At 35.2% G+C, this 144,179-nt stretch overlaps 1 protein-coding gene across 1 annotated transcript; it reads right to left on the minus strand.

Moving 5' to 3' along the window:
- Positions 1 to 28,340: 28,340 nt before the first annotated feature.
- LOC145661657 (acyl-CoA Delta-9 desaturase-like) lies at positions 28,341 to 90,669 on the minus strand. Its single transcript, XM_081726981.1, has 5 exons — positions 90,555 to 90,669; positions 89,521 to 89,651; positions 70,281 to 70,486; positions 40,505 to 40,690; positions 28,341 to 29,859 (listed from the first exon to the last, which is right to left on the minus strand). The coding sequence occupies exons 1-5, from the start codon at positions 90,667 to 90,669 to the stop codon at positions 29,559 to 29,561; spliced, it is 939 nt and encodes a 312-aa protein (XP_081583107.1). The 3' UTR covers positions 28,341 to 29,558.
- Positions 90,670 to 144,179: the final 53,510 nt, after the last annotated feature.

Raw genomic sequence — 144,179 nt, forward strand, 5'->3', positions numbered from 1 at the left:
CATGATTTTTGTATGCCTCGATAGTCAAACAATGGTGTGACATCGAATCCAGTATCAAACACAACGGTTTCCGTCTTTGACAACAAAAGAATAACACAACTGTGCATTATCTTCCACGACAGTGGCTGTGTTTGATGAAATGCAGCCATAGTGACGTGAATAAATAACAACTATTTCAGCAAAGCAATATAAGATGTGCTGGATCCTAACGTCTAAGTCATATCGCAGACAGAGGAAAAATATCTCTTGTACGCATGCTTATCACGGATTCAACAGCCACATTCCGAACACTGGTGCACAAATTCGATGTCTCTGCGCAACCACAAGTGTCTTCACGAACTGTTCGACATCGTCTGGCTGGGTGGGGTATGTTTGTATGGCTCCCATTTTTGCAACTCCTTATCATTGTATAGTGTGTCAGTGGAGGAACTTCAAATTCAGGCTTCGTTTGCCAAATATATATATATATATTAAGGCACCTTATAAAACAATTCTGAAATGGAAGCTGACGGCTCACCAACGGAACACCGATCATTTACACCTGGCCATTCTGTTTGTCCCTCACTTCATCGTTTCTTGCTTCATGATTTTGATGGTAACAGTGAGTTCCTTAAGGACATGCGGATGGTAAATGATGAATGTTTGCAGTTTAAGGGTGAGAACGTTTAACAAATTACCAACAGTGTCAGGATCATTGACTATTTTCGACGGGTTTTACATAAATTATTTCTTAGTTTTGGCTACAAAAAAGATAATTACAAGGATATGTTTTGGGGAAACTCAAATTGGTAACGAAACAATTTTAGGGATAACATGAAACCGATATTTAATTATTGCAGTCTGTTTGATGTTAGATATTGCTTCTACTGCCATATCTCTTTCTCCCCTTTTCTCTTAATTTTTAAATCGTCTAGCTTAAAAAATATAAATAATGTATGAAATTTGCGTCTTGAAATTACTGTAGTTTTACGTATGGCAGTTTTTTTAGTTTTCCATCTACAACGAAATTACAGTATACATACAGAAATATTACCGTTCAATTTACACCTCCATCTGTGATAAAACTGCAGAAGAAATGAACCAGTCGCAAAGAGAATTTGTAAGGTTCTAGAATCATTTATTGGACTTAATCTCTGGAAAGCAGTATAAGTTTATACGTTTTTTGTGAACAGAAGTACACCATTTTCAATGAAGAATTATGCCCCACAAAATATTTTTATAGCCTCAAAGCCCGTCAGTTGGCCTCTCTGGTTTTAACGTTAAATGATAACCGTATCCATACACGCTTTAGTAAGAAAAAGTCGTTACATATACAGTCCTTTCTTGGTGATTTAGTCTGTGAGACACAAGCATAGGAAAGCCGAACCAAAATGTGTACTATTTCAATAGAAGTGTCATTTAAATTGTAAATATTTTTGTTTCTCAATAATTGGGGATATCGTGATAAGAGGCAAATGTTTGATTCATCATTCGCATGAATAGATGTGTAAAGGAAGATGAACAACAATTTATATTGTATCCTTGCATCACAAAAGAAAAGGGTAATGAGCTGGAATGCAGGGCGAAAAACATAAGACAGTCATTTTATTTCCCATTAAAGAAAGTAATAAGAAAAGGAAACATAGATGAAAAGAAAGAACAGTAAAATCTTAAAGCTCCTTACCGAAAACCTAACTGGACTGATTGGCGTTTCCGCACTTTGTCAGGAGCGCGATATCTATATCTTATGTCTCTCTCTCTCTCTCAATATTAAAATGAACCTGTATTTTAATATTGCAATGTTCTGTAAGTAGAGCCTAATTCTGCAGGTAAATGTATACAACGTTCGACATATGTAATGAGATGGGGGCGCCCAACACCTCGACGTTTGAATGTCATTTCCACTTGGTTTCCCCACTTATTGAAGACACTCAGCACAGCACTCCTCAAACACCTGACAAGTCCTGAAGTTTCCGAAATTGTCGTGCCGAGTGTTTCTAAATGAGTATTTTCTTAAAAATAATATTAAAAATTATAGAAAGATTTTCGAGAGATTCGAGTCGAGTGGAGATTTTTATGAGCTGTCTCGACTCGACTCGAAAATTCGAGTCGAGAAATACGTTTGTCTCGACTCGCCTCGAATTTTACAACGTGTGTTTCGACTCGTGCGCATCCCTAGGAGAACCCCGAGGAAACCCACGCACACGGTGTTTGTCCATCACAAAGTTGACTCCAGATAAAATTGACAGCATGTATACTAGGTAAATTAAAGTATCAGTTTTATTATATTTGTAATCTTCATAACGAGAAAAGTATGTAAGAGAATAAGTAATTTCATCTTTAACAGCAATATGATTTCGTTGTCGGGCTATGCGTACTGATCTTCTAGTAGTAAGAGACCAGTCGTTGTATATACTTAAAATTATTCCACTTTTTGATAAAGATAGTTTGATATGACAATTCATAGTGAGATTTCGAAAAATAAGATCATACAAACAATCAATATTTTGCGACCTGGCTTCAATGTGAAATTTACAAATCTCAAACATACGATCCTTTTCGCATAATGATATATCAAATTCAATGTTAATCGATATATCAAATATCGATGTTAAAATATTATTTCATAATATTTTTAAGGATGCATGTACTAACTAGTTTGTTTCAGTTTAAAAATTAAAATTATGAAAACGTCATATTTTATAGTTCGATAATCATTTGTAACTGGAAATACTTATTGCTGTAAGTGCTTAATAAGAGCGAACGACTACAAAGTAGCTGGTAATTATAAGGTGCAAATGTATGGAAAAATAAAACAATTTATCGTTCAACTGACAGAACATTAAAGCCAGGTCTCTATTTTGTCGATTGTTGCATTACAACTGAATTACAAGAAGAAAGAAATAATCGACAGTGCTATATGTCATTGTGTAAAAGCTAAATGATATAAAATGTAGTTTTGGCATATTTACACAAAACAAGCCTTTCAAAATGACTCCATAATATGTTTGTTGTATCTGGAATATGATTCCTAGAGTTGTTAGTTAAATGGAAATTTATGGAGTAGCAACAAGGATGCAAAGACGTAGGTTGGGATAAATGGAAATTCGGTTTCCCAAACGATTTCCAGTCTCCTAAATCTGATGCTGTTTATGAAACGTATTTAGTGCTTGAACGTTTATAGCAAAAGAAAAACGTTTACGGTAGGTCGCGGTCGATGAGAATAGATTGTCCTCCCCAGTTGTCTAAGTTGCCAGAGGACGAAAATGATTATTACAGCAACTTGTTAATCAAAATAATCTCCATCTTCAACCACACATTTTTTTCTATCCTTCAACCAACAATTGAATTCCGTAGTAAAATAAGTCTGAAGTCTGTAATGCAAGAAAGTCCTCAGCCGCAAGTTGTATTATCAACAAAGTTCTGTTACTTGTTGATCATTCCTGAATGCTTGTGGACAAGTTTGAGATTTATTTTATGGAGTGAGGACTGCATCGATGGTTCAAAAGAAAACATGATGGGTCACTTCAACCGTAAATTATTATACCAGCGACAACACATTCTGTGAATGGACAAATGATATAGGAAACCGTCCTGGATGTTGATCAAGATTCAACAGTTATTTAAAATTGTGTGTATAATAATAATAACAATAATAATAATAATAATAATAATAATAATAATAATAATAATAATAATAATAATAATAATAATAATAATAATAATAATAATAATACCATCTTAAGTGACAATACGATGCGGAAAATCTACTAACTTATTCCTTACATTCAGGGAACAACACATTTTCAGACAAGGATTCTTGTTAGCACCCATTCTCCCCAATAGTACAAAAGTTTCACCTTACTGATTGTAAGGAGTTCCTGAACAACAATGTTATGCAAAACTTGTCTGCAGTTGCACAACAATACTCCGATAACCCGCTTTCAAGGTGCTCGTCAAGATCTCATCCAAACATGATTCCCATCCATGCAAAAGGTTCATTTTCCAACACTGCGTCACCAGAATGAAATATGACAAATCAAATTTGGATGCTGCGTTCATCCGTCATTACAGACCCAAACCCACTGCTAGTGTTTTCTGTGGCTTGCTGTACAAAATGTTCCAGTTTGAGTTCGTAAATAAAAATCAGTCGCAATTATGTGTTCTTCGTGATGCATTTTCATGCGACCTTATTCAACAACGTACTGACTCCTGATTGTTTGTGTACCTCACTTGTTTACTGGGCGTGTATTGAGTTTGTGACGTTAGACACGTGATCTTAGTTGATCTCTATGTTGTGTTGCTGAGGCGAGTTTCCCACCAGGTGTCAAAGAGGATTTTATTTCATTCGTATCTACCTAATAATATAAGATTGAATATATCGACAGAACGCGAACTAAAATCTCCTTGTACATGAAAGTGAAACATTGCAAAATATTCTTCAGTTAACTTTCTAAATAAAATTGTACGACAATTTTAAAAAGTTGCAACTATTTGAAGTAGTTTATGAAGAAAAGCATAATCCAAAATTTCCAAGTAGTGATTCTTGCAAGACTGATTAGTCATCCACTTTGTTACTCTCAAAATTGAACTGAATGCTTACATTTGCGAATATATTACTTTACTACCGGATAAAAGTAAGTTTGATCTATTCTTTCTAATATTTTTTTTAAAACACTATTTATTCTCATATGAATGCAATGTTAAATATTTTTAATGTACTTTTCTAAACACTTTTTCCCCTTATGGATAATTTATTAGTACATTTCCTACAACTTGTGATCCTAATTTCACACACTGTCAAGGCCTATATTTTAATAAGGTTCTATATGTTTAACTCATTTACTATTATGTTGAAGGTTATCTAGTTTCTGAAAATCAAAATAATTAAAATGCTATCAGTAATCTCATAGAATGAAATAAACTGGACATTTTATGTGAAAATTCAATTTATGTTATTTCACCAGATTAAGATTATAACAATATCTACTGTATACCAAATTATCTTGTTTTCATGCAATACCATGCACATGAAACAATGTGAAATGCAAGAATATCAATAGCTGGAGTTGGAACAAATTGAATCTTTGTTTTTTATGCATCAGTGTTTAGTCGGTGAACATAATGAATTTCTCAACTAAACCTAAAATAACCAAATAGCTTTTGATAATTATTTTACAGAATCAACAAATTATTTTGTAGACTTGTAGACATTTAAAATTAAAAAGTTCTTGAAGCTTCAAAGGAAGGATAAGGAAAGATACCTTGCAGAAAAATGGGAGATCAAACTTCCTCTTGATTCCAACATCTAGAAATGTTTTGTTATTCCACCAATGTTTCATATTTGCAGATAGTCACGTGTAAAACAATAATTTAGTTGTTTTCGCTTCCTGAGGGAGTGCAAGGCGTGCAAGGGAGTAAGAAAAATTGATGTCCAAATTACCTGAGGGATAAAGCAAACGCCATCAAATGAGAGAGAGGGCTTCAATTCTCTAACAATTGAACGATTATATTTTTTAAAATCAACAAATTTGTATAAATGACCTACTAAATTGTAATCGTTAACTCTTATGAAACAAGTAGTTATTTCCACATAGATGACTCTAAGACAACGTATTTTAGTCACTTTTATTCTTAAGCAAAAATAAGTCATAAAAAAATATGACAAAATTTTTTACATTCATCTTACATTCTTAAAAATATGACAAAATTATATTTTAATATCGAAATTTGGTTCCATTTTATTATGAGAATTTTTTCTTTCAAAATAAAATAGGATATATGTACTTTCATAACTCCTGATAATAATATATATTGGTTACTAAAGTAAAGAGAAAAGTCATATTAGTAATTTTCGTTACTAGTAGAGAAATGAAACTATTTTTAAATGACGTCGTCCCCACGTACCCTAATTTCCTCTATACGTTTCTTGCGCCTTAGCACAAGATTCCAAAACATGGATATTTAAATAGAGCTTATTTTATTTTATGTATGCTTATTTGATTCAACTACAATAGGTCGCATAGTTTTCAAGGTTTAAAGTTTATTTTCCGTTTCACAGCTTATAACATTGGAAAGACCTGTTTACTATATATATTTTGCTCTACTCAAGGTCTTCCACAAGATAGCTTTCTCTGTTGTCGTCAGTATTTCAACACCGGTGTTTATAAATTAGTTACCAAAAAAAGAAAGGAATCAATAGTCTCTCATAATAAACAAATACACTAAATAATTCTTTCGCTAGATATTTCATCAAATAGAGGAGGGAAAGAACTACTATCCATTTCATAAAGATAGGCCCCTGACTTCGCGGTGCTGCCGTGACGTCCAGTCAAAACTTATATTGCATTGTCGTACCTCGTTGGAATTGCTGGAATGTTGTCTTTTCAATACTTAAGACATAAAATTTTTCTTTGTACTATGTAGTGAGAAAAAAATAAAAATAAATGAAAAAGTGCATATTTTTTCGTACTTTTTTGGTAGATCAATGTTTATAGGACTATATCTCAGAAAAGAGATCACGTAAAATAATTTCCTGTGTACAATATGTAGATGCATCCATTAACTGTAAGTTGTGAAAAGTTCAATTTTCATCACTTGATATTTTTTGTGTAATTAAAACAAATGTACGACGCTCTTATCTCCTTTCCCATGGTAGGTAGAGAAACGTACTAAACACTGTTCGAAAATTTGGAAGTCTAGTGTTCCAAATATTTGAAACTATTAACAAAAAAGGGTTTAGTTGGTAGAGTATTTATTTTTTTAAAAAAAATATTTACTTCAACATATTCTCTGCGTTAAGCGGTGAGCCATGTTGCAGCCCAACCTTTAAATTCCCCGCGCTTATATGAAGAAACAGCATACAGTAAGTGGAAGTGCGGCAACGCTGCCCTGCAGTGTTGTCGCGTTCAGGAAGCTTGTAGCGCGAAGCCTACTTCATAAGAATGTAATAGGAAAAAGTATTTATTATAACCTTTCACATCATCATAAAAATAATGCATGTACACTCATGTCCAAAATTATTGTCGCATGTCTATAAATATGTTATTGTAGGAATATAATTTTATAACGAATTCGTCTGGTATTTCTTATAATGTTAGTATGTGTATAATCGGCAAAGACATGTAGGCTATGTGGCAAGTTTCATGTCAAAAGAGCAGTAAATAAGAACAATAAAATGAAAATAAAATTTTCTTATCCATTTAGCAACATTTTGTTTTACTCATGCTAATTTTCGTATTCTTTTCCTATGAAATTTACCACAAATATACATTTCCCGACTCTACATATAGTATCAGTATTAAAAGTACCCTGCAAAATCATTATCAAATTATATTCTTCCAAGAAGACAGTTATAGATATGCGACAATAATTTTGGACATGAGTGTACACATCTCAATATAATCAAAATAAAACGTTGAAGTAACACATTCAAAAACTCATCTCTTAATCTATTTACTTCATTCACTTTCGTCATGGCTTTGTTGACTCATCGCTGCTCCTGCTATCTTCCTAAATACTTCAGTATAAGGCCTACACACTTTCCAGCTTACGAACATGTTAAAGGTTAAAAAGAAATGTAGCCTTGGCAATCACATGTTCAACCAAGTTCTGCGATCAATTCCCCTGCCGAATGTACAGTATACAGAATGGGTCCTTTGTTTTCTTTCAACGAAAGTAAACAATGCAATGAGTAGGTCACGAGGTCTGTATTTGCGTCAAATCACGTCGCACTGATTAAGTCTTCAACACTTCCCTTCGGTTCGTAGGCGTCAAAAACTTACACATGCACTTATATCATATGGGTTCATTGCAATGAGACGGACGAATGGGCATTTATATTTTCCTGAGTATATCTTGTGCTTTTTGATTGGAATATATATGGATATTCCTTTACGAGCGGCGGTATTACAGAAAGAAGAGGCAAAATGTTTAGCGATAATGAAATTGCAGAACTGATGAATGACTCCGAATCAGACGGTTATGATTTAGTAATTAATAGTAATCACATTGATTATTCTGTGCTCAGTGGCGTATCCAGAAGTGAACAAGATAGTAACTCTGTTTCAAGTAAACCTGAGGCTGCGCCGGGAAAGAGAAAAAAAACGCGTCATTCCTATTCAAAGGCAGATTCTGATGTAGCTTGGAGCGATAATATTCAAGTAAATGCAAAACCCTAGTGGTGTCCCGGGAATTGATCAAAATGCTGGGCTATCTACAGAGTATTCCGCATATAAAGTGTTTCAGCTGTTTTTACCGATGAAGTTTTATAGTAGAAAGAAAAGTTGAGTTGATTTTGTGTTTAACGTCCTGTTCAGCAGCGAGGCTATATGAGACGTGTACCTACTGATTAACGTGGAATCCAAACTACATGAGCTCCCGCCAGGAATACTTGTAAAAGAAATGAATCAATACGCAAAACAGCAGATTGAGAAAAAGAAAAATTACTAAAACATAAATCTTTGTTTTCTAAATGAAAGCGTGTTACTTCAATTGAAAACAATGAACTTTTTACACTAATTATTCATATATGCCTTGTACGGAAGCCAGCTTTACGCGATTTTTACAAATCAACTACGCCAGAGCTATTAGTATGTCTGCCAAGTGGTGTTAGAAGCTGTTTTTTCTGCTGTTTGACTTATCACACATGTCAATGCTCACATACTGTACAGGAACAAAGCAAGAAAACATATCGCACTTCGAACTTTTTATGCGAATGTAGCAGATAAACTGCTGCACTCAGCAGGCGTTGAAGTACAGGGACCTGGTAGAATTCTGGTAGCAAGGGACCATTAGAGAGTTTCCCCCCAATATCTGCAAATTCTAACAGAGTAGGACAAAGGAGATGCAAAGTGCGTAACATCTGCACGGTGAAAGGAAGTTTTTAATAAATATTAGCGTTTATTGCAGAGATGCAAACAACCACTCGCCCGGGGCGTGTGGTTCATCGGTGCGGACGAGTATTTAATATCGTACGGAAGTTAAGTAAATTATATTTATTATGTGATGTGGGCTAGTAACTTTATTCTTGGGCGAGTAAACTCTTGATGATTATTTGCATCCCTGGTTTATTGTCTGATATATAAAGTTGGACTTTGCGTGGGAAAGTGCTTCGAAATGTACAACACTTAAGAGAAGTACTGGGACTCTTAGATCTAAAAACAGATTTTCTGTGGAGTGTAAACCCAATATTACATATCAACTAAGGTTGTATCATATAATAAACTTTGTGCGTGTATTTGTTTCTGTGCAAATGTATTTTGTACTGCAAGCAATAAGTGAAAACCTGACAAAAAGCAACAAATTTTCGAGGACCATCACATGCAAATCCAAACAAGATAAGAGTTCGCTTTTCTAATTTTGAACATTTGGCACATTTACTGTATATCCTGTTAATTTCTAAGAAATTGGTTTAAAATCTGTGGAGACATTACATTTTAAAAATATCTCTAAAAAGTGCCGGACAGTGTGCGTGACAAGTTTAAATACCCGTCCGGCTGAGAGTGTATAGCGCCAGGAAAATGTGGCAACGTAGCACTCCGTATAAACTACGATAGCGAAGGGCGCAAAGCAGAGAAAATCATAATGTCATATTTGTGATTGTTTATCTTTTAAAACAAGTCAAAACAGTTTGGTTGAAAAAGCTACTTTAAGATCTTTCTAAACGTTTTTTCAGATTGTTAATACACCGCAGCAATTCAGAGATAATGATGTCTCACTTTTTACTGAATAACAAGAAAATTACTACGTGTTGAGTAATGAAATTTTCAGAACTTACAGGTAACATATGCATCTACATATCGTGCACAGGAAATTATTTCATGTTATCTCCTTTCCGAAATATAGTCCTATAAACATTGATCTACCAAAAAAGTACGAAAAAATACGCACTTTTTCATTAATTTCTATTTTTTTCTCACTACACAGTGCAAAGAAAATGTGTATGTCTTAAGCATTGAAAAGATAACATTCCAACAATTCCAACAATTCCAACAAGTTTTGACTGGACGTCACGGCAGCACCGCGAAGTCAGGGGCCTATCTTTATGAAATGGATAGTAGTAACCAGTGAAAAATTAGAGACCTTTAAGTATCTCCGAAACGTCATAGTTGATATCACATTCGAATTTAATCATGTGATATATCCTTGTCAGACTGAACATTGATGGTGCTTAGTGGAGGAAGATAATCAAATATATGGAGGAAAATAGACTGAAACCAAATAATCTCAATTGGAATCAGAATGAAATCTTCTGCTGTTACTTTACGAAATTATTACTAAAAATTTTCAACTATTACAACATAACTGAATTTTGATTTAAACGTGATGGAACATAATGGAGCATTATGTTTCTGTATCATTATTGGTCTGTGAGTTGATCTGGTAGAAAAGAATAAACTACAGACATATTTCCCTTCTCATTAGCAAAAATGGACACACTCTTACACTAGAAACGGGAAATACTTCGCATGGATAACTTTAGTGTGGTAACGTTAGAGGAAAAGTAGCAACAGGATCAGTATCTCAAAATAATCTATAATTTCAGTATATATCTGAATATCCTTTTTTAAAACAAAAATAGCACTAATGACTTCTACCAACGTACGAAGTTTCATCACGATCACTTAGGGCATACAATATAGGATTAAATATGAAAATTTTATTTTGCTGTTATGAATCTTTCCATGTATATTTTTACTCAGATGTGCATGTAAGAACCTGCATCAATATAAAAGTTTAGTGAATATTGCTCAATGATCATGGTAAAGCAATCTCTTAAAAACGTGAATAGTATAACATAAAGGACTCCGCTCCATTGGCTCAATAGTGGCATTATCTCCAAAACAAGAGATAATCAATTAATTTAAGTATCATTCTCGTATCCAGCAACGTAAAACTACATAAATAAATAAAGGAAGGAACTATATTCATCTTGCCGTAATATACAACTTTTGAAAAGTTGTTAAATTGTATGATTGGAGACCTGAACTGTGACTAATTCTGTACAGGAAACCTGAGATCAATGACAAATATCTGAAACTTTACTTAGTTAGTAAATGAACCTACTAGAATTACCTATTAAATGCATCATTACTTGGTCTCGGTATTACTACATTGTAAAGATTCTAGTTTACATGGAATTAGTGCTTTTATTGAACTTCTGACAACAGTGCGACGTATGTAATACTCAAAGTCAATGGTCTTCCTGTCTCTCTATCTTAAATTTTTAATTACCTGAACTATAGTTCTTCCGATAAATGCGTATTTTAATGTCATCTCAAACTCATTAATTTGGAAGAGACTGAATCATTAGAAATGATAAATGACGAAGTTTATTTGATTAATAACACACTACATATATATATATATATATATATATATATATATATATATATATATATATATATATATATATATATATATATATATATATATATATATATATATTGATATTCGTTCTCCTACTACGTAAGTTAGGATCACAAGATCTGAAGTGCCTTTTATTTCAAGTAACACAAGTTATTAACGAGAATGTGTACTAGGGCATACATGTAATTTAAAAGCACCAGATCTCAGTAAAACTAGAAATAATATAATAGGCTACGAAGCTTCGCGACGACAGTGGTTCGCCAAGAAATAACGCATTTTTTTTTTTCGTGTGAACAATTGTACAAATCTAGAAAACAAGAATAAAATAGTACTTGGTCTTGTTAACGGGATAACATCTTCAATACATCCTGATGATGTGGACTTTACAAATTATCAGTTTGTGAATGTCACGAGACTACTCATATCAAATTCAGAAAAACTTGATCATCAGAAGTTATTCGATTTTCATCTGGAAAACGCACTAGGTAATACAAATGAATCTTTCGGGTTAAATCCAGTAGGAAAACCAGACTTAAAATAAGCACAATTCAATATAAAGTATGAAGAATTTGGTTTTATAAAATAACTGCAAAAATGTTTAAAGCAGCACTGTCAGTTTCATTAAATCCCTTAACTTATATTTTAATTTTTCCTAGTGAATGTCTGCTTCTCCAATGCTTTGAAAACGTCAAAAATCCTACCACTACCAAAGAAGTCTGCAAATCTGCGAATAATCTATGTCGAATATCGATTCTACCGATAATGTTAAGCTTAGTAAAAGTAGTGTTTCAGCAATTGTCTGATTATGTTAACAATAAGAACATTATTTCTGATGTTCTCTGTGGCTTTTGTAAGTTAATGGAATGCTTGAAGTTACAGATAAAATATCATATCCTTTGGATAGTTTACAGGTAATACTTAGAACCCTACATTGGAAAACATCCTAAATCCACTTTTTTTCGTATTTTCATTTATTTAATCATCGTCATTTACGTCAAGAAGTATTCCATTGCATAATATTACAGCCTAAGTCCAACTTAAAACTTTTAATTTTAATACAAAATAAATTCAGATTAATAGAACAACACCTTCCAAGCGAAAGGACTTGGGATGTTATTCAATTCAGTGGAGGAATTTAGGATATTTCTGCATTCAGGTGGATCATATTAGTGCAATCAATAACTTTAATGAATGAGAAATATTTCATTCGGCTATAATACTTTATTCGACCTAAGTCGCAAACAACGAGAAGCCAAAGTTAGTTGCCTCTCAGACATTTAATAACAACACTATTGTACTCTTTCTTCTGCCTTGTGCAGTTGGAGAGGCAACATTTTTTCTTTTCTTAATTATTTGATTTCGGTATATTTTTATATATAATATCACAAAAATAGGTAAATCACAACAATCACAAACGCGTAAATCACGAACAATATTATAACACAACACAGTGGCATAATTTCAGGATTTCATTGGAGGGGTGGAGGAAACTGTCCCATGTAAGAAAAGTTTCACGTTTTTGGTTAGTATATTAAAATGTAACTAATTATTCAGACTTTGACCATATAATAGTACTTAACAACACCAAAGTATTTCAAATTGAGGAGTTGAATTGAAAATCATTCCAAGTACTCAGACACGGCATACATACTTTTTTACATACTTTTCACGTTGATATATCTGTTTCATGTAGTTGGAAATTCAAGAAAGGACAACAAGGAATATAATTAATAAGTTATATCACTAAATAACACTTCTAAGCAAAAATTAATCAATATTTATTATTTTTGTTCCTCCAGAAAAAAAAAAAAAACTTTCGTTGACTTGGGATGTTTTTTATTACTAATATTTAGTCGGGTTCTAGGTCCCTATTTAAAAGTTCAGCTATTTATGTAATGTAATGTGGCAATGAAATAGCAAAGAACTGTGTGTGATACCTGCATAACAATGTATAGAGGAGAATTTAATAGCAGTCATGAGGAAAGTATATACAGGAGAAATGATAATGGACCTTAAATAGATCTCCAAAAACTTCTCCTTGTCAACACTGAGGGACTCAGCTGTAGAACACTGCAATGCTCTAAAGTACACTTGTGTCTACAGAAATAGTAGATTCGAAATCAGTTAATAGTAGTATTCGATATGTTGTAATATTTGAGTTTAGCCAACAACAGTTTATGCTTTGTGACATCAAAAACCTTAGGTCTTTCAAGACAAGAATTGAAGATCTGAACTGAAAAATCTGATCTACCTGATGGATAATAACAAGAAATGACATAAAATGCAATGAGTTTATCAGTACGGAACTATATACCTACTTCTGAGCCACCCATACATGTGTGAGTACTTGGGATGATTTTCAATTCAGGTCCTCAATTTGAAATATTTTGATGTTAAGTACCATTATATGATCAAAGAGTGAATAATTGGTTACATTTTAATATACTAATGAAAAACATAAAACTTTACTTACGTACAAGAGTTTTCCCCACCCCTCCAATGAGATCCTGAAATTGTCACTATATTGTGTTAAAATATTGTTAAGTCCTTTTCGTGATTTACGCATTTGTGGTTGTGGTGATTTACCTATTGTTGAGATATTAAGTGTAAAAGTGTACAGATATCAAATAACTAAAAAACAAGTATTGCCTCACCAACTGCAAAAGGCAGAAGAAAGAGTACAAGAGTGTTGTCATTTAAAAATGTCTGGAAGGCGACAACTGCGATTTCTCGTTGTTTGCGGATTAGGTCAAATAAGGCATTACAGAGGAATGGAATCTTTCTCATTCATTAAAGTTTTCCATTGCACTGATGTGATCCACCTGAATGTAGAAATGTCCTAAATCCCTTAACTGAATTGAATAACATCCCAAGTCCTTTCACTTGAAATGTGTCATTCTATTTAACTGAATTTATTTTGTATTAAAATTAAAAGTTTTAAGTTGGACTTAGGCTGTAATATAATGCAGTGGTCTTGGTGTAAATGACGATGATTCAAAAGAAAGATAAAAAAAAAAAAAAAAACGAAAATGCGAAAAAAACGTGGAGTTGGGATGGTTTTCAATTTAGAGTCTTAATTATTACCTGTGAACTATCCAAATTATGTGATATTTTAATGTAACTTCAAGCACTGCATTAACTGAATCTACGAAAGCCAGACAGAACAACAGGAATTATGTTCTTATTATTAACATACTCAGACAATTGCTGAAACACTACTTCTACTAAGCTTAACATTACCGGTAGAATTGTTGTTCGAGGAATATTATTTGCGGATTTAATGTGAGACTTTTTTTGGTAGTGATAGGATTTTTGACGTTTTCCAAGCACTGGGGAAGCAGCCGTTTACTAGGAAAAATTACAATGTGAGTTAAGGGAGTTAATACAAGTGACAGTGTTGCTTTAAACATTTTTGCAGTTATTTCATAAAACCAACTTCATCATACTTTATGTTGAATGGTGATTTCTTTACTTCTGGCTTACTTACTGGATGTAATCAGAGAGATTCATTTGCATTAGTGTGTTTTACAGATATAAATGGAATAATTTCATGATCATTTTTTTCTGAATTTGTTTTAAGTAGTCTCGAGAAGTTCACGAAATCATAATTTGAAACATCCACATCATCAGGGCGTATTAAATATGTTTTCCCGCCTGTTCTTGGAACTTTTTCTCTAACGTTACCACACTAGAGTTATCCATACGAAGTATTTCCCGTTTCTCGTGTAAGAACGAATCCAATTTTGCTAATGATGAGAAACTCTATCTTTAGTTTATTCTTTTCTACCAGACCAACTCACAGACCAGTAATGATACAGAAATATAACGCTCCATTATATTCCATCACGATTAAATCAAAATAGAGTTACGTTGTAATTGTTGTAAACTTTTAGTATTAATTTCGTAAAGTAACAGCAGAAGATTTCATTTTGATTCCAATTGAGAATATTTGGCCTGAGCCTACCTTCCTCCATATATTTAATTATCTTTCTCCCCTAAACACCATCAATGTTCAGTCTAATAAGGATATATCACTGGCCTGAGCCTACCTTCCTCCATATATTTAATTATCTTTCTCCCCTAAACACCATCAATGTTCAGTCTAATAAGGATATATCACATGATTGGGTTCTAATGTGACATCCATCATGACGTTTCGGAGATACTTCAAAGTTCTCTGATTTTTCACTGGTTTGTAGTACTTTCCCTTCCTCTGTTGGATGAAATATCTAGCGAAAGAATTCAGTGTATTTGTTTAGTATGAGGAACTATGGTTTCCATCTTTTCTGATAACTAATTTATAAATACCAGTTGCTGAAACAATGATGACAACAGAGAAAGCTATCTTATAGAAGACCTTAATAGAAGTAAAAAAATCTGTAGCAAAAATAGTATCTTTCCAACATTATAAGCAGCGAAACAGAAAATAAACTCTAAAGCTCGAAAACTATGCGATCTATCGTAATTGAATCAAGGATGTTCACAGAAACTAAAATAAGCTCTATTAAATATCCGTATGAATATATATTATGAAAGTACACGCAACCTATTTTAACTTTAAAGAATTGATAATAAAATGGAACAGAATAAAAATGAATAAAATACGTTATGCCTTAAGAGTTTGACAATCACATCTATCTGGATACGTACTTGTTGCATAAGAGCTAACGATTGTAATCTAGTAGGTCGTTTATACAAATTTATTGATTAAAAAAACTTATAGTTAAATTGTTAAAGAATTTAAGCCAGATCTTTCATTGGACGACGCTTGATTTATGCCTGAGCTAATTTGGATATCGGTTTTTCTTACTTCTTTGCACGTCTTTACGAGGAAGTGAAAACAACTAAATTATTGTTTTGCACTTGGCAATCTGCAGATATGAAGCAATAGTGGAATAACAAAACATTTCTAAATGTTCTCGGATTTCATCAATGTTTCTTCAGGAAAATAAGTAATATGTTTTGCTTCTTTACCCACCATCTCTTCTCGAAATTCCAACAATCTTATCCTGTTAATCATTAGATCATAGCTTGCTGTCAACTGTTGATTCATTCTCCGTTATCTTTGTAGTGTCTCTTTAAGTTATGAAACTTTTTCCAAATTTTTTTGTCTAAGATGCACTTTAGAGGTGTGTCCAGGTTACAAAAGGTTCCAATAAATATAAGTTAATAAGTTTCTTTCAGGTTTCGAAAAACATGTCCAAGTTAGAAGGGTGTCCAAGATAAAAAAAAGTTTTACTGTATTATTGTAATTAATATTAATAGCCCTGCCTGTTGGTCCATTGCTAGTGTGCACGCCTTAGGTGCAAGGAGTCCCGCGTTCGTTTCTCAGTTTAAGAATCTTGAGATATTTGAACGTGTGTGTTCGGATTCCACATTAATTATAGGTTCACACTAATCAAAATAATTTTTATCAAAAACATAAATCGGATCACACTCACAACAGTAGACACTATTTTAATCTAGACCTTGCAAAATTTATACAAGTGAACTTTTAATTCTTTCTTCGCTACAGAGAGAGATTGTGCTTGAATTCCAAGGCCACCCTTTCTGATTTCTATTATTCCAGTGAGTTCCAAAAGGAAACTGGTGAGATGATGGTACATATAATATGAAGCCTTTGACCGAACTTCTGACTTAGATATGTTTTCCATTTTATGTTTATAAACTTTCTTAATGTTTATACTTAAAAAAAAACGAAACTTCTGTCAGACATGAACTTATTGGGTTGAAGTTTAACTTTCCTCTTCAATGCCGAGGCTGTATAAGCAAATACTACTAGGTAATTGTAATGAAGCAAATGAAATATTATTATTATTATTATTATTATTATTATTATTATTATTATTATTTTTTTTTTTTTTATTATTATTATTAATAGTAATAGTAATGGTAATAGTAATAGTAATAGGGTAATAAGGAATCCGAACTACCAAGCAATCAAACGGCGAACTGTAACTTTCCACATTTTGGATGTGGAATGTTATATTGTATACTTCTGTTAGTTTTAAGTCTTTAATATTTTTCTATTTTGTAATTTATTTCAAGGGATCATTTTGGGACACCCTGTACATCATATCAGTGTCATCGTCATCATAGTTTTCTGCCATTATTGACAAGTCACTTGCCGCAACTGTGAAACCTCTATACCTCTTGGTCTTCAGCTAACTTATTTATCTTCACTTGCAGATTTTCTGTTCGATGTCGTCCATACGTTGTAACCTCATTCGCCCCTCTCTCCCTCTTTCCTGCCACCATTCCCTCTACCACGTCCTTCATGATATTATTCCTTGTCAGCCAATGTCTCGACCAGCTTCTCTTCTTCTTTTCAATAATATCTAAAATTGTTCTTTTCTTCTAATCATTTCTAATACACTCTCATTCGTCTTCCGCTTGATCCAGATAGTCCTTTCTGTTCTTCTCCATATCCACAGTTTGAAAGCTTTCAGTCGTCTTTCTTTACTTTCATTTCAATGAAATCCAGTTAATTTTCAAAATGCCGAAAAGGCAGGGATACGATTCTAAAAGAAAGTTTTCGATGCAAAATACTTTTATTTTTCATATAAGTAATTAATTAGGTAATTTAGCTCTTTTAAAATAATTTTGTTTTAAGGTTTCCATATTTAATTTTTTTTCCAATATGTAGACTATTTTCCCTTAAATCTCCAAAAAATATTCATTTCCTAAAAATGTCGTAGAAAATTTCGTATAAAATCTGTACGTAATTATTAATTACTTATCATTAGATACAACGTTTTAAAATTATTTTGTTAATTTTTCAAATATAAAAACCAGTCATTTATTTAATATCTTCTTTTCTACACATTTTCTTTCCGATTGATTGGTCTGTTGTCATGTTACCTGAGAGTTATGATGTTATGCACTGTTAGTAAGGGCAGTCGAGTGTGGTCCATGCTTAGTATATCTCAGCTGACTTTAGGTTGGTTTATCCGTTGTTCTATTGTCATTTACCATCTTTCAATTTGCATGGTAACAACATATCATCTTCTGATTAGTTGCTTATTGTTACTACCTTATCACCTCAAGAACATTTTGTAGTTAGTATTCATCCGCAGGGCTTAGGATTTAGATAAGCGTTGTGTGCTCTTCCAAAATATACATTATTGTTGTGTAGTCTGTACGTTAGCCATATAGTATAATATTATCCACGAAAGCATATATGATATATAGTAATAACACATACTAATTTTAGAATTGAACTCATCTAAAAAGTAACGCTGATGTTACTATTGCAATCTCGCCTTCAATTCCTGTTTTATAAATTCAGAATTTTGTCAGATCACGGATAACATCGTCTATTGGATTTTTTAATTTATTTTTAGGTTTCACAATGTTCTTACTTATTTGTTCCAAATTAATATGTCTTGTCTTGCATTGCTTCAACATAGTCAGGGATTCAGTGCTCTGGTACAATTGTTCGACATGCTACTTGATTCACTTCACCGTGAATAACATATACTGAGCTTAGGGCAGGGTGCTAGACTCTGAACTAGTAGAGAACATGTCCCAAGGAGGTTGGTTTGGAGAAAATTAAGTATTCCTTTTTGAATAATGATGGGAATGAGGAAATACAGTGTACATTATGGATACGCAACATACATTATATTCTACAGTATCCGCATTGCATGCAATGCGTTTCTTGACCCAATTGAAAATGGATATCAAAACTATTCTTTTGTTTTAAGCTGAATGTTTATTTTATTTTATTGTCTTCGATATTTCTGCCAATTCCTTTCATACTTTATTCTATATATTTTACATTTATTTACTTAATCAGTATTGGAATTCCCTCTACGTATATATCTTAGAAAATGACTTCCCAAACACAGATTATTTCATATTCTGGTAGCAGAAAGTTACAGATTTGACTTCCTATAGCCACCATATAATTAATATGTTGTTTACAGATTTGTCTCCCTTTATCCAGGATATACCCTTATATATGTGTTGGTTACAGAACCACGCGCTTTAGGGAGTAGAAATCAAGGTGTGTGCATAGGCCTATAATTTGATGTGGAATCGAAACCTATGTATTCACACAGAGAAACAAACCCATAACTTCCATGTCATAGGAAACTAGCCGCTGAATTTTTACCGACTTACTTTTTAATACAAGTTGGAAACTCTCTTTCGTTGATGAGGTAGGCATTCCACAGCTTCACGAGATTTTTTGTGACCCTCTCCCAAAAAGTGTTGTAGCTGCTGTGAGCAACAATATAAGAAGAGTTCATGCAGTTGTAACTTAGAAGCAAAGTGAGTTCCACATAGAGTGCGCTTCAGCCCCTATCATGAAACATCAAAGACAGTCAGCGGACAAGTCAGGGTTGTAGGGTGAGCAAAACTTTCAAAATAAATTTCAGCTACGTCACCCGTACTATTTTAGCAATGTGATGACGTGCATTGTCTTACAGTAGGATGATATCTCATGATGACTTGATCTTAATTGCAAACCTCACTTCGTTTCGCAAGATATCTGAGTGGAGAGCAGCGGTTACCTTCTCATCTGCTGGAAATGAGAATTGGACCTCAATGATCGAAGCAGAATACCAACACATTGCTAACGAAATCCATTTGTCTATTATTTTTGGATCACGAAATTAGGCGAGTTTCCATTTCTTGCTGTCTCGTTTACTCTTGGGCTCATATCAGATTAGCATGATTACATCTATTGACATAATGCGATCCAGAAAATCATCTCTCTCTGTAAAGTCCCACAGGAGGAGACATTTTCCTATATTGCAGGTGTTCATGAACACTAGTGCATGCTGATCAATGACTAATACCTACTTCAGTTCCAATGTTGTTCAGACTATTTCACTAACTTTCCTATATGATTGCATCAATGGTGTAAATGGTCTTATCTGTAATGGCACATTTGAGTCTCCCGTTACGCGAAGTATCAGATTATGTTGTGTATTCTGCTTGAAACCAGACCTAACACTCATACATTTGCGATCGGACATGCATTCAATACCATAATGCTTCATAAACGCTACATGGTGTGTCTGGTGTGTGCAACCAGTAACTATGTTTTGGATTACTGGGACCCTTCTGTGGCTCCTGAGAATATGAACGCAATGACACAACTAAATGACGACTTTGGAGACCACTTTCACATATACAGCTATTCTTTCCTGACAGTTCTGCCACCTAGCTCTGCGTCTGGAACTTGTTTCGGTAGCATGTGACGTGTTCACATCTGGGCTCAAGTCCCGTAAATTTCATCGCTGACATTTCATTTGGATTTTTCATACCACTTATGTGGTTATGTATTGACCACACTAAACACGAATGAACATATAATCCGTACTAGGTTGAAGTCCTTGTTTATGCAGTATGCAATAAAGTTACCTATCACAGAAAGCAACCTATCACAGGTCTATCAACAAAACTGCGAGTGCAATATCAACCGAGTATTTGGAGCAAATTTCCAGACACTCTTACCAGCAATCGAATTATAGAGTTTCTTAGTAATACATCTGTACACTAACTCGATCGTGTTTCCAGTGTGGAGCAAAAGTTTTGCATTAAGTTGAAAAAAATCAGCTGCGCTAACCTTATCTTGCTAAAGAATACTAAGCGATATGAACACAGCTAGAACTAGTACGAATGAGTGAAGCAAACGCTTTCGTGAGAGTAAGGAGTCTTTGAATAATGATAAGGAAACAGCACGTCAAGCACTCGGAGAGATGATAAATCTATGAACTCCGTGAGGAACCCCCTTGATGACGATAATCTAGGAAAATCTTAGATTTCATTTCAACTATTATCACTGGGAACAAGATATGGTGATTCAAGTCTGATACTCTTACAAAACAACAGTCGTCCAGTTGATCAGTCCAGATGAACCAAAATTTGAATTTGTAGCTCTTGTAGTTTTCGAACTACAGGAACTCCCGTCATGATTCAAAGACAGATTTCCACGTCGAAGACGCGTACGCTACCCATATAGCAAGAAGAAACTCATTGACAAATTTAGGGAAATGTTATTCAGTGATGAAATCCGTTTCTGTCAGATACTGTGACAACTGAGTACCTGTTTCTAGACATGCAGCTGAATGAGAAAATTCGATCTGTGCTCGAACTCTGCACATAAGATCCACACCTGGCATTGTAGTATCGAGGACAGTGATATATAATTCCCGCTTGTCTCTAATTTTTATTCAGTGAAGCATCATTATAGTGCATTGTACATTCGTGAATGTTATCCTCAAACCTTACTTGAATGTTTGGCGGGATACCATTTCCTAGTAGAATAATACATATTCTCATACAGCTATGGCAATCCACCGTGGATCCGCCTTCTTCCCTAGCCTGTTAGGTTTTTAGATCTAATCCCTACTAAGCGTGTATGCAACATAGTGTGATGATCTTCAATCGCTGAATGTTTTAGGTAAAACCATGGGTCAGTTATGTCAAGTTCACAAATGGTTACCAAAGTAACAAGTCGTAGCTACATAAAATATATGAGGTGGTAGCCTTAAGGATGCGTATGCAACGACACGTTGTCGTAGGTGATGTGTTAAATGATCATCTATAATTCGTCAGACGGGATAAAATTGAGGTGAGTGTTGTTGCAAGCAGACGGTGACGATGCAAAATGGAAGACCTCTCTAAGTTTCAAAGAGGTCAAATTATTATGGTTGAGTGATTATTTGGCGTAGGCCGGTGTGTCAAATGTGTCGCCAGGTAAAGACGGTTTATAAAACCAGAAAAAAAGAAAACATTGGAGAGAGATGATGATAGATGAAGTCTCAGTGACATAATCGTTGGCCATTGAAGAGAACTGACTGCAAGGACTGTTAGGACGAATCAGCAAAAGCCATTGCGGAACTTAATCAACATCAACGATAGCCTATTGCTACTGCCCAGCGAAAACACGTTGCATAATCTGAATACCCATGGTCTAGTTACAATTTCCAAATTGTTGAACTTAGTGAGAAACGCTATATGGCAAAGGAAACGGGGCAGAGAATGTACAAAGTGAGCCACAAATGTTTGGAAATGCGTAATAGGTCCACTGTATCTCCTTTCACCTTATTTATGCTGAGATGAGTAAATGTTATAAAATACGACGGGATAAATTTATGTTTTGGTGTTAACTATTATATGGTCTGTTAATTTGTCTTAGATGTGGATTCCATTAGGCTTAAAGTGTGGATTCCATTAGGAGCGATATATGTTTTGTCTTAATGAGAACAAACTGTTCTGATAGTACAGTTTGAGTATAAATGTGTTTGAAACAGCCTACTTATAACACTTAAATAAATTACCAAAAATAAATTTTCGAATTTTTAAGCAATAATTTTCAACAACAGGCCATGATGGAGGATGCAAAAAGAAGCACAAAAAAGCTTAAATTCCAGTCTTCTCTCTACCAATAAACACGGTGACGGCATGTAATGTCAACCGCAATTTCCTCATATCCCATCCATGAATTCTGTAATTACACTTACAGCTGTGAGAATGAAGACATTGTAAGTCATCACATATATTTTACGGTTCAAATGTTTCCGCCTAAGGTCATAGTTTTCCAATTTAACAATGTGATACGTTACTGCTAGGGCTGTTAAGGTGTAATTTCATGAGCATACAGATGAACTACACCTTCCCTGGTCTGCCGAATACACAGAATTCTACTTAATTAAACACATGTGATTAGTTTTGGGGCCCAGACATCGCAATAGATATTCTCTTTAATTCTTGTTGACGGAACTGAGTGTTGCACTGCATGAAGTATGGAACATTACTATAGCTGAGCATTACCTCCTCATGTTTTACCGTTGAGAAATGTATAACACCTACATTTATAGACCTGCCTGACTACTTGTGGCTATTCCACTAATTGCAATGATTTGATAGTTTTTGTATCAGATTCTTCCTCCTTTTTACACCTTTCGGCGCCTTTGACATGATGGCCTGTACAATAGTTGGTCATGATTTAGTACAATTAGAAAAATTACGAAGTTGCAATAATCACAAGAAATAACAATATATATCATTTTCAAAACGTAAATTTATTGAGCAGCAGAAATAAAGGAAACAGTTCAAAAACAATTTCCTAATAAGCATAACTTATTTTCCTGCAGATTAAAGATATTTAAGAGGTCTGTAATGCATGTGTCCATCATGAACGTCAAGATCAACTGCGAAACAACGAAGGCATGGAGTAGATAAAATCTTGAATGTCCTCGTGGGGCATGAACATGATAAAAACGCTAAAAAAAAACTGTTGCTTGGGAAGGTTTCTTGTGCGCGAGAACTTGTGAAATCATTAAAGTGCTCAACGGCGTAGATAAGGTGGTTGCATCGACCAAATAAGAAATGGAACACCATATTCATCCACGCAATGTAAGACATCGAGTGGTACACTCTATCGTGTGTTATTATGTTGGAAAATGGTTAAATATAAGATTTGCAGTAAATACTACAACCTTATGCTTCGCCTTATAGAAATACAATTGGCTGATCAAAGATCTGTCAATACGTATTACACACAAGAGAGAGCCAAGTAATTGGAACCACATACGTTAACTGCCGTTGCCGGTTTGGTGCGGTGATGTAGTATATATGCATCATCAAGCCTTTTGCCTTAGAACTACTACCCACAATTGTGGCAGTGATGTTGCTGAATACACATGTAAAATTCGCTCAAGAAAAGTATGTAATGTCATTTGGGTTTCCATGTGCGAAGTCAGCGGCACCCTTGCATCCATCCAGATGTTATACAATCGAAGGATGATGAAGCAATGAGCAGCGTCAAAATATGCTCCGCTCAGCCAAATAACGTGGAATTGTTTGTAGAGATTCTGCACGTCGCTGTGAAACGCTTTGCTGAAATCATTAATTACATATTTACATAGATCTAGCATCAGAGGTGCATACGAGAAGTACGTGCCGTTTCGGCAGTGGCGGCGATAAGGGCCCCGCAGAACCCGCGGTGTGGGGGGACCCGGACCTGAGGGCGCCCCAACAAAGTACGCCAGCAAGGCACCATGTTATTTATAATTTTAATGTATTTTGAAAGCGTTTCTACACATCCCATAACTAATTCTAACAGTTTCACTGAATTAAATAATGAAGTAATCATTAAAATTAAATAATGAGGTATGACTGTGAACATGAATGTCAGGTTGCTCTTTACAATTTTCCAAGGATTTTATTTTCCTGTGTAACATCTGTATATTATTATGTTAGTCTATTATGCCATATTTTCGATATCGTGTATTTTAGACTACAATTACCGTGTATTACAATAAATTATCGTGTTTACCGGAAATATCTACCAAGTAAACAATTCTAGACATAGCAAGTTGTTAAATAAAGAAGACAGTTGCTTACTGAGTAGTTTGCCGGACTTGAATACTGCCTTACAGCTGTACCTCACATTTCCTGTCATAACTATTGCAGCAGAGAGAAGTTTTCAAAATTAAAAATTATCAAGAATTATTTACGGAGCACCATAACAAAAGGTAGATTGCGTGCACTTGCCATTTTGAGCATCGAATATAAAAAATAATTTTAAAAAACTGGATAAAATTATAGACAAATTGTTGCTCCTGCAGAACTGAAGTTTATTGTGTAAACAGTTCTTAAAAATTTTGTGTTCCATTCCATTCCAAGTGAAATATAGGGATAATGATGCTTACAACACCTCTCCTTAGTTTTATCATGTGTGTTGCGTGTTCCGATGTGACGATACAAGAAGAGTTTCCCTTCCGTTTTATTCTAGGCAATGAGAGTACTGTACGCAATTTACACGAGTACGCAAAAATATGTTACGTTAATTTTCCTCTGTGTAGAAGGTAGTTACAGTATACCCGGACAACCGAAACCCGAATTATCCGAAATCGCAAATCCAGTAAACATGTACTGTGCTGCACGGGAATAATCTAGAGGACGGGGACGCGCTAGACTACCTAATTCATATGCTATAAAGATAAAGTATTACAGTACTAAGTAGGCCTACACATAGATGTAGGGCCGCGGTGGCTCAGTGGTAGAGCGTTCACGTCTGGTGCATGGAGTATCAGGTTCGATCCCAGCTCGCGAGAAGTGAACTTTGTGGTGGACAAACACCATATGCGTGAGTTTCCTCGGGGTTCTTCCGTTTCCTCCCACTTTCTTCATTTCATCATTTCATTCATTTCCCATCACCGTTTTGTTTAGCCTAGCCGGCATAATCGTGGGACGTAAAAATGAAATGTTTCAATTCATTTTTACATATAGATGTACTTTACTCCTAAAAATGTTCATTTAACTTACAAAAACTAAAAACTGAAACCACTGGCGTAACAGACCTTAAGTCGTGAGCCGGCCCCAACGCCATATATTAACGACTGGTGGACCTACGACCACCTGAGTGACGAACAGGTGGTTAGCCCGTTGCGTCACCCTGCCCCAACAGGCGCATCACTTCCCAGTTTTCCTCACGACGCTGAGCAGACGCCAAAAATTTGGACTACTCCAGTGGAGGATTGAACCCGGGATCACATGCATATGAATCAAACGCTCTAACTAGTAGAGTATGGAGCTCTTTAACTTTAATAAAGAACGTAAGTGTAGCGTACAAAGAGAGTTTTGAAGTTATTTGATCTTCAAAACATTTCAGATAAATTAAACATATTGTAGTACAAACCAGGTAATAGATATAAATGACTTAACAAAAAAAAACTCCGAAATAAGCCCCCTACTTTAGTTCGGGGAACCGTGGTTATACTGTATTATTATTATTATTATTATTATTATTATTAGTAGTAGTAGTAGTAGTAGTAGTAGTAGTAGTAGTAGTAGTAGTAGTAGTAGCAGCAGTAGCAGTAGTAGCAGTAGTAGTAGTACTACTACTAGTAGTAGTTGTTGTTGTAATCATTGTGGTAATACTGTTAACATGGTAAAATGGTACATTAGCACGCATATAGAAATTTTAAATGAAGTTCGAGTAACACATGGCCTTTTGTTCAGTTTTTGCTGGGGCGCCCCGAAGCCGGCATCACCACCACTGCGTTTTGGTCTAATTTCCAAGTACAAGGAAATACAGAGAACTAACCTGTGTCTATTTCTCAACAAACTCTTCCTGTTTGTTGATACACAGTTGCCATCACGCTATTCATTTTATGTCTTATGTAGCACAGTCATTTTTGAGAATATATATATTTCTGATACTAGAAAATAGCGCTTTCCAGGGATGATCTATTGCCAAAATGACATTCTCAAAGAGAATTCTTTATATTTCGGAAAAACTAGAAGCCACTTGGGGTAAATCTGGTGAGTAGAGCGGGTGTGACAAAAGTTCAATACCGTAGTCAGCCAAGAATGATGCCACATTAGCACGGTGAGGCGGTGCATTGTATTTGTGGAGGATGAAATTGCCACTCGCCTTTATGGTCGTTTCTCAGTCAATTTTGGTTTTAAAAAATCTGTGTTGAATGTTGTACGAATATATTCGACCGTAATTGTATGATTTTTCGAAACAGGGTAGGACAATATCACTCCCTGAGATCTCCACAAGATAGCGTACAGAATTTCTCATTGGATACCACCTGCTGAATTTCTTGGGCGATGGTGAATGTGTGTGTTTCCACTGCATTGACTGCCTTTTTGTTACTAGGTTGAATGATAAAATCTGTGAATTATACTTTCCAAGAAATTGCGTCCCTCTCTTCTGAAGTGCGTCAAATTTGCAACATTTGATCGAATCCTTGCATCTTTTTGAATGTCATTAAGTGTTCGCGGAACCCAGAAAGAATAAACTTTCTTAGGCTCACAATCAGTTAGTTCATTTTAATTATTCGTTCTACTGTTCCCATTGTAAGCCGCAGTATATCACAAATCTCCTGCATGGTTACACACGTATCTTCCATGATGAAATTTCCAACAAGGGCAATGTTAATCAATGGCGTTTTTGGACGTTTTGGGCAATGTCAATCAATATCAATCAATATCGCCAGTCAATGGTGTTTTTGGAGGTCCAGAACTGTGCTCATTTTTACACTCGTTCGCCTTGCTTCAACTCACACACCTCTTTCCTAACAGTTTCCCCCGTACACATCTGCCAATTGGCGATGAATAATGGCTGCACAACGTCCAGTTGCGGTTAGTAACTTCACAATTACCTATTGCTCTTCAACCGAAAATTCTATGTCCCCGAGCAGTAGCAGAAACATGTCTTACTTATTCAGACACTGTGGCTCAACTGCTGTCACTGTAACCTGCACTGTTTAGAGACGAAGAATGGATATCTCCGACGGTGCAGTTCCTTTCCTGTAATGACAAAACAAATGGACTTTAGAACAAAACGGCAGGACCAAAGAATAGTCCTGTGCGGCTGATATTAGCGGCTACTTCATTTAAGGTCCGGGGCTAGCATCTGTCTTAATGCCATCTGCCTTAATAACTTTTCGTGGGAACTTCGTATTTCATCCAACATGGGCAATATCAAGGAAGTATAATACACGATTGTTGTATGCCATCATTCTTATAAAAGACGGAAACCTTTTGTGATTTTTACAGAAATCAAAAGCGTGGCATTTTCCGGCCATCGAGATAGGTTCAGATTCTGATAACAATCAGCCACTAGTAAACTGTAGCTCTCTGCCTTGGCTAAGGTTGACGCTTTCATGATACGTACCCGCACACGTGATCTTACTAATCATTTTCCTTTCATCTTCTACATATTCTGCAAATATTGCGTATCTTCTTGTGTTGCACTTATAACGTTCACTAGTGTAATGTGTTCAAAACATGCCATATTGCTTGTATAATTAAAATTTGTGGCTTTACTATTAAACTTGACAACATATATTGGTTTTAAAATATTTTCAGGTAAGTGTGCAGTGGAGGAAAATCTAGAAAATTTATTGCAAAGAAATGAACAAGAAAAGGAAGAAGTGTATCCGGTTACAGATTTATTACTGTAAATGAAAAAAACCATAATTTTCTATTATTTATTTACAAAACATATTTTGGTATCACCTTACTACTAAGTTATGAGTAATTACAGAACTTTGGATATGAAATATATCCCAAATTGGCTAAATAACATAACATTAACACTGAAAAGATATACATACCAAGAAATCTTAATATTTCCTTCTCTTCTCTATTTCATTGTCGATTTATCTTTAGATCATTCTCACATATATTTCAAATTTGAATATATTAACTTAAAACTAAAATTTTAAATAATTTTACATTGAAGTTTACGAATTTTTCAAGACGCAAATAATAATAATTTCGTAATTCGTATTTCCTTATGTGTTCTCTTTAGTATCATAGTTCAACCAATTCTTGGCAAATTCTGCAAATCCACTTACAAGCTGAACAGAAGTAACAATAACATGAAGCGAAATAGTTATTCAAGGTATGTTATAAAGGTAATCTAAATATACGCCTAAGAAATTATATTGTTTTAAAATAGAGCTAATTAAGTACCAATGTTACAAATCAACCATATCATTTATACTCCTGTTCAAAAAAGCTAGATTACACTATTTTTCGCACAGTGAACAAATAAGTAAAGACATTCGTTTGTAAAATTCAAACTGAAGAATAGGTAACACACCCATTAGGCCTACTTACCCTTTTCAAGGAACACCCGTATTTTAATTGGTAACATATAAGGTAGAATATAAAATCTAGTTCGAACGTTTACCGGGAGCTAAATAAACATACACTATATTAAAATAAATTACTGTTATTATTACACAGAACAGTATTATAAATGTCAAGGTTAAATTTTCACAAGTTTGTAATACAAGGAACTCTGAAGACAAATGGTTAGAAAGTAGCCGTATTTCTCAAAATCAAGTGTTTATGAAATCATATAAAATCGGCGAAGAATAAGTTCGCAATATTTCGGTCGACATAAAGGCTATTGCCAGATATTAAGATATGTTCTTAAACATTGAAGTTACTAAAATGTGTAATTGACAACGAATTTGTAAATCAAAACAACATTGAAAACACGTTTAAGTTATCTTTCAAATTATATGTATTATTATCAATAAATTATTGGTCAATATCTTGAAAATACCACGTATTTAACCCTCAGTCTATAAATACAAAAACAAATTTCAACTTTCATTCTCACATTTAAAATCGTAATAGTTCACACACATTCAACTGCTAACCTATTTGTAATATCACTGAAAGTAGAACTACAGACTTTAGTTGAGCGATTTGACTAGAGTTCATTCACTTTTAATGTGTGCTTGTCCATTGGAAACTTCTTTATCTACATTTGGTAACTCCTGGTAGCTCCCATCTCCTAGTCTTTCCTTCATGTGCTTGACTATGTGAGGTGCCACAGTTTTACGATCATATGCTAACCCAAGCCACACACAGAAATCAATGAATGCTGCAGATGCATTGTTGCTGTACTTGCCCCATTCGTCCGCCTTGTAATCCATGGGAAATACGTGATGATAGTTGTGCCATCCTTCACCAAAAGCAAAGAGGGCAACAAAATTGTTTTGTCTAGGTTCGATTAATCTTTTTAGAAAGAGAAGATGAAAAATATAAGTAAAAAGCAATTGCGGAATTTGATAAATCACAGTACAAAGATGCTAATACTACAAATGTCAGGTTCTGGATTCGATTCCAAATATTCGTAAATACTCTAATATTTACGGCATGAAGCATGGATATTTATTATACAAATAAACCAAGAAATTTTATTGTATTTTCCTATACGTGCACCGAGCAACTTTCATCACACGAACACACAATCAAGTTTATTCCATTGACATTGAACACAGAAGAGGCACGCACATCTCTTAGCCATATATCATATATAGCAACTATAGTTCTTAGTGGTTATCATACTTTTTGTGAGAAGTCTTTCGTCGTTATGTGGTTAGCGTAGGCAACCTAGGCCCAGCAGATTCGGGTTCAATTCCAGGTAGGAACTTATGTGATCGATTCCACAATAAGTGGTAGATGCATGTTTCACATATCTTCGGTGCTGAAAGGGACGTTGAACTCTTATTTCAAACAACATTCTCTGTAGATACCAGTTTAAGTTAGACTGTCGATATTTCAATTTAAAGTTTACATCTTAAAAACTATAGGTTGAAAAGGAAAAACAACTCTAGATAAATATCAACATATAATGTTTCATTCACGATAAGTATATTTTAGATTCATAGCTTCCTTCCGATTCCAGGAACTCATATATATATATATATATATATATATATATATATATATATATATATATATATATATATATATATGGAAAAGAAAGTCATGAGTGAGTCAATGATCAACACCCAGGCCAAATCGCTTATCCCTTTTGACTACCATTTTTTAATGTGAACATTCTTTTATATGTACGCCTCCTTTAACGTGGGATATTCCTGACACCTGTACACAGTTTTTTAAACCAAACACAGTCTCCTGGTCACATCTCACCCGATGGGAGAACAACATGTATTTTTTTAAAAGAATTTTCTAAAAACAAATTCCCAGCGTTGTTTGAATTATTCGCATGGGATACATGTGTCCCGTTGGTAGTCAAAGGGTTAAGCTAGAAACTTGAAATTTTGACAGTGCATTCGATTTGTGTGTAAAGTACCACTAAGAAAGAACTTTTGAAAATTCATTTAAGTTAGCGAAATTGGGGTAGCAATTATTATAGTAAAATGACCATATCTCAGACCACATTTCGAAATCCTTTAAGATTAGAGACATGCAATTTGATATTTAGACTTTTCATTTAAAATAATTTCTTAAATATGTATCGTAGACCGAACTACGATACTGATCACTGTCAGATTAAAGCTAATAAGAGAAAAGCAATGTAGAGTACAGAAAATCCAAGAAACAAGCAAGAAAAGATAGGATACAGAGAAATGAAAGAATAAGAGAAACAAAGATATCAAAATACGGTAAGAAATAAATTACAGAGAGAAAAATTGAGAGAACGAAGCAAAAAGAATGAAAAATAATGAACAAAGCATTGAAAAAACCACAGAAGAAGTAATAGGTAAAACAGGAAAGTAAACGAGAAATCAAAAATGGTTCGACGAAGAATGTAAGGAAGCAATAGATAAAAAAAAAAAAAAAAACGAAGTAAGGCAAAAATGACAGAAAGAATTTTGTAATTAGGAACCTGAAAAATAACAAATCACCTCCAAAAGATGATTTAGTGCTGGTGCCGGAACTATTTATTTTTTTCTTTTTTAAAAAATGAAATATTTCTGTTTTACATGACACGGTTATGCCGGCTAGGCTAAAGGAGACGGTGATGAGAAATGAATGAAATGGTGGAATGAATAAAGTGGAAGGAAACGAGAGTACCCCGAGAAAACCCACGGACACGATGTTGCTGACAATTTGACGACAATGAGTTCATTTCGTTTATTTAAATTACATAGCAACCAGTTTTATTTTGTTTTAAAACAGACACAAACTTTATTTCAATCATTATACTGCCACATAAGAGATATTTTAACATGCGAATTTTCGTAGACCGAAGTGTTCATTGTTGCTGCAGCTTTATTTGTGACTGCATCAGTAAAAATACTCTTGATACATTTGTAAATTTTTCCTATCGTAAGCTATAGTTTTAAAATAATGTGATATTGATTGAAGGGCGTATTTAAGTGGACAGGTGGGTTGATTGATTGATTGGAATTTAATGGGGACGTCAGCAACGAGATTACTTTTCCCCATCAGATTAAAACGCTCATGCCATAAATAAAAGTTTAAAATCCTACATATCAAAATATAACAAAATACTGCTGCAAAAGAGCCGTAAAAATCTAAGAAAAGAAATAAAAGAATAAATATATGGAAATAAGAAATATATAATAATAACAATGCATATATAGTAATAACACTAAATAGTATTAATAGTAACAATAGAGAAAATATATATAAAAATAACGATAAATACTAATAAGTAATACTAAAATTATATACAGGATGGCCCAAAAGTAGGTATACAACCTGCATTGATCAAGTATAACATTCTAGTTCATGTGTTTATTTGCTTCGGCTGTTCCGAGCTTATGGTATAGGTAAAAAGACATTAAAAAGAAATAATAAAGAAACTAAGTCTATCTTATGGATAACAATAAGAAATGATATAAAATACAATGAGCTGATCAGTACGGTACTGTATACCTACGTTTGGGCCACCCTGTATAACAATAACCATATTAAAAAATAATAAAACATCATAAATCAACGTTTCAGGCGACCCTTCCAATGTGGGCCATCTACCGTCCACTCAGTATCCATCAGATTATCTTCCACAATATAAGATTTCAAAGAAACTGAAGGTGGCCTACGAACAGTTGGAAATTTTGTTCCTTTCGGGGAAAGAATCGTATCATTCAGATGGCATACATATTGGCCAAATTAAAAATAATAGATTATCTTAGGTGTTCAAATACTTGTCGTAAGCATATTCTTCTCATGCGAAGAACGGATATTTCAACCAGTAGTTTTTAAAAATTAGCATTTAACGAAAATAAGTATTATGTTCCTATGACTGACTTGAAGTGACGTTCATTCAATTTCTGGTGGAGCGACTGTAAGTCCGATCTCACATTAAGCTGTAGATTCACGTCTTGTATAGCCTCGCCTCTACACGAATGCTAAACCCTAATCTAGAACAACATTTAAATGTTCATTTTGAAATGGTAGCGTAGGGTAGCAACTAACTGGCTTGGAATTGGTCTTAAAATCTTTTTATGGGCTTTCTACTTGACTGATAAAAGTATCCAAAAAAATTATAACCGACACTACTATCTATTACTAGCAAGCAAAGGTAGAATTCATAACCATCCCTGTTCCTATGTTCAACACTAAACTAAAGACGATGATAGAACCAATTAGAATCGTTTGTCCTTTATTATTCTGTGAAGGGATTTACTAGATTCCCGTATATGTGGTCACTTGTGTCGAAAATAGAAAATATAAATTTCATCTAAAATACAGAAATAAAACAGTGTGTGTGACCAAATCACAGAAAAAAACATCTTAATCGTTTGGAATTAAGTTTTGGATACAGTAATAATCTATTTCGAATGTTTTTCATCGTGTTACTTAGATGATCATGCACTTCCTAAGTAGGGAGCTTATTAATGGAGGGTATGGGCGAGAGAAAGTAGAACGTAGTTCCCACTTTCATTAGCTATTTCGTTACAAATGAAACTCTGGTGTATCTAAGAGGATGTGCTTTCATGGCGAGTGACTTTATGGTGATAATGTGCTTTCCAAGCACGTGGTCTTGGTTAAGAACCTGCCTTACTAAAAATGATACAAAATTTACCATTTTTCTTTTGCTTGTTTATTAATCAGTGAAAGGAGATAATGAACTGCAAGTCACCTCAATCATAGATAATGCTATTCTACAACAGATAATATGAACCTGAAGAATGTTCAGTGTTGCCATCCATAGAAATTACAATGTTGCCAGAAAAACAATTTCCCTAAAATCTAAGTTAAGGCAGCAAGTAGAGGAACAAACTCAACTGCATTTGGTTACATATCATCTTGTTTTGGTTTCCTGTGAACTACTTTTTAAATAATAGTTGTCTTTAGTTTGTAATAAACAAAATAGTTTTTAACATACAATTACTAAAACTAAATAATAACGTTAATTAAAAAGTAGTTCACAAGAAACCAAAACAACATGATACATAATCAAATGCAGTTGAGTTCATTCCTCTACTCTTTGTCTGAGCTTAGATTTTAGGGAAATTGTTTTTCTGGCAATACTGTAATTTCTATGGATTGCAACACTGAACATTTTTCAGGTTCATATTATCTGTTGTAGAATAGCATTATCTATGATTGTGGTGACTTGCATTTCATTATCTCCTTTCACTGATGAATAATCGAGCAAAAGAAAAATGGTAAATTTTGTATTATTTTTAGTAAGGCAGGCTCTTTATGGGAGTAGGAGTCCTTGGATAACACTCCAGTTGGTGTTTCAGAGACAACTAAAACAGAAACTTATGTTTTACATATATATATAAATGAAAAGTTAAACATGTAATCAACCAATAAATTAATTTGATGATTTTATTGTTTATCTGAAATATATTGATGTCAATAATATAGGGTGTCTCTAACGTCTTCGTTGATTTTAAGTACTATAGTTTGAAAACGGGTAAATTGTATTTACATGAAATCCTCTACAGTTCGAAAAGGGAAGTTTCGTTTGATTGGCAGGAGTATCCAAGATTGATGCACGTTAGTGATATCTCCTGAAAAGCATCTGTTAATTCGTCAACTCCTGTCAGGGTCTAAAGTATGAGAATAGTTAGATTATCAAATTCATTCGTGCCTTGTGGACAGGAAAAGCCACGTTGAACATTTCTGAACTGAAAACTTAATGTAACCACGATGTTTTCATTTTGTAACAAGTTTCTAGTGTTTTCTGAAGCCAAGACAGAAATGAAACTGGAGCGAGAGTTACAATCTGAGTCTCAATATTAAGTGATAATAACTTTTGTGTGCCAACGTTATTTGAGTAGAGTAATGGTATAATCTTCCTTACATGAAGCCACTCGTACTTTAGAAGTAATCTACATGCTATATATCCTATTTTAAGGAAATCACGAGTATTACATCAAATAATATCCTTAATTATGTTCTTACTGTTATTCTTAATAGAATATTAATATTCTTACAATATCATATAGTCAATGTCCTTCCAACGTAAGTATCTTTGATACATTTATCAACCAATTCCGACTCCACAGACTAAAACTTAAGAATCATTATTAAGCTATGTATGCGCACTTTGTACCTAACAACTTGGAAATCGGATGCCACTTCGAGGGTGGTGTAGGCCGAGGTCCAAAACACTCTACAGAGCACATAAGCTTAGTACACAAGTACACTATTATTAATATTATTATTATTATTATTATTATTATTATTATTATTATTATTATTATTATTATTATTATTATTATTATTATTATTATTATTATTATTGCTACATAATGAAGAGTTTTATGAAATTTCCTTAAAAATGTATATCCAAATCCCTCATGTGTTACCTCTATTCCATGCGTCCGCTATACTCATAACTGAAATTCTTGTGCAGTATATATCGTATTTTTTTGTTTTAAAATAGCATGCCATCTAAAATGTACTGAGCTTTTTCCCCAAGAGATTGTGTTAGTGTCCCAAATCTCAGGCTTCATAGGTTGGAGTGGGTCTAGACCATTGTAAACCTGACAGTTGACGCTAGTAGCTTCGATAAAGCTAACAGGTCTCGCCAGAAATTAAACTGGAAAACCATTTTGCGTGTTTTGTGCAAGTGACAGAGAAACCGAAGCAGTACCTCCCACAGCCTGTATCGAAAATCATAGTATGCCACAAGTCATAGGCGCCGACTTGAAGAAAATATTGGGGGGGCCAAAACAATGAATAAATATATAATCATATTCAGCCGTTTTCTACCAATTTCTTGATAAAGGCCCCCTTCCCTCCAGATCTCAATCTGCTGCATCCGCTCCGCTGCTAAATTCATGACATACGTCAAATTTGTGTAAACGCATTAAAACAAATTCAAGTTCAAATTCTGGGAACTTCACTGCACCACATTAATCTTCACTTGTCATATCAGTGTTACCATAGTGTTGGTTGAAGCTTCAGTGCTCTATTAACTCTTTTAGGATTTTTGGTAACGTTTGTTAACATGGCGTATTATGGTCTTTGACCTCTTATTTAGGTTCTATAACAGGTACCTAAGTCGATTTTTATTAGTCAAGTCAAGAATGAACCAAAGAACACCACAGATGCGTTTTGGAATCAGATGATCAACTTGGCTGCGCCAAGTGGGTGCGGAAGGGCGTGACTATTTACTTTTTCTTTAGGCAAATTTCAAAAACTTTTCACGCCTGTAGTTTTCACGATATCAGATTGGAATTGTATGTACTTTTGGATATTTCTCAAATTTTTGTGATATCTCTACGTGAAGCCGAGTCTGGGCACGAGGGTCGCAAGTGTTCCGAGGGGCTGATTTTTTTTTTAAATAAGTTTTCCCGATTTTTCCGGTTCAGGAATACGATACGTACATATGTGTGGCGCCATTGGAAAGGGCTTGTTATACTAAAGAAAATAACGTTTAAGCCATGACTCTAGCCTAAATAGTAATGACACAGTAAATTTTTATAATAAATATATACATATGTGTGTGTATAAAGATAGAGCCTAAATTCAGACTTTCAACAATTTTTCTGCCCTTTGTTTTTAAGATACAAGATTGGAATTCCGCACACGTATTATGTATATAACAATGTATTTTTGAAAAAAAAAAATCAGATCCCTACGTCAACCCAGGCCTAGGCCAGAGGGGCAAAGTGTTTTGGTTGGATTTGCAAAAATACTTCCGAGTTTTTCCCTAATTATCTGGTTTAGGTGTATGATACGGCCATGTGAGTGATATCGTTGGAAAGGGCTTATTATACTGAAGAAAATGGCGTTTGAACCATGACTCTAGGCTAAATAGGAATGACGCAGTACATTCTTTAAAAAATATAAGGTATATATAGAAAAAGTTCGGGTATTATGGAATACCATTTTTGTTTCGCTTGTAACTCAGTTAATAATTGCACATTGAAACAAAAAGGAAAACAAGTATACGCCTTACATATTTGGCTTTATTTATGTATATCTTGATAAGGAAGTTTCGTTACAGGGGTGGGTAAAATTTATAATTTGTAAAGAAACCACTTTGGAGGGTAATACGAAATAGTCGGGTAATATGGAATACAAATGCTATATAGAAAAGAAAAAAGTTTTCTGTTGAACATACAATGAATATTGTGACAATATATGAAAATTCTTAATGCCAAGCCACAACTGATTGTGATTACTTTCAAAAGTCATGAATATAATACCGTACTCTGCTTCAGGATCGGCACAGTCATTGTGTGCTCATATTAAACATGATGAACGCTGGACCCAAGCTTACCCCTTGTATCATCAGAAAATTTGCTGTAATAAAAAATGCACTTAGCATTGTTGTCATCATAAATGTATGTTTAATTGCCCAATACCGATAGATATTTTTGTAATCGGAATACCATACGGAATACGGAATACCATGCTTTTCTTGCGGGTATTCTATATTGCCCTCCACGCCAGCTTGGAAACGAAAGAGCTGTTAAACGCATTCGAAGGCGTATAGGATAATGGCGCTTATCAAACTACCACTCTGTATATCCAACGTCATAGTAAATAAAGAATTATTGTTCTATTACATTTCAATAGGAAAATACAGGTTGTAAATTACTTACCTGTAAAAGTATTCCTGAATAAGAAATCAGATTTTCACGTCTACCAACACAACGAATGTCACAATCACACGGAGACTAACTGTAGAGCATCATGGGGACGTGAGGTAGTAGTTTCTTTCCTCTCCGCTTGAAAGCAACACATCACAGGCGAGCTAATGAGGTATTCTATATTATCCGACTATTCCATAATACCCGAACTTCCTCTATTTATGTACATATATGAAAAGATGGGTCAGTTTCAGGCTTTCAAAAATTTCTCCCGACCTCAGTTTTCAAGATACAAGAACGAAATTTTGCGCACGTATTATGTATATAACAAGATTTTTTTAAAGATTCAGATCACTACGTGAACCCAGGCCCAGGCCAGAGGGGCACAAAAATTTTGATTTTTTTTTTTCAAAAAAATCTCGTTTTTTTAAAAAAATTTCTTATTTCTGGTGTATAACACGGACAAGGCAGTGGTACCGTTGGAAAGTATGATCTATCCTGAGAAAAACGAGGTATGAACCACGATCCTATGATAAATAGTAAGGAAGCAGTAGCTGTTTGAGCGAAAGTCTAAAATTTACCTCAAAAAGTGGAAATCAGTAAAAAGGTTAAACGCCGATTTAAAAACAGTGATTTTTATCGAATAAGAAGGCTATTCCTAATGTTGAATTAAAGGCACGACGTAATTTACGACATAAATTATTGCTCCTCTTTGGTAATTCTTCCTCAACTGAATTATATTGGGGGGGCGAGGACCCCACCTTTAAATATTGGGGGGGCCAAAAGTGCCCTGCCCCCCCAAAGTCGGCGCCTATGCCACAAGTTATATGCCATGAACATACGAAGTCAGATTGCTGACTCGAAACCGCTGAAAAGAAGCTATAACGCTTTAGTTTGATTCCAATGGTGTCACGAACATGCGAAATGGACCACTGATGACTCGAAACGTGTGATATGGTCGGATGTGTCATCGTTGAACATATTAAAAATCACAAGGCATCTTCATATGTGACGTACGCCCAAGGAAGATATGATCCACAGTATCTCCGCCCAACTGTGAAACATAGTAGCGCCTCAGATATGGTGTGAGGCGCAATAACCTGGTTTTCAGTAAGTGATGTATTCACGCTTACAAGTCGCATCACACCCTGTGATTGTATCCCTTTTAGTGGATTTTTGCATTCTACGGTTCGGATGTTGTTTCCAGGCAATGGTGCCATATTCCAACATGACAATGCGCCCATTCATACAGTTACAGCTGAAGTGACGCAATTTGAGGTACATTAGAATTAAGTTGAACACATTCCTGGACTATCCAATTCCATAATTGAGCATAATTAAACATCTATGATCCGATTTCGAGATAGGAATCCGGCGTAGATTTCCGTCTCGGTCGTCCCTTGAGGAAATAAGCTTGTGCTGCAAGCGGAGTTTCGTAATCATTTACTTCCTGCCATTCATCAGCTGTATAACTCCATCCACCCATGAAATCTGTTCTGTGAACGAAAGATAATTCATCATCGTCATCATCTCTTAAGCCATACTTTTCCATGTGCCTCGGTTAAATTGTTAAATACCTGTATGAATAAATAGATCCCGTTCGATACATTTCTAGCTCGCTTTTTCAAATTGTAGATATTTCATTCAAATATAATTAGCCGTTTTCATGTTATCTATATATTAAAATGCTAGCTTATATGTTTGTCTTCAAAGAAAAGTTTATATGTTTGTCTCCAATCCTTTCGACAATGAGAATTCGAAAACCACAAGTGCTAGAAACGTGCCATCTTCACTGGTTGATTTCAAATTTTGTGTAGATTGTAAAGTTGTAATTGAATATTTTTTTTATAAAAAAAGTGGCCATTATTTTTGGTTACATTCTTTAAGGGCACACTGAAAGTATTGATTTTTTTTAAAAAAAAGCATCATATCCTACGAGTTATACATTCCAACACCACATAATTGTATACAAGAGTAGTATATCTCTCAGTCGTTGGTTTCATGTCCAAATAATAATGAAAAACGAAGGATAACCATTTCTCCAGTCTAAGATGAATCTTTATTGTTTGGAGTGTTTTGTCCAATTAACACCATATATCACCGACATTATAATTAATTGTGTGTGTAATGTATTTGCTTATTACATACTGCATGCAAATAGAAAGAAAACACTGATTATACATGAATTACCAATTTTAACCGGAAGTAGGCTCAAATCCTGCAAAGATGAGAGATATTGAAAAAATAATCAAAAAAATCTCCCCTTTCTGTACCCTTTGCCGATTTTTCAAGACGCCTTTCCCTTGTGTCTGTAAAGGAACATGTACAGATGTTGTGAGGAATGACAAGGAAATTCATGCTCATATGTGAATGATGTGCTGTGTAGAGAGCGCAGGTTCAGTTAGTTACTCTTTAAAATTGAATGAAGACTTTAGAGACATCCTGTAGCATAAGCGATATTTTTGAGACGAACATGAAAATTGAATCGAAACAGAATGTCTATTTACGAAGGACGTCAATGTCACTTCCACATAAACTATTCTAATACAACTGAAGGAAGGTTCATAAATACATAATTGCAAGACCAAAGTCTTCATTTCGTTACGGTCTTCGCAAAATTTTCAGATTCCAACGCAAAAATGGGACAAGTAATTATGGAAGCTCTCAACTAAAATTCAAATTTTGAGTTGCGTTGACACGAACCGCTACGTAATGAACCACCAAGATTCATAAAAAGAATAAGTAAATGATATGGGTGTCTTTGAAGGGAATTAAAGGATATAAATATCCTTTTCTTTCGCTTACATAGTTTTCTTTCAAATTAAACAACTTAAAACTATTTTCTTTTTTAAATGTTACGTTCTATTCCATTTCCTTACTTGTTGTATGGCCTGTGTCCCCACAGATGTGCAACACTGTTAACGCAGAAGGTGGTATGCAGGATTAACAGGTGGCGGAAGAAGATAGGAACCAGTATTGAAACTGACAGGTCTTCGTTCCAAAGGAAATATGGAACACCTCCTGGCACGAGGAAACAGCAAATAATTGATAGGATTATGTAATGCCTTGAAAAAAAAAGATAAAAGTTCTTTAGATAGAAATTTTTAAATTTTACATGTAAATACTAACAATATTACATTTTCATACACTTTAATTAAATGTATCTTTGTAACAGGGAATTAAACTATGAATTATAAATTAATTTAAAAGTAATAAATTGATTTTTGAAATTATTATGTTCGCTTTCTTATTCATTGTAATTTCTTAATCTTTAGATTTTACAGAGTCGTATTCAACTATTGTCAAATATTTTGTAATGCTATGTAATATGCCATTACAGTCTAATGATATTATGTTCTTAATAGGAGGGTGCCCGAAATTTTTTGCACCGACTGTACTTGACGTTTAACAAAAAATTTCTGGCTGTTCATATAATTCGTAATATTGTTCATTATTCTATTTCAAATTAACATGGAAAACTGTAAAAAAAAAAATCATTACGGATTATAGTTTTGGGAATCAATATCTTTATTTATATTTTAAATTAGTTATAAGTTTTGTATATGGATATGTAAATGGATTATTACAATTCTTACGGTGTCAGTGCTATCTGAAAATATAGATCCACTATTGGACGGAACTTTCCAGATCAAATAACCAATCTAAAATTCGACAGAATTTTTAGGACCACCCTTCACCTCTCTTTTAGATACCTAGGTCCTTCTAAAATCTAGTTTGATCCAGATTTTACCAAATTTTATTCGTTTTAAAGCCCCACCGCCAAAATGCTTAGTTTTGATTGGCTGATAAACCCACGCTATGATATTAGGGCGCAATTATTCGATTCCATGCCTGAAATTGTGGTCGACGACATTAGTTTTTTTTGCTTCGTAAATGGACTGACTCCTGCAGTGGTAAACGTCAAAATTCAGGTAATATTTGGGATTTTATTCACGTGTAAAACCTCTGGAAGTCTTGAGGAGCCATGAACTCTTAAATTCCATAGTAAAACTGGTTTAAAAAAAAAGCTGAAATAGGAAGTGCAGTATAGGGACGCCATGATTTCATCTGCGGATCGCTATGGACAGAATTCAGGATAGTGTGTGCATTTAATCTCCTTTCCCAAACCCAGTTTGCAGTTCAGTGAATCGAATAGTTAAATTTCCCTCTTGCCCCTCCTGAATCAGTGTAGGTTCGGTCAGACCTGTCCGTTCAGTAATCTGTCTGTGTAGTTAGTACGTGATTTTTTTTTTAGCATACATGGCGGTATTTAATTTTGTTGTAGTTAGAATAGTAATCACAATGTACGTGTAAATTTACAGTAAGGGCTCCTATCTGACTCCCAAATTGGGAGTACGGCTTCCAGCGGGATGAGTTGAACATGTAGTTTGTTCCGGGTTCCTGCCCCTTCAGGGCATTGATTAAACACTTAAGAATGTGATTTAGTAAATACAGGGCCAGTTGGCCCTGTTCCTTTCTTTCCTTTCCCTTTCGAGCCGATTTAAAATGGTAAAATATAAATGTTTTCTGTGTATATTTATTAGTATAACATGTATTAATGATAGTGATGATTGGTGTGTATTGGCATGATGTGTCTTGTAGTTTCAGTAGTATGTGTATATTTGTAATGTAGTATCAGTGGTAGTGGTAGTTAAGTGATGAAAGAGTGTGTGAGATAATTAAACATGGACAGTGTAGTATTTACTATGCGATAAATTCTTTATTATTCCGTCATTAAGTGAACTCATACACAATATTTAATAGTGAACTTAATATAGTATAATAATTCCGTGTACAAGGTCACATTCAGTTGTTCAAGGGTTGATTATATCGTCGCTAGCCCTAGTGTCAAAAGTCAGTACTAACCGCCATTCTTCTGTCGAGATACTTAGTGATTTAGTTTTCATGAAATTGACCTTTCTTTCCGAAATAAAACCTAGAAGGTATAATTCACAGCCCATATGAATGTACAGTTAGGTCAAGTGCCCCAAAATTAATATATTCTGAAAATTTCAACACTCTGCCTAGTCTAGAAATCGAAATACTTAAATAAATAAACAATACGTAATTTTTTAACAGAAGTCGGGCGATATGATGCTAGTTCTTCGCTTTGAAATTATATTAAATGTCCATTATTTTTTCTTCGTGGCTGCAGAAGTCCATTGTTGCTGCAGAATTTTATAAACATTAAACATTATCGCAGATAATTCTATTTTCAGTGAACATACGTAGGATTTTTTTTCTTTCTTCTTAATAAAGCTACCGAGTATTACATAGTATTGTGTGTGGGATGAAAGAGTCTTGGGTTCGAGTGAGGTTGTCGTGCGGTGATCGGAATGGGAAATGTTTGTAGTCACTATAGATTTTAAAGTGTTAGGATGAAATGTGTAAATAGGCTGGGCGTAGATAGAGGAAACAGGGTGTTTGTAGAATATAGCGTCGTGGCAAATGAATATTAATGTGAATATGAATATAAAGTGTATGAATATTGTAATAAATGAATATAGAATATAGGACACCCATATAGTTTAAAATATATAGTAGCCCATTGAATACTTCGCCGCGTGTTAATATATAGATATTGAATAGATACGTGTAGCTACAAACATCTCAGGTTCTGACCCCTGCACCATAATATCACGCGGACCGGAGGGCGATATATAGTCGGACTACGGTAATACTTTGTAGTTTTATGTGTTATAATAATAATCAACCATAGTAATACCATCTGATAGAATGGGTAGCATCATATAATCGCTGACTAGACATATTGAATAATAAATTATGAAAAGACAGTAGCAGTTATACAACAGGGCTGTAGTGAATTATATTTTCTGGTCGGTTTTTTTTAATAGAATATCCTGCTCCGTGAGATTTTTTTTTCCTTCACGTTACCTACTCAGGCTAGCTTACAATGTTCATGGAGGCGACAGCTCTGATAGGGTTACAGAATCAAACCAATTAATTATTGAAATTTATTCGCGTACAAGGATGTCGACCCCTAGTCCCTTTAAGTATTTTCATTTCTTTTCTTAGTTTAATTAGACGAGGGAAATTAACGACATCCCAGACTGTGGCGTGTCTGCGCAGGGTAGCTATCGGTGAAATTTGGCAATAGAAATCACCGATCCAAAATTCAGTTTATTTAATTTTTTTTATTTTCGGCAAATCATTAGTTAGGGATATCTTAGCTAATACTTTACTCTAGTTTCATTACTGTCCTAGAACCTTCTTAGTTCTTCTGAGGGGTCGAATATTTTTTTTCCTTACTTAGAGATTTCAAAATTGGGGACGCAGTTACCTGGTCCCTTTCCCCCTCTCCTTTTATCCTGCTGGTCTGGGCCGGATACGGGGATCGGATTTCAATCTTACAAGCAAATTCTTGTGGGATTGGGATCTGATGGACACAGAACTTGCATCCTTGGCAGCAGGGACTCCCTCCTAGTTTACGTATTTAAGTAAACCACCCTCTTTCGGCATATGTGAATAATTTTGGCTATGAGTTGTTTATATATATATATATTTAAATTCGATCACTCTTCTGTGTAGTGAGTAGTACTTTAATCTTTCTCCTTTCGTTGGCGCCGCTTTCTCTCTCTTGTCTCTTTCTTCCTTCTTACTTCGAGTTTTTTTAAAATTTTTTCAACCTCCCCCCCCCCAAGATTTTGAACTTGTTACGATTTATTTAACGTACAACTCTGATCTGAAATTACCAGCTGAGACGTTGCAAGACATGATTCATGGATAAAGTAGATAGTGATTGGGTCCTCCATCACATTTTGACCTATCGCTGAAATGAACAAAGACTTAGTATTTGACGACAATTCGATTACGTTCTTTCACCGTCGTTCCTCTTAAGTTTTTTTTTTTTTTTGTAATCCGTTGGTCACTTTCCTTTCTGTTTTGGTTTTCGATTACTTTGTAGTTAACCTGGGCCCAGAAATTGTATTTTAGGTTATCTAGTTATATCTTTAGAAATGCTCTGTGCTACGTGCCTGCCTTCCAAAGTTTTTTTTTTCTTCATGATTTAAACACGAACTGATTATATAAAAGTGAAAATTTATAGATGCGCGGTATCAAGTAAAAATCAATTTTCTTTTTCATATGTAATGTCGGAAGTCATTTGTTTTGGGACAATGTTTGCAACCTTGTAAAAAAAATTTATTATTGGGGTGATTAATTTAAATGTGTGCGCATTTATTGAATATAAATATATATATATATATATAGAGAAATGAATACGTCGAGATGTATATGTACTTAGTATGTGAATATGATTTTAAAGTAAAAGTATGATATTAAATGTATTATGAATATATGTAAGAGCGCTCGTGTCTGTCCCCCTAAACGTGTATTGGTTGCTATAGTTTACTAGTAAGTTCTCCGATGAATGTAAGAATGTAGATTTTGTTAAGAATACCGCCGTGCACTCAAGTAATTTTCCTTTTCTGTTGAATAAATGTAAATAATACCTTATGTAATTATGTAATGGCATGTATTGGAAAGTAACGGCAGGTCTAAACGTAACCCACATCATAACGCATATTATCCCTGAACTACCAACCCAAAAACCATCGTGGAAAGTGCACCTTGAATCCTTCTCACCTTCATATGTATCCTGTGACTTGACCAGTTTTTTTTTATCCTCAATTTGAACCTTTATACTCCGTACACCTGCGGGAGATCGTTTTTTAAAAAAAAATCCGAATCATATAGATATATATACGAAAGTGATCCTAAAGAAAGGTCTCATGACGTGTCCCTGTGTTAAATAAATAACTTAAAACTATTCAATTAATAAGTTTGGAAATTGACCGTCTAAGAGGAGAAACATCCCCTAGCGATAGTGATTTTTCGAAATCCCTGGATGGGTATAAAGCGTCGCAGTGTGCGATTGCAGATATAAACTGTTAAAAGTTATAAACCAAGTATAGACGACGAATGGTTTTGTAAACCAATAGATATATATATACATATAGAGATATATATAAACACGAACGAAGTTAAATGGAGCGAAATGTCCTGGACACTATGAGTAGTGCGTGATCTGTGATTTGAACGCTCAAAATCATTAATATTTTATTACCCGATGTGAGGTAGAGACTCATATAAGTTCTGATACACCAAAAAGTTCTTTTTTTTCTTTTCTTTCCGCTTTGTCAATTTTTTTTTCAAGTGAAATAAGTGTTTTTTTTTTGCGTATGTCGCAAATCATAATTTGTTTTAGCATGCCTAGGATATAATGCATGTAATTATTTTTTTCTTTCTTTTTCATTTGTCAATATGATTGAATATATAAAAATTTACTAAAATATAACTCTTTGTATTCTATCGATATATAACCAAGAACTTGTGCTTTTAATATTTTCTTTATAATTATTTGTTTGTCTTTTCTTTTCACTATGGATGTAATAAATTATTTGTATCTTTGTAGTTAGTTGGTTTCCTTTAACCATATATACACTGTCCTGAGTGAGTGAGCGTGTGAATGCATGATAGATTTAATATAAGTAATTTTAGTGATATCATTTGTTGTATTAACATCTATAATATATGTGTCGTGTTTTAATATATGTGTTAAGGTAAATAACCTAGGTCATGAAGGACCGCTACTAATGGTTTAAATCGGCTCTAGGAGTGAAACAAAAATAGCAGGATGAGCCTAAATACGACATCTTTCTTCCAGGAAGTTGAGACTTTTATTGATACGATACATAAATTTATATTGAGTTGATAAGTTTGATTTTTTTTCCTTGGCTAATTCATATGTGTGGTCGATCCTAGAGAACAGAGTCCAGATGCTGGATGGTAATCAATTACCGGTTGGAATAACAGTACAAAGAATTAAATTTCACTTTTCTCATTCCCAGGTCTAGGTCTGGGCAACCCCATGATCGTGGTGCCTGGAGCTAGGTCTGGGTGGTATGAGGGAACATGTGTCTATTTCGAAGCATTCCAAAATTGATTAGTCGTTAATAACATTTAGAATGATTCATCTTTCAACGACTTTCCCGACCTTTTACTATATTTCCGGAATTATCCAGTAATCTGTTTCTTATTAAAATACCCTATTTCTTTTCTTTCTTCTTTTCCTACCTCCTTCTTTTACCCTTCTACTTTCTTCTCTTTCTTTCCTATTTCTGAATGAAAGAAAACGGAGTCATGACAGAGTAGTCGCTATTTGCACGGTCAATAAGTTGTTTAGATGAGTTTTCTTCGGGAGTCCGATATGGAGTAATTAACGATAACAAGAAAGTTTATTGAAATTTACTGTATTGGAAAATAATCATGACTTCAATTAGTAGATGATGTTTCGTAAATCGTCCTCGTTAAAGAGAATTAATTTTAGCGACTCCTCTACATTAGCTCTTTTTATCTTTTTTTATTTTTTTTTTTATTGTTTTCTTTCAAAATTGGCGACCGTGACAGGACCTGTTGCCCTGGAAACGGCGGTTTCTATGGCAACGGACTAACGTTTTTCTTTCAAAATTGGCGACCGTTGACATCGGACAGTTACCATGGAAACAATTGTTTTCCCTGGTAACGAATCTGAAATTATTTATTAAACACTGTTTAGGATCGAGCACATATTGACTTGGCCACAAAAGGTGCATAAATAAAAAGTCACAGTAAGATTAAATAATTATAGTCATTGGCTGTTCTGCTATCTTTGTCTCTCTCTGTAGAAAGGGGGAATTGAAGGAATTTGTCAAAGTAAATTCTAAAATTTGAAAATGCTGGAAGTTGACCCAAGGAGGGAATTAGATAGGAGTCCCTTAATTTATGAATAGTACCTGATTAATAAGTATTGTTAGTTTATAAGGATATAATTGCATGTGTTTATATTGTGTCTTTTTATATGGAAACTATGGCAACTAATAGGGAAGTAGTATCACACGAGAACGCGGAAGTCTCATGTACGCAATGTACTTTAGAAAGTAGTGAGAAAAGAGCTCGCGTCTCTCGTAGGCTAGTGAGGTGTCACGAATGTGGGCTGAAATGGATACATTTCAGTTATATTAATTTAGAGGATACTGTTGAAAATGCAGAAAAGGTCCGGGCTGGTGAAATAGTTAAATACTGCAAAGAATGTGAGGGGAAGCTCCACCAGTCGCGTGAACCCATGAGTTTATCCTCTGAAAAAGAAAATGAACATCGCGATTCGGACGGTGAGCGAGGGTATAGTACCCCGAAGAACCGAGGCCAAATATCTCCAGTGGAGATATCTGACCTCGATGATGATGAAAAAGATGGGGATCCAATTGGTAATAAACCCAAAGAAAGGCAAAGGAAGACTGTGTCATCTAATAATGACGCCCTCCTCCTTTCGTTGCAACAAATGCTACAAAAAATGAATGAAAACAGCCTGGAGATGAGACGTGAAATGAATGAAAATAACCGGGAAATGAGACGCGAAATAAATGAGAAAATAGATAATAATAGCCTGGAAATGAGACGCGAAATAAATAATAATAGCCTGGAGATGAGACGTGAAATAAATGAAAAATTTGACACCTCGAAACGAGAAACCGAATCTCTATTCGAGGCATTAACCCAGAAAATTGACAACATATGTTCGGACTTTGCTTCCTCAATAACTACATTGAGGCAGCAAACGTCTACTGAAATTGAGTTGGTCAGATGCGAGGCTCAGCAGTCCCTAAAGCAATTTCAGCAGGAGACTGAGGGTAAATTAGAGCATGTAAATTCTGAAATTGAAGAAATGGATACTAAATTGTATAAAATCAACAATAAATTAGAAACACAGCAGGCCGAAATTGATAGTTTAAAGTCAACCTTGTCAGACTTATCATTGGAAACCAAACTGGAAGTAACTGACCAGAAAATTTCGAAAATTCAAAACGAGATAGTAAATATTCGAAAAGAAATGACAAAATCTAGTCGAGAAAAAACAGAGGTAACCTATCCTTTCCCCGGTAGCGATTCCTCAGGAATATTACCTGCTATAACAACTACCCGTGGCGCAGGAAAAGAAAATTTAACGTCAGTTGATGTACGGGATATTGCGACGCACTACCCCATGCATCGGTCAGAACCAAAGTCGTGGTTCAATTCCAATAGTGTGCCGAATCAGTCGAGTGTTGTGACGACTACGGTCACTAGCGTGAGTGCTCCCTCCTTACATGGAGGTATACAATCACATAGCGTGTTGCCGGGAAGAGGAGATGGGTGCCATTCTGAGTCGTTGTTCATGGGTGCGATTGGTCCGGGGATGGAGCCCAACATACTCAATACGACCAACAGAATCCCTTTCACTTACATGGGTAATTATAACACCGCTACGACGTCGTCGGTGGTAAATCCGGTGACGACTCCGATTGTGCAGGATAATATGTTAATTCCCAGTAACTGTTCCCCTGCTTATGTTAGTATGAGCTCTAAAGTTTCCCTCCGGGATATTGAACATTTTCCCACTTTTGATGGGAACATTGCGAACTGGTTACCTCGTGTTTTCCTGCTACCTAAAAGGTGAACTCACAATTTCCAAAATCTTAAGCTTTTCAACTGTACTGAGGACAAAAAACGGGAACTTCTATCTCAATACCCAAAGTGAATGTTACACTGTCTCATTTGAGTGCATGAGTGTATGAGTGAGTAGTTAGTTTATTAGTATTAATACATGTTAATTCTATTTAACAAAATTTTGTTATTCAAACAAATTTTTTTTAACGACGCCGGGGAACTGTAATATGCCATTACAGTCTAATGATATTATGTTCTTAATAGGAGGGTGCCCGAAATTTTTTGCACCGACTGTACTTGACGTTTAACAAAAAATTTCTGGCTGTTCATATAATTCGTAATATTGTTCATTATTCTATTTCAAATTAACATGGAAAACTGTAAAAAAAAATCATTACGGATTATAGTTTTGGGAATCAATATCTTTATTTATATTTTAAATTAGTTATAAGTTTTGTATATGGATATGTAAATGGATTATTACAATTCTTACGGTGTCAGTGCTATCTGAAAATATAGATCCACTATTGGACGGAACTTTCCAGATCAAATAACCAATCTAAAATTCGACAGAATTTTTAGGACCACCCTTCACCTCTCTTTTAGATACCTAGGTCCTTCTAAAATCTAGTTTGATCCAGATTTTACCAAATTTTATTCGTTTTAAAGCCCCACCGCCAAAATGCTTAGTTTTGATTGGCTGATAAACCCACGCTATGATATTAGGGCGCAATTATTCGATTCCATGCCTGAAATTGTGGTCGACGACATTAGTTTTTTTTGCTTCGTAAATGGACTGACTCCTGCAGTGGTAAACGTCAAAATTCAGGTAATATTTGGGATTTTATTCACGTGTAATACCTCTGGAAGTCTTGAGGAGCCATGAACTCTTAAATTCCATAGTAAAACTGGTTTAAAAAAAAAGCTGAAATAGGAAGTGCAGTATAGGGACGCCATGATTTCATCTGCGGATCGCTATGGACAGAATTCAGGATAGTGTGTGCATTTAATCTCCTTTCCCAAACCCAGTTTGCAGTTCAGTGAATCGAATAGTTAAATTTCCCTCTTGCCCCTCCTGAATCAGTGTAGGTTCGGTCAGACCTGTCCGTTCAGTAATCTGTCTGTGTAGTTAGTACGTGATTTTTTTTTAGCATACATGGCGGTATTTAATTTTGTTGTAGTTAGAATAGTAATCACAATGTACGTGTAAATTTACAGTAAGGGCTCCTATCTGACTCCCAAATTGGGAGTACGGCTTCCAGCGGGATGAGTTGAACATGTAGTTTGTTCCGGGTTCCTGCCCCTTCAGGGCATTGATTAAACACTTAAGAATGTGATTTAGTAAATACAGGGCCAGTTGGCCCTGTTCCTTTCTTTCCTTTCCCTTTCGAGCCGATTTAAAATGGTAAAATATAAATGTTTTCTGTGTATATTTATTAGTATAACATGTATTAATGATAGTGATGATTGGTGTGTATTGGCATGATGTGTCTTGTAGTTTCAGTAGTATGTGTATATTTGTAATGTAGTATCAGTGGTAGTGGTAGTTAAGTGATGAAAGAGTGTGTGAGATAATTAAACATGGACAGTGTAGTATTTACTATGCGATAAATTCTTTATTATTCCGTCATTAAGTGAACTCATACACAATATTTAATAGTGAACTTAATATAGTATAATAATTCCGTGTACAAGGTCACATTCAGTTGTTCAAGGGTTGATTATATCGTCGCTAGCCCTAGTGTCAAAAGTCAGTACTAACCGCCATTCTTCTGTCGAGATACTTAGTGATTTAGTTTTCATGAAATTGACCTTTCTTTCCGAAATAAAACCTAGAAGGTATAATTCACAGCCCATATGAATGTACAGTTAGGTCAAGTGCCCCAAAATTAATATATTCTGAAAATTTCAACACTCTGCCTAGTCTAGAAATCGAAATACTTAAATAAATAAACAATACGTAATTTTTTAACAGAAGTCGGGCGATATGATGCTAGTTCTTCGCTTTGAAATTATATTAAATGTCCATTATTTTTTCTTCGTGGCTGCAGAAGTCCATTGTTGCTGCAGAATTTTATAAACATTAAACATTATCGCAGATAATTCTATTTTCAGTGAACATACGTAGGATTTTTTTTCTTTCTTCTTAATAAAGCTACCGAGTATTACATAGTATTGTGTGTGGGATGAAAGAGTCTTGGGTTCGAGTGAGGTTGTCGTGCGGTGATCGGAATGGGAAATGTTTGTAGTCACTATAGATTTTAAAGTGTTAGGATGAAATGTGTAAATAGGCTGGGCGTAGATAGAGGAAACAGGGTGTTTGTAGAATATAGCGTCGTGGCAAATGAATATTAATGTGAATATGAATATAAAGTGTATGAATATTGTAATAAATGAATATAGAATATAGGACACCCATATAGTTTAAAATATATAGTAGCCCATTGAATACTTCGCCGCGTGTTAATATATAGATATTGAATAGATACGTGTAGCTACAAACATCTCAGGTTCTGACCCCTGCACCATAATATCACGCGGACCGGAGGGCGATATATAGTCGGACTACGGTAATACTTTGTAGTTTTATGTGTTATAATAATAATCAACCATAGTAATACCATCTGATAGAATGGGTAGCATCATATAATCGCTGACTAGACATATTGAATAATAAATTATGAAAAGACAGTAGCAGTTATACAACAGGGCTGTAGTGAATTATATTTTCTGGTCGGTTTTTTTTAATAGAATATCCTGCTCCGTGAGATTTTTTTTTCCTTCACGTTACCTACTCAGGCTAGCTTACAATGTTCATGGAGGCGACAGCTCTGATAGGGTTACAGAATCAAACCAATTAATTATTGAAATTTATTCGCGTACCCGGATGTCGACCCCTAGTCCCTTTAAGTATTTTCATTTCTTTTCTTAGTTTAATTAGACGAGGGAAATTAACGACATCCCAGACTGTGGCGTGTCTGCGCAGGGTAGCTATCGGTGAAATTTGGCAATAGAAATCACCGATCCAAAATTCAGTTTATTTAATTTTTTTTATTTTCGGCAAATCATTAGTTAGGGATATCTTAGCTAATACTTTTACTCTAGTTTCATTACTGTCCTAGAACCTTCTTAGTTCTTCTGAGGGGTCGAATATTTTTTTCCTTACTTAGAGATTTCAAAATTGGGGACGCAGTTACCTGGTCCCTTTCCCCCTCTCCTTTTATCCTGCTGGTCTGGGCCGGATACGGGGATCGGATTTCAATCTTACAAGCAAATTCTTGTGGGATTGGGATCTGATGGACACAGAACTTGCATCCTTGGCAGCAGGGACTCCCTCCTAGTTTACGTATTTAAGTAAACCACCCTCTTTCGGCATATGTGAATAATTTTGGCTATGAGTTGTTTATATATATATATATTTAAATTCGATCACTCTTCTGTGTAGTGAGTAGTACTTTAATCTTTCTCCTTTCGTTGGCGCCGCTTTCTCTCTCTTGTCTCTTTCTTCCTTCTTACTTCGAGTTTTTTTAAATTTTTTCAACCTCCCCCCCCCCAAGATTTTGAACTTGTTACTTACGATTTATTTAACGTACAACTCTGATCTGAAATTACCAGCTGAGACGTTGCAAGACACGATTCATGGATAAAGTAGATAGTGATTGGGTCCTCCATCACATTTTGACCTATCGCTGAAATGAACAAAGACTTAGTATTTGACGACAATTCGATTACGTTCTTTCACCGTCGTTCCTCTTAAGTTTTTTTTTTTTTTTTTTGTAATCCGTTGGTCACTTTCCTTTCTGTTTTGGTTTTCGATTACTTTGTAGTTAACCTGGGCCCAGAAATTGTATTTTAGGTTATCTAGTTATATCTTTAGAAATGCTCTGTGCTACGTGCCTGCCCTCCAAAGTTTTTTTTTCTTCATGATTTAAACACGAACTGATTATATAAAAGTGAAAATTTATAGATGCGCGGTATCAAGTAAAAATCAATTTTCTTTTTCATATGTAATGTCGGAAGTCATTTGTTTTGGGACAATGTTTGCAACCTTGTAAAAAAATTTATTATTGGGGTGATTAATTTAAATGTGTGCGCATTTATTGAATATAAATATATATATATATATAGAGAGAAATGAATACGTCGAGATGTATATGTACTTAGTATGTGAATATGATTTTAAAGTAAAAGTATGATATTAAATGTATTATGAATATATGTAAGAGCGCTCGTGTCTGTCCCCCTAAACGTGTATTGGTTGCTATAGTTTACTAGTAAGTTCTCCGATGAATGTAAGAATGTAGATTTTGTTAAGAATACCGCCGTGCACTCAAGTAATTTTCCTTTTCTGTTGAATAAATGTAAATAATACCTTATGTAATTATGTAATGGCATGTATTGGAAAGTAACGGCAGGTCTAAACGTAACCCACATCATAACGCATATTATCCCTGAACTACCAACCCAAAAACCATCGTGGAAAGTGCACCTTGAATCCTTCTCACCTTCATATGTATCCTGTGACTTGACCAGTTTTTTTTTATCCTCAATTTGAACCTTTATACTCCGTACACCTGCGGGAGATCGTTTTTAAAAAAAAATCCGAATCATATAGATATATATACGAAAGTGATCCTAAAGAAAGGTCTCATGACGTGTCCCTGTGTTAAATAAATAACTTAAAACTATTCAATTAATAAGTTTGGAAATTGACCGTCTAAGAGGAGAAACATCCTCTAGCGATAGTGATTTTTCGAAATCCCTGGATGGGTATAAAGCGTCGCAGTGTGCGATTGCAGATATAAACTGTTAAAAGTTATAAACCAAGTATAGACGACGAATGGTTTTGTAAACCAATAGATATATATATACATATAGAGATATATATAAACACGAACGAAGTTAAATGGAGCGAAATGTCCTGGACACTATGAGTAGTGCGTGATCTGTGATTTGAACGCTCAAAATCATTAATATTTTATTACCCGATGTGAGGTAGAGACTCATATAAGTTCTGATACACCAAAAAGTTCTTTTTTTTTTCTTTTCTTTCCGCTTTGTCAATTTTTTTTCAAGTGAAATAAGTGTTTTTTTTTTGCGTATGTCGCAAATCATAATTTGTTTTAGCATGCCTAAGATATAATACATGTAATTATTTTTTTCTTTCTTTTTCATTTGTCAATATGATTGAATATATAAAAATTTACTAAAATATAACTCTTTGTATTCTATCGATATATAACCAAGAACTTGTGCTTTTAATATTTTCTTTATAATTATTTGTTTGTCTTTTCTTTTCACTATGGATGTAATAAATTATTTGTATCTTTGTAGTTAGTTGGTTTCCTTTAACCATATATACACTGTCCTGAGTGAGTGAGCGTGTGAATGCATGATAGATTTAATATAAGTAATTTTAGTGATATCATTTGTTGTATTAACATCTATAATATATGTGTCGTGTTTTAATATATGTGTTAAGGTAAATAACCTAGGTCATGAAGGACCGCTACTAATGGTTTAAATCGGCTCTAGGAGTGAAACAAAAATAGCAGGATGAGCCTAAATACGACATCTTTCTTCCAGGAAGTTGAGACTTTTATTGATACGATACATAAATTTATATTGAGTTGATAAGTTTGATTTTTTTTTTCCTTGGCTAATTCATATGTGTGGTCGATCCTAGAGAACAGAGTCCAGATGCTGGATGGTAATCAATTACCGGTTGGAATAACAGTACAAAGAATTAAATTTCACTTTTCTCATTCCCAGGTCTAGGTCTGGGCAACCCCATGATCGTGGTGCCTGGAGCTAGGTCTGGGTGGTATGAGGGAACATGTGTCTATTTCGAAGCATTCCAAAATTGATTAGTCGTTAATAACATTTAGAATGATTCATCTTTCAACGACTTTCCCGACCTTTTACTATATTTCCGGAATTATCCAGTAATCTGTTTCTTATTAAAATACCCTATTTCTTTTCTTTCTTCTTTTCCTACCTCCTTCTTTTACCCTTCTACTTTCTTCTCTTTCTTTCCTATTTCTGAATGAAAGAAAACGGAGTCATGACAGAGTAGTCGCTATTTGCACGGTCAATAAGTTGTTTAGATGAGTTTTCTTCGGGAGTCCGATATGGAGTAATTAACGATAACAAGAAAGTTTATTGAAATTTACTGTATTGGAAAATAATCATGACTTCAATTAGTAGATGATGTTTCGTAAATCGTCCTCGTTAAAGAGAATTAATTTTAGCGACTCCTCTACATTAGCTCTTTTTATCTTTTTTTATTTTTTTTTATTGTTTTCTTTCAGCTATACTTTAAGAACTTTAAAATACATGATAGTGCGTGTCCATAAAAATGCCATCATACTTTAAAATGTTATTACGTTGTTTGGATAATTGTATTTAAATGAAATTGGTCACATTTGAAAGAAAAACTTATTTTTTTCTAACTGTACCTCATAGACATTAAACGTGGGCACCTCGACTGGCGATGCAGGCATCAAGACGATATTCCCATTCACGCCACACACGCTCCAACATATCTGATGAAATGGACTGAATGGTAGCACGATACCATCTTGCATTTCCTGCAGGTTTTGAGGCAAAAGTGGTACATAGACACAACCCTTTGCATAGGACCTTTCCCTAAAAGCACGCTGAACCTGCACCAAACTCTGCGTGCTGTGATATTTCAAAACACACCAACTTCGTTCTTGTGGGGTCGCCATAACTCCTTAAAACTTATTCTTTAATAACAACATAACACAACGAAAGGAAATAAATTTACGTTTTCACATTACGGCATGACAGTAGGAAACATAAAAGCTTCCCAAGTGACCTCCACCACAAACAGCAACTGCCTGCTAAATATCCAACAATGAACCGATATCGGCAACATGTTTTAAAGCTTCCTCAAATAGGCTTAAAACTAGGATTAGGGATTAGGATTTAGATTTCTGGGCTTTCGACTAATCACAAAGTAAGCATGATTGAATTTACTTTTTCTGTGTTTGATGCCGTCCATTATTGACATTGCTGTCCATTGTTGACATACACAAAAATATTTGAGTTTTTCTTTTAAATGTGACCAATTTCATTTAAATAGGGTTATCCAAAATGGCGTAATACCACTTTAAACTATGATAGTATTTTTTGAACACGCTGTAGAATATGTTCAAGATATCTAGTTTGTAATTTGATTTTGCCTAATTTGTCACTATTTACTTGTGTCCAATACCTTTTTCTGCTTCTAGTCGTAATGACATTTCAAAATATAATTTGTACTTTACATTGTTACAAGTGATATTTAAAAATAGGGACAAAATAATAATCCTTAGTAACATTGTATATGCAGTGAAAATGGAAAGGCGTTAATAATATGTCCTCTCCACTGGTCTAGCATCAAGCGCATGCATCTTTGCTCTACGTTATCCTGAATCCGATTCTCGGTAGGAGAGAATTAAAATAATTTAAACGAATTACGGTAGTCTGGATTCCACCTTAAACTGTAGGTCGACGTCTCATATAGTTTTAGTGCTGAAAAGGAACATTAATTTTTTACGAACAAAAAAGCAAGCAAAAGATAATGTCGTTAGATAATGAAATCATTATGATTTGTGAGGATCTTTGTTAGACCTTACTATAGATTAAGTCTACTTGAAATAGATGGAATCGTTTAGAATATATTCTGATTATTTGATTCCGAGATAATAGAGGGAAATGATTTTTCATAATGATGAGCAGACAGGCCCGTATTCGCCGGGGTCTAGGGAGCCGGCCCCCTAAAATTTTACTGGTCGTCCTAAAATTTTCATGATAGGCTTGCAAATGAACTATAATATGGTTGGATCAGCCCCCCTAACTTCTACCAGCTCCCCTACATTTTTGGGCTGGCTACCGGCCTGTGAGGGGAATGTCGTTTGTTTCTAATCTGATGTAGTTGATAGTTTATATTCAGTTAGAATGGCTTTTCTTATTATTTATTCGTAATAATTAGTATATAACTATGCTGTACATGAAAAATAGACCGTTAAGTAGCATATTGTATGTATTGTTGTTTGATCTCTCCTAACAGTGTCACACATACGAGGGGCATTCGGAAAGTAAAGAACGTTTTGCGCTAGCGCGTGCGCGTGTTCCCCCACCCCCACCCCCGATGGGTTATTGACCTGGGCATGCTTTAGCCTCAGTCTGGCACCAGCTGCGATCCGCTACGGTCCGTTATTGCTTCGCTGTGCGACTGTAAAATGTGCGATACAATTACTGATCCCGCCAAGTGTGAGGTTCGTAGTGTGATAAGATTTTTGAATGCAAGAAAAGTGGGTCCGATAGAAATTTATAGACAAATCACTGAGGTGTATGGAAATGTAATGAATGAAGCATCAGTTCATAAGTGGTGCATTATGTTTAATGACGGACGGACGAATGTGCACGATGAGGAACGCTCGGGCCGGCCTTCTGTTGTGACTGACGAACTCAAAGGAAGAATTGAGCGGAAAATTCAAGAGGATAGGCGATTCACTATTGATGGGCTGCACGATGATGATGAACTTAAGGAAGCTGTTAGTGATTGGTTCAACAGTTTGGCGGCAACTGTGTATGCCGAAGGCATAGAAAAACTTGTACCACGGTATGACAAGTGTTTAAATTTACACGGCGACTATGTCGAAAAGTAACTTAAGGTGCCTTCCATTTCAATTCAGGCAGAGCATGTACCATCACCATCTCAGAAATTGTTGAAACTTTTTTTATAGCAACTAGACATGTTTTTAAGAGACCCATATTTTTTTGTTTCGTCGAGAAAAATTTTCCCGCCAAGTAATGGGCCATCAAAGACGGGGAGTACAATTTATGAATTGTAGAAGACATGGAAAATGGTCAATTTCGGAGCCTCACCATTCGGCTATGGAGACAGGTAGAGTTATAATTCTTGTTGTGGTATGTACATAGGGATATAAATAAACTATATTTTATTATAGTTTGGTTTGCGCATGCTTATCTTTTTGTACATAAATTAACAAATGAACGTCAATTTATCTGGAAAGTCGAAGTTTGCGAATTTTTTTCGAGCACTTCCGGTTCGAAATTTAAAATTCTGTTTTCACGGTTGGTAAGACCTAGTTACCCGCTTTCCGAAAAAAAATTTGTATCGCTTCTGTGGTCAACCGTTTTGTCGCAAAAAATTCGAGAAATTGCAAAATTTTCAAAAATCGCCATTTTTTGGCGCCATTTTCTCGAAAACACCATTTTTTAAAATTCTGAAATTTTGTCAGATGGTTCAACCTTACCTGAATAATAAACACACCAAATACCATTCTCGACCAATGCTTCATGGATTAACTGCAGCCTTTTGAAGTTAGCGAAGTTTCGCTAATTTTGATGTCACAGTTAGCAACACTGGGAACAATAAAAGTGCAATGATTTGATGATGTTTGTGGTTCATATTCATTAAATGAAGAATAAAAGGTTTTCTTGGCTGGTTTTGTATTATTTTGAACAAAGAGGCTCTCTGAAATAGTAAAATGAGCCTCCCCCTACTCCTCCGTTTTCTTAAACTGAAGTAATCTGAGGTGGAAATTACGATTACGAAACACACAAATTTTAAGTTTACTTGAAATGGCCATCCAATGAATTCTGATGATCTATAAAAGGCCTAAACTATTACCTCAGTATGATTTGGAATGCTCCAGACAAAGTCTCAATTAAGTGCGATGTCATAACAGTGATCGAAAAATGACAAAAAGTTTAAAAAAATCGAAACGTTTTCTTACGCGTTCCAAAGAAATTTACTGAATTTTTAAACAGAACAATCCCAGCATAAAAATGGGTCACTCTGAATTTTATAGTATTCGACTAAAGTGTGTCAGTCCGCAACCTGAGAGGGAAGTGTGTGTGTGTGTGTGTGTGTGTGTGTGTGTGTGTATTGTGCAAATTTTAAGTTAGCTGCTACTGCGTTGCTACAAATCAAAGGTGCAACCTGTATTGAAGCTGTCATGAGTGACCTATTTCCTTTAGTAGTATGATCCGTAAAAAATGACAGCTGTCTTCTTCAAGAATGTGGTGAATGTCCTGGAGTGGAAGAAATAAGTGTGGTGTCTTTAATTATTGATCCTGATGAAAATGATAGTGGTTACTTATGCCATATGGGAGAATAATGATCTCGTTAAAAAAAAAAAAAAAAAAAAACTGTGCCACTTTCTGTTTTCGTATCGTACATTGCCGGTTTAACTGTAAGAATTGTAATTCATGACTACATCAAGAAAATCTAAAGGGAATCAATTGGTACCGAAAACCACCGTATAAAATTTCAAGATACAAATTCTATTTTACTTCATGTGGACTTCGTTGAAAACTGGACTGTTATTCTGCAAAGTGAAATTCAGAGTTATTACCGAAATATGAAACAATTGACAGTTTTGTTGTAATAAACGACGATAAAACACACGATTCGGCTCACGAACTCATAGTCATAGACAAGATTCTAAACATACTCGAAGAAAAGCGAAAATATATTTTATAGAAAAAGGTTTGAATACGTGAAAATAGGTGTCTACAATTTCCCAAACCGTGTCAGTGATTTCTGATGGTGCTGCATCCCACTTTAAAAATCGCTTTCAGATGTTCGAGATGCAGACAGGTCCGATAAAGCAGTGTTTTTGCAGTGAAACCGGCCATGCAAGGGTCTCTGCGACGGTAGTGGGGAACGGGGGGGGGGGGGGGCAAAGAATGTGGCAACGCGCCATAGCCTTAGGCTAAAACAGATACACAGTATTAAAACCGCAGAAGAAAAAAATGAAATGAAATCTTTGTTTTACGTTCCACGGTTATGCCGGTTAGGCTAAAGGAGACGGTGATTATGAGAAATGAATGAAATGGTGGAATGCAGAAAGTGGAAGGAAACGGGATAACTCCAAGAAAACCCACGAGCACGGTGTTTGTCCACCACAAAGCCCACACGGCACGAGCTGGGATTGAACCAGGGACCCCAAGCACCGGAAGTGAACGCTCTACCACTGAACCACCGCGTTCCCACTAAAACCGCAGGAGAATTCGTGAGTATAGTGCAAGTACAAACTCCGGGTATTTCTCTCGTTTTGTTACCTGCAACTGAATTCGACGACTTCCGGAAGAAAAAAAGGGAAAGTATGCGACCGGTAACTGGTATTCAACGAAGTTATCTTTGGCTTTCGGAAAATTGCGAAGTTTTTATGGCAGTAACGGGTCACCATGAACTAACTTCATACTTCCGCCAAAATCGAACTTTTGCAATTCAAAGTGTAGATTTAAGAAATCTGCAAAAAGGAACTTTTGTTATATACACAGGGGTGCCCACAAGGGGGGGCTATGACGCAAACTGCGTCATTGAAATATTTGGGGGGGGTTAAAAATCTATATAAATATGTTTGACGGGGGGGGGGTAAAATTAATCGAAAAGTTTTTTTTTTCATGGAAGAATACCTATGGATAGACAATTGCGGGGGGGTGCGTCATGGACATAAGGGGGGGTGGGCACCACTGATATACATATGTGTATGATAACCAGTGGTGCGTAGCAGAAATATTATGAATAAATCATGAATTACGTGAAGTTTAAGTGCTGTTTATGCTTCCACATGAACCTTCAGCAGGGTACAGGTTTCCAGAAGAGCATAAGAGAAGTGAAAATAAGTGTTTTGTGACTATCGACAATGTGCTACGCAGGGGCGGATCCAGGACGGACTTCTGGGGGGGGGGAATGTAATACTGCTACTTAGAGCTACTTTTAAGAGCTCCAAACTCTGGGATGGGTTTTATTTATATATAAATAAGAAAGTTTCTTCTTCTGGGGGGGAAGGGACAATCGTCCCCCTACATCCACTCCTGGACAGGGGGTGCTCTTAACCTATGTCCCGAACCTCTACTTTCACGCTCTCTTCACAGTGACGTCACCAGCGAGGAACTTAGAGCTTGTCGTCTGCTTGGCGCGCGAAGATTTGCTAGTAAAACCACAGACAATTCTTTATTTATTTTGGGTTTTTGCTATGTTGAATTGTGTTGCTTGCTTTTCTAGTGGTGTACGTGGACGAATATTATTTAATAGAGAAAAGGTCTATATCTCGGAAGATTTCTTTACGTGGGCTTGGCTGTACAGACATGCAATATTGCAAGATAGTGTGAACTTGAGTACATGTGCACATATGTATTTTTACGTGTATTTGTCTTTCATCTCCAAGTGTTCCACATTATAGTATTAGGGATGTACCGATATATCGGTATCGCTAATATCAGCCACTTTTGGGAGTATCGGTATCGGCAAATAAACACCGATATTTGCCGATACATTTTTCAAACTATTTTCAGTTTGTTTAATATTAACAGTGACACTTATATTTCATCGGTTTCTTTTAGAGTTAAAAGTTGTTCTAAATTATTATCAATTGTACAATCAATCGATTTCTTTATGCATGTATACGCCTTTGATTTGCACTATTCATACTTAACTGATAGTTTTAGTCCCTCCATGTCAAAATAGTGAAGAAAAGACAAATGTCCTCAGTCAGGATAATAGGCACCCGAAGAAAATTTTCTAGGGGGAGCCGATTTCCCGATTTCAAAGTAAAATAAAGCAAGTTTATTTTCCTTATTCATTTTCATAAATTTCTATGTATGCATGAAGTTCATAATTTAAAATTATTTTTCGATATTTTTTCTGCTTATTGGTTCCCTAGATGTTGATTTGACTTAGAAATCAGAGTAAAACTGCGGGACATCGTGTGGATAGAACAGGTCGGGCGATTGTCCCACGCTTTGCACCACAGAATGGAAGAGTTTGACCGTTGAGGAAAACTAGCAGGTTAACTATTTCTAATTCATTGTTGAGATTAGTGTTGTCCACGAAACGAGATCGAGGCGAGAAATGTCTCGTCTCGTCTGCAATTTGAGACGAGGATAATCTTTTTAATTCCTTTACATTTAAAAATATGGGAGTTCTCGTCTCGTTTTCGAGGCAAGATGAGAAACTTCACGAGTCTCATTGGCAACACGAGTTCACCCAAGTATTAAACCTTAAACACTGGTTTAAAGTTGCATGGTTCATCGTTAGAAAAACTATAAATTGATAAAGTGATTGTAAGAACACAATGAAGAGCATTCAAAGATACACAAGTCATTACACAATATACTCCAATAATAAATATGGTTCAACTGTTGTTATATTTCATCCTTCGTGGATCTTCCGTGACTTTAGGAGGTCACAAATTTATACAAGAGGCTAGAGAAACTTCGAGGCGAGACGAAAAGAGCTTTTTTCGAAAATCGATTCTACAAGACGAGAAAACCTAATTTCTCGTCTCATCCCGATTCGTAACAATAGTTAGCATACAAATATTTAGATATAAACCAAATGCATTTTTCCGGACTGTCTACTATTACTGTCACGAAGTGCAATCATAGCGTCAACAATGGGTACATTAAATATAATCTGTGATGGATAGTCGACATAACGTTTAACACGGATGGGCTCCGTTTTAATGATCGTGTGGAGAAGATATGAATTGGCAATTTTAAACTTTAAGCCTGAGTGCCGTATATTGAACAAAATAAAATGCTAGGCATCAAAGGGCTTCCGCAACTGAATACATCGACAATCTATTATTAATATTATTAATATTCTTCTTCTTCAAATTATTATTATTATTATTATTATTATTATTATTATTATTATTATTATTATTATTATTATTATTATTATTATTATTATTATTATTATTATTATTATCCATGGTTTTATGTATTTATTGAGATATTCTTATCAGTAATCACAAAGTAATCTATTTATGCCGGGTATGGAACTCACCTCATCATTGGTTCCGCAATTACTTTAACTCCAGGCACCGGAAATTTCAGATATTGCCCTGGTAAAACACATATTTATCTGCAACTTTGCTTAAATACATTAACAGCAACATTTCAGATATAAATACATGTAAAATGTAATTATAATTCAACAATTGTCTATCTCATCAAAAAATAAATAAATGATCATGCAACACAGGTACATCGTTAATTTTCCATAATATAAATTGCGTTAAGAAGATGTTCTATTTATTTCTGGCTTATTATTTATTTATTTGTAGTTTGTGTGTAGGAGAATGTTGTGACTGCGAAAATGTTATGTATAAAGAAAGAAAAAAGACATTCTGGCTGCTTCGTACACCTCTATACCTACTTGCTGCTCCTCGCTGGTGACGTCACGCAAAACGAGGAGCGAAGCGTCTGTGCGTATAGCGCAACCTTTCCTTCTAGTAACCTTGCTCCTGGATGAGTTATGAGTGAACCAACATCTATTGGATCATCTGCACGGTTACATGCTATTAGCAAAGAAGACAACAACCAAGCAAATAATTGGCCCATGTAAAAAAAAAAAAAAAAAAAAAAAAAAAAAAAAACAGTGAAATTTTGTTTCCGAAGACCATTTTAAGTAAGTGAACTTGAAATTTGTGTGTTTCGTAATCGTAATTTCCACCTCAGATTACTTCAGTTTAAGAAAACGGAGGAGTAGAGGGAGGCTCATTTTACTATTTCAGAGCCTTTTTAATCAAAATAATAAAAAAAAACAGCCAAGAAAACCATTTATTCTTCATTTAATGAATGTGAACCACAAACATCATCAAATCATTGCACTTTCATTGTTCCCAGTGTTGCTAACTGTGACATCAAAATTAGCGAAACTTCGCTAACTTTAAAAGACTGCAGTTAATCCACGAAGCATTGGTCGAAAATGATATTTGGTGTGTTTATTATTCAGGTAAAGTTCAACCATCTGACAAAATTTCAGAATTTTAAAAAATGGTGTTTTCGAGAAAATGGCGCCAAAAAATGGCGATTTTTGAAAATTTTACAATTTCTCGAATTTTTTACGACAAAACGGTTGACCACAGAAGCGATACAAATTTTTTTTCGGAAAGCGGGTAACTAGGTCTTACCAACCGTGAAAACAGAATTTTAAATTTCGAACCGGAAGTGCTCGAAAAAAATTCGCAAACTTCGACTTTTCAGATAAATTGATGTTCATTTGTTAATTTATGTACAAAAAGATACGCATGCGCAAACCAAACTATAATAAAATATAGTTTATTTATATCCCTATGTACATACCACAACAAGAATTATAACTCTATCTGTCTCCATAGCTCCGATGTTGACCATTTTCCATGTCTTCTACAATTCATAAATTGTACTCCCCGTCTTTGATGGCCCATTACTTGGCGGGAAAATTTTTTTCGACAAAACAAAAAAATATGGGTCTCTTAAAAACATGTCTAGTTGCTATAAAAAAAGTTTAAAAAATATCTGAGATGGTGATGGTACAATTTTATATTTTTTTGCCTGAGTTGAAATGGAAGGCACCTTAAGTATCACATAGTATGTAACACAAATTTCGCCTTTGTATATCAGTTATTAAAGTGTTTATACAAAAACGTTCTTTACTTTCCGAATGACCCTCATACTTTTAACAGTGATACTCGTTTACTTGTAAGATTTGCAACCTCCAGGAGGTGTTCATTATCCTGTTATCGTTCTTAAGTAAACATAGGTTCTCCCTTGTGGTTAAAAGATTAGCACTCTCTCTTTGGCTGCAAGAGATCCGTGATCAATGTCAGGTAGAAGACTATACGAATAGGGTTCCACAATAAAATATAGACCTTTGTCATGTCTAACCTCAATGCTGTAAAGGAACGCTAAATGGGACACTCAGTTTACTGAAGGAGTTTGCTCTTTTTGGAGGGATTTCATCTCTAAGCTTCTATCTGAAGCTCCATTCATACTTCAAGAGATTATGCCCAGATATTTTAAACAACTTGTATAAATTTTACTATCTATTATGCTTGTAAAGAAGCAGAATATTTCTTTCAGAGCACAATGAAAATGTCTCCATACATTTGTGCGTAGTTTGTTTAGTAATAAAATGAATTTCGTATGAATGATTCATCTAGAGATATGAATATGAACACATCAGAATTTCAAACTTCTTGCTCATCTTTCATTTCAAACGAGCTAATTACGTTGTCAATTGAATTTATGAATGTAATGATATGAGTTAGTAACTAGGCTAGGTTTTTGGAAGATAGAGTCGATAGTGATGCTAAAGTAAAGAAAACGTTCCCTAGCTTTGTAGTCATTGGGATTATATTCTTTGATTTTTTTTTTTTTTTAATCAACTCGTAACTCGAAGAGTAGAGTAGCAAACAGAAAGAATTCAGTTAATGGTTTGGCTTTAACAGGCTGAAAACCATATGATTCAATTACGAAAGAAATTCTTCTCTTACTCTAACATTTAAGGAGACTATACAATCTGATGTAGAATTTTACAAACTTGACTTAAGAAATGTCACCTGAGCGTCATGTGTTACATTTATGTAAGATTCAGCAATACCTGGTATATACCCGACGACCAGTAACAGAAGTTAAGAAGAAGGATATGGAGGATTTATTACCATACAGTCCGCCTTGCATCATCGATTTTTCAAGGAACTACCATCTGAATCTCCTACAAGAGCCCATGTAGTTTCACAAGTGTAAGTAGATTGTTTGAATTAGATTTCTTTGACGGCAGTTCCTATTTCCAGATATTTCTTAAGGCTGCAGACTACTAAATATTTTTGAAAAACTAATATTTTTCTTTTGCCGGTTTTTCGTAAGTGGAAAGAGGTAGTAAAATGTAACTTACCACAATAATAGATAATATTATTCTACACCCGAAAATACGAATCGGAAGAATTTTCAGTGTTGCCATTCATATATATTATACTGTGACCAGAATTTGAATTACTCAAAAATCTAGGTAAAGGCAGAGACTAGAAAAATGAACTCAACGGTAATTGATGACTTATTATGCTGTCTATGTTTTTTGTTTACTACTTTTTAAATAATATTTCTATTTATTTTATAAACCTTACATAAATTATTACAAAATAAATAAGTTATTACAAAATAAATAGAAGCATTATTTAAAAAATAGTAAACGAGAAACACAGACAACATGATAAGTCATCAATTACCGTTGAGTTCATTTTTCTAGTCGCTGCATTTACCTAGATTTTTAAGTAATTCAAATTCTTTCCACAATGTAATTTATATGAATGGCAACAGTGACAATTCTTCCTATTCGTATTTTCGGGTGTAGAATAGCATTATCTATTATTGTGATAAGTTACATTTTATTACCTTTTTCCACTTACGAAAAACGGGCAAAAGAAAAATTATTAGTTTTTCAAAAATATTTAGTAGTCTGCTCCCTTAAGACAGACATCTGAGATTAAATTTTAAAAAGTAAGGCCAGTCTACAAGCTTTTTTTTAAAGCTGAGTTTAACATCCCATGATTAAGAACCGAGGCTAAAGAAGAAAAGGATGATGAGATGGGTGATAATGGTACAATGAAGAAAGTAGTAGGAGAACTCCGAGAAAACCAATGTACAGTATTTGGTGTTTGTCCATTATAAAACCCATTTGTCGCGGGCTGGGATCGAACAGGAACTCCACGCACAACAAGAGGGTGCTCTACCATGGAATCATAGCTAAAGGTGTTTTCGAGATTATCCTAAATGACCCGAACTGAGAGAGAAATACAATTACAGAACATTCAGATCACAAAGAAATTAAGTCGCACAATTTTATTTCACATTAAAAGTATCAGGTAAAAGCATTTAGTAAATTTGTCCTTTCTTAACATGCAAATGTATTACACAAAGGATCTTCTCTTATTCTGACATTTTCAAAGACTGTATTTTTTCCTGCAATTAAATATTTCATACAAAGTTTCTATTTATTTTTCTCTCAATTTTTTAAATATAACTTGGATTCAGTGTGCTTCGAACACTCCAAATATCAAAACAACCAACCAACGAAACGTTTTTAGGCAGGTATTTTCAAACGCTGCTGCTGCAATCAAACCCGTATTTATATGTTGTTGGCCCCTGCGCTCTAAATAATTTGCCGCCCTCCGAGAACGACCAATATTAGAGTTGAATTCAGTTTTTGGGGTCGCTGACATGAATAGTGACAGTTTTAATCCAATTCAACATCAAGGTCATACTCCAATCCCCAGGGAGAGAGCGAGATTTTAAAACTAATCGAAAACGACAGATATTAGCGTTGAATTAATAATTTTCGAGGTCGCTGAGTTTAACAGTATTAGTTTTCATGATCTTCAAGTTCATCCTCACACCTTGGGGTGGGGATGGGAGGGAATGACTTTAAACATAATCAGATTAGCTAGTTAATAAGTGCACTCTTAAAAATTTCCTTGCTCAGAAATGAGAAAAATGCATGTTCAAAACAAAATAAGTAATTTTTACTCATATTTGAGGAAAAATGTCTCATTATTTCCAAATGTGTTTTCATTTATGAGCTCAAGGCAAATTTTCAGGTTCCCATTTATGAGATTTTCTCACTTCTTAAAAATGAGAATGGAATAGTGCGTGATTTTCAATATCATAGATGATTTAAAAAACAACGATAACAATCTTACCGAAATAATATTACTATGTTTTACTAGGGAGTAATATTATTAGGGCTTAATTACTATTCAGGAAAGGAGATTAAGGATTTCAGCTGTAGCAGAGTGCGAATGGATATGAGTACGCAGTAGGTGATGCAGCTGAGGTGGCGTATGAATACACGTCATGTGACAGCGGCGAGGAGTAGCGTACATATCAACTTTCGAACGTAAGTTTGGGTGAATTGTAAACACTACCATACACTAAAAGTTACTGTAGTATACTGTAGTATAGTAAAAGTACTGTAGTGTAGAACGCTGACCCCCCCCTCATACAGGTTATATAGGCTATAGCAGTCAGGTTGGCTCTTTATGTATCAAAGCTCAGTACTCAATTTACATAATAACGAGTGCAGCAATAACAAGTGAAGGCGGGTTAGAGCCCCGTAGGACACGTTGTTTTCTATATTACAATAGAACGGGGAGGCATGTCAATGTTTTACACCCTTCGTCATTCGTTATAATGTGCAAAATAGCTTATGTACGGAAACAAAGAATACATAAGTCATCTATGTAGTTAGAAACAGCATTACAAAAGTGTGATTTATTATTATGGAATTGTAATACAAAGGTACTTTGTACTGATCACCTAGCATAGCTTGGCGCCTCCGTTCTTTCACTAAAAGTAATCGTTTTAATGACACGCGTTTGCTGGTTATTTATGACATAGTACTGTACGCATTTGCTCTTGATTTAACGTAGAGGCTGCGGTAGCTCAGTGGTAGAGCGCTAACCTCTGGTGCGATGAGGCCCTTGGTTTGATCCCAGGATTTCCAGCTTGCGGCAAGTGGGCTTGCTGGTGGATAAACACAGTATGCATAGGTTTTCTCGGGGTTCTCCCATTTCTTCCCACTTTCTTCATTCCACTATTTTTTTCATTCTCATCATAATCGTCTCCTTTAGCCTATCCAACACAACTGTGGGAAGTAAAACTCAAAGATTTCATTTATTTTTTTTTAACCCAACGTCCCAGAATTGTGCTCCAAGGCTAAAAGAGACAGTGATAGAGATGGATAATAATGGTGTAATGAAAATGTGGACGTACGTTTCTTGGCAGTTTTTGCATGGGTTTGTGACCTTGTTTCCAATCTGAATTGAATCCTAGCAGTGGAGTTTCAGCACATTTATGAGGGGCACAAATTGTCGCATTCCCCTGCAGTAATGAAGAAGGTGGAAGGTAGGGGGTGATTCCTGGAGCTCCGGACCTTCCCCGAAATCGCTACTTTTATGTAAATTTTATCTAATTTTAGGTACAATTTTACATGTTTTAATACAATTTGTCCTCGTATTGAACTTGGAGCATCTCCGAAATAAATTCCTGCGTGCGTTTCTTGTAGGAGGAAACTGAAAAATCCTGGAAAAACCCACGAACACGGTGTTTCTCATGTAGGTAACTTTTTTTATGGTAGAGAAGTAGGCATATTCGACTGCGATAACTCAGTGGTAGAACTAAACTCCGATGCATGGGGTCCCTAGTTTGATTCCACCTCCGTCAAGTGGGCAGTGTGAGTAAACATATTATGTATGTCTGCTCGGGATTCCCTCACTTTCTTCATTACAGCATTTTCGCTCATGATCATCATAACGTCTCCCTGAGCCTCGTAGCATAAGCGTGGGACGTTACACTCCAGCAGAAATTGTTCTGTTATTCTGAAGTAGATGGATAATTATTGAATCTGAATTATCAAGAAGTTGGTATAATGTTGGATCAAACGGGACAATATTGAGTAAACCACGTCGATGAAAAAGAAAAGTCTTGAGAAAGTGGACAGTGATGAAAAGAAAAATGTTCAACTGTCTGATGCAGTAGGAATAAGTAACGCACCTAAAATACAAGTCATCGTGGTATTCGTGGAATTTTCATGAATTGAAGTGAAGATTAAAATGTTATGTTTTAAAAAATATCTATAACTGTAGGTGTTTATTTAATATAAATTCTGGGTGTACTAATAGTTTGAATTTTTTTGCAGGTTTATATTTTGTTTATATTCTTTTCCGTCTTCTCGTATTTGAGAACCCTGTTTCTGTGCACCGTTTCTCGCTTTTGAGGGAGATATTTCTCAAATCTTTTTGAGAAATGTTTTTCTCAAAATTGGGGCTATACGTCTCATTTCCTCAAATGTTACTTTCTCAATTTTAAGAAAAAATACACTTTTTCTCAAATTTGAGAAAGCATTTGCACCCTTAGAAATGAGACATAATTCCTCGCATTTGAGTCATTATTTCTCAAAATGATTTGAGAAAATCGAAATCTCACTTTTAAGAATGTATTACTCGGTGCACAGATAAGAAACGGATGTTCTCAAATACGAGGAATATTTTCTCGAATTTAAGAAACCATTTTTAACAGTGTGACTACTGTAATTAGAGCGAATTAAGTACATTAACATATTTTATCACGCTTGCGCGGGACTCTGCGTGTTGCTAGTTTTAAATATTACTTTATTGTAAATCTTTTAAAAAATCCAAAATTTTGCCGTTCCCTAAATTCTGCCGCCCTGTGCTCGAGCACAGAATAGCACTTACCTAAATACGGGCCTGGCTGCAATAGCAGCTCTCAGATGTTTCGTTTTGATTAGTTTAACTTAAATTAGATTTTCCACACTATAGAACACAAGATGTAACAACTTACCTGTATTGAAACATGAGCAGACGATTCTGCTTGATATCGTCCATGTATATACGCTCCTGAGCTTGTAAATTTTCTGGAAGCCTCTCCAGCATTAGCCATCCGATATGGGAATAAAAGAAACCTCTTTTAGCATTGTGAGGATCAGCTTCTGTTTCACTGTACTTGTGGTGGGTTCTGTGATCTCGCACCCATCGTAGTACGCTCAACTACAATAAAACACAAATTCAATTTAAACAATATCATTAAGTTCGGATTAATTTCCTTCCTATTTTGACGTATTATGTTTATAGTTTCTACTTTGCGCGTGTTACAAAACTGGCTTCAATTATTGTTGACTTATTTCAGTGATTCATGTCATATAATGTACTGCTAATTAACTGAATGTTCAATATATATATATATATATATATATATATATATATATATATATATATATATATATATATATATATATATATGATTATGTTTCTGACTTCATCCCTCTTGAACCACCCGACCGATCTCGATCAAATTTGCACATAGGTGAGGTTCAGGCCAGGGATGGTTTTCATCATTTCACTTTGATAGTGCAACGTAGAAGAGTTGGGAAATATTTAAAAATGATCGAAAATGACCGATATTAATATTGACTCCATAGTTTTCGGGGTCGCTGACACTTTCCCCGCCGTTTGGCACTAACAGCGACACTTTTGATGCCGTTTATATCTAATTCAACCCTATAATTTGGGGGGAGAGGGAAATATATAAAAATGATCGAAAATGACCGATATTAGTGCCGAATCTGTAGTTTTCGGGGTCGTTGAGAGCAACTTCCGATGCGGTTTAAATCCAAATTCAATGCTGTATGGCCAAAATGAAAGTATTCTCCCCGTGCGAAAAACGAGTTTTCTGCTAGTATAATATAAATAAGAATGTTTCGCAATTTTATTCTGTATTGGCGCAATTGACATTTTGTACATGGGCAATATAGTTATCATTCCAAGAGGCGATGTGCCTTCTTCAACAACAAGTCTGGATCCTAATTCGTGGTGGTAGAGTCTGAGGAAAACAACGAAACAAAAAGGAAAAATTAATCCCGAAATTCCTGGACTAGTTTTTAGTTCTGTTACTAAATTATTTAGAGAGTTCTTTAATTATAAGAAATGGAGGGATTTAATCAATTAAAAAGATCATTCAGTTATTTGTATTTTGAAGTCAAGTGTATGAACTAACGATTACATAAACTTGCATTTCAATTTTTACAAGACTTCAAATGTTATGTGGGTTATTCAACTACGTATATAGGGAGTAGAAACATGGAAATTGAGAGAACAATAATTATTCGAGGTCTTTGGAGTTGGATCATGGAGAAGAATAGAGAAATGTCGCTGGATGGATGGGAAAATAAATGATGAACTATTGGACTACGATGTGTAGCATAGTTTAAGCAATCCTAGTTTTTTTTTTCTTTTACGTTTTCAAAACATAAAAGCGAAACTTTTACTTACATTTACGAAAAAAAAAGTCTTCGTCTTTCATCTTCATAGAAAGGCTAATAATAATAATAATAATCTAATACAGAAAATTGAAAGTGATTATGTTTGTGACTTCGTAACTCTTAAGCCACCAGACCAATCTCGATCAAATTTTCCACATAAATGAGGTTCCGGCTTGGAAAGTTTCTTATCATTTCTCTTTGACGGTAGAACTTAAGAGAGAGGGAAGAGTAGATATTTAAAAATGATCGAAAATGACCTATATTAATGTCGAATCCATAGTTTCCAGTGTCGCTTAGATGAACAATGACACTTCCGATGATGTTTAAATCCAAATTCAGATCCTCGCAACTTGGGAAAGGTAAGGGGGAGATATATATATATAAAAATTATTTAGGATTTAGATTTCTGGGTGTCGGCATCAGTGGCCATTTAGCCCATCACGTATGAGGGATGACTTCCCTCGGCGAGCACACTATGCGGAGAAAGGGAAGGTAGGAAACGGCCTGGGATTTCTAAGTTAACTACCTCCCCGGCATTTGGCTGGTGTGAGTGAGGAAAACCTAATTCAGGGTGGGTGGCCTGCAAAAGCGTTTCATACTTTTTCGACCGAGTGTCCCCACCGGAAATCAAGCCCGGGTTCGCTCGCACCAAAGGCGAGAGCGTTAGCGATTATGTTACGCGGGCCATGATCGATATTAATGTCGATTACATAGTTTTCGAGGTCACTGAGACGAAGAGTGACACTTCCGATGCTGTTTTAATCCAAATTCAGCCCCTATTAGTACCTTATGTACAAAATGAAACGTATTCTCTCCGTGTGAAGAACGGGCAATCCGATACTACTACTACTACTACTACTACTACTACTACTACTACTACTACTACTACTACTACTACTACTAATAATAATAATAATAATAATAATAATAATAATAATAATAATAATAATAATAATAACTAATTAGATTTCAACAATGACACTTCTACAATATTCTAAACAAATATCATTGCCGGAAAAATATAAAGAACGTAAAGAGTTCAAATGTTCATCTTAAAACCTTAGTCTAAATAGTGCCCGGCGGGAGCTCATGTGGTTCGGATTCTACGTTAATCAATAGGTCCATGTCTTATATAGCCTCGCAGTTGAAAGCGACGCTAAAGGAAAAAGTAATCAAAATCAAGAATAACATTGTAGACAATTAAGAGACAAAAATCTGGTTAAGACTCTGAGAAGAAACTAATATTGAATGACGCGGTAGAATGTACAGTGGAAGGATCCCAGTATTTTATTTCGGACAATTCGTAATTGAGTAGTCATGTATATCGTGACGGGGACAAATAATCTTGCTGCTGACGTCTCCATTAATTATTCATTCATTAATTGGTTCATTCATTCATGCACAGTGGAAAAAAGACGGGAGAGAGAGAAAAGAACGGAGTACAAGTAATGAACGTCATTAAACAGGCCAATTCTTACATTAAGATGAAAAGAGCTTTTAAGGAATGAAATGAACGGGGACTTCCAAGTGATCTGTAAATGATGGCAGAATGCTTAAGATAATGAAAGATACATATTTGGATACAATTACAGCTGGCTTCAGGAGTCACTGAATGGTTACTATGAGGTATGAGGTTAAACCACCGATAATCTTTGAAAAAGTCGGATTGTGTTAACCTTTGTTTGCTACATTAAACAGGATTCGTGATCACCATAAATCGGCTTCAAGCTTTCAGAGTTTCGTGCCAGGAAATTTAGATTTTAAAAAAATAATCATAAATAGTGCTGTTTACAAGGCAACATGAGATATAAGGTTTTCGGGTCTTGTCTCGTAAATTTATGGAATTTTACCTCGTCTCGATTTTCGATGAATTCTTTCTCGTCTCATTTCGATTCTCGAAAAACGTTTCTCGTCTCGTCTCGTTTTGTAAATTTATGTTCAACATTTTATGCCTTGATTTTTTAAAAGTAATTTTATCTAGAAGTTAAATAGAGTCCTTCGGCATACTAGAGGTCTACGAAGACTCTGATATGTCAACATCTAAAACTTATTTATTATTGATGTATACTATGTAAATGATTTATGTATATTTAAACGTTGATAAATGTCCATCATATTAAAATAATACCTTTATCAATTTATAGTTTTCACTATGTAGCAAAATGAAAGTTCTCGTATAGTCTCATATTTGGGAAGTACTTCGGCTTTCATTTTTTGAGACCAGATGAGAAATTTACCATCTCGTGAGCAACATTAGTTTGTAAAAGCATGTTGAAATGAAAATATATGATATTATACAGCATACTCTAAAAGGTTTGGAATCTTATGGAAAATCTCATAAAATATTTTGTCTCGTTATAGCTGTTGAACAAACGAGCACCCATGAACTATATGACCGTATAACCACTGTAACAGGGTACATCAGCACCAACGGTTATGCTTTGATCCAGAGGGGCTACATAGAGAACTACACTACAGATATTTCAAACAAATTCTCTGTTCACATGATTGTACGAAAACTTCCAGGAGACAGGTAGTGTAGTGGATGCACCGAAAAGCGGTCGACCAGGCGGTGTTATTAACAGAAGAATCGATGAGCAAGCTGCATATGTTTTGAGTTCAAAATTTAATAAATAAATACTGCGACGACTTTCGAGCCATTCTGAGCTCTCCATTGGCAGTGCACATACGGCTTTGAAATTGCACCTCTTTAAAGACCATCAACTGCTTTCTGAAGACATGGGTGTCCGAAAAGTCTATTGTTATTGGTTCATGGAATCTGTAATCCCTCAAGAAGGGGAGGAACTCGATTATTGGTACTGGACTGATGATGAGGCGTTCTTCCATCTGGAGGCAAGTGTGGGCAAGTAACGGCACACATGTACTGCAGAAGCTGCCTCTGTATTCACATAAGATTGGTATTTGGTGTGCCATGTCACGTAGTGGCGTGTTTATTACACGCAAAGAAAGAGAAGGAAGTCACTTCAGTGAAAAAAATATATCATTAGCAGTACAACAGATTGGAGAGAGAATCGTTCATTTGAACTTGGTTTGCTTTTTAGTTTAGCGCCTCGTTCAGCAGCGAGGCTATATTAGACGTGAACCACGTGCTTGACGTGGAATCAAAACATGAGCTCCCGCTGGAAATCGAACCTCAGGTCTCCCATGCCAAAGGCGCATACGCTAACTGCTTAGCCACGAGAGAGCTTCATTTGAAATCCGGTTGTTTGTTCTACTGTTAAAAAAAGAAAAAGAAAAGAAAAGAAAAAGAAAGAAAGAGAACTGTATTTTAAAATAAGACTTGCAAGTGGGGATAATTTCGATCTTTTTCTTCTTTTATGTGTATGGATATGAATATAAGAAGATAAAAGAGCGCAAAAGTATGATGTTTGGTGGCATGTAATGAACGTGAAAATTGGAAAGTGGTTTAGAGAGGATAATGATATAGCCTTAGGAAAAACGTCCGTTATATAAACAAAAGGAGAAACAGTCAAGGTTAAAAAAAATAAAGATTATTTATTAAGTGCGGCAACGTGACGATCTGGCTTTCATCATAGTGGTCTACCAATTTAACTACTTCGAACCTTATGAAGAGTTGTTATTCCAGTTTATTGATATCCTTTTTTTTTTTTTTTTGTCTTTACTGAAGATACCTGTAAAAAAAACAGAGTCCAGTAGCATTTTCGTTTATATTGAAACATGATTTTAGACTAATGTTAAATTTGAGAAGTTTTCTTACCAGGTAATACGAAGACGACTTAAAACAAAATTAAACCGATATAATTATATATATATATATATATAATTTTGTTTTAGGTTGTCTTTGTATTACCTGGTAAGTAAGCTTCTCAAATTTATCATTAGTCTAAAATGATCTTTTAATATATCTTAGCTGAAATGCTCAATCTTCACACGAAAGAATACGTTTCTGGGACTAATCTCCGCAAAATAAATAAATAAATAATAAATTTCCTACCCATTTCAGATACACATTTGTGTAAAAAGGAAATTATAAAAAGCCACACTCAGAAAAAAAGGACTAGGATTTCCGTGTGGATACATCGTATTTACGCGGGTGCGCTCCTTAAGTAATGTAATTTCATGTATGAAAGTACAGCAGCTGGGATCACCAGGTCAAGTCTAGAGTTCGGCGTCGAACTAAACTCGCTGTGATTGGATAATTTTATTCACATGATTGATTTCGTGTTAAAAACTATTACTCTCGTAAGGTAGGGAGTCACAGATTTAGAAAGAACCAAGAGGTGACACTCGTAGGAAGGTAGTGACAACATTATATACCTAAGTTACCACCGTCGGAATGGGTATGGCGTTAATTCTAGATTTGAAATGGTGGTCCCACAATAGAAAATTTTCGCTGGACGGGGGTGTAGATCGTACTACTGATGAAACAACATTACTTAATGTGATGATTCGCGTAACCTGGTACAAACAGCATTTACATGCCGACTGGATTATGCATATTTCTCCGTGCATTTCGATTTAAATTCTATGTTGAGAAATTCGTTTTAAACGGTTGAAACGTTTACTTGCTTTTGCTACTTCATAAATGAAAACTGGCAACTTAAGATACGAGTACTTTAGAAATTAGCTACTCCATTCACATAAATTCTGCCCCTTCTACAAGGAAATTTTCGAAAATGATTAACCTTGTCACAGTTTTAATATGGAGTTGGTATGCCGAGTTTAATCTCAGTAAGATGACAGACTCATGAGATATTCTATGCTTAGAGTGTATTTTAAATCCCCTTTCTCTTTTCAAAATTTTGATTTTAATTAAAGTAACATGATAAAAACGATTTACCTATAATTATAATTTTTACAATCCCTACCTTTTTTTTCACCCCGTTTTCTTTCTTCTAGGTCAAATCTAAACATGTTTTATTATTTTTTAATAATACTAATTAGTAACTACTAATAGACTATTAATATTGATTTAGACCTACCTAAATTATTATTAATGTAAATTGTAGTAGTGTAAGATTGTAAGTTTGTATGAAGTATTGTCTCAATGTAATGGTGAGCAATATTACTTCCTCTGGAAGCATTGACTGGTATAACCTATCTCAAAATTGATTTTAACTAGATAATTGCGAAGTGCTTCATGATTTTTAAAATCTAAAATTTCGCGACAGACCTTGTGGAGCTCGTGACATACCAGTGTGTCGCAGTACACCGGTTCAGGACCACTGATGTCGAGTAATGCTGTGTCGTGTTCGATCACGTAGCTCACCTCAATGCTCACAGTTCCAAAAGTCATGAATGCGAGGACAATATCATGATCCTGATTACGTTAGTTAAATTATTTTCTTTGCTGTATCCTGTACTTGTCACTGTCGAGTTTCTGCCACAGTTAAATAGCAATTAATTCTAACAAATCGGCCCGTTATATTTAGTAGTTTCAGTAAACCAACCGTATTTCGTAATCGGTATTCTGAAAATGGCGACTAATATTCTTTTGTTTTTATATTAAACTTTGTAGTGCTGACATTGATCTTCTATCAAAAATAATTTTCTTCTTTTCTTCAAATATCCTATGAAAAAAATGATATTTCTAACAAATAAGCTATAGTATCATTACTAAAAATGGGCAAAATATGAAATTACATATTTTAAACCATTTCTCGTAGGACAATGGAAACAAGGATCTTAATGTTTCATGTTATGTTGAATCAGAGTAGCATATTTTAAATTTTCATATTTCATAATATTTTTACATTTTTATATTTAGTAAAATAATTCATATTTCTTCATATTCTGTAGTATTGTCACGAGACGAGACGAGACAGACGTTTTCGAGACGAGACACGTCACGAGACGAAAATGCAAACACAGTTTTTGAATTTCTTTAAAAATTTATCAGTTCGGAATAATTATTTGCCTTTGAAATGTATACAATCGTTTATTATTTCAAATGAGGACCATCCTACAAAGAACAGGGAATACATATTTTTTTTAACGTTTCTTACAAACAGCTTTCATTTCCATTTTCCAATCGATTCAAGTTTAATTATTTTCTGATAGTGCTCCAGATTCAAGTACAATGTTAAAGCATTCGTCAAGATCAGTGTTTGAGAAGAGTTCATTGCAGGGGTTGGGGAGATATCTACCTAGGTATATGTAAAAAATCGTGCTGTAGAAGTACAAATTCCCTTAATGGCAGTTTTATCAGTAACTAACCATTTTTTCATGGTCTTTCTCGTTCCGAAAAAAGGCAGAAACATGTTGGCCTTTTTTGGAGCTGAGTTTTTAAAGGATTCTGGTTTGACAATAGAATTTAGTTTTTTTAAATGGTTTTATGATGTTATTCAAGCCCAAGCAATTTTGGAAATCGGAAAGTGACATAGGCCTCCTTATTTATTGAAGTAGGACCAGAGGTTCTGAAAAAAGGATTCCTTCAGAGTCCTGAAAAAAGGAAAAAAAAGTGGCCTTCCACAGAATGAGTGGGGAAAGGTTGCCTTTCGACTGTACCGACGGTATTGACAAATATTCCTGTCGTAGTAATTCACTACTGGTTCAGTCGAAACTAAGCACTTGTTGTTGGAAGACTGTAGTCGTGTTGTGTGTTGTGCTCTGTGAACCAAACCAAACTGTGTTAAAAGTTGTAATTTTAACCACTTGACATAACATTTTAGTGGGCCTCAGCCGCTCTAGTGTTGCCATAAAATGAGACATTTGTGTCTCATCTCGTTTCGTAAACGAGACGAGACAAGCACATCTTTTCGAGACTAGACATACTTTGCACGAGACGAGACAACCTGAAGTCTTGTCTCGTCTCGTGGCAACACTAATATTCTGTACGTATCGTTTGCCTAAATTGTTCTCTAACGTTGAATCCTGTGACCTTGCATCACCATCAACTATAAGCTCACTTTTTTCAGTTTATTTATTTATTTATTTATTTATTGGAGCGGACCTCTTGGGAATCGAGGTTATATTGTATCTGGATCTACAATTATGGTAATATTACATAATGGTGGCTTGAAAGAAACTTATCATCTATTCTTGTAATATTAGGCCACGAACATAGGCGACAGGCAGTGAGCTTACTTTAACATTGCAATAATGATGGGAATTGGGGAGATGCTCATCATGGATCAAAGCACCACCTATCCCACTGAAATTAACAATTACAAGCAACACCTCTGTACTAGGTGAATTATAAACCTGAAATCAGTTCAGTACATGCTTCACAATAGAATCTGAACTGCTATAATGCATTGGGAGTCCAACTGGGATCCCATGCACCAAAATCTCGCACTCTATTGCTAGACCACTAGAGAGAGTTCCTCTCCCCTTAAGTAGAAAGAGACAATCATTTCTTATAGCGTAAGATCAACAGTAAAGAACGAAAATCTGCTTCCCAGTTATTGACGTCGGAGCGTTTTAAGGCAAGACAACGCAGTTCTCCTTTTCGTGCCAGGAAGCGTCCCGACATCGGAAAGCATTAAATCCCAAGGTATTGCTAGAACCCGTCAGATTCCAATCAATGATCTAAGAAACTCTTTGAAACCAGAAAGAAGCTACAATTCTAGCGCTGTCCATTTGAAACTAGAACTTTCTCGCAAGATGTCTCTTCACATTAGGATCACCTTACTTTATAAGACAGAAAGACAATGCCATTGAAGATTTACTTTACTCCAATATACGTAACTTTAAAATATGAAATACTCCACTATATTAAGTGAGGAATAGAGCTTTCTGACGTTAAACAAAATTGTGGAGATTGAGATGAAGCTAGTTGAATGTTCTCAGGTTATCACTTGTTTTATTATTCGTACTTCTGAAATAACGTGAAATGAAATATTTAGTTTTCTGACTTTAAGTTTAAGGAGATAAAAGATTAATAAAACTGAAAGAATTATGAAAGAATTAGAGGAATGAGAAAACTATGGATGGCCTGGAAACGAAGCAGGAACTCCACTCATCAAAATAAAGTGCTCTACCGCTTTTTTAAAAGTCACTTCATCCGGAACACTTGTCTCCAGGATCTTCTAAATCAATTTCCTACTTAATCTAACATGATAGTGACACGAACACAGAAGATTCGGAGACAGCTTTATATGTCCATACTAATCAGATGGACTCTTACCGATCGACTACCTTACACCGGCACCATTAACAAAGGCGGGTCTAGAAGGTAAAGGCTAGGGGGGGCAGCCAGAACTCAGACTATGATAGGTATATCATGAGTTTACTATAAACTTTCAAAAATATGTACATAGTAGCTTAAATTATTTTTGTCATCCAAAAAACTGGGGGGTCTAGGCCCCGCGACCCCGACCTAGATCCTTCACTGCAGGCAAGATTATATTAATCATCATCAGGTGCTAATATCTCTCGATCGTGTGAAGGTAAATCTTGGGACGCGCCGTGATCACTTTCGCACACGAGAGAATAAAGTTGCTTATAACTCAAACACTATTAGTATTACGCTAATATAAGTATACATTTTTTGAAAGAGTATAAAATGACGAAAAACTTTTAGAGGAAACATTTTTCCAGATTCAATCTGTAACAGGCCGGTAGCCAGCCCAAAAATGTAGGGGGGCTGAAGTTAGGGGGGGTCCGATCCAACCATATTATAGTTCATCACCATATTGTAATTCATTTGCAAGTTTACTGCGAAAATTTCAGGTGGGCCCGCAAAAATGTAGGGTGGCTGCCCTCCTAGACCCCCCTTGGATACAGGCCTGATCTGTAAAGAATCTGTGGCTAAAAAACTTACGTCACGCGCAACCAATACTGAGTAAAAATGAAAATAACAAGAAAAAACATTATATTTAGCACAAAAATGCACTAACAATAAATTGTAGAAGACAATTAGACAAAGAAAAATCAAGAAATTCGGATGCTCTAGCACCAATGGTTACGGAGATATAGTTAATAATAGAAACGGCTAAAATTTCGGCTTTCCCTTCCATCCCTCCCCTCCCGTAAGGTAATTTTTCTGGCATCCGGCATTTTTGTGATCAGTGATAAGTATATATTCAGAAAATATCGGACACCAAATTGTTACATGATTTGCCTTTAAACTCGAAAAGGAAAGCAGTTTTGTCAAGTTGATGTCTAGACTATTAACCCAATTTCTAAATAAAGTAAAATTACTACTTACAGTGCGACCAAGTGCTGGCTCCTTTTTCCTGAGGTCCCTAGTATCCTTTGTTTATATGGTAGCAGACGGTGATTGTATAGAATTACCAACGGCTTAGAGCATTAGGAAACTAAACGTGCTAGAGACAAAACCATAAAGTACTCGAAAGGAAGAGGCAGTATCGATAGCAGATAATACATGTATGTGCTCGGTATCTTAACTTTCTTAACCCGCGACCCAAGGGGGCGATCGGGGCCATTGCCCCTCCCCCAAAGCAGGAACATTTCTCATTTTATATATAAATAAAACCCATCCCAGAGTTTGTAGCTCTTAAAAAATAGCTCTAAGTAGCAGTATTACAACCCACCGCACCTCCCAGAAGTCCGTCTTGGATCTGCCCCTGCCGCAATCGGTCCCCCCGTTAGAAAAATCAAACAATAATACATTTTTAGCTATAACTTTTTTCTTCTCTTTTTTACTGGTTATTTTTAAAATGCCACCACTACTCCTTTCATTGTTGTTTCGGTGCAATCGGTAGGGGTGGTGTGGCTATAGGTGAATGGATTTATTGTTTGCATTAAAGATAAAATGGTGTTTTAGAAAAAATCTATACACGCGAACGATGGCGTTACTCCGTAAGGTGCGACGATCGGCATACGAACAACAGAAATAATTATTATTTCAGAAATAGTAAAAACTTGTGCTTTCTTCTAATATTAAACAACACGGCATAACCATTTAAAAATAACATAATTTATTATTACTCTTATTATTTAATAGTAATGATGGATTTGTTGTGTCAGTGGCATCGCAAGCAGTGGGTTGTGACCCAGGGCCTCACACTTTTAGAGGCCTCTCGATGCCAAAGAACCAAAACACAATTTGACACTGATTTTATGAAAACTCATCGATTCAATGTAAATAAAACAATTATGAGTTCGGATTTGTTTACATAAAACATTACATAATGGTAGTTTGAAACAAACTTATCATCTATTCTTGTAACATCAGGCCACTAACATAGGCGACAGTAAGTGAGCTTACTTTAACATTGCAATAATGAAAGCAAACGAATCTTTCATTTGTTTAGCACTAATAACATTGTTGAGATTAATTGATTTCGAAAATTTGTTATTATTATTAGCTATTTCAAAAAAAACGGAGGCGTTACAAACTTTTCTTGCCCAGCAATCCGCGAACATTTCTCGCCAACGTCATCGTAAGAATGTATTACGCCGCTAGCTGTATGTTACCATTGGAATTAATTTCTTTATAATAAGCAACGTTCGAAAAATGCTTCTGCAAAACGCAAGTGTAATGTAATACTCAAGAGTATCATTTCTGTAAACCTCTTAGATTTTACTACGTTTTGACGGCCGACTGACTTTCTGGTTCTTTACCGGAAACAAAGAAGATATCTGGGGTAGATAACACATGAAGTAGAGGTTAAAAGGATTATTCAGGTGGTGAGGTTAATGCATGCACCTCGCATATTTCGGTGAAATAGAAACACTTGTCAGTTCCTTATCATACTTTTAGTGGAAACATTCGAAATTCCATCGTCCGGTCTTAGTGAACTCTGCGTAGATATCTCATTCTCATTAGTGTTCGTAATTGGTATCGAGTTGTGTTTTGTGTACTCGGTATGTGTAATTGGTAGAACAAATAAAAGTTAGCATTTAGCATTCTGGTAGCAAAACAGCTGAAATCTCGGGTTCAAATCCTAGATTCTTCTATTAGTCCTAGTTCTTCTATTAGTTCTATGAATCCTAGATTCAATATAAACTATTGTTCTGCGAACTACGGACTGAAATCAATGTTACTGGCGAAAACTCCAATTGTCCATCAATTGCCAGTTATCCTACTAAATTTATCGAATTCCCTCTAAACACAGTATTAATAATATTGCTCATTATTAAATTAATAATGAACTGAATAATATTTCAAAGTTATCGTACATTTCATACAACATTCGATCAAGCAAAAATGCGTGGATGGTATTTTACTTCGGACGCAGATTATTGAAACATATTCTGGAGTTGGTAACCCTGCTGGCAAGGTATGTTTTGATGTTAGTTTCATTTGTGGCCACGACCCGCTCACCACTCTGTCGACCAAAATGTCTTAATTGTAATTAAGTGGTCTTCCTTCGGGAAATCTTTAGTGTAAATCCTCTCAAAATAAGGAAGGTAGGTGGGTAACTAAGGGTGGTAGGTAACTCCACCGACAAACTTTGGGAGGTGATTCCTTATATGAAATGAAAGAAAAAAGTTCTAATAAACATGGGACGAAAAACGTCTCCTTTCAGAGTTATGAACCGCCGAAAATTCGAAAACTAACGTTTCGAAACGCTCTGCCTTAGAAACCACAGGACCGATCCTAAGAGGTTTAAGGAATTACAAAGGAACTAGTGTGCGACCTATCTAAATATCCATGTTTTACCGCGTGAATAGTACTTAAAGGAGTATCCCTATACATCAATTTCCTTTTTATATTTCGTTTCGCCCATAACGGAGGGTGGTAAAACATGGATATTTAGATAGTTCGCATACTAGTTCCTCTACAATTCCTTAAACCGCTTGTTATAGGTCCTATAGTTTCTAAGGCAGGGCATTTCGAGTTTTCGGTGGATCATAACTCTGAAAATGAGATTTTTTCGACCTATGTTTATAAGAACTTTTTTCTTTCATTTCATATAAGGAATCACTGCTCCCAAAGTTTGTCGGTGGAGTTACCTACCACCCTGTATATATATATATATATATATATATATATATATATATATATATATATATATATATATATATATATATATATATATATATATATATATATGACAAGGAAATATGTATTTTATAGTCTTGACAAGTTTCATAATAATTGGGTGGCTCAGTGTTAGAGCATTCAGCTCTGGTGCATGGGGTCCCGGGTTCGATCCCAGCTCCCGCTAAGTGAACTTTGTGGTGGACAAACACCGTGGGTTTTCTCGGGATTCTACCGTTTCCTCCCACTTTCTTCATTCCACCATTTCATTCATTATTCATCATCACCGTCTCCTTTAGCCTAACCGGCATAAACGTGGGACGTAAAACTCAAAGATTTCATAATAATTGATTTTCATGGAAATACGAGTATGATTTTGTTAATTTTCCGTTTTATTTTTCTATCGAAAACAAGTGATTTAAACTATTCTTGTTAATTTTCTCATTCGTTATATAATGACAGATTCCCAGTACCGAGAAATCCCCCAGGAAAATTTTGTAGTTTGTTGGTCCATTGTATAATAGAAAATAATTCAAAGCAATAATTTTATTGTTGTGCGGTTACATTATGTTCTTTTGAAAATACTTGGTGTTCTGGTAATCTACAATGGATACGAACTTCCAAACATGTCTGCTGGTATGTGAAGTTATGAAAAATCCTCTCGTAGTTATTCCTCATTGCATGCGTTCTTATTACATATGCACACAGCTGCTTTCTGAGGTGTAGTATTAGATTTTGGACCACTACACCTTATTTTACGTTGAGACTTATAACACAGCAACGGTGCAAAGTTACAAGCTGCACATTACTACCTGACCTACACAGGTATGCAGGATTACACATGCAAAATTTCATCGCTCTACGATATGTGGAAGTGGGTCAGGGTAAAACTTCCTCGCGCGCTTCTCGTTAGCTCTCGTAACATTAAAAATCTGGAAATCTTCACCTGCATCTGTTTTTTTAATTAGTGAATATTGGCAATACAAAATCAATAAATTATATATAGAATTCATTGTAAGAATCGTTCAGTCTCTAAAGGATCGATTTTGCAGCAAAAAAGCACATCATCTAAGACTAATAATGTAACTACTAAAGGATTTATTATTCTTATACTATCAGTAGTTGAAAATTCAGATCTACTGAGAAATCAGTATAGTTAGCAATACTGACTCTAAGGCGGATATACGTACAAGCCGTATTTCTCTCTACTCTACCAAGATAGCCAAGGGCAATGATGACTAGTCGTTACTATGACAACCCACTTCAGCATAGCTTTTAACTAATAAGAAAGCTTCCAGAACGGAGTAGTATCTTTTCTCTACGAGAAGAAGTCTAAGCATCCAGTTACCTGAATTGGCTGCCCCTCCCTTATAGTGTGTGCTTTGGACATACTCAGTGGCAGATCTAGCTAGGAGCCGAGGGCTCTGGGCTCACCCAGTTTTTGTGATAAAAATAATTTAAGTTATTATTTATATATTTTTTAAAGCTTATACTTAACTCATGATATACCTATCATAGTTTGAGGTCTGGCTGATCCCCCAGTTTTTACCTTCTAGATCCGTCCTTGCTTGTCTGCCTGCAAGTATATAAACCTGATGAATAAGTCTGTCTATGATCTAATTAAAGGTACTCATTTTTAATATCAACTAAGTTGTTTTTTTTTTTTAAAAAAAAAAATAACCCTTGTCAAAACAAAATTTCTCTGAAGAATGAAAAGAAAACTTTCTCTAGTACACACTATGAGAAACTCTGCAAATCTGTTTCTTTATACGTTTCTCTGATACATTCTAAAACATGCACAAACATGCAGCTTTCTATTCATTTTTCTGAAAAAATCTTGTTTTGACAAGGGATGTTTTTGCTACAAGTCCTTCGATTTATGTATTACAATGATATGGGACGAAATAGGGTAGGAACCAGGTTCCAAATTGTCTTCCAAGAGGGAATCATGAACAATATGCCATTCACTTATATATATATATATATATATATATATATATATATATATATATATATATATATATATATATATATATGTGTGTGTGTGTGTGTGTGTGTGTGTGTGTGTGTGTGTGTATGTGTGTGTGTGTGTGTGTATGTGTGTGTGGTCCTCCAAGTACCATCCGGAGTCTTCTGGCCTTGGTAGATCGATGTCACACTTATCAGCGTTTTCCCAAATTGCTGTTTGGTTTGGAATCTCTTTATATGTTGTTTCGGAGCATCACTAATTGTAGGTAATCTCTCCATTTTCCTAAAACTAGGAGACTAGCTTCATCACAGGTGTTCACATTATTCTTGAGGAGCTTTGTGAAAAAGAGTTCTGCAGATTCAATAGCGCTTGCTAATAAAGGAATCTGTCCTAGGGAAAATAAAAGGTCACAGTTTTCTGGGTAAGTAGACCAGTTCTTTGATGTTCCAACTGGATATAAGTTATATCGCATCCAAGTAGAACGTGATAAGCCATTATACCTCTCTTCTCATTCACAGATAACTAGTGGCAAAAGTGGTGACCTGGAATCTTCTTGTCTTTGAAGTCCCCGCCATCATGTACAATTCTTTACAAGAAATTCTGTCGTAATGGTTTGTCAACAGCAGGAATACATCATGTCTCTACTCATCACAACAATTCTTTCTGAATTGTGACTCACAGCATGAAGTATCATTCCAGAATTTGCTTCTTCATGCTTTCCTTCAAGATTTTGATAATCAATCCCGAAGTTTGGCTTAACAGTCTTCTGATCTTATAAACTAAAGGAAACAACAACAAAGAGTTCTCAAGGTGATAATTCCAACAATGCAATATCTACTTATGGTCTACTTACTCAGATAACTCTGACCTTTTATTTCAGCTAGGACAGATTTCTTTATCAGCAAGTGCTTTTGAATCTGCAGAACCCTTTTTCACAAAGCTCTTCAAGGTTAATGCTAAGACTTTTGATGACGCTAGGCTCCTACTTTTAGGAAAATGCAGCATGGAGAGATTATCTTCAACTAGAGATACCAAACAACAATTTGGGAAAACGCTGATAAGTGTGACATCGATCTACCAAGGTCAGAAGACTTCAGATGGTACTTGGAGAATCAAATTCTAAAGCCAGTTTTGAAAATACTCGAAGTTTATTCACAAGGCTTGCTTAGAGATTACCATGTGTAGCTGTCAGAAACGTGATTATGTAAGTTTGACATTCAAATGTAAGAATCGCTGTTTCTTTTGCACTCCAATGTGTAGTTGTCCGAGTGAATGTAAAAACTCAAGATTAGTTAATGAACAGAGTGATGAAGAAGACTGAATGATGCCTTAAAGATATCACAAATTTCTTTATTTCTTCGAGATATACGATCGAAATAACATTGCTGAGAACTAATTCTAGAAATCTAATAATTTGTTCTCCTGTGTAGAGATTTCTTAAGCATATGGTTTCTTTCTATTACGTTTCTTATTATAGGTTTATTGTATTATAGCAGCTATACACAATCTCAATATGCAGAAAGTGCTTCTTCTGTAAACAAGATTTAACAGTTTAAAAATTGATCATTTATAAAGTATGTTAGCCATATCGTATTTCATGCTTTTTTCTTACCGTTACAGTAAGTATTAAGAGGGAAAGGTGGTAATATATATATATATATATATATATATATATATATATATATATATATATATATATATATATATATATATATATATATATATATATATATATATATATAGATAGATAGATAGATAGATAGATAGATAGATAGATAGATAGATAGATATAGATATAGATAAAGATATATATAATGAATGGCAAATTGTTCATGATTCCTTCTAGGAAGACAATTAGGAACCTGATTCTTACTCTATTTCGTTCCGTACCATTGTAGTACATAAATCGAAGGAATTGTAGCAAAAACATCCCTTGTCAAAGCAAGATTTTTTCTGAAAAATGAATAGAAAGCATCATTTGCTTTCTATTCATGTTTTAGAAGGTATGAAGGTACGTTTGTGCATGTTTTAGAAGGTATCAGAGACATGTATAAAGAAACAGATTTGCTAAGTTCCTCATAGTGTGTACTAGAGAAAGTTTTCCTTTCATTGTTCAGAGAAATTTTGTTTTGACAAGGGTTATTTTCGCAAAAAAAGAAAAAAAGAAGAAAAAGAAAAAGAAACAAAGAAAAAGAAAAACTCAATTGATATTAAAAATAAGTACCTTTAATTAGATCATAGACAGACTTAATCATCAGGATTATATACTTGCAGGCAGACAAAATTATATATTAATCATCATCAGGTGCTAATGTCTGCCGTTCGTGGAAAGGTAAATCTTCGGCCGTGCGGTGATCACTTTCGCACACGAGAGAATAAAGTTACTTATAACTCTAGCACTAGCTATTAGTCGTACGCTAATATAAGTATACATTTTTTGAAAGAGTATAAAATGACGAAAAACTTTTCGAGGAAACATTTTTCCGAATTCGATCTGTAAAGAATCTGTGGCTAGAAAACTTACGTCACGCGCAACCAAAATGAAAATAACAAGAAAACCATTATATTTAGCACAAAAATGCACTAACAATAAATTGTAGAAAACAATTAGGCAAACAAAATTTAAGCAATTTGGATGCTCTAGAACCAATGATTACGGAGATATAGTTAGTAATAGAAACGGCTAAAATTGGGTTTCCCCTCCACTCCCTTCCCTATCGTAAGGTATTTTTTCTGGTATCCGGCATATTTGTGATCAGTGGTGGATATACAGGGTGGCCCATTTTAATCTTTCCTCGGAAATATCTAGAAAACGGTTAAACATAAATGAACCCAACAAAAACTCAAATAGGAAATGCCATGGGGCACATCGAATGGTATTGTCGCGATGCCCCACAGGGCCGCCATTCTCGTCAGAAATCACCCCCCCCCCCAACGTTGTCGGTGTTGTTTTGAAACACTCTGTATAAGCGTTTAACCAGTAAATCCATTCCTCTACTTACTCAAATCAGATCATTGTTTTTAAGATGACTTACCAGCAAATATTGTTGCTAACAAAAGAACTAATAAAATTTCTCATTATAATTATCTTGTTGTTAGGGAATATCTCTTAGTGAAATAGCCTGTAATGTATATTGTCCATGCGTTCTATATTGTGAAATAGAAAATTCCCTGCTGCTCTTAGGTGCATGTGGTCTCGGGTTCGATTCCCCGTGGTAGAGCAAAAAAGTTTAATTTCATGATAATTCACTTCGATTAATAATCTGTCTCCTTTAGCCTAAAGAGCATGGGCATTGAACGTTAACCTGAAATTTCAATTCGTTCATTCATTTCGTTGGGAGACAACAAGTTTAGCAGTCAATTATGATATCAGAGGTGTAAATGATGAATTGAACAAGAATTAAAACAATCTTAGAAATATTGACTAGTTAATAGTGTACTACGTACTTACTATAAAGTTATACACATAATTATTACATTTCGGTTTCTTCCATATTTCTAGAAAACTGTACGAGTGTGAATGACACCGATAAGGGCCATTATACTCAGAAACATTACTAATAAAACTTCCATTTTGCTGAAACTGCCAAGAGTCGCTAGAGCGAGTAGAGCGAAATATGACCTTTACGATTAAGAAAATCAGACCTGCACAGCATTTGTACTAATGTATAATTAATTCTGTCATAATTTATTCAGTCACTTAACAGTAATTCAGTAATTAAGATTTAAAATTTACAACACAATCTCAAAGAACTTTTTAGTTCATACAGATATTGATTAATTACAATTTAACACATATTATTGTAGATAATAATCACAAATCTATCTTGCACAATGTGAAAGATCGAGAGAAAGAAGGAGATAAGAATTAAAAATTAAAAATAAATTTCAAGATACTCATACTATTTTGTGTTCTTACCTGGTGTGCTATTGTGAATCCTATTAAGAAAAATAATTCAAGAGGCCATTTAGCTTTGTACGATCTATGAGCCCATAATCTATGTGCGCCAGCAGTTATACAAATTCCACTGTAAACCATTAAGAAGAAGGCTACGAAAGAAGAAATACAAAACATTTTATAATATAAATAAATTGTCATATTTCACAGCTATCTAAAAGTTTGTAACTTAACATAACGGATAATTACTTGGAGGAAAATATATATGCATCTGTAGATCCCAAAGAATAATTGTGTGACACTGTTAAACTGGTCTTCTACTCTATTCGCAAACGCTGAGAAGTTAGAGAACTTTTTCTTCTTTTTCGAAGAACACAATGGTGCATACAAGGATAATCAGCGTATATCAAACGTTTGTAAATAATTTTACTTATTGTTTTGCTATATAAGTACGTAGCAAAAACTATATACATATGTATTTATTAATGTTTCAAATGGTAATTACAGTTAACAAAAATATTTAGGCTGTTCCGTTTACATTCGTTGCCTTAAATTAACGGCTTTAAAATATGCTTATTAAAAATTGTGTATAGTGCAAGATTAGAATTTACTTTAAAAGTAAAATGTACGATATAATTCTAAAATATTTCTCGACAATTGAGGGGTTCAGAGCACAAGGGAATCAAGTCTAATTAACAATGTTGAGTGAAAAAGAGACAGAAAATTTGTATGATACATATTAATACATGAAAATTTAATACTGCCTTTCACATTATAAACATTATTTACAATATCTGCTCATGAATGTTTTAAGCTCTGGAAAGAGCTTCAGATAGGGATCTTATTCTGCCTCATATACCACAATACTTTACACGAAACATTCCATGAGTATTTTTCTCAACTTTTTATTCAATAATCCACAAAATATACTTCTCTAACTTCTAAATACTTCTTTCGCCATTCCAATTCTGCTTTCATTTCACTATTTCACTTCATGTTATCAGTAATAATACTAACCAGGTATCAGAAACTACTCACCTGTTCTATTTTCTCACCTCCTACTTCTGTATTATATACCGTTACCTTCGTTTCAACCACCATGGTTTTTACATTCCTAACATTTATTTTCATCCCATATTCTTCACAGCTCTTCCTCAAGTTATCTAACATTCTATTGATGTTCTTTTCAGATTCCGCAACAAGTGCCATATCATCTAGAAACCATATACACCTAATCATTCCACGTGCTACCAAAATACCGAATTCATTATGTAGGCTCTTCTTCACTATCTCTTCCGGGCAGGTAGTAGATAGCGTAGATAACGTCTGCGAAAAACATACTTTTCGAAGTTTCCTTCGCTGATTACATTTAGCATATCTTGCGCCTTTACTTCTCCTGAACCGCAGCGGTTCTTCCTCATTCCATATAACCTTCTCTTCAGTATTCGAAGCACAACTTCTGCTGCGTGGGTCGCAATGATTTTGTGGTTTCTGAATTCGATTTCTTAGCCGACGGTATCATGATCATCTTCAGAGAATCTTTTGCTCACTCTCCTGTTTTATATAATTCATTGCAGAGTCAGAATGATTCCTTCTTTCCCTGTCTACCACATGAGTTCGATTCGTATATTATCTATACAAATTGCCTCTCCATTCGTAATTTCGTAAATAACTTTTTCAAATTCATTTCGATGAATATTAAATCCTCCTGTACTTCATTTTCTACTTCATCATCTAGATCACGCGATCTATCCCTACTCTCATAGAATTTCTCGATGTATTCTTTCCATCTTCCTAAGATTTCACAAGTGTCGCTGACTACCTTTTCCTTCCTATTTTCTAACTCCATCGTAACACATCCTTCTTTCCTTGGAAGTTCTATAGATTTCGCACCCTTGTATCTTCACAACCAAAGGTGATGTAACATCGCCTTGCAGAGTATGTAACCACGATTTAAGTCTAGGAATTGCTAGTAACATAGAAATCTGCAAAATAGTTTTTATTTTGACTAGAGAAATAAACAGCAAAGTTTATGGTTACGGCTCAGATTCGCAGCATCACTATAATATCATCTCTGAAAAGATTTGGATTCTCAGTTTTTCGAGTTCTTGTCTCGCACCTTAAGGCAAGCATCATAATATGCACAGTGACTGGTTAGATATTCTGGTTTAGAAAAATATACTTTGTACTCTATTTGTTGGAACATTCACCTCTAGAGATGAGCTAGAGAGAAGAGAAAGAAAGAGATATAACGGCAATGACATCTCTTTGATTTAATAATAAAAAAACTATACTCGATTTTCAAGGCATGTAAGAGAGGAGTGGAGAGATATAAAAATCTGAACTTCTTAAAACGTCCTAGAGAGACGCAAGTGTGATTAAAACAAGAATTTTAGGAATGATCCAAAAATGGATCAAAGGGTTTCGATCTTGGCCAAGAATTTTAAGGAATAATAAAAAAATACATCAAAAGATTGCGATCTTGGCCAATAATTTACTTTTGGATCAGAGGCCACAAAATTTTTGAAAGGCCCCAAAATCCAGTTTTTTATGCAATATTTCTAAGCACATCATACTGACTTAAGTGATAGTTTTGGTTTGGCTACAATATATATAGTTCTCCAGATATAAAGCGTACAATAAAATGTTTGATCAAAATATATTGGATCTTGAATCAGGGGCTACAAAATTTTTGAACGGCCCCTAAATCAAGTTTTCGTATTTTCTAAGGAATAACCATATCATACTGAGTTAAGTGATAGTTTGAATTTGGCTAGTCTATATGTAGTTCTCCAGATATACGGCCTACAAGATATTTTTTGATTGAAATATATTGGATCTTTCGGTACAATTACCAATATAATAAGTTATTTTCTCTCTTTTCCATAATTTTAGTATTTTGGAACATTCTAATATATCCATATAGAACTCCGAAGTAAAAAGAACATTTCCTCTTCAATATTTAAATAAGAAAAAATGCTGTATCCGAAGAGGATTTAAACCAACAACCTTCTCATTATAAATTCAACACTCTACTGCTTTACTAATACAAGACCTTCACCTCACTTCAAAAATTAGTAATCCTGGAACGTGCAATATTCGCTTGTCAGATTTAATATATTTGCATTTAGCAAGATATATAAACGTGTGACTGTTGGAAGTTGAGATTCGCTATAATTGAACATTGATTATGGATTAAAACAATAAATATCCAAATCTAATTAATAGTTTATTTTATGTTATCCTGCATATAAAGCAAGAAGTTTGTTTCTTTGTCTTTATATCCTGGGTTTATTCAAAGTTTTTGTTTCCTCCGCATTCCTTGTCTCGGTTCAGACGAGCAGACAAATTTACTGTGGACCCGCGCGAGCTGGAAATGTATTGGTTCTTATCATTCATGCCACACGAGCAGACTTTCCCGCGCGACTCTACTGCGGACACGCAGCGGGCAAAAATTCAGTTGCGGGGACTACTGGCTCGCTGCGAGTCCGCACAGGTGTTGCAAGTTGGCAAACCATTTTTGGCAATGAGTCAAGCCACACGAGCAGACTTTCCCGCGCCCGCAGAAATGGAAATCAAAAAACTGGATGTAGAACTATTCATTAACAAAATACAAAAATATCCCGAGATATGGTATTTAAAGTGTGAAAAATATCGAGACAGAAATAAAAAGCGAGAGGCATGGAACAAGATGTGTGAGACCGTAGGCCTATGTGAGAAATTTAATGAAAGAACAAAGAAGAAAAACAGCATTGATATGTATTATTATTACTTTTTAATGTGAGAATCTAATATTCATGTTATGTTGCTAGTGACATAGTAACACCTTAAAACTAGTCAAGATATCGTTAAGTCTCAATTGTTTTGTTTTTCGTTCGTTTGGTTTTCTTTTGCTTTGTTTTGTTTTTGTTTATCAATCCCCTGTCTGTGGTTGTCCCTGTTGTGATTACCTTCCATCCCTTTTCCTTTTTTCTCCCTTTTTCATTTACTTATGAAATAAAGGATACGAAAATAAAAAATAAACATTCCCAATGATGATACCTCGCCGGTTTTGAATGCTCAAGGCACCGGATGAAAGTTACGCGGCTGAGCGAATGTAATAATAATAATAATAATAATAATAATAATAATAATAATAATAATTTCATGCAGTATTTATATTTGAGTTTCGTTTAGCATCTCTTTTCAGCAGTCAGGCTATGAACCTTTATTGTGATATTAATAAAATATACAACAAATACGTTTGGAGAACGACACTCTATTGTTAATGCAGTTCCTTGATGAGATTTCTTATATCACTCACTCCGGAATGAATGGACCATTTGTAGCACAGCACCATACTTTAGATCGAGGTCACGTATTATATAGCCTCTGTGCTGAAAAGGGACTCTGAAGTCCAAAAAAAAAACGATCAACATAATAGCAGAACAGAAAAGAAAGAAAAAACCTCGTATTTCGGCTGACAATTTGTCGTCCATTGTTAACGTATTAAATTTTAAAATTATTAGATTTAACACGAAAATTAGTTGAACATCAGGGTACTCATGAAGCTTTTTTTTTTTTTAAAAAAAAAAGAGAGTGCTGGATGCGTAAGAAAAATATTGGTTCTCGTATAATTGATAATATTGTGCACATCGTTGCTATTTTAGAGATAGCAACTGAATGTTTCTTGACATAAAGAACAACTTAAAATGTTGCTATGAAACTACCTATGTAGCTTACGAAATAATCAGAACATCTTTTTCTGTTTTCGTTTGCTGTATTGCCTGCTTGTGGTGTGCTACACATATTGGGAATTTTCTCAAATCCTTTTATAGTTATTCGTAAAATATTTGAACCACCTTCCTCCTGATGATCACATTTCAATAAAAGTGTAGTTACAAAACTCCATTAGATACTCTACTTTAGACATAAATTTGTAAATAAATAAATGGAAATTTGATATATAAATGACCACCCTTCCTCTTTTAGCAGTAGAATATACGAAAGCTTTGAAACATGTTTCATTCTTTTATGTAAGAGTTTCGTATTTGGAATTCACATCTTTAACTTAAGAGACTCTCACACTCGGCACTGTGTGAATAAATAAAGGAAAATGTTACAATTATAAAAATAGTCCCCTTTTCTTACCTTAGGAGTGGACTATTTGGAAACATTACATCAAATATTTTTATTTAAGAGTTTATATTCGGAATTTCACATCTCCAATTAAGCAAATCCTCATATTGAACACTTTCTCAATATAACGTTATAAAGGGAAATTTCACTACTATAGAAATGGAATGAAAACTGAGTTTTACGTCCAACGATTATGCCGTGTAGGCTAAAGGAAACGGTGAAGATGAGAATGAATGAAATGGTAGAATGAAGAAAGTGGGAGGTAACGGGAGAACCCGAGAAAACTCAAGCACAATGTGTTTGTCCACCACAAAACCCACTTAAAGAGAGGTGGGATCGAACCAGGGACGCCACGCACCAGAGAGTAAGTAAGACAGAATACAGAAAGTAAGACATTCGGGGACCTATTCATAGACATTTTCAGTTGTTATTAGCGCCCACTAGCGTGGATTAACTGTCGCGTGATTAATTTCAATTTTTGACATATGTTGGCTACTATAAATTAAAAATTACTACTATTACTAAAGAGAAGCATTTCAGTAACAGTAAAATTTCCCTTTATTTATTCAAAAAGAGCCGAATGTGAGAATTCACTTCGGTTAGAGATGTAAAATTCGATATGTAAACCCCTAAATAAAAATAATGGAGCACAGATTCCAGCGGTTTTGAATTTTTTCTCTTCAAGAGGAGAAGGGGGATTTCTTATAGTAGTGGGGTCGCGGTAGCTCAGTGATAGTGCGTTCACCTCTGGTGTGTGGCGTCCCTGGTTCGATCCCAGCTCTCTTTAAGTGGGTTTTGTGGTAGACAAAAAACGTGTGCTTGGGTTTTCTCGGGTTCTCCCGTTTCCTCCCTCTTTCTTCATTCTACCATTTCATTCATTCTCATCTTCACCGTTTCCTTTAGCCTACACGGCATAATCGTTGGACGTAAAACTCAGTTTTCATTCCATTTCTATAGTAGTGAAATTTCCCTTTATAACGTTATATTGAGAAAGTGTTCAATATGAGGATTTGCTTAATTGGAGATGTGAAATTCCGAATATAAACTCTTAAATAAAAATATTTGATGTAATGTTTCCAAATAGTCCACTCCTAAGGTAAGAAAAGGGGACTATTTTTATAATTGTAACATTTTCCTTTATTTATTCACACAGTGCCGAGTGTGAGAGTCTCTTAAGTTAAAGATGTGAATTCCAAATACGAAACTCTTACATAAAAGAATGAAACATGTTTCAAAGCTTTCGTATATTCTACTGCTAAAAGAGGAAGGGTGGTCATTTATATATCAAATTTCCATTTATTTATTTACAAATTTATGTCTAAAGTAGAGTATCTAATGGAGTTTTGTAACTACACTTTTATTGAAATGTGATCATCAGGAGGAAGGTGGTTCAAATATTTTACGAATAACTATAAAAGGATTTGAGAAAATTCCCAATATGTGTAGCACACCACAAGCAGGCAATACAGCAAACGAAAACAGAAAAAGATGTTCTGATTATTTCGTAAGCTACATAGGTAGTTTCATAGCAACATTTTAAGTTGTTCTTTATGTCAAGAAACATTCAGTTGCTATCTCTAAAATAGCAACGATGTGCACAATATTATCAATTATACGAGAACCAATATTTTTCTTACGCATCCAGCACTCTCTTTTTTTTAAAAAAAAAAAAAAACTTCATGAGTACCCTGATGTTCAACTAATTTTCGTGTTAAATCTAATAATTTTAAAATTTAATACGTTAACAATGGACGACAAATTGTCAGCCGAAATACGAGGTTTTTTCTTTCTTTTCTGTTCTGCTATTATGTTGATCGTTTTTTTTTTTGGACTTCAGAGCCCCTTTTCAGCACAGAGGCTATATAATACGTGACCTCGATCTAAAGTATGGTGCTGTGCTACAAATGGTCCATTCATTCCGGAGTGAGTGATATAAGAAATCTCATCAAGGAACTGCATTAACAATAGAGTGTCGTTCTCCAAACGTATTTGTTGTATATTTTATTAATATCACAATAAAGGTTCATAGCCTGACTGCTGAAAAGAGATGCTAAACGAAACTCAAATATAAATACTGCATGAAATTATTATTATTATTATTATTATTATTATTATTATTATTATTATTATTATTATTATTATTATTATTACATTCGCTCAGCCGCGTAACTTTCATCCGGTGCCTTGAGCATTCAAAACCGGCGAGGTATCATCATTGGGAATGTTTATTTTTTATTTTCGTATCCTTTATTTCATAAGTAAATGAAAAAGGGAGAAAAAAGGAAAAGGGATGGAAGGTAATCACAACAGGGACAACCACAGACAGGGGATTGATAAACAAAAACAAAACAAAGCAAAAGAAAACCAAACGAACGAAAAACAAAACAATTGAGACTTAACGATATCTTGACTAGTTTTAAGGTGTTACTATGTCACTAGCAACATAACATGAATATTAGATTCTCACATTAAAAAGTAATAATAATACATATCAATGCTGTTTTTCTTCTTTGTTCTTTCATTAAATTTCTCACATAGGCCTACGGTCTCACACATCTTGTTCCATGCCTCTCGCTTTTTATTTCTGTCTCGATATTTTTCACACTTTAAATACCATATCTCGGGATATTTTTGTATTTTGTTAATGAATAGTTCTACATCCAGTTTTTTGATTTCCATTTCTGCGGGCGCGGGAAAGTCTGCTCGTGTGGCTTGACTCATTGCCAAAAATGGTTTGCCAACTTGCAACACCTGTGCGGACTCGCAGCGAGCCAGTAGTCCCCGCAACTGAATTTTTGCCCGCTGCGTGTCCGCAGTAGAGTCGCGCGGGAAAGTCTGCTCGTGTGGCATGAATGATAAGAACCAATACATTTCCAGCTCGCGCGGGTCCACAGTAAATTTGTCTGCTCGTCTGAACCGAGACAAGGAATGCGGAGGAAACAAAAACTTTGAATAAACCCAGGATATAAAGACAAAGAAACAAACTTCTTGCTTTATATGCAGGATAACATAAAATAAACTATTAATTAGATTTGGATATTTATTGTTTTAATCCATAATCAATGTTCAATTATAGCGAATCTCAACTTCCAACAGTCACACGTTTATATATCTTGCTAAATGCAAATATATTAAATCTGACAAGCGAATATTGCACGTTCCAGGATTACTAATTTTTGAAGTGAGGTGAAGGTCTTGTATTAGTAAAGCAGTAGAGTGTTGAATTTATAATGAGAAGGTTGTTGGTTTAAATCCTCTTCGGATACAGCATTTTTTCTTATTTAAATATTGAAGAGGAAATGTTCTTTTTACTTCGGAGTTCTATATGGATATATTAGAATGTTCCAAAATACTAAAATTATGGAAAAGAGAGAAAATAACTTATTATATTGGTAATTGTACCGAAAGATCCAATATATTTCAATCAAAAAATATCTTGTAGGCCGTATATCTGGAGAACTACATATAGACTAGCCAAATTCAAACTATCACTTAACTCAGTATGATATGGTTATTCCTTAGAAAATACGAAAACTTGATTTAGGGGCCGTTCAAAAATTTTGTAGCCCCTGATTCAAGATCCAATATATTTTGATCAAACATTTTATTGTACGCTTTATATCTGGAGAACTATATATATTGTAGCCAAACCAAAACTATCACTTAAGTCAGTATGATGTGCTTAGAAATATTGCATAAAAAACTGGATTTTGGGGCCTTTCAAAAATTTTGTGGCCTCTGATCCAAAAGTAAATTATTGGCCAAGATCGCAATCTTTTGATGTATTTTTTTATTATTCCTTAAAATTCTTGGCCAAGATCGAAACCCTTTGATCCATTTTTGGATCATTCCTAAAATTCTTGTTTTAATCACACTTGCGTCTCTCTAGGACGTTTTAAGAAGTTCAGATTTTTATATCTCTCCACTCCTCTCTTACATGCCTTGAAAATCGAGTATAGTTTTTTTTATTATTAAATCAAAGAGATGTCATTGCCGTTATATCTCTTTCTTTCTCCCTGCTTGACATATTTGTGATGTAAAATATTACCTGGCTTGTGCAAAAAAAGAAGAGAAAAAAGAACACCTGTGTCCATTTGAAGAAACGTAATTTGCAAGGGGTCACAAACGTGAACAGTAGCTAGTACATTTTATAGAATGTAAGAAATAGTTGTGTGTTTTAAGTAAGCAGTTTGGCAATCAAATGTTCCTGTGTTCAATCCCTGCAGTAGTGAAACTCTAAATTATTTTTGCATGACAAATAGTATACTTAGAATATGTCTTTGAGTAACACCTTTGCAAATCATTCTCTTTCAAATTTGTTTAAAAAATCATATTATACGATTTGCCATAATTGAAAACAAAACATTAAATACGTTCATTATCCTATCTTTATTCTGTTACATAACATAAAACCGTGCAGTGAGTTATATTTACCAATGTAATATTTCATTTGTTTCTTGTTATTAGGGATGCGCTCGAGTCGAGACATGTCTCGAATCTCGACTCGACTCGACTCGAATCCGAGTCGAGATTCGAGTCGAGACACACTTTGTAAAATTCGAGACGAGTCGAGACAAACTTATTTCTCGACTCGAATTTTCGAGTCGAGACACGAGTCGAGTCGAGACGGCTCTTAAAAATCTCGACTTGACTCGAATGTCTCGAAAATCTTTCTATAATTTTTAATATTATTTTGAAGAAAGTATTCACTTAGAAACAGCCTTGAAACCAATTCCAGCTTTTATTCCTTCAGAAAGGTACAGAACGCATAAAATTAATAGTTAATCTTTAAAGATCAAGATTTAATTTTCAGCTCAATTCAGTTAATTAGAACTATAGTTAATGTCGTTGTATTTGGTTGTACTGCAAATATAATGATAATAATAATAATAATTGATTATCTAGTTTGTATAAAACTATTATCCGTAGTCTAAATCTAGTTTGTATAAAACTATTGCGATAAAGTGAACTTCATAAATTCTCTGAATGAGCAGTTGGTAGTCTATAGTAATTTAGCATAGTTATAATTATTGTGTTTTCGTTCCCATGAACGCAATAGGCTTATGCAACTTCTGGATTATTCGCTTGCCCAACTATTCTGGGGCTTTAATATGTTGCAGCATATCACGAGCTACGGATAATATATAATGTAACATTTGTTGTACATCACATATTATGATACGAGACTATTTTACATAGTATATCTTATCTAATATAAATAAAATAAAGAGTTTGTTTGTGTGTTTGTCTGTCTGTCTGTGTGCGACCTAGGGACCAGACGAGTGGACCGAGAGTTCCCAAAATTTAGTCACGGGTACCTTAGTCCAGGCCCCAGATCAAGACGAAGCGTTTTTTTTTTTTTTTTAAATTTCGAACCAGGGGGGTCTCGGGGGGGACGTTTACTGGGACCGACCTGGGGACCAGACAAGTTGACCGAAAGTTACCAAATTTTGGTCACGGATACCTTGGTCCAGGTCCCAGTCTAAGGCGAAGCGTTTTTGTCAAAATTGGAACCAGGGGGTCTCAGGGGGGCGTTTAGCGAGACATGTAGTAAAAGTAATCCAAATTGATCGACATTAGTGTCAAATCCAGTTTTCACGGTCGCTGAGATCAATGGTGACACTTCCATCAGCGATGACTTGCAAATTCAGCTACTACTGTATGCGGGCCGGGTGTCAGCGGGTGAGGAATACCGAGACATGCATAAATAGCCCATATTGATTGATACTAGTGTCAAATCCATAGTTTTCGCGGTCACTGAAATGAATGGTGATACTTCCACAGGTGTTGACTTCCAAATACAGCCCCCATGCGAAGAAAGGGTATATTAAGCTAGTATTACAATAAATGGACTGCTTGGATGCCAAGAACTAGTACAGATAAGTACCATTCACTTCTATGAATACGTATTTTTTTTAAAAGGATTTTTGTAAACACTAAGTTATAAAACAATGAACTACATACAGTAGTTATGGTTTTGGGTCCCAACATAAAAGAAATATGGATTGTTCATGAGATATTGAACTTCAACTTTCACTCCTGGAAAATTTCAATTTTGGAGTTAGGACACTTGGCATCAAAGCAGTTCACTGTAAGATAAATACATTCCGCACATTAGTAACATAGTTGTTCAGGGCCCTTCGATTTCCATCCTCTCAAATGAAAGCTGAACGATTGCTTGATACATGCTGACTATATAGGAGAAATAGTGTATTAAGTTTTCGAGTTTTGGTGCGTATCCGTATTTACACTCTGATATAACTTTAAGTTCACACTCAAATCGAGCTAATTGTTTAATGCATTTCGAAAGCTTTTGTTTTTATGCAGCTCATTAAGGAAAATCTATTTCATAATCGTAACATTTATGTACTAAGAAACTATGAACGTAAAGTGGACTCGACCTAGCCCCATGGCCGCTGTGACTCAGTGGCACAGCTCTCACCCTTGGTGTGTGAGGACTCTGATTCTGTCTGTGTGTGTGAACTCCGCGGTTAGTGTACGCGTCTTTGCCGTGGAAGACTCGGGTTCAATTCCCGGCGCGAGCTCATGTAGTTCGGATTCCACGTTAATCAGTAGGTCTACATTTCATATATCCTCGCTGCTGAAAGAGACGGTAAAGTCAAAATCAACTCAACAATATATATGTGTGTGTGTGCTTGTGAATTTCCTCGTGGCTGTATGGTTAACACATACGCCTTGATCGCGGGAGACTCTGGTTCGATTTACGGTGGAAGCTCATGAAGTTGTTACCGGTATCCCACTTTAAACTGTAGATCCATGCCTCATATAACCATAGATATAATATATATGTCTTTGATACACTTATTTTCCGACTTGGAAGCCATCGAAAATTTCCGGACACAGAGTCCCGTAGACCGAAAATGAGAAACATGGGTACAGAGTAAAACAGCCATAGAAATTTAAGCATTTTAGGCTAACTTAATCCTTACATATAATGCAACTAGCTTGGCCAAGTTATAATGGAGGATATGCTATCATTGCAACACTCTGAGAATAGAAAATTTTCGTCACGTATTACTATCCCCCTCTCCTGCAGAATGAAAATCCTGACTAAAACTCAATATATATATATATATATATATATATATATATATATATATATAAACTATTTTGTGTAATGTAACAAACAGTGGCGGATAGTATTCATGTTTCCTTGCAGAGGTCCTTACGAGGGTTCGCTTCCATCTTCCTCTCCTCAAGAACTAAAATAAATTAAAAAATTGCTATTACTTGTTAATCTTGTACAAAGGACGCAATTAAAGTCCCAGTGTAACACCCCTTCACATTTAGATTTTTCCCCTGGAAGAAAACCAGTTATTATTGTGTCTTGATTTCTCAGTCTCACCTACATAAACATACGAATAGAATTACAGGATAGGACATGTTTAGATTGCTTGCACGTGACATCTAACTATATTTCTCATCAAATGTGTCACAGATGAAAATTTCCGTTTGTACTGCCTCTATTTTCTGGTACATGTTTCATTTATGTTATGTTGCTAAAATTCGTTAGGAAACAAGTACAGACTGCGCCTGTGTGCCTGACAAAACGTAAATGTACTGGATAATTATTTCTTCACTTTCTTCCAGAAAAAAAAAGTAACCCATCTCATGTCGGCTAACAAAAGGAGGTAGCGGACCAAAGATAGCCGTTGTTTACGTAAGGTCGTTACATAGCAGGGGTTTTATTCAGTCAGAGGGAAAATAAAAAATAATTTAAGGTTTCTACATTTGTTTTGAACTGCAATATACTTCTTCCTTTTATTTTAAGAACCATTTCCTTCTCATTTGTCTGCATCAGAAAAAAATGCAAAAAAAATTACTAGAATGTGCCTATTTACCCAAAGTACGTACTAGATCACTAGTTCAATAGTAAAATCACTAAATCTAGTACGAAATCATAAATGTGGCATCCCTGGGTTGGAGCGAAAGTAATGGTTGGAGTAAAAACTAGTCCGTATTTCTACTGCGTTCTGTTGTTGAATACACAGAAATGTTCAAAAATAAATTCAAGAAGTAAAACACGCTCCTACAAAAGACTGTTTACTTGCTCACTGGTTTTCGTATTGTGAACTGAAACTCAAGTGCGCAGTCATGTTGAATACTTCTGTCCCTTTCTACTTTACAACTTGAGGTGGGATGAGGATCAGGATAGATCTAGTGATATACCACTAAAGGAAGTGCTTCAGTACAGAGTCGGAAGCGTTATGTATTGTTTATACTGCTTACAACGTTACCCCCCACATAAAATATAAATTCACCCTTTCTCCCTTCCCTTTTTCGAATACAATGAACCGACTCTTTTGCTGAAGAAAGATGCTAAAAGAAAATTGAAACATCTGTGTCTAAACTTTCTTTGAAGCGCAGTCTTTTGTATTTGTAAGGTTTTGCGAGTGTTTTCGAGATAGCCAAATCTTTTACCATGGACTCCTGCTGCGAACTGACCGTGAGTAAACACCCGATCTCGCTGTGCTCAATTTCTCTCGCACACGTGAAATGGGTTTGTTGTTTCCAAAACAAATAGGAGTTTAAAGATTTCTAAACACTAGTGCGAAACCGGGCTCTGCCGTTGCGATCGATTTACAGGTTTTGAAACGAAAGTAAGAAGGGACTTACGCACACAGTAAGTAAAAACAATTAATATGCCTGTAACTTTCCCTCAAATGGGTGTATCTTAAAATTAACCTCACCATTATTTTTGCATTTCTGCACGCACACAGGTACTATTGTTGTTTTAATGATCAGAAGAAATATCAAAACCATCCGATGTATATGATACGAAACAGCTAACAGACTGAGGCAAAGATAAAAGTAGGCCTATACCAAGTTTTCCGCGTGGTACCATTACGGAGAATAAATATTTGATAAAGTCACGTAGATGCGCTTAAACCTATTCCATCTGTCCTTATAACTTTTCTGCTCTCATCAATTTCTCAGGAGAATACGTACAACATATGTCCAAATTCCATATATGCTTTCTAAACTAATGAGTAAACTCATTAAGAACACCAACTGATATCAATAAACAGGAAAGAAAACAATACTTTATACTTCTATCATTTGGTACACATCTCTACGAAGCACAGCTTGTTTCTTTTCGAAATAGCTCCTTCGTGTCACAGCTGTGGTTAGTTTGTTTTGTGTTAGGATGAAAGAGAGAAATGCAACATTTGCTTCGCGGTGAAGTTATATATATTATTAAGATGAGCGGTGATAAGCGAGGTTTAACAAAGAGTGCCTTTCGGATGCACAATTTAACGGGTAGTTGCAGTCCGTGTTGAGAATCGAACCAAAGCTATGTAAGACATGTTATGACAAATCCAAAAGGTGTGTTGTATCGGTGCAATACCAGTTTTTCGCGTTTTTCAAAATGTTCCAAAACCCAAAGAATAATCTTTAATTTCTGATATTTTAGTCGTCACAAATTACAATTTTATAATGTAGTCAATGTTTATAATTACTGGGCAGTTGGGCGTTTAAACTAATGACATCATAATAAAGTCAAAACCATAATTTTGAGTTGAATTGATTCTGAGTTTAATGTCCCGTTCAGCAGCGAGGCTATGTGAGACGTGGACCTACTGATTAACGTGGAATCCGAACCACATGAACTCCCACCGGGAATCAAGCCCAGGTTTCCCAGGTTTCCCAAAGGCAAATGCGCTAACCGTTAGCCAAAGGAGCTCCACCATAATTTTAGTGGGCGTTAAGAAATAACTCGCCAGTGCTTTTACAATAAATAAAATTTTATAAGTATTAAAGAATAGTGGTAAGAGATTTTATAATAACTCTTTTATTTATGAGATATGAGTATTTTGAAAAAAAAAACAACTAAAGAATAGATTGGCGGAACCACACAAGACTTTCTTATAAATACATACGCACCTTAATCACCTTTTATAATTGCCATGCTTACGTTCTCCATAAAAACAGAAATTCTCTTTTAGTGATACTTTACACAAGATCATGAAGTGGGTTCAAATTTAATTAAAGGCAAAATACAATACAATAATCCACAAATATTGCCTCAAGTGAGTTTAAAGATTTCTAAACACTAGTGCGAAACCGGGCTCTGCCGTTGCGATCGATTTACAGGTCTTGAGACGAAAGTAAGAAGGGACTTACGCACACAGTAAGTAAAAACAATTAATATGCCTGTAACTTTCCCCCAAATGGGTGTATCTTAAAACTAACCTCACCATTATTTTTCTAATTAAATTCTAGCCCGAAATTATGTATCATATTACCCTATTCCCATTTTGAAAACTTGACCTTAATTCAAAATGGTGGATTTCAAGATGGCTGCCATCAAAGTCATATCTACCATACGACTTCCACCCAGGACTTATATGTATCCACATGGTTTTTCTTCACTTTTCTTCATTAACGCTCCGTTTACAAAGGGTAGTAAGGGACTTCTGTAGTAATCTCTAATAACCACATCACAGCTCTTAAAAGTTATTAAAAAAAATAGAAAACATGCACCATGGCAAAAATTTGTCATCACAAGTGATGATGCATAGATGCCTTCTATCAGCAAAAAAAAAGTTTCATTGAAATTGGAGCCGGACATTTGAGTGATGTCCCTTGTGGGATGTGATTGAACGTGACGTCAGAGCACATCGCCCCCCCCTTCCCGGAATTCACGGGAATTAGGTGACCTGAGTGAGCACATGTGGTGCCAGCTCTCTCCAGCGACCTATCAAGGATCATTGCGTGTATGCCAAGACGTGTCGCCGTTTTTATCCATGCCAAAAGTCGACATACTGACAATTAGGTAGGTAGTCATGATGGTCTGGCTGATGTGTGCGTATATTTTAACTCGTACATTTTGTCTCGACTCGAATTTCGAGACGTCTCGACTCGAATTCGAGTCGAGTCGAGACAGAGACTGTCGAGTCGAGACACGAGTCGAGACAGAAACATATTTTCGAGTCGAGACACGAGTCGAGACAACATTTTCTCGAGACGAGTCGAGACAGGCTTAAATCTCGACTCGACTCGACTCGAATGCATCCCTACTTGTTATATATTTTGAGGTGCTTTCTAGTCCCTCTCACTAATTTAGCGCTAAAGTTTAGGAGTAAGTCTCTAATATCATACAAAGCACATTATAATGATAAATTTGCAAGTTTAAATCCTGGTAATTATGCACTACTTTGTATCGATTCAAATCTTGGAATAAATTATATTTCAATTTTATCTCGTAATTCTATTTATCAATAACTTTCCAATATCAATTCAGAAAATGTGAATTATAAAAAATCGTTTAAGATAGAGGTGTGAAATTTGTCATTTAAAGCATTAATTAAAGCTAAGGGAAGACGTGTTTAAGCGTTTTGGAAATTTCTGTTTCGAGAAAGATGAAAATGCATATATAAAATGTATATTAAAAGAAAATAGTTACGTATCCCAGTGTTATCAAAGGTCTGTCTCTAAGGAACAATTCCTACAACGCTTTGTCAATATGTAAACTAAAACCGATGTTATGTGTTTCATCAATACAGGAGAACGACTGAATCGTTTGAAATGAACTTTCAGACATAGCACTCGGCTTGAACCGGGATTTCATCATGTCACTTTCATTAAAATTTTATTTTAATGGAAGTAGGGAATTACCATATACGCCAAAAATTAAATATCTCACTAGACTCTCACATTACAGAAATGACACTCGATCTCTAAACTCTTATAGAACTGGCTACGTGATCCAGCGTTTTTGAAAATTCCGCTTCTGGAAGCACTCAAGAAGCAATTTTTGAACTTCTTTCTTTTTTTAAAAAAAATCCATTTGATATTTATAAAATGGACGAATTGTGGAAACATTCGTACCGTATATTTTTGAACATAATTAGCATTTAAGTCAACCTGGTGATTTCATCAACTCACTTTGATTGAAAGAAACTTGGTAGAATAAACTAGAGCAGAAAGAAGTAAAAGTATGTGCTTATGAACATAAAGTATGCAATGAGCGTAAAATCTTTGTTGTATAAAATTCAAATAAAAAATATAAGAAATGTAACTTTATTATGTATTAATTTTATATGCACAATGTGTATTCAGTTCAGATTTACAGACCTTTAGTCAGTGGCGGCTCGTGGAATTTAAAAGTGGTGGAGCACATCCAAAATACCTACATACTAGGGCGTCATACATATATATATATCATTAATAATCTAATAATTTTCGTACACGCTTGCTTTTACTGAAGCGTCTATTGTACGTTCTATTTTCATCTTTGAATACTTGGTTTATGGATAGCTCTGGTCTTGGTGGGCCTAATTTTTTTGCTAAAAGACGATCTTGATAATCTAGGTTTTTAGTTCGTAAGTATCTTACCTGATTCATCTCACATGAATTATGACACTACACAAAATAAGCACACTACACTGACACTGACTAGGCCGGAATAAGCGCTAATAAGACCATAGTTTAAAAAAAAAGGCCCGGTCACCAGTGTCCGCGCTGTCTATTTCCTTGTTAAGAGGGTATCAGTTTCATTCGGTCGGGTGCAAGCCATCGCAAACACATTTCAAGGCAGGTTAAAGGGTTGCCATGTTTTGAACAATTGTTAAGATGGAGGGAAAGAAAAGAAAAAAAAACTACTGCAACAGTGAACGACTACTAAATTTCTAACAGAAAACAGAGTGAAAATTCTCTTGAATCTTGCCATCGTTGAAGATCAGTAGCGTGATATTCAGGGACGTATTTAACATTTTTGCCGCCTTCGAGCCATTACAAAAATGCCGCCCCGTCAATAACAATAAATTAAATACCAGTATAGAAATTCTGGGACAGTTGCTGATTATGAAACCAAGTTGATGAGATCAGACAAGTTCAAGAATAATAATACAACATTGAAACATTCAAACTTCTTGCATTGGCGGCTCGGTTGATATGTTTGAAAACTGTAGGTAATTCTGGAAGTTTATCAACAATCAAGGGCGCCCATCAGGGGGAAAAGGTGGGGCGCTCGCCCCCTAGAGGAAATTGTATTTCGGAATATCGAAAACCCAATAGAATTTTTACATTAGTTACAGCAAAATTTAAATGTCGCGTATACTTGCCCCCCTTGGAAACCACAATATGGGCGCCCTTGTCAACAATGGAAATGTTTTAAAATTACGATAAAAGAATAAGGTGTCAGCAATATGAGAGGGGAAATAATTTATGTAAATTAATAACTGGATTGTTAATTACTTACTTCTTGCCAAGCAGATTCTTCTTCTTCTTCTTCTTCTTTTTGATATTTACAAATGCAATAATCCCGTGTCATATCGCCATAACTATGCATAATAAATAAATACCTGAAATTTCTAAAGCTGGTATTTAAAAAAATGGTCTCAGAAAACACGCCGTCCTAGGCCATGACCCATGTTGGCCTATGTGTAAAAACGCCCCTGATTGATATTTTGTGTGACAAATTATTTGTTTGTTTTCAACAATTTGTTTCAACTACTATATGTCCATTACTTCAATTATGTGTGATTTCTTTATTACTTTTTTGGGAAACATTTTATACGTAAAGTGCAGCTCCTATTTGAAAATACGATTGTAGATGCCGATTGCTAACTTATGCGTGTAAATTTTAGAAGGTCAAGGTATTGTAAATTAACTGGGCCATGATGGCAACCCTTAATATGTCATTCGCTATACCCTGAAAGGCCAAGCATAAACCTTTTCCATCCCCAAATTATGAAAATGGCTTGACCCTCCTTTCCCCTTTCCCCTCCTTCCGTTCCCCTCTGTACAGAGTTGAGTTTCCTTGTCGCGACCTTCTTACCGCTGTATGTTCCATAAGACAGAGCACAGCGCCTCATGCGACAGGTCTCAACATTACTGTGACCATTTTCAATGGACATAGCCATAACATCCCCTGCAACCTCTGATGATAGGGCTACTGTGAAAGCATAGAGATTGTAAGTCCGCAGCCAAAAAACAACCGTCGCTGTGTTGCAAAGTTTCGTCTATCCTACTAGAGCGGATAACCACAGCCTCTTTCACTCGCAAACACGGTTGTGGCAGAACATATACAAACATTACAAAAGAAAAAAACAAAAAAGCTTCTGTTAATGTATTAGTACTGATTTAATAATTGCAGTTCTATTTAGATCATGAATGGCAGGGCACGTGGCCGGGTGCCCCTTAAACAGATCCGCCACTGCCTTTGGTACGGATCTACAAAAATGTAATGTATTGTATATGTTAACATAATCGGTTATCACCACAGTATACGTGCTGGTAATAATATAAATTTTGTCAAAAGAGAGATTTAAAAAATCGTGTGTGTACATTTTCACAACTTTTTACAGGGGTTTTAAATTTTATTTGGACAAAATTATTCTTGTATAATTTAAAAACTATTATCACGTGTATTAATTGAACCTTCTGATTCCTGAACTATACTTCGAGAACTCTTTTGTTCCCCCATACCGCACAAGGTAGTGTAAAATACTGTCAAATATATTTCTACTTACTGAATTTGAAGGTATTATTGTCCATTTTGCTTTCAGAGAATTGTATTTTTTAATGTGATATATGTTGAATACAAACAAAATATTTTCTGGGTAAAACAATATATTTCCATTTAAAAACTACATACGTGTGACAGTTTCGCCAACTAACACTTTGACTTCATTACACGCTATATTTTGACTTTGGAAAAGTCAATAATATGTAAAATAGAAACGTCGATGTGGAAGTATCTAATACAATAAATTAATTAATTCAGTAATATATAAAACCAGAGAGAAGGAACCAAATTTTCCGCACCTATACTGCATACTGCCCATCTTTCTAGCGTACTCGATCTAGATGCTAATTCGTGTCAGAATAGACAACATCAATTAACTTTGGGCGAAATTCTGATTGGGAAACGCAACGTTTTTTTCTTATTTACATTCTGAAGGGAAAATGTTCTCTTTATCTTAAAATTCTATATAGAATACGTTGAGATGATCAAGAATACTAAAATTAAAAAATGAGAGAGAAATTACATTATTATATTGGTATTTTTATTCACATTTGCGTCTCTCTTTAGGATGTATTCCGAAGTTCAGATTTTTAGATTTCCATGCTCCTGTATTATCAACCTTGTAAGTCGAGTGTAGTTATTTAGCAAATCAGAGATGTTAGTCGTTATATCTCTTTTCTCTGTCTATCTCATCTTTGCACAGCAAAAAAGATGTTTCAATGACATAAAATGACTACCACTTGAGCGTATTACTTGTGTGTCAATTCAACACCAAGCACATCACCTGCAGAGCATATCACAAATACCTCGTTACTGGCTGTGAGTATTTGCATTGTTTTTTATTGTTTGATATACGTAAAGCTTTGCGAAACATATTTCTCATTTATGGCAAGTAACTAATAACATTCTATATTTTCTGTAATCGGTCACAATAATATTGTTGTAAACCTGTGAATTATCTGACAATAGTTACACAGATAGCAGTGCTTCCATCTATTTTCTTTATCTGTTATTCTTGTGTCTCAGCACGTATGAAGAGAAGATGGTAGAACTATTTCCTATGTAACTGTTGTCTCACAATTCACAGGTTTACAATAATATTATTGTGACCGATTACTGGAAACATAGAACATTATTCGTTACTTGGTATAAGTGTCAAATATATTTCGCAAAGCTTTTCTCATATTAAACGATAAATACCAATGCAAATTCTCTCACAAGTAAACCTTACGTTTGGGTGAATCGAGTTGCTGACTGAGACACATATGAGAAAGTAGTACTAAATGTGGTCAGTATTTCAGTGAAGTTGTAGGTGCGAAGCTCCAGGGGTTTAGGAGATACAGCTACCAGAACATCACAAGGAAGTACAGAATAGTCTTCATACAGTTGGAGGTAAAAAGCTCTGTAAGACCTCTTGTAACGACAAAAGGTGAATAACAAATATATGGGTATATATTAGTACTAGGGGGAAGTCATACAGTAAGGGTATACCTGACGGCGGCCATCTTGAAATCAGCCATTTTGAATTAAAGTTAAGTTTTAAAAATAGGAATAGGGTCATGTAATACATGATTTAAGGCTCAAATTTAATCAGAAGAACAATGGTGACGTTAATTTTGATTTACGCGCAATTGGTAAAAAGTTACAGGGAAATTAAATATTTTTACAGCATATGTATTAGTCCTTTACCCCACCTTGTAAATTTTGTGTTAATGATAATAATTAAATAAAAAGCAGGCGTATAAATATTAGGTCTATGGTAAGAGTTGCGTTGATGGCGGCCATTCAAAATGGCTGATTTCAAGATGGCCGCCGTCAGGTATACCCTTACTATATGACTTCCCCCTAGTACTAATATATATCCATATATTTGTTATTCACCTTTTGTCGTTACAAGAGGTCTTACAGAGCTTTTTACCTCCAACTGTATGAAGACTATTCTGTACTTCCATGTGATGTTCTGGTAGCTGTATCTCCTAAACCCCTGGAGCTTCGCACCTACAACTTCACTGAAATACTGACCACATTTAGTACTACTTTCTCATATGTGTCTCAGTCAGCAACTCGATTCACCCAAACGTAAGGTTTACTTGTCAGATAGTAACGATTTATTTCTGATTTGCTCGAAAGGCGATGTGCTTGGTGCTGAATTAACACACAAGTAATACGCTAAAGTGGTAGTCATTTTGTGTTGATTCAACACCTCATTTTTTACAGTGTGGAGGTGAATGTTAATGACTACCACTTTAGCAGAGTCTATTTTCAAAACATATATATTGTAGTGCTTGCCTTAACGTATCATATAAAAAATCGGGAAGCCGAGGATCCGAATTTTTCAAAGATGCTATTGCAATAATTCTGCGAATCTGAGCCCTAACCAAATAACCTTGCTCTTTAATTCTAGAATCAAGATAAAAGCTTGATAACAGATTCATATGCAACCTGCCTTGCTAGACGTAAGTCGTGGTCAGACACTCTGCAAGTCCATATAAAGACACTTTTGATTGTAAAAATACATTTCTTCGTATTTTCCAACTCTTTTAAAATCTTTTATCCCCTCGTATGTTTGTTTGTAAATGTCTTACCTTGTACTGTCTGTTTCGCTTCGTAATTCACTGGTTAACGTACTGTATATCTTTTTACTCTTCTTTGTCTTAATCTGTTTCCACGCTCTCCTTACACTAAATTTATCCAACATCTGTTCTGGTTTCTTAGCTGTTTTGTGTTCGTTCTAACCTACTATTTCTGCTGTAACCTGCTGTATGCAAAGTTAAATATACTCCCACCATCGTTTATTACTTGCACCAATACATTCATTGTTTGCGTATTTTTCTTCGAAATTTTATAGAAAAAATATTTCTTAGTTCCTCAATGTTTAAACTTTTCAGAATTTAGCTCCTTATGCCTTACTTTTCGTCAGGGTATATTTTTTTACTTGAATTTCCATTTCGGCCAATGCTAAGGTTATGATCAGAGACAATGTCTGTCCCGGGAAAGTCCTTATGGTTCTACAAGCTATCTAGATATCTATCCCGAATCATAATTGTTTATTTGATCTTTAGCCGTCTATTGTGACTTTGATTTATATCTTCTCCTGTTGTACTGATCGAATCCAGTGTTCCATATTACTAGTGAATTCTATCTGCAGAAATTGACCAGTCCCTCCCCTCTTCCATTGTTCTCGCCTGAAATCGTGTTTGCCTGTGACAGTAACTTCCTGTTGTTCCCCACATCTGGATCGAAATTTCCCATTATAATTACGCAAGTATCCCTCTTCTCGCCCCTATAATTTGCTGTACGTGTACTTTCTCATAATTTTCTTGTACCTCTTTAATTATATGCGAAGTGATCGGTAGATATATATAATTTTCAAAGTTTGCCTAATGCATTGAGGCAGTTGGTAATCTATTCGAATTAAGAGGCACTCAACTCTAGTATAAAAAGCCAGAAGCAGCGATATTTACTGAGCACATATTACCAACCAACTAAAAGTTAACCGGTCTGTCAATATCCTTCAAGAATTTTAGCAGCAGGAAGTCTAATTTAATTTGAATAATACTGACGAATGCTAAATCAGAACATTGTTTTCAGTTGCTGATTCACTACAAGAGCTCCTTCGTGGCTAAGTAATTAGCGTACGCGCCTTTGGCGCGGGAGACCCGGGTTCGATTTCAGGAGGAGCTCATGTGGTTTGGATTCCACGGTAATCAGTAGGTCCCGTCTCATATAGCCTCGCTGCTGAAAAGGATGTTAAACTCAAAATCAACTCAACTGATTCACTACAATGTTCTCTACCTCCATAAGAAATAAATTTGTAAATGTCATATCGTATATATTATGTTTATCAGAACATCACTCATTCTAGCTTTGGAACTTCTTGTATAATGTGAAAAACGAATTCTGACCAAAGCATATATTAAATAGTAGGGCTATATGTAGTTGGTCAGGATCAATCGTTCTTTCAGAAAAAGTGTTTTGGGGGCCACCGCTGGTACTACTTTATTTATTATTATATTATAGACATATTGTTTTGATCTCGTCCGGGGCCACTCTCAGAGCTCAGGGGGGGGAAGTGTTCTCCAAAAAACATGTCTCGAAGGAACACTGGTCAGGATTTTATCTTTTTTTTTTTTTTTTTTTTTACATTATGTTTATATGTGACCTTAAAGGAATGCTATACTTTATATTGAAGAGAAACTGAAAACTTCGAAGAAAAATGAGTAGGAAAATAAATTTATAAATTATGTCATAATCTTCAATGAAGGAGACACAATATTTGCACTGAATATATAATTGCACATATTTAGAACTTTATCATATGTATCATATCCAATAAAAATAGATACATATATAAGATAGATACATATATAATATGTAAATATACTTACTCCATAAAAGTGTATACATTTTAGTGCTGCCAAAGAGTAGAACAAATCCCCAGGTGCCTAATATATGATTACAGATCATAGAGATCGTAAGGAACCAATCTAACCTCTGCTTCGGACGCTTTTCCTTTGCTTTGGTTTCGGGTTCTGCAGACGTCAGGTCATCGACCACTTCTTCAACTGTGAGTAGGTTTTTGTCCCGCATTTTTCGTAAGAAAGACTGCAAATAAAATCACATATTTAAATATAGTATAACATTGGTTTCTTCCTTGGCATTATAAGTATATTATTATATAAGGTTGAGTCATAAATAATTTTCGTTCTTATCAAATATTTATTTTGTTTTCATTACATAACAAAATTATATTAATTTATTGTGTATTTAACACTATTACAGTGGCGTAACAAGACGGAGGGGCAAGGGGGCATTGCCCCTCCCCAAAAGTTCTGGTAGAAGTTATTGGGGGCGCCGAGTGATTACTTTGCATTTTTTAAAAGCCGATTGAAGTATGAGAAGTTTATGTACAAAATCAGTGTTTTGTATGCACTGCCAAATCTTCAACAAAATATAGAGTGCAGTGCTTTGTATTATTATAACTAATGTACAGTTTTTCTCTTCCTTTTGTGTTGATTGTCTAGGGCACCTTGGATACAATAAAATAAAGAAATAAAAATTACCTATATGACAGTCAAGCAGCTATATAAACATTTTATTAATCCTTTGTCGCCCCTCATTATGTACGGGCGACATAATGCTTCGATAGAATAAAAAAGGAAATAATGTTACAATGACGGAGCATTGTAAATATGTTAATTATTCCTTTCGTCGTCCCTGGCTGTATAGGGGCGCCTTTGATAGAATAAAAAAGAAATAATATTGCAACAAGGGGCGCAGTAGAAACATTAATTATTCCTTTTGTCGCCCTTGAGTATATAGGGCACCTTTGATAGAACAAAAAAGGATATAATATTGCATCAATGGCGCTGTATGTATATTAATTATTCATTTTGTCGCTCCTGATTGTATAGGGGCGCCTTCGATAGAACAAAAAGGATGTAATATTGCACCAAGGGCGCTGTAGATATATTAATTATTCCTTTTGTTGTCCTTGATTGTATAGGGGCGCCTTCGATAGAACTAAAAAGGATATAATATTGCACCAAGTGCGCTGTAGATATATTAATTATTCCTTTTGTCGCCCCTGATTGCGTAGGGGCGTCCTTGATAGAACAAAAAGAATGTAATATTGCACCAAGGGCGCTGTAGATATATTAATTATTCCTTTGTCGCCCTTGAGTGTATAGGACACCTTCGATAGAAAAAAAGGGATATAATATTGCATCAATGGCGCTGTAGATATATTAATTATTCCTTTTGTTGTCCCTGATTGTATAGGGGCACATTCGATAGAACTAAAAAGATTATAATATTGCACCAAGGGCGCTCTAGATATATTAATTATTCCTTTTGTCGCCCCTGATTTATAGGGGCGCCTTCGACAGAACAAAAAGGATGTAATATTGCACCAAGGATGCTGTAGATATGTTAATTATTCCTTTTGGTGCCCCTGATTGTATAGGGGCGCTTTCGATAGAACTAAAAAGGATGTAATATTGCACCAAAGGCGCTGTAGATATACAAATTATTCTTTTTGTCGCCCCTAATTGTATAGGAGCGCCTTCGATAGAACAAATAGGGATATAATGTTGCATCAATGGCGCTGTAGATATTTATTCCTTTTGTCGCCCCTGATTTATAGGGGCGCCTTCGATACAACAAAAAGGATGTAATATTGCACGAAGGGCGCTGTAGATATATTAATTATTCCTTTTGTCGCTCCTGATTGCATAGGGGCGCCTTCGATAGAACAAAAAAGGACATAATATTTCACCAAGGGCGATGTAGATGTATTAATTATCCTTTTTGTCGCCCTTGATTGTATAGGGGGATCTTCGATAGAACAAACAAGGATCTATTCAGCTACCGCGCAGAGATCAGACGCCGAAAAGACTAGAACACTCGCAGACATCTGCGAAAAATTACCAATTCAACACCGCAGAAGAGAAATTACGCCCAACCTATTATGAATGTTCGGACAATATCATTTGCAAAATTTAGTCGATTCCATCAGCCTAAAATGAAAAAGTATCGTGCAATAGAGGATGTAATTCTGGAAGGTAACTTTTCTCACGGCATTACTGACATTTTAAAAGAATACCATGTCAATTCGGACCGACTACAACTACAGGTGCAACAGTTACTCACCACTATCCCCGTTTCAAAAAATCTGAGAGACCTGCTTCACAACTTCAAGAAACTGTAAAGAAACAAGAGAGTTGTTTCCTGAAGTATTGAAAGTCCTTCGTCTCTTGCTTGTCACCCCGGTGACATCTGCAACTGCCGAGCAAGATTGAACCATTTTGCAGTTCTTAATGCATACTCAGACAGGCTTGACTCACTGGACGTGAAGAAACTGTGTAGAGAATTCACAAATAGCTCCTACCGTGCCTTGTCTTCGGAAAACTGTGAACTCTGCTCTTTGAAGTGTGCAATTTTTGTGTCGAAATGAGCTATAGGATCACAGTGGCTCGTTATTTTTTACACTGAACATTTAATCAAATTGAAACTATATTATTCCGTTCTTGTTAAAAGTATTAAAAGTTGGATGTTACGTACGGAAGGGCTTAAAAAACAGCTTTAAAAAAGTTTTTTTTCCACCGCTTTATGCCTGTCAAATTTTGAACTTTTTAAAATTTTTTTTTAATATTTCAACTTCAATGAAGAAAGTATTTTCCACCTTTGTTCCCCCTTATAAGAAGAAAAAGAGGTTTAGTTACTGTATTCAAGAAAAATAAATATGAGTTCAACAATCAAAAGAATAATTGATCACTTATAAGAAAAAGAAGGCCAAATATATTAACCCTTTGGGGACTTTTGGTACAGATCTGAACCATGACGTCGACCTTCGGAATTTGCTTTATAAATCTCTAGTAAGCTTTACATACCATGTTTCTTGCATTCATTCAAGCGGGGAAGCATCAAAGTATATGTTTCATGGGCATTTTGCAGTCACGCTTGCGATGCCTGGGGGCAGTGACGTCACAAACATGGACGAAGGAACAAAGAAAAGGATAAATTTTAGAGCTCTTTTTTTTAAAAAAAAAAAAACATAACACATCGCTATTAACCAAGGATCATGGTCCATACCTAGTTGTGTTCGTAATAAAGAAATGTTTCCAACTGTACCACCCAAATTTCCCTATTGTGTACCAGAAGCGGGAATATCCCGACCAAATTGAATAAAGGAGATTTTTTCAGATCTTTTTTCGGGAATTCCTCCCCTCAGGTACATGTGAGTGGTACAGTTTAAAACCTACCACCATTCCAAACAAAACAAGGTACAAAGTATGATCGTAGGGTAAATAATGATTTTTCAAAAAAAAAGAAAGAAAGAAAAAGAAAAAAGAAAAGAAAAGAAAAGAAATTGAATTTTTCCCCTATTACACATTTTTAGTCAACGTGTTTAGTGAAGTAGCTACAGGTCATCCCTATTTGTCGTAGGATCATGGTCTGCACCTTATTTTGTTCGTAATGAGGCAACGTTTCCAAGGTACCACTACCATTGCGCTGTCATGTACCTGAGAAAATAAGATTCCGAGAAAGTTAATTTTTGAAAAATTGAATTTCCCTTTTTTTAAAATACATTTTGGGCGGGAATTTGTCCCCTCAGGTACATGATAGGGACATGCAAGTGATACGATTTAAAATGCTGGTTCATTACGAACAAAAAGGTACAAACCAAATCCTAGAATAAATAGTCTTGGTGCTAGAGCTGATTTACTAAATTTTCCTCCCCATTTTTGGGTAATAGTTACTAATGTATTGTTATTCAATAAGCTCTAGCGTCAAGAGTGTTCTTTGTAGGACCATGGTTTGTACCTCATTTTGTTTGTAATGAAGTAACGTTTAGAACTGTACCACTACCGTGGCGCTAGCATCTATCTGGGGGAAGAAATTCTCGAAAAGGTTATTTTTTCCTGACAAAATCTCTTTTTCCCAATCGGGAAATTTTCACTTCTGGTACATAATGGGGAAATTTGAATGATAGAGTTGGAAACTTTCCTTCATTACAAATACAAAGAGTTACGAACTATGATCCTACGATAAAGAGTCTTGACACTAAAGCTTGTTGAATAACAATAGTAGATATTAGGAAAAAATAGTAAATGAATTTTAGCACCAAGACTATTTACCCCAGTATCATGGTTCATACCTCGTTATGTTTGGAGTGAAGCAAAGTTTTTTTTGGTAACATTCGCATGTCCATGTTGTGTACCGGAGGGAAGAAATTAACAGGAAATGGGGACTTTTTAAAAAAATCCTTTTTTCCCAATTTGGACAGGAATTTTTATTGCGTTGGTACATATTAGGGAAATTTACAAATTAGGAAAACAGTGTTTCATTCCGAATAAAACGGGGTATGAACCATGATTCTACGATAAATAGTCTCGACGCAATAGCTGCTTGACTGAAAGTCTAAAATTTACCTTAAAAAGTGGAAATCTCAAAAGGGTTAATGTATAGGGTTTTCTAGTTCGAACGAATTGTTTGTATAGTTCTTAGAATAATGTTTAACGACAAAAAAAGTAAATAAATAAAATAAAATAAATAAATAAAAATAAAATTAAATAAATAAATAAATAAATAAAAATTAGTGAAAAGTTAGTGGTGGGAACAATAACTGTTCTGAATAGTGGTTTAAGGTCCCGGAAAAAACTGCTTTTTTTAAAATAAAAAACGAATATCTTTTCAATGCTTTTTTGGCTTAGGATTTTTTTCTTTTAATATTTAGCGAAGAAACAACAATGTGTTCCAGCTTTCTTTTCCCATCATAGTCTAACTTTAAAAAAGATACTGTATTCTGAAGAAAAACAAAAGGTAAGAGCCACTGCACTTTGCACTTTGTTGCACTGCACTGCACTTTGTTGCTGCAGTTCCTTAAACTAAATCATATTAAGCTGCTGCTATTAGTGAAACATTTTCTTCTGAAATATGAACAAAATTATGAAGCCTTCTCGGCTCTAATATTAGGTATTGAAGAGTATCTGAAACAATAGTGTTTCTGGAACGGCAGTGATATTTTTTTTTCTCTGCCAGTTTGACTTTAAGCAACCCGAACAACACATTTCAAGATGTATAAATTTCAAGAACTTGATATGGTTAGGCAACCAACGTAGGACTTATGAGATCCTAGCTGTGTCAAGAGAGCGAAAATTTCCGTTTTCTTTCCTAAAGCCGTTTTTTAAATGAAAATAAAGCATGTCTCAAAAATTCGGCTATTTTGCATCTCTAGTCCGGTATATCAATACAAAGTGCAGTTCAATCTATGTACTGAAACATTTGAAGATTAATGTGGTGTGAAAGTAAAATAAGAAAAGTGTGCGTGTAGGTGTATTGTGAGAATCTGTTGATCAATTTAGAAAAAAAAAAACGTGTTTGTGATATGTCTTCAGCCTATGAGTTCTGGAGAATGAGAATGTGCCGAACGTATACGGAACAATCATGTCGTACTATTTAGTGATTAATTAATAGTAAACTGTACTTCATACATATACCGACACAAATCAAATGAGGTCTACTAGTTCTACTAATGTACGACTCTTGTGTTGAATGAATAGATGGTGAAGAAGTTGTCTTTACTTCAAGTAAGTCGATATTTTAATTTTTCAAATGTATAGCTGTTTTCGTAAATTACAATTATTTTCCCACACTCACGGAAAAAAAATACATAACAGTAATACTGTAAAGATTAGTGGAAATTACGCGCTGTGATGGGGGGGGGCGCTGTTCTGGGAGGGGCGCAACAAAAAGACTTGCCCCCTCCTATATTCGAAATGTTGTTACGCGGCTGCACTATTATGTTTGATTTTTCCTATCTTCGTGGCTTATCAATTCATTTCTTGTAAAATTGGTTGGTTTGGACTGGAAGAAATTTTTGGACAGAATGACTCATTTACTCTTGAGAATTTAAGGTTTCTCCATTCAAAAAGTTGTGTAAGGAACAGAGAAGGTGGTAGTCTGTCAGCGAAAGATCCGGGGAGTAAGGTGGCTGTAGTAAAACAGACCATCCAAGTTTAAGATTTTTCCTTGAGTCACCTTTGCTGTATGTGGCCGTGCATTTTATTGTAAAAGAATAACGATTTTGCGTATCGTGAGCACAAGATACTTTTCATTGAGTTTCTCTTTCACTCTTTACAACTGCTGAACGTATGTATCTGAAGTAATCACTTTACTTCAACAACTTGTAATGAACTATACCTCGACAATCTCACCACACATACAATAAAATATTTTTGCCATAGATGTTTGCTTTCGGATCTGGTAGGAGTGATTGATCCTTATGAAAAAAACTGTCTTTTGCGGACGATATTGTCATGGGTAAACCATTTTTTTAATCAATTGTTATGATCATCTTTAAAAAGGGCTCGATTTTTACCGGTGAGAGCAGACTTGTAGCGAATGACATGAGACATTCTTTATTCTGTTCACTGAGATTGTGAGGTACCCATACTCCTTGCCTGCTGACTTTCTCTGATTTTTTCAGTTGCCGACAAATAGTTGATTGTGATGTATCCAACTTTCCTACTATATCTCTTGTTAATTGACGTGGATTTTGGTCCAATATTGCCTTTAAAAATATGTTATCAAGGTCCGAAGTACGGTCCGTCCTCAGTTCGTTTTTTAAGGTCCAGAACGGAATTTGGAAAACCAATTTCTAACTACCCGATCAGTGATTAGTCCTTCATCGTAGGCCTATAAATTGTACATCTTTTCAGCTGTCTCCTTAGCACTTTGCCTTGTTTAAATTCCCAAAACATCACATGATGAATATACACGTTTTCAATCTTCATTTTAGAGGATAGGAACAATAGTTTGTTGTAAAGTATATCATACAAAATTGTTGTTAGAGAACTAACTGAACAGGTATCTATTTAATGAAAGCAAAAGCTGTATTGGAAGTTATTAATGACTCGACCTAATAATATCAACTGTAAACTAAGACACACACACAGTTCTGAAAGGAAGGCACAATAATCATAGAATACACTTTAGAACGAAGCACTATGATAATCTCTTTCATACTAATGAACTATGCATTGATAATGTTTCCACTCGCATATCACTATACATTAAAGAATGGCCATTAGAAATATCTGGGTGAGTATTATTTCAAGAAATACAACTTGGTTCCCAAATAGTGTATTTATATATTTCGTGCATATACAAATGATTTTCAGAATAATTGACATACTTGGAGTTAGGAGTATGAAATATGTATGCATTGGCAACTGTCAGGCGGCAATCTCAGCGTCGGGCTGTTGTTTCGTTAGGGCAAATTCCGTACTACATGAGAAACAGTAAAATGACAGTGTGCAATGAACTGAGTCTTAGGGTAAAACAAGTGACCTCTCTTATTTCCAAAGAGGTCAAATTTTTGGCGTTCGATTATGTGGTGCGAGCATGATGAAAGTGGCAAGTGTGTTGGTTGTGGGACAGAGTCCAAGGTAATGATGGCAGAAAACACGTCGGCAAAGAGAACCCGGAAGAAAATCCTTAATAACAGGCCGAGAATTAAAACGGATTGTTACTCGGAACCGTTGTCAGTAGCATGAACGTTTGCAGTCAGTTTATGTTTGATTGGATTGTCGCTTGCCGCGCTTACACTTTCAGCGAAAGCATTCATACATGTTGCCTACAAGTAGAATGGTAAGCTATTTCTGCCACCTATCAACTGTGTTATCTGATAGTTGTCGTTTCCTTTGATACTTCAAGAACTTATTCTTGTAACGGTGACTAATAGCCTCGATGCTAACGTCCCCATAGACCCTCAATCAATCTACCATCAATTCTTTGATTGTGCCTTGCACTGACAGTGGTTTGTGGTGCAGCCTGATGGAAAACACATAAGTTGCACGTTTGAAAGAAGGCAGTCAAAGCAAATCGTACATAACTGAGTTCTGTTAATCTTGTGTAGTGTATAAAGTATTTCTAGGAAGGAAGGTGAGGATTAAGAGTTTGTGTACAGTAATCAATATATGTGCTATGCATGAAACATTAAGTTCGCATTTCCTTTATTAGCTGAATCAACAAGCACTTTTATTTTCTTGCTTTTAACGATGAAAATACGTTAGAAATTAAAAATGTAGTATACTCAAAACTTAGAAACATCGAAGAGTTAATTTTAACTCGTAGAAAATGTCCATGTAATTTAGATTATACTATTCCAAATAAATTTACGTATGCATTGATATTGTAAAACAACAAGATATCGGACCAACAATTCGAAAATTTAGTACTGCATGTTTAATATAGAACATGGGCAAGTAAAATGTTTTCTGTTTCATACACCGCATTATGTTAAAGTTGAAAAGAAATATTTTGATACCTTACAAGTAAACTTAAAACATGATCACGGGTTAAAATTACCATTTCGTTTTGGAACTTCAAACTTGGCACTTCACTTTAAACGAAAATAATTTCTAAAAGCATTGATGATGGTTTCTACATTACATTAGTTTTAAACAGTAGTGTAGATGCTTATCCTAAAACAGTGCAACACATTTTGTTAAATAATAAAAAATATTAGATTATTATCAGAATCATACTGGCAAGTGGGCTTATATATTCCATTAATGTTACCGAAGGTGAAAATGTTATGTGTTAGAATTTAAAAAATGGAGAACATATGAAAGTAAAACCATCATTGGATATTCCCCATCAATTCATTTAATAGACGAATTAAATAAAGTATAAACATTTATAAAGATTTACTTTCTCAAATATTGTACATGTTTGAATGTAATGAACGCGTAGAATTGCTTACATTGTCACCACATTAGCTTTACAATTAGTTTTTTCTGAAAAAATCTGATCTTCCTTATAAACGTCGCGGCTTTAAATAACCACACCTAGATATGGATACCCACATCAAATTTCAATGTATACTGATTTTGTTAATATTCCATTTTTAGTTATAGAAAAGCTCCGTTATTAGTATAGCAACAATACCTGATATTAAATACGGAAATGTTCAAACGATTACGTTTCAAGATATTCATTATATGCCACTTGCAAAATTTTGTTTTAACACAATCGAGATACTGTACGTACTACTAAAAGATTACACAGCTTTATAATTCTTAGTTACTATACTTTGATTTGAGGTACTGGAATATAATATCAAATTATTCACATTCTGTTACTCTAGATGGATATCCATATGTATATGCTCTTTATGATTTTATTCTATCCCTTACAGGAAGTACATTAGATAGCAATACCTGGGAGTTGTACGTGATTCTTAAAATTTAAAACTATCATTTTCAGAAACTTTACGTGAACCGGTTACATGCATTGTGTATGCACAATTTGATTCTTTACTGCAGGTAGACAAAAGAAGAAATATTTATACTGATTGCGCTTTCTAGTAGTTGAGTAGAACAAGGATTATTGTACACTTCTGAGTATTTCATGATAATGACAAATTTATTGTAAAAGAAATAGCCATTGTAAATTCTGACGTATCCTTTGTTCTAAGTTGGATATTTGAACTACCATACGCTTTAAATCAATTACCTGAGCCGATCATAAATACGAATAGATATATATACGATAATATTTATATGGCATTACTTGGCACAAGCTGGTAGATTTGAAATGAAATGAAATACCTGAGTTTTACGTTCCACAGTTATACCGGCGAGGCTAAAGGAGACGGTGAAGATGAGAAATGAATGAAATGGTGGAATGAAGAAAGTGCGAGGAAATGGGAGAACCCCGAGAAAACCCACTCACACGGTGTTTGTCTACCATAAAACTCATTTGGCGCGAGCTGGGATCGAACCAGGGACCTCAAGCACAAAGGTGAACACTCTACCACTGAGCCACCGTGGCCCCTGCTGGTAAGTTTGAGTAGGCACTGGAATATATGAGGAGGCAACACGAGGTGTGTGTAACTTTGTTGTGCAAGAATCGATTGAAGTGGAAGCACTGGCACGAAGATATATTTTACGCTTTTGTTTCAAAATGAACGCAACCAAAGCGCCCAAAGAAAGACAGAAATGGAAGGAACGAAAGAGAAAGGATAATCGTGGACTCTTGCAATCAAATGTTTCGACGCTTGGCCATTAGAGCTCTAAAATGATTGAAAAAACTGTGCACAAAACTCTTTTTTTTTTTTTTTTTAATTTTATTATTTGACAATGTTTCCATTATCTTCAGACTACGATGTTGTACCTAAGAGTGTAACAACATTTTGGAAGAAAAAAAAAAAAAAAAACAGCGACGTCCAACCATCATAACTCGTTTGTAAGTTTCAGCAAGGAAAAACCAAGAAAATGCGCATCAGTGTTTTTGAAAAATGTTCACATTTATTTCTACATAGTATCTACAGTCTGTGAAACTTCTAAAATATTCCGACCATCCCCACCAAAATTTTAAAAATACTTAATTTTGAGAATGTTTTATACGATACTTCGGTAAAGGGTGGGGGTAGGGGGCAAATTTTTTAAAGATAGTTTTAGGTCAAAAATAACATATTGGGTCAATAACAACTCAATTTGGATCAAGAGTCGATTTCACTATCTTACCAGAAAAGGCTCTTTCACATGAACGCTTTATGAAAAATGGCATAATTTGTCCTACAAATTCTGTATTTCTAAAATGATCACAAATTTTATATAAAAAGTTTATGAATGAGATTTCACTGTATTCTTGTTCAAAGACTTTAAACAGTACACTAAAAGTTTTATTAATGGATAGATACTTCAATGCAGATGTTCCATTATCATGAAGATGAGAACACTCATGAAGAAAATTGCACCTATCACAATCTGATTATTATGTAAGTACAGTTTCTAAGATGCAATTTATATTAATGTTTTCATCACTACATAAAACACATAATTACTAAAACTATTGAAATACATTTAAGGTCATTGCTCCTTACAACACATAATCCAAAATTACAAATAAGATAGAGCTGCCCTCAGGGTATGTTCAATTTCTTTCTGTCCTTTCTTAATAAAACTTCCACTAATTCCGGGAGATAGTCCGCATCACTTAGTAATTCCCAATAAGCTTCATGCAATTTCTCTCTTGTTAATAGTCTATAATATGTTTATTTATATACACGTAGAACACATCATCTTCGACACTAAATCTTGCAATCATACTCTAAGTACGAGTTTCCTATGACTTAGTATCTACATGCATACAATCATGAGCCCAATCATAATGAGCCCAGTCTACAACTGTCGCATTCGAAATCCCAGTTTTCAATAACATTCTTCACACCTTCCAGGTCTACATAACTTGAATCACAATTACAACTTATCCGAGGAAGTACTGTCGTGGATTCTGGCGGTGTTGACGACTTTGTAGGTGATGGTGTTTCGGTACATATAGGGCCTACCTAGGTATTTCCTATTCTGAGGATGTGTATATTTCTTTGTTATTATCGAACCTCGATTCACGATTAGCAACAGTTTTGTTAGCACAAACTTCCAACTCGTTCTCAAAAGATTCAGGATGTGTCTATATATAAAAAAATCTTAAGACCTGTATTGAAACGTTTTTAAACGTTAAATAACTTTCACACCCACAAGGCACTTACGTACATGGTTTTCACCTGCAACAATATCAAATGGGGTTATTGTTCTATGCAAATTATAGCAAGTTTCACCACCGCGGAGCGATAGAATTAGCGTGATGGCTATTACGGCCAAATAAAAGTCATTGTCCTATAGACACAGGTTGCATCAACTTTTCACCGCCGCAGGATACCATCGTTCAGACCTGTTCCAAGCGCGCGAAAGCTCGTTCAGTCAGCAAGTCCGTCAGAAGCAGACATCTCCTCACAGCGCCCCTTATCATCGTACTCCCCAAGTATACCATATGTATATATAAATATACCGATAGAGATAGAACGAGGTCATTTTGGCATTGCCATTCTATTTTACCATCTCACTATGTTCACACTTAATAATAGAAAGTACAAAGACATCATTCTGATTTTATCAACGTGAACATGTTTTTCTTACAATTGCATCATTCTGACCGTTAGTCTACAATATGTCACGCATGAATAAATATATTGCCCACCATTTTTACACTGATACCTTGCCGATTAAGCCATAAACTTTTTAGCATCTCACTAAGTTTGCACGTAAGGTTTTCCAACGTGGTTATATTGATCAAGAGAATACATTAAAAATCACGGCATTTTTACAATGTGGCCATATTGATCGAGAGTGCACATTACATGTATGTAACAGTAATAATAAAAATCCCGCCAAAATATTAGTACGTAATTTTTTTCAACATGACCATATTGGCCGAGCGTATACAATGTGTATACCTAGCAGTAAAAATAAAAGATAGTTAACCCCAGAAGGTCATTGCTCCTTACAACACCTAATCCAAAATTACAAATAAGAGAGAGCTGCCCTCAGGGCAAAAAGAAAAAGTAGAACACACTCAACAAAGCTGCTTACATGGGACGACGTGCAGCCATTACTACTGTATTTGATCTTGAGCGCAAGGCATTATTGATGCATGTCTAAAAAATTCATTTTAAAAAACTGCAAGAAAGAGAGTGGTTTATATTTCCTGCTGGAACGAGCGTTCTCACTGGAGTCAGTAACATTGAGCATATCTCAGGCAACTCCTATTTCTCAACATAGGATACCGCATTTGACCTGCATCGCTGCTATCTTCTCGTATTGTCCGCTTGCAGTTGCAGCCACTTCGGCACCCGAAAAATAGTAAACTTCCTTACTATTTAGAATTCCTCCACTTGGCAGCGCTTGACTCAATTGGAAGAAGGGAAGACTGATTCATAAACTCGCAAAGACCAATACGCGTCTGGTGTTACTAGTGTTTGTTCAAGACATAATTTTGGGGGACTTTGGTCTCCTGGAATTGGCCAACGTCCCTCCGGAGCTAAGAAAAATTAAATTCCTATTCAGTCCAGATACAGATTGTGATCAGAAAAATGGAAACACCTGAACGAAATTGCAACTTACCAGATTAATATAGTGTCGGGCCACCTTTCGCCTTCAGAACAGCCTTGATGCGACGTGGGATGGAGGCATAGAGGTCGTGAATGGTAGCAAGTGGAATTTTACACCATTCCTCGTGCAGGACATCAGCCAGTTCTGTGAGAGACGATGGAGGTGGAAATCGTCGCCGGAGTCGTGTTTCCAAGACGGACCACAAATGTTCAATTATGTTGAGATCTGGGGATTGGGCGGCCAGGGAAGGTGTTGAACTTCATCCCGATGTTCCTCAAACCACGCTGCAACAACGTCAGCTGTGTGAATGGGTACATTATCATCCTGGAAGATGGCGTCATTGTCCGGGAACAACATCCGGACCATAGAATGCAAGTGGTCTCCTATAATTGCGACATAATCGTTAGCAGTGATTCGTCCGCTAAGTGTGACCACAGGAGCCAATGAAAACCATGATATGGCGGCTCACAGCATTACCGAACCGCCGCCATGTTTCATAGTTGGGCGGAGACACTGCAGATCATAAGCTTCTTTGGGCATTCTCCACACATAAACAAGGCCCGTGGTTGGGAATAGGGTGAAGGATGACTCATCCGACCATATCACTCGTTTCCAGTCCTCAAGGGTCCAAGTTGCATGGTCGCGGCACCATTTGCGGCATGCGAAAGCGTTATGGTCCCTGATGAGCGGTTTGGCCCGTGCAACACGACCCCGTAAGTTCATGTCATGTAATTCGCGGCGGACTGTGATTCTCGAAACAGGGTGGGGGAGGTGCTGATTGAATTTCTCTGTCACTTGCTCCGCAGTGGCACGATGGTTCTGCGTGACAATGCGCTTTAATATCCGGGTTGACCTGTCACTCATGATTTTCTTCCGCCCACCGTTCCGCTTCCCCGATGTGGTTTTCCCGTGTGTTGTGTAGGCCGTCATCACCTTCGACACTGTCCCACGCGACACATCTAACACAGTAGCCACTGCCGTCACACTCACTCCACATAACCGCGCACCAACAATTTGCCCTCTTTGAAAATCTGAGAGGTCTCCCATTTTACACTACCTCCGTCTGCTGCAGCCACTGGACACTGCTGTTCCACTGCGCCTGATGTAGTATGGAGACCGACCTAACACGCCACCACCAGCGGTCCGGCGCTGCGGGCGCCACGACACCACTGCCAACCCATACATCTGACGTGTTGCCAACTACAGGTGTTTCCATTTTTCTGATCACCATTTGTACTTCATATTTTGATCCTACCCTCCGAACAAAAATTTCTGGAAAGAAGCTTCAGTGGTATTTCAAATACTAATACAACAACAACAACAACTACTACTACTACTACTACTACTACTACTACTAATAATAATAATAATAATAATAATAACAACGGTGTAACTTGAGGGCCAGGAATTCAGTAGGACTTGCCATAGAGTAGTGGCTCCCAAACTGTGACCTTTTCTGATTACTCATCATCACCGTCTCCTTTAGCTTAACCGGCATAATCGTGGGACGTAAAACTCAAAGATTTCATTTCATTTTATGTATTACGATGGTTTAATAGTATAGTCCTAAATATAGACGCGGAGAGTAGCAGGGTGCAATTTCTCCCTGGATTTGTAAAAAAGATTCGGTTGTTCGAAATATATTCCTAAACATTTTATATTTTTCTCTCACTAATTACACTATTTACTATATTTACTGTAGTTAATGAAGTTAGGCAATATCGTCAATAATAATTGTATTATTTGAAGAATATTGTTTTGCATCAAGATGTGAATATTCGCGACTTCGCTTCTGTATTGGTCTTTCCCCTCCTTGGCGGATAGGGAAAAATCCTGTAGGCGTTTTTGGTCCTTAATATTCATTTCTGGAAAAACAGAGGAATTATCAAAATATAAAAATAATTTCGTATTTTAATTTTTTGCTCTCGTCTTGTCGGTGAAGTTTTTAAGAATGCTCACTGTCTCAAAAACTGTCCAGTATCGCCTCTCCCTCAAGCAGGATGTTTTCCTATCTCTTAGTATTGCCATTCAACACGGAATACCACAAGGTATATCCAATAATAATAATAAAAAAAACAAGTATAAATGCAGGCAGCGATGCACAAAACTGTAATAACCTTAATACTTATGAACTTTCTTCCCATTCCCCCAGTTAAGTAATTCAAAATTAATCTCTCGTCAATATTTTTACTACCGCATAAGTAACTTTTATGAAATGAAATTTTCAGTTCTACCTCCGATTGTTATAACGTTTAAGCTAAAGTAGGTAGTGAGAATGAATGAAATGGTATAATGAAAAAAAACTGAAGGGAAAAAGGGGTACTCCGAGAAAACTCACGTACACGGTATTTGTCCACCATTAAGTCCACTTGACGCTAGCAGGGATCGAATGAAGGGACCCCATGTAACTTGTAATAGGCCTACAGGAAATCATTTGTGACAACGAAAAAATAACAATCTTATTATGTTCAGATATCTACACATTCATTTTATGATTAATCTTTTCATTAATTTTGTTTCCACCGATTTTCTCCAATTTAAAATATCGATACAATTAAGAACTGAAATAAGGGGGACGCAATAGTGAAACATATCAAACATAGGCTACGCACATACCTTTGATAATGCAACCGCTGCTTCTCCAGACTACGAACCGATACTGATAAAATTCAAACTATTCTGGTATCTATCTCATGGTTTGAAGCAGTGAATGCACGCACACCGACTAGTGTGTTTGCCATGAGTATTCAGATACCACTTTTGAATTAAAGGGAGATGGTGTGATTTAAGCCTAATCCCGTCGAGTTTCATTTGCTTTAAATTAAGCAGCCAATCAATAAGTGGTAACAGGGAACCCAGAAATTAAATAATTCAACAAATTTCATGACTCAATTCCTTCAGCTTTCTTTTTCTAAACTATGATAATTAATTGAAAATAACCATATTATTTTCAAAATAATAACATAAGGGAGGCATAAGAGAGTTTTAAAACATTTTAGTGGACTCTGCTAGTAATCCACCAAAACCACCAAAGCCGGTGCTCTGCTTTCTAAATTTCTGGAAGCTTACAGTCTCGTTTCGCTGGAATTCGCTGTTGAACCATACAGTTTATTCTAACAATATTTACACAACATATTTCCCATAGTTCAGTTAAATAGTTAACAACATCTGAATATTAGTAGCCATAATTGAAAGCTATAAAAGTATGAGCACGAAAATAATAGAGCGTTTGTTTTGTAAAAGAAAAAGGAGAAGAAGAAAAACACTGTAACTGCTAGCTCGGAATTGACTAGTCAAAAATAATGTAAAATATGGCTTAATAAGAATTGTAAATACCTGGTCTTTTATATAATAGCTCTTTGTAGTCAAATTAGCACGAATTAAAAATGTGCTCTGCAGCGCGCTGTCCTTTTACGCAACTCACTGTTTTGTTTCTTATATACTTAAGTCCTACATTCCTTCCATCAGCATTGTGCTTTTGTTCATTGATACCATGTTGCTAATGCTCATAATTTTAACAGCCATACCATGTATCGTTATTAGATTTCTTGATCAATCGGAGTAAAAATTGACAGTATCCTCGAATCAACACTTTTCAGAAAACTGTCAGCATGGTACCTTTCAGCAAGACAAAAATGAAAGATCGATTACATGTTTTCGTTATAGTCTAGGCATCGGGGCTTAAAAAATTTTCTAAGGGCAAATCATGTAACAATTTGGCATCCAATGTTTTTTGAAGCTATTCTCATCACTGATCACAAAAATGCCGGATGCCAGAAAAAACACCTCACGGGAGGGGAGGGGGAGAAAGCTGAAATTTTAGCTGTTTCTCTAATTCACTATAGCTTCGTAACCATTGGAGCTAGAATATCCAAAAGTTTTTCATTTTGTTTATCTAATTGTCTTCTACAATTTAATTCTAGTGTATTTTTGAGTTAAATATAATGGTTTTCTCGTTATTTTCAGTTTCACTCAATTTTGGTTGCCCGTGACGTCAGTCTTTTAGCCCCAGATTCTTTACAAGATGGAATTCGGAAAAATGTTTCCTCTAAAAGTTTTTCGTCATTTTATACTCTTTCAAAAAAATGTATACTTATACTAGTGTAGGACTAATATTGCCTGAGTTATAAGCGACTTTATTCTGTCATGTGCGACATTGATCACGGCGCGGCCCAAGAATTACCTTCCCACAAATTGTAGATATTAGCAGCTGATGATTAATATTTATATAATCTTGTCTGCCTGCAAGAATATAATCCTGATGATTAAGTCTCTCTATAATCTGATTAATAATACCCACTTTATCCTTATGACGCCAACCTGGGGTCCATGCGGACCTCAGGCTTCATTATATTCATATATTTTCTCTGTTTGTTTCATGTTACTGTCTGCGACTTAGGACATCTCTTTTTAAGATGTTTTCAATTCACTAATAACAATTTACTTGTTGTACGATTTTGTATTTAGAAATTATAAGAATATTTAAGAACCAAAACGTATTTAGCACACCTGGGGTCCGTACGGACCCCATGGTTTTCCATGCTTCCATTTGCGGAGACAGACAAATAAAGCTTGCTAATTGGTTGTTCCTAACAATGACAACCTAAATAAAAGTAAATATTTATTCCCCTGACAAGTGAGTTGTATTGTTTTAAAAATTGTCAGAAGATAGCAGCACGATCTTTGTGTTATTATTCTATTACAATTTGGATACTGTACTGTATGTTTGGATACCCTGGTTTATTTAGAGAATACCATCTGTATCTATCAGTGTGTAAGTTTGAAATGCCAATGTAAGAATTGCAGTTTCTTGTATACACAAATTCGTAGTTGTCCGAGCGAGTGTAAAAATTCAATATCAGTTAATGAACAGAGGGATGAAGAATGAATGATGCATTAAAAACATCACAAATTTATCTTTTTACAATATAAGAGTGTCATAACATTATTAACTAATTCTAGAAATCAAATAATTTGTTCTCTTGTGTAGAGATTTCTTAAGTATATGCTTTCCTCTATTACGTTTCTTACTATAGATTTATTATATTATAGCAACTGTACACAATCTAATAATAGGAAAGTGCTTCTTCTGTAAATAAGATTTAACAGTTTAAACTTTAAAAAGACGTGGATGGCAAATTGTTCATGATTATCTCTTGAAAGTAATTTTGAAATCTGGTTCCTGCTCTATTTCTCTCAGTATCAAGGTAGTACATATTTTTTATTTTAATCAAAGAACTTGTAGTAAAAACAACCCTTGTAGAAACAAACAAAAAAAATGAATAAAAAGCTACATGTTTGTGCATGTTTTAGAAGGTATCAGAGACACGTATAAAGAAAGAGATTTGCAGAGTTTCTCATACTGTGTACTAGAGAAAGCTCTCTTTTCATTCGTCAGAAAAAAATTGTGTTTTGACAAGGGTTATTTTCCGAAAAGCTTCTCAATTGATAAAAAAATGAATATTTTTAATTATTTTATAGAAAGACTTAATCATCAGGATTATATTTTTGCATGCAGACAAGACTATATATATATATATATATATATATATATATATATATATAAAATCATCAACTGATAATATCTACCATTTGTGGGAACGTAACTTTTGGGCCTCGCCGTGATCAGTTTCGCACACGACAGAATAAAGTCGCTTATAACTCAGGCAATATTAGTCCTACACTAGTATAAGTATACATTTTTTGAAAGAGCATAAAATGACGAAAAACGTTTAGAGGAAACATTTTTCCGAATTCCATCTTGTAAAGAATCAGAGGCTAAAAACCTGACGTCATGCGCAACCAAAATTGAGTGAAACTGAAAATAACAAGAAAACCATTATATTTAACTCAAAAATACACTAGAATTAAATTGTAGAAGACAATTAGATAAACAAAATCAAAAACTTTTGGATGCTCTAGCTCCAATGGTTACAGAGTTATAGTGAATAATAGAAACGGCTAAAATTTTGGGTTTCTCCCCCTCCCCTCCCGTTAGGTTTCTTTTCTGGCATCCGGCATTTTTGTGATCAGTGATGAGTATATATTCCAATTGTTATACATTATTTGTACCTAAACTCGGAAAGGAGAGTACTTTTGTCAAGTTGATGCCTAGACTATTAATTTTCCTGTTATATTTGCGTAATTTCTCCTTAAATTCATATTTTAAAATAAGTAAATTTATGTCTGTGATGTTGCTAATATTTAAATATATAACTAATTTATTTACTTTACAGAGAGGAAAGCTTAATAAAACATCAGCGGATGTCATGCGAAGAATGAACGCCGCCGCGGACATTACGAAACGAATCCAACTCTTCGAACAAAGTAGAGAACTCATAAATGTTACAATTTGATAGTTAATGTAATTATCATAAGGTAGGTGTAATATTAGTGTACTAATAAACAATATTATTACAAAAATTAACATTGTGTCTTTATTTGCTGCCCTTGTTATAGCATATTAGATGTTTTCCGATAGTTATACATTTTCTAGTGTAAAACTATCGGAAAGTGAAGTTTTTCGATAATGTACAAGTTTTCAGGTAGGTAAATGAAGAAAACATGAAAATGCTTGAGAACTTGAGCTTCAAATTTGCGGCTCATTAATAATGTAAATTCATTAGAATAATTACAACTTATAAATTTACCAAAGGCATTTTGACTTGCTGAAAGAAGTAGGAATATCTCTGAGAGCCGTGTCACAAGCTTGTGGTTTTCGGTACAATAGATAAATTCTATCCTTTCATTTTTATTCTAGGAGATAAATTCCAGATTTAAACCTTTTTCAAAGATATTACCGTATTTTAAAACATATATTTTTCTCTTGAGGAATAATTAATTAATATTTCTCAATAAACACATTTTATGGAGAAAATAATATTCGAGAAAACATTGCAAGGTCTTCGAAAACGGTGGAAACTTACCATTTATCTACTGGGACAAAAATGAAAGACATTTCGCGAATTGTACCGAAAATCACAAACTTGCGACATGGTTCCGCATCCTTGCCACACGATTTTTAGCAAGTGAAAATGCCTCTCATTTGACATGCCGCAAGTGTGTGTTAAATAATAAAAGAAAACGACTTGCGTCTTACTTGCTTCAAACTGTCAGCAAGCTTGTGGCAAGATTATTTTTTCTGCTAGGGATCTTTCAACTGCGGTACTAGTGATGGAGATGCCCAAGCAGCACTTTCCACAGTCTGAATTGACAATTACAGTCCGTCGCGAGTTACATGATGGGTCGGCTTGCACGGGCCAAACTGGCGATAAGGAATAATAACACTTTAGCATAACGCCAATGTTGCAGCGATTATGCAATACGAAGGTCCACTGTGATGTTTCTAAATGTGTGATGTGGTCGTATGAAACATCGTTCACCTTGTTTCAAACTAGGGGCAATGTTTATGTGAGATGGGTGCCCAACAAGCTTCAGATTCTCAGTGTCTCCGTCAACTTTAAAATGCAGCGGCAACTTTGTGATGCTATGAACCACAATATTCTGGTTTTCAGTGGGTTCTGTGCTGACTGTTACCGGTCAAATCACTGCCTGTAATTATGTCGCAATTTAGCTTCGTATATCTTAAGCTCCAGATGCTGCTTCCGGGCATAAACCAGGAAGATAGTGCAAAGATTCACATTGCTGGAGAGTGGTTTAAAGAAATTAGAATTAAATTGAACACTTCCCTTCTCCCGCCCAATCCATAATTAAACATCTGCAGTCTATTTGGTAGGCATGAATCCGGCACATATTATCGTCTCTATTCTCTGTCTCCATTTTAATAACGATCTGTAGCTATATATTTAATAATTCTATCGGACTATGATAATTATGAAACTCAAATTGTTTACGGGATGGGAGATCCGGGTTTCATCCCAGTCGGGAGATGTGGTTCAGATCCCACGTTATGCTGTAGTCCATAGTTGATATACTGTACATGTAGATAGCCTCGGTGCTAAAAGAGGCGCTAAACTCTAATCCAACCAAGCAAATTGTTTATTTGTAATTTTTTGCTTTGAGTAAGTACTGCATTTGCTGTTGAATACCTGTGCCTTCTTTCTTTCTTTCTCAATCCATTGATTTTTGAAGGCGAATAATTTTACTTTGAAATGAACTGGAATTTTAATATTACTTAAATTAAATTTAATTATTAAATATTAAATTTACATATAACAGACGAATTCGGCGACAATTAAACAGATTTCGCAAAGAAATCAGTAATATCGAACATCTAAAAGTCCAATTTATTTCAGAGAAAACAGAAAATTTATTCCCCAAATAAATCACTGAGCTAAAGAATAAAAATATCGCAGCTTTATTCAACACTGTTTCTTGCAGAATTTGAAGAACAAAAAATAGAGTAATGGGTTCATTATGTCATTATCTGATTTATATATTGAATATGTTATACGTGTGTCTATAATGAAACAGTTCTACAGTTCTCGTCCCAAAAACTGGGACTGCCTTCCAGAGATTAAGTTATCCAAATTTCCCCTTCTTTATTCAGAGAATGACCAACTTAAGCATAATCAAGTTGGGGAGTGGGAGGGGGTAATGTTCGGTATATAAACTCTTAAAAGTAAGGAAATACTTTTCGGAAACACTTCTCTAAGGAAAAAAGAGGAAAATTTATAAAATATCCAAATTTCTCTTTGTTTATTCCAAAAGTGCTCAATATTGAGATTTGCTTAAGTTGGAGATGTGCTCTGCGGTACACAATCTGTTCATTAAAATACGTGATTCAGCACTTACAAAAATCCATATTTGATGGGACCGTGTGCTTGAGATTTCTCGGGGTTCTCCCGTTTCCTCCCACTTTCTTTATTATACCATTTCACTCATTTCTCATCATCACCGTTTTCTTCAGTCTAGCTGGCATAAGCGTGGGACGTTGGGACGTAAAACTGAAAGATTTCATTTCATTTCATCTTTGATAGGGAAAATGAGGACAATTTCTATATTTAAATTTCGGGTTTTATATTTATTATATCTTCCTGTACGTAGAAAAGACACTTTCGTTTTTACTGATAAAATTTACCGATTTCTTATAAAATGATTTCCCTTACTCGCAGTGCTCATTTTATTTTTTGCTTGGAGGGTCACTCTTCGAAATACATAGTTTTACGTTTTTCATCAGTACATTATTATACTATTGATTAAAATATGTGTAAATCTCAAACACAAAGAGTTGGGGCAGTTCGTCGGCTCTCCAGAAATACCGCCCCTGCTTGCGCAAATTACTAAATAATTAGTTTCTAGGATGCACATCTTTCCATATTGCTTTCTATTCATGAGTAAACATTAGACTGGTTGTATTGGGGTTTAGCGTCAATTTCAACACCGAGGTTATATAAGATCTTGACATATTGCTTAATGTGGAATCCGAGCCACATGAGTATCCACTGGGAATCGAATATGGATCTCCCACGCCGGAGTAAACGTTAGAGACAAGAGGATGAGTTGTGATTTTAATATATTTGTTGTGTTGTAATATATATATATATATTTCTAGCATTCAAACATGAATGCTCATTATCAGTAAAATGCAGACTCTTGATTTTCAAAAAAAAAAAGAAAGAAAGAAAGAAAAAGAAAAAAGAAAAGAAAAGAAAGAAAAGGAAAAGAAAAAAGAAAAGCAAACTAAAAACAAGTTGCCTAGCCAGGATTCGAATCGATGTTAAAAGTAACCATTGGCACGTGAATCCATTAGATTACTTACTAAACCAAAAACGCATACCATTTATTTCTGTTAGTGCTGTGTTGAGGGTATACCTTCCACAGGCTTTAAACTCGTATCATGTAGTATCCTAGTTTTTACATTTATCGTTTTCTAATCATATTTTATAATTGTTTTTTACATCCACCTTAATATTTACTTGGAGGCAATGTCCAGATGGTCTATTTCCACTAGAGAATAGTCACATTGCTTTGTAACAGAATGAAGGAAAAAGAGATTTCTCTTATAAGGAGATCCAAGACGTAAGAATCTAGGTTCAACATTTTGAACTTCGTCTCTGGAAGGCAATTCCACTTTTTGTACCCAAAAGTGTACAAACTATTCCTTGCTTTATTGTTATACTAGCTGAAATACCCATTCTTCGCATGGGGCCTGTATTTGGAAGTCAAAGCCTGTGAGTGTATCACCATTCATCTCAGCAACCACGAAAATTATGGATTTGACACTAGTATTGGTCATTTTAAATTACTTTTACATATCTCAGTAACTCCTCTCCCGCAGGTGAACCTCGGCCCACATACAATAGTAGCTGAATTTGAAAGTCATTGCTAATAAAAGCGTGACCATTGATCTCAGCGACAGCGAAAACTATGAATTTGACACTAATATAACCATTTTGGATTATTTTTACATGTCTCGCCCCCCCTATGACCACTCTGGATCGAATTTTGAAAAACAACCGCTTCCTCTTGGTCTGGGACCTGGACCAAGGTAGCCAGGACGAAAATTTGGTAACTCTCGGTCCAGTCATCTGGTTCCCAGGTCGGTCCCGGTAAACGCCTCCCCCCTGAGATTCGCTGGTTCGAATTTTCAAGAAAACGCTTCGTCTTTGTATGGGGCCTGGACCAAGGTACCCGTGACCAAAATTTGGTAACTCTAGGTCCACTCGTCTGGGGTCCAGGCCGCACACAGACACACAAACAAACTCTTTATTTTATTTATAATATAAGTAAATAATACCTGAATTCAGTATTAGGGGGCAGCTTTTTTCTGTTTCAATTCTCTCTCAACGTTCTCAAGGCACTTTTTCTTTACTTTACTTTTGGTTCTATCTCTCTCTCTCTCTCTTTTTTTTTTTGTAAATAACGCAAATTTTTGTAAATAAGATATCTAGTTTACTAAATGCTATGTATAAAACATTTTTAACTTTCACACTCTTTTGTTATACGCCAGAAACCAGCGCGTAGGTTATACCATTACAATTATCGACATTTAAATGTCTCCAGCATATGACAGTACTTAAATGAAAAATTATATTTTATAATATTTTGTTAGGTAATCAATTACTTTTCTAAAATTGTCATTGTATCACTATTTTTAAGTTATTTACAAAAAGAGAAAACGAAAAAGAAAGAAACATAGAGAAGAGTTAATAACATAATGAACGTAACATCAAAGACAATGTTGATCTAATATTTCATAACACGAATTCCATTAAGCGTAGCAAGTGTTAAGGTCATGGCTGCCCTCAGGTAACAAACGTAACTACATATTACGTATTTCGAGATACCTATATTTCTTACGACATACGACTCTTCTTTTCGCTCTCCTAAAACTAGGGTAACGGAAAATATGTCCACTAAGAAGCAAGGTTCAATAACTTAATATTTACACTTTCACAGATACCTCAAGGTTTTTTTTTTTTTTTTTTTTTGTCTAAATTAAATTGAATAACGCTTTTCAGTATTGAAGTTATTTTTATACAAAGCGAATATGTTGTTCAGCATAACACTCGAACTACAATTGCTTACCCCTGAGACCATAATATTTGTGTTCAATAAATAAAAATGTCAAGGAAAAGTTGAAACTTTTCAACATTATATATCTACCTGAATTTTTATCGATCTCTGATCTTAATTGGAAAGCATACATTTGTTCGAGTCTTGCGGTTCCCTAACAGCACCAGATGTGTTAGGCATGTGTCATTTAGGTGTCCTAGCTACTTTTTAGGTACCCGACACTTGGCACATATGATATTCATGTACTAAGTAGGTACTTCAGCTACCTACAGTTTTAGGTACTTGTTACACCTAATTGATATTTGCAACTATGTACCACAAATATAGCATTTATATACCTGGCTCAGTTTTGCACTCTAACAATCATTTGTTTTTATGTTGTCACTTGGGACATATATCTTTCATGTTCTAGGCACGTCCTTTAGGTACATACTTTTTCAGATACCCTAACAGCACAAGATGTGCTAGCCATGCGCCATTTAGTGTTCTAAATTCATCTCCCACATTTGATGCATTTGTTATTTCTATTTCTAAGCGATTGTGTACTAGAACCGACAAACGCATCAACTTTATTAGGTGGCAACTGTCGCCGATCATTTGAAAGTGAATATGGAAGAACTACGAAATAAAGTAAATAGACACTCGTCATTTTGTTATAAAATTACATGGCCAGTAGATTTTATCTGATCCCAAACGGTTATCGTCGAATATAAGCGGTTAAAGGAGCCAACAATTTATCCCTCTACAAGCAATGTTCTCTTCATCATTTTCGTGGCTAAGTCGAAAGAGCACGCGGCTAGTTATCCAAAGGTTGGTGGTCCGTGCCCACCTTGGGGTACATTTTTTTAGTTGTTTAAAGTGTTTTTTTTTAGATTCACTTGATATAAACACTTTACACACACATAGGCGGTTTAACATATTCTGGGGGAGCAATTTTGTGGTTCATTGACGCTTACGGCATGGGGAACATACCTAGAACATAATAGACACATTCCCCAGATATATGTCAGGCATGTGTCTGGGGGCGGACATAGATTGTGACTATCACTTGTCATTAATGTGATTTCTCTCTCATAGGTACATAAGGCTCATACTGGACACATTCCCATGTACCTGAGGGAACATGATAGCCATATGCCTGCTACGTAATTGTACTGTTAGGGTTGGTAAACCAGAACTAGAGTATTATCAGACGCATGTTGAAATAGTACTGTATATTTATATCTTCCGCTGACTAGCCAGAAATCCTTCCCTTACCATGGTAAAGTTTCTTAAGAAACGTGGATGAAACGTTGCGCAATATGGATTACAAGGTTTCCAATATTCTAAAATGCTTAAAGAATGCATTCTTTTCAAAATATATTATAAATAAATGGTAGTCTGATGGTACCATTGGTTTGGTGGTAGTCTAGTACTTCATAACTATACAATACATTATTAACTGCAAGAAAGGGTATACAACGCTACCAAGAACAAGAAATATGAATTTCTCCCTTCAAATTTCTAGCAAAAAAAAAAAAAAAAATCGTAAAAAATATTCGAATTCAAATTTTTTGCCATATGTTTGAGTGACCACCTTGTATTTTCCACCGTAGAAGCAGCAACAATTCGCTTATAATACATTTTGACCATGATTTGATACTAGTGGTGCAATTTCGTGTAAAATTAGGAAAACCAGTGCTGTACATCCCTGAAAGATATGCAACCAGCGTTGCGTCATAGAAGTTTCGGCCGGCACGAGTATTGTCAGAAATCAAAGATGGTCGAGTTTAAATTTCTGACTCGTCATGAATGGCTCTACATGACAATATAAGTCAAATAATCCTTCAAGAAACCGCGTAAGACCTCTAGTGGCGCTTCTCGGATATGTGTGCATCTGCTATGACGTCCTTCAAAAAAAAAAAAAAAAAAAAAACTATATTACTCTGTAAGTTTGGAGTCGAGGTCTATTCACGAGAAGAGCTCATAACAGTTGAAAAAGCTATTGTGGCAACGGAACTTCACAATACTGTTGACTATTTGGTACTAATGTTTGATAGAAAATATATTCGACACGGCAAAAGGTCGAATAAGGAGTATGAATGAAAATCGTACCCTGGATACAACTGAATATTTGGAAGAAAGAGGATTTGCAGTTTTAATGCCTACACTGAAAGGTAAGCGCAGGCAATTGATTAAGGCTGAAACGACTTTTCCCACTATGCTACAAAAAATCACTGGGTTGTTAAGGCCGTTCATAGTATTCTTGGATAAGTTTTGTCTTCTACGTCACCAACTGGATAATATGTTGCTTCCTCACGGTAGATGGTTAAGTCGGATAGCTTCTTGTTTTATGTAAAACTTTTGGTAATCAGCCAAAATCTGACGATGGCCTCGACGAAGTTCAACAAATGGAACGACAACACATCTCAGGGTTAGACCTTAGGATTAAAAGTAGAAGAGCACGGTTGGGACCGGTGTACACGCTCTTTTACGTAAGTCACATCTTTGAATATTCTGGACTTCCCAGAGTTGACAAAAAGAGACATAAAATTCTTTTCACAGGTTCCTATTAGTTGTCTCAGGCAATTTCCTACTCGGCTGAAATGATGAACGAGAGCTCCCTTCGTGGCGAAATCTTGGCATCCTACTAAAGCAGGTTAAAAATCAGTGGCACTAGTGCTCTCATGCTGTTTCTGGAAGAGGTATTATTATGAGAGTTATAATCTTACGTAGAGCCATTGAGGACGAGTCAGAAACTCAAATTCAACCATCTTTGACTTCTTACATTATTCGTGCTGACAATAACATTTATGAGGTAACGCGGATTTAATATCTCCCAAGCGTGTCCGACTTCGGTTTCCCTTATTTTACACCAAGCTGCACTGCGAGTATCAAACCATAATCAAAATATATTATAGGTGGGCTGGTGCTGCTTCTATGGTGAAAATAGAAAGAAGATGGTTACTCAAAGATAAAGGAAAAATATTTGAATTCGAATATTTTCGCCGCGTTTTTAGCTAGAAATTTGAAGGGCGAAGTACATTGTTTCTTGTTTTCGGTAAGGACCTTCATACAAAGTATATTCATTTTTCGTTTTAACCTCGTAACTTACATCGTTTCCGAAACATATTCTGGAACACTATTTGATTTTCAAATTTCCCACAATAACTTTGAAATTCGAAGGAATTTAAAGTTGAATTTCTGCCTTAAATTATCTTTAGATATGAGGTACCTTTTGTATAAATATCACAGCAATCCATATAAAGACACTTTTCACCGGGCTATACGCTTTATAATTTGCTTTCGTCTTTATAATTGTAAACCACTGAACAGTATTGATTTCAGATTTTATCCGGGGTAAAATTTCAGTACGCTGGAGCTGAAAAGTAGTATTACGAAAATACTGGGAATCAACTTTGAGAAGGATAGAATGTATGGTCCCGGGGTACTTTCCGGAGGAAATTTCCTCTCGAACTATTCTCTAAAATCATCACTGCCTTTAAGTATTATGAATTCCCTCATGCTAACATAACTTAATTAGATCATCAATGCCCTAAATAGTTATCTTTCCCGTGTAAGTTTCCACCGGTTGCTTTTAAGATTACCATTAAAGAATACAAGGTTGGAAAATACTATTTGCCAAAAACAAAATGGATGTCACAAATATTCTATATATATACAAAGGCTGTCGCAAAGAAGATGAGACAAATTCCTTATAAAGCGACATTCATTGTCTAACAAATGTACTAGTGTGAAAATTTGGTTCATTAACTTCCGATTGAGACTAAAAATGAGCGCAATAACTCAAACAGTCGTGACTGTGTAGCAGTTAAAAGATGAGCATGCACATAGCATAGATAAGCATGCACATCATTAAAATGAAACAGATTTTTTTTTAGAATCAGCCGAATCGAGTAGATGTACACTTATGTCCAAAATTATTGTCGCATGTCTATAAATATGTTGTTGTAGGAATATAATTTGACAACGAATTCGTCCGGTATTTCTTATAATGTTAGTATGTCTATAATCGGCAAAGACATGTATGTGGCAAATTCCATGTCAAAAAAAGCAGTAAATAAGAACAATAAAACGAAAATAAAACTTTCTTGTCCAATTAGCAACATTTTGTTTTACTCATTCTAATTTTTTTTGTATTTATAATTCTTTTCCTATGAAATTTACCACAAATATACATTTCCCGATTATACACATAGTATCAGTATTAAAAGTACCTTACAAAATCATTATCAAATTATATTCTTACAAGAAGACTGTTATAGATATGCGACAATCATTTTGAACATGAGTGATAAGTGTACATCTTCTTCAAAACGGCACCATTGACAGTTAAGCAAGCGTTCATACACTCCTGCTACTTTGTGAATATCTGAAAAGTCGTCGTCAAGTAGTTAACTCAAGAAAACTTGCGTTGCGATGATCAATTCTTTGTTCGTCATGAAACGACAACCATGTAAACGGACCTGTAAAAGTAGAGATATTCAAAAGTCGCAAGGAGCAAGGTCTGGGAAAAGGTCTATTATGTGGGAAATGTGGGAAATATTGAATGTGGGAAAATGTCTATTATTCTCTTCACCGTATAATCCTGAAAAGCCTGCGCGGTATGCAGGCCTGCTTTATCGTGGTGCTACATGCTGGTGCGTTATCGTGGTGGCAGTCTCGATAACTTCTTGGTAGTACACTACACTCTTTGTTTGCCAAGGAGGGACAATGTGTTGGTATACCATGCCTCTTCGATCCCAAAATGCAATTAATATGATCTTAATTGTACTCTTCCGTTGCCGCACTTTCTTTTTACGAGGTGACAATGGTGACTTCCATTTGCTGCTTTTTTGTTTTGTAAGCGGGTCAAAATCATGGATCCATACATTTTCTTTCATTGGGTGCAAACATCTACACGCTGCTGTACTTTTCTGCTGTAAGAAATTGCTGCTCCCGTGCAGAGTAAACATTCTTCATTTTCTAATGATCACTCGAAATTCGGTGAACAGTGTGCTTAGATATACTTAAATGTGCACTTACCGCTTTCACAGACATGTGCCTATCATTACTAACAATCACTGCAAAACAGTATTCGCTAGCATCTCGTTAATCATGGATGGTCTTTGCTAGGGTGCAGAAACATAGCGCCTGATTCGCGCCCATCTTGTGCCATCGGTACACTGTGGCTTTACTAAGTCTGCCTTGATCGCCATATCCCTGTTGAAACATTGCATATGTTTCCGCAGCACTTTTCCCTAAACGCTAACAAAATTTTATGGCATGTAGCTGTTCATCTTGGGTATTCATCATGAAAAGCAATCTTATACACAAAAACCTGGTAAGGGAAACGAAACACGTTTCACGTAAATCATCCCAGCTGCTCACTAACGTGGTTTAGAAACATGTGACAATTTGGTACGAATACAGAATTAGTCGTCCTAAATGACGAGAGTAGTGCTGAGACTATAAGCAGTCTTTCCAAGCCAGGAAAGCTCTGTCTCACCTTCTCTGTGACGCTCTTTCTAGATATGCAGGAGTAATTATTATATGTCAAAATTACATAAACTAGTTTGATAAGTTAGCATGTCATTGTAATCACAAATGTCATTTGTGCTTTCCAGGAGATGTTGCAGATAGCTTTCTTTCCACATCAATTTTCGAAGGTGTTATGACCACATTGTCTAACAGTACATTCGCGAAGTGTCCCCTCGGGATTCATGTAAAATTGATTCAAATGCAAAGTTCTCCTCGGCTCAATGTGTATTGTACTATACGGTTAACTTTAACGGCCTATACGATTAATTTACATATTTATGAGCCTTCATTTAGTAGGAATTCAATCATACACTACTATAACGCTCGGACACAAGTTGCTTTTAGATTCTTTAGATGTAACTGAACATGAATGTGCGCATATGCAAAACAAATTGGAACAAATATTGCTTCTCTGACGCGTATTGCCCACCCCGGCCGCCATATTGAATTCAACTTTCGGTTTTTCGAATTGGAATAGGTGCATGTGATACATCAAATTCGTGTAAATTTTTCTCGGAAATTCATTGGTGTAGTGAGCTTTACTGTAGCTTGTACCATTTGCAAGGTAATGCATGTTAAATGTCAAGCACTTCACAAATACTGAACCAAAC

Source organism: Thermobia domestica, chromosome 10 (genome assembly GCF_964235325.1).
Source record: "Thermobia domestica chromosome 10, izTheDome1.hap1.1, whole genome shotgun sequence".
NCBI lineage: Eukaryota > Metazoa > Arthropoda > Insecta > Zygentoma > Lepismatidae > Thermobia > Thermobia domestica.

What these genes read in the sequence shown, in the direction of transcription:
- LOC145661657 (XM_081726981.1), bottom strand. Translation starts at nt 90,669, where the DNA reads ATGTTAGATAACTTGAGGAAGAGCTGTGAAGAATATGGGATGAAAATA. An exon ending in CTGCTCATGTTTCAATACAG is followed by an intron (nt 40,691 to 70,280) that starts GTAAGTTGTTAC and finishes TTTTTTTTCAAG; the next exon opens with GCATTACATAATCCTATCAA. An exon ending in GGACACAGGCCATACAACAA is followed by an intron (nt 29,860 to 40,504) that starts GTAAGGAAATGG and finishes CTTTCTAAAAAG; the next exon opens with ATTAATCGAACCTAGACAAA.